The sequence below is a fragment of the Castanea sativa genome, chromosome 10, assembly GCF_040712315.1.
Source record: "Castanea sativa cultivar Marrone di Chiusa Pesio chromosome 10, ASM4071231v1".
NCBI classification, from domain to species: Eukaryota; Viridiplantae; Streptophyta; class Magnoliopsida; order Fagales; family Fagaceae; genus Castanea; species Castanea sativa.
Window position 1 is genome coordinate 38,697,213 of NC_134022.1, and position 124,449 is coordinate 38,821,661.

General features: G+C 36.5%; 3 protein-coding genes, 1 long non-coding RNA gene and 1 pseudogene across 4 annotated transcripts; 3 read left to right on the forward strand and 2 right to left on the reverse strand.

Moving 5' to 3' along the window:
• The first annotated feature begins 13,314 nt into the window (after window positions 1-13,314).
• LOC142614207 (uncharacterized) lies at window positions 13,315-26,740 on the forward strand. Its single transcript, XM_075786771.1, has 12 exons — window positions 13,315-13,404; window positions 13,956-14,072; window positions 14,461-15,076; window positions 15,776-15,925; window positions 16,795-16,872; window positions 17,115-17,207; window positions 17,468-17,539; window positions 17,803-17,913; window positions 18,632-18,898; window positions 24,050-24,097; window positions 24,421-24,818; window positions 26,057-26,740. Exons 2-12 carry the CDS (start codon window positions 14,034-14,036, stop codon window positions 26,663-26,665), a joined length of 2,481 nt encoding a protein of 826 aa, XP_075642886.1. The 5' UTR covers window positions 13,315-13,404; window positions 13,956-14,033; the 3' UTR covers window positions 26,666-26,740.
• Window positions 26,741-28,600: 1,860 nt separating this feature from the next.
• LOC142614025 (uncharacterized) lies at window positions 28,601-31,730 on the reverse strand. Its single transcript, XR_012840347.1, has 3 exons — window positions 31,294-31,730; window positions 30,385-30,512; window positions 28,601-28,917 (listed from the first exon to the last, which is right to left on the reverse strand). It is a non-coding gene; the product is annotated as an uncharacterized LOC142614025 (long non-coding RNA).
• Window positions 31,731-66,302: 34,572 nt separating this feature from the next.
• Window positions 66,303-72,522, reverse strand: LOC142612500 (chlorophyllase-1-like; annotated as a pseudogene).
• A 1,184-nt stretch (window positions 72,523-73,706) lies between these two features.
• Window positions 73,707-74,482, forward strand: LOC142614060 (uncharacterized). Its single transcript, XM_075786595.1, has 2 exons — window positions 73,707-73,807; window positions 73,880-74,482. The coding sequence occupies exons 1-2, from the start codon at window positions 73,715-73,717 to the stop codon at window positions 74,429-74,431; spliced, it is 645 nt and encodes a 214-aa protein (XP_075642710.1). The 5' UTR covers window positions 73,707-73,714; the 3' UTR covers window positions 74,432-74,482.
• An 18,432-nt stretch (window positions 74,483-92,914) lies between these two features.
• LOC142614150 (uncharacterized) lies at window positions 92,915-102,610 on the forward strand. Its single transcript, XM_075786697.1, has 10 exons — window positions 92,915-93,028; window positions 93,712-93,819; window positions 95,210-95,795; window positions 96,634-96,783; window positions 97,668-97,748; window positions 97,986-98,087; window positions 98,203-98,343; window positions 98,439-98,582; window positions 100,097-100,452; window positions 101,924-102,610. Exons 2-10 carry the CDS (start codon window positions 93,745-93,747, stop codon window positions 102,530-102,532), a joined length of 2,244 nt encoding a protein of 747 aa, XP_075642812.1. The 5' UTR covers window positions 92,915-93,028; window positions 93,712-93,744; the 3' UTR covers window positions 102,533-102,610.
• The last annotated feature ends 21,839 nt before the right edge of the window (window positions 102,611-124,449 follow it).

The following is a 124,449-nucleotide window of genomic DNA, read 5'->3' on the forward strand; positions in this document are numbered from 1 at the left end:
GAAAAAATCTACAGGTACCTTTGAGATATTTCTCATGCTTTGGATCCTTTTGGGTTCGGGGCGTGACGCAAACAGAGCTAATTTCAGGTGGTTAAAGTGTCAATTTTTAAAAAACATGTAGACAAAATATTTTTTAGGCAAACCACAGATGGGTAAACTGTAATTTTTCATTTTTATTTATTTTGGTAGTTGATAGGGGGATTTATTTTCTTTTTCTTATTAAAGTAATATTTATTTTTGGTTCTATCTTGTAAAATACAGTTATGAGCCATGTGAAAGTTCGTTTAGATGACCCTAACAGTACTACATATGTTCACTCTAAGGAGGATTTTTTTTTTAGATTTGTTTTCAATCGTTACTACCTATCTAGTACATCCATTACAATTGATTACTGATAAACTAACTTCACACCCCCCCCCCCCCCCAAAAAAAGAAAAACAAAAAAAGAGAGTATAAATTGGTTATGGTCTCTTTCCCAACCACATATCATTGTTAGGTTCTAAGACCTTTAGGTTTAAATGTATTAGAACACTAATTTGTAATGTTGGAAAACCATGATCAAAACGTTTTAGTCTTGTTTAGACTGCTCAAAGTATGTGATTTATGTAAAGTTGGAATCGAGTTAACTGCAGAAGTTACTGGGCATTTCTGCCTGACTTAATCGATCGAGAATTAGACTCGACCGATCGAAAGTCGTGCAGATTATTTTTTCTGCAGAATTTTCAACTCAGCCCTAAGCCCATATTACGTGTAGGGTTTTATATTTTGCCCTAGGTATAAAAGGCAAATCCTAGTCACGTTTTTTAGGTTGCTCATATTGCTGTTTGTGTGAATCTCTTGTGAGATCGGAGAGGTGCTTACCTTCACACAAGCTTAGGATTATCAAGAAGGAGATTACTTCAAGAACTTGATGATCATTCAGTTGCTGTTATAAGAGCTTAAAGATACACAAGTGGGAGTGCTTGTACTTGCTGGAGAATCCTAGAAAGAAGGAGTCCGTAGTCTCAGAGCTTGCACGTGGTCATGTCAGTAAGTTCTACTAGTGGGTAGCAATAGGATGTTAGTGGTCTAAGTCGCTATTGTACAACTTTGATTCTTTCATAGTGGATTCAGGTTTACCTTGAGGATAGCTAGGTTAAATCCTCCCCAAGTTTTTTACCGGTTTGGTTTTCTTGGGTCATCATATCTTTGTGTTTTTATATTTTGCACTTTTGCATTGATATGATTATTTGATTGTGTTAACCTAGATCTGGAATTTGGACTAAGTAATAACTTGGTTTGTTAACTAGGTTAATCCAATTGTGGTTTAAAGGGTCTAAATAAACTCTACAAGTGGTATCAGAACAGGTAGCTCTTGTGAGTAGATCTGTTGATCTCTGAGCTGATCCTTGACCCTTATTGTTATGGAACACGGACATTCTCTTGTTATTTCTCCTCACTTTGATGGGAATAATTATGCTTACTGGAAAGTAAGGATGAAAGCTTTCCTGAAATCGATAGATGAGAGAGTCTGAAACTCTGTTGAATACGGATGGGAGAAGCCCACTGCTCCTATAAGTGAGTGGTAAACTTGTCAGAAAGAAGCAGCAGCCTTCAATATCAAAGCTATGAATGCTATCTTTAATGCTGTTTCTATGGAGGAATTTAAGAGAATCTCTAATGTTGAGGTTGCTCACACTGCTTGGAATATCCTCCAAACTGTGCATGAAGGTACAAAGGTAGTTAAGATTAATAAGTTGCAACAATTAACAACTAGATTTGAAAGCATTAGGATGTTTAATGATGAATCTTTTGATGAATTCTATGCTAAACTAAATGACATTGTTAATTCTACTTAGAACTTGGGTGAAATCTATGATCAACCTAAAATTGTTAGGAAGATTCTTAGATCTTTAACTGAAGATTTTAGACCCAAAGTGACTGTTATTACTGAGAGCAAGGATGTGGACTCCATCCCTGTTGATGAACTTGTAGGATCTCTTCAGTCCTATGAGTTGGACCTACCCAAAACTAGCAAATCCAAATCAATGGCTCTTAAGTCTGTTGATGATGTTGAGGTTGGTGGATTTGATGATGAACTCTCTGCTATAGAGATTGCTTACCTTGTCAAGAATTTTAGGAATTTCTTTAGAAATAGCAACAGAAGAGCAAGAGGTAAAAAACACTGATGAACCTAGAAATTTTAGAAAGAATGGTCCCACTAAGGTTAACAAAATAGATAAGCCTAGAGAAAAAGTAGGTCAATCTTCAAATAATCCTATGGGTCCTCAACATTTTGGATGTCAAGAGTATGGTCATATGAAATTTGAATGTCCAACATTCTTGAGGTCTAAGGGTAATGCTATGGCTGTAACCCTTAGTGATGATGAAGTTTCCGATGATGAGTCTAGCTGTGACGATGATGGAAACTTCATTGCTTTCACTGCTACTGCTATAGTCAATGAGAGTGTGACTGTTGAAGAGAACCCTTTTGATGGGGAACTCTCTGAGGATGCAGATCAACAAAAAGCCTACAATAAACTTTGCAAAGTTGCTGCAAAGGATACAATAAACTTAGGCTTAAAGAAAATTGCATTTCTTGAGCTTGAAAAGAAAAATTTGCTTGTGAATTTGTTTGATGCTACTGAACTTTTGAATAATGTGAAGACTAAGAATATGCTTTTGCTTGATAAAGTTAAATCTTTGGAACATGATCCATCTGTTGCTAGAGAACAAACGAATAGGTCTGCTAGTTCTAAACTTGATCAGATGTTGAGTGTTCAAAAGTCTCCTTCCAACAAAACTAGTTTAGGTTTTGTAGAAAGTATCAATGTGTCTGCACCTAATTCCACAATCTTTGCTCCTTCATCTTTTTTTGAACCCCCTGTGAGTGAGGTTGTTGGTGATGTTGTCAAACCCATAGAAGTTTCACCTCTCAGGAAGATTAAGGTTGATCTGAAAGAGTCTAAACCTCAGAAGTATACCCTTTCTAAGAACAGGACACATGAGAAGTCTGCATGGGTGTGTCATTTTTGTGGAAAGTCTGGGCACATTCGTCTAAACTGTTACAAGCTTCAAGCTGCTAAGAGAGCAAACAAACCAAAAGTATTTATGCCTCAAACACAAGATCCTATGGTACTTATTAATGAGTTGGTAAAGGATCTAAACCTTTATTCCAATTTTGGAGTTGAAAATCATTCAAATATGAATAAGAACTCCAATGCTCAAGGTGCATCTAAAAGACTTTGGATGCAAAAGGCTCAATCTAAGTGAGTCTTTTTGACATGGTCCTTGTGCTTCATTTCTCTACTCTTTGTGACCATTTTTTTTTAGGATTTGCATTGTGTAACATTAATGCATTTCATTCTAGGATGTTTTTGCTAATTTTTATTATAAAAAAAAGGGAAGCAAAATGTGTTTTGCATTTATTCTTTTGGTTTTGATAACAAGGTTGGTCATTTTATTTACACATAACATGTTTATGTACTGTGTTTAGCTTGGATGAGCTTATTTTCTTGCACTTTACTAGTTAAAGTCTTGTAGTGCATGTTGTGTGGGAAGATGTTTGTAATTTTTGACTACTTTGTCGCGATCTTGAAGTCACATGTTTTTGACTGTTGGACTTGAACCTTTTGAGAAAGGATTTAATAACCATCTCACCACTTTTCACTAGCCAATCATAAACACCTTAGTGCATATCGTAAGATGTTGTGCTAAAGAAAGTGTAGCACATGCACAAAAAGAACATAAGGTGTAGCCTCGGTTTATATAATTAAAATTGGCGTGTACATTATTGGACTATAATAATTTCAATCAATTAAAATTGGTGTGTACATTACCCCGGTTAATTCTTAATAAGTTTCTGATCAAATAAAATTGTTGTGTATATTATGAGGCAAATCAAGAAACTTACATGATTGCAAGCTTATGATCTAGGAGATGTGAGAGTTATATGATGTAACTCTTTAGGTGATAGTCTCTTTTAAATTCTTTGTGATGAATTTTGAAGACTTTGTGGTTGATTTTTACTTACATATCACCTCACATGTATCTCAAGTTTTTTGCTAGTTGCACACACTACACAAGTTATTCTTTGCTAAACTTTGTACTTGTTTTTGTGTGTGTTTTTGGTCTAACCAACCAAGTTTGAAAATGCCTTCAGTATTTTGCAAAATCATTTTGATGCTTGAGAATTCAAGGAAAATGTTTGGAAAATCTTAATTTTGGGAAACTGGGTTCAAAACTTGTGTTTTTGAAAAGAATTTCATCACATACTCATACATTTTATTCATAATTTTCAATACTTTAAGGAGTTTTTGTATCAAATTGCTCTATTTTTCAAAAATCTGTGTTTTCCAGAATTTCGACCTGTCGAATCTGTTTTTCGATCAATCGAAATTGCGATTAAATTTTTTGGGCGGCCTCTGTCTGTTTCGATTGGTTTTCGATCAATCAAAGCATTTTCGACCGATCGAATTTGTTTTTCGATCGATCGAAAATCGTGTAGAGACTTTTTTTGAAAGGGATTTCTTCTTACGTGTTCATCTACTTTTCAAAAAGTTTTTAAACTTTTCTTTCTCTATACAAACCGGTCAAGACTTCAATCAAATTTTTGTCGTTTTCTTCTGTTCTTTTTGCAAGTTTTTTCTCTCCAAAGGCCGATAAGACCTTTATACCTTTCCTTTTGTATTTTATTTCATGTTACATGCATAAATTCATGCATTTAAGGGAGATTTTCGGACCTAAGCATTATTGGGGTTTTTGATGATTCAAGCCATATTTTCTAAAATTGATTGATGGGTTTTTGTCATACAATGCTATAATCATGATCCTTGATGTTTAATTTGATCAATTTGGTGTTTTAAGAAGAATTGAAAATTCTAGGGCTTGTTTTGATCTGAATTGGGGATTTTGTTCAAATTAAGTTTGATTGATGAAATTGACTTGTTGGTTTGATGTAATTGATCATTCTAAACTGTTATCTAATTTGTGTGATGATCAATTGGTCAATTGAGTAAAATTTCGACAAGTGGTTTTTTCAAAATTTTGGAGTTTTTGTTTTAAACTCTATGCTCAAGCCAATTTTGTGTTTCTAAACTTACAAATTTGAACTTCTTGTCACTGCATTAGAGCATGCATCATGACATTTATCTGTTCATGCATCATATAGATTTTTTATTATGCTAACTTGCAGTCTGTTCTTGTGTTTTGTTTTGTTCTTTCTTTTGTGTCTTTGTTTCTTACTCTAGCACCATGCCTAGGAAGGCTAGAGCTAATAGGTCATCCACCTCTACTTCTGATCCTTCCTTTGAGAGTGACAAATTCTTGATTGTGAAGCACCAAGAGACCTTTGAGACCCTTAACACAAAGAGGAAGATTTAGGCTGAGCGCAGGGTTCTGTTAGATGAGATTGATCCTACCATTAGAGAAAACTTTGAGCGCCGAGGCTGGTTGTCTCTTTTGGATTTTGATTCTCCTCCTCCAGCCATCTTGATTAGAGAGTTCTATTCGAACCTCTCTGTTCACCCCTATGATTCTAGCACTGTTGTGAGGAGTTGGATTCGTGGTGATGAGTATCCTATTACCCCTTCGGTCATGGCTAATGCTCTTGGGGTGCCGCTTGTTCAACATCCTGTTTACCCCTATGATGTGTCTCCTCCCCTAGACGACATCATGTCATACATCACTGGTACTTCTATCCGGTGTGGTTCTGATCCTCGGATCACTTCTGTTGAGCTCACTGAATCTACCTATCTTATATTTAGGATAGCGTGTCATTCCTTATGGCATATTTCGCATCTGCACACCATTCCTTTGAAGCGATGTGCTTTTTTGTATGCTCTTGTTACGGTTGCTCTTATTAGTTTTTCTCATCTGTTTCTTCGTTCTTTGAACAAAGTTTATAGGAGTTCCTCTACTGCTCATGCTCTTTTTCATCATATTTTCATTCATAGGATTTTGTTGTTTTTAGGTTTGTCTGACTTCCTCGCTTCTGAGCCCGTCAATGTTATTACTCCTATCGGTGCCACATTTTCTTAAGCAGAGGGCTGCTCAGATGAGAGAGTGCTCTAAACGTCCTAAAGTTGAGTCTTCTGGTACCGTACCCCCTTCTTCTTCTACAAGTGTTCCTTCTGGTGAGGAGTCTGCTGATTCTGTAGGAGATGCTACTGCTGATGTTCCTCCACCATCGACTTCTGATGGATTTGACATTCGTAGTACTTTGGAGTCTGTTATGACCATTTAGGCGGCTCATGGTCTGATTTTGGTGGACATTTTGGACGAGATCCGTGCTTTGCGAGCAAACTTGGTGCTTCTTAGACGTTCGTCTTTGCCACCTCCTTTTGATGATGGATTCTGATTTGTCCTTTGGCATTCCATCACAAAAAGGGGGAGTAGATTGTATATCTTAGGGGGAGTTTTGGAGTTTTGGAAAGTTTGAGACTTTGTTCTTTGAGAGCCTGTGGAGGTTAAAGTGTATCTAGGTGCTTCACTCTGTACCTATTGTTTTTGGCTCTTGTAGTATTCGTGTTAGGGGGAGTTACATTTTTTTTTTTTTTTGGATATGATTCTTGTTTCACTGCTTATAGACTTATGATTATTGAGTTATTCATTGATGTTCGTCTATATTTTGTGTTTTGTGAAATCAAGATTTTTATTATATTGTACTTGTATTTTCCACACATGCATTTATGAGTTCTGTTTAGTGTTTCAGAAAAAATACAGGTTGATTCAATTGAGCTGCTCTCTACACTTGCAACTGATGGATAGTAGTTAGGATTGGATTTGTTATAATGGGCATATTTTTTTGGTAAAGGGCTTTTCTTTGTAAACTTTGAGCTTTTAGTTGTGTTTTGTCACAAATTGTCAAAGGGGAAGATTGTTAGGTTCTAAGACCTTTAGGTTTAAATGTATTAGAACACTAATTTATAATATTGGCAAACCATGATCAAAACATTTTAGTCTTGTTTAGACTGCTCAAAGTAGGTGATTTATGTAAAGTTGGAATCGAGTTAACTGCAGAAGTTACTTTGCATTTCTGCTTGACTCGATCGATCGAGAATTAGACTCGACCGATCGAAAGTCATGCAGATTGTTTTTTCTGTAGATTTTTCAACTCAGCCTTAAGCCCATATGACGTGTAGGGTTTTATGTTTTGCCCTAGGTATAAACGGCAAACCCTAGTCACGGTTTTGAGGTTGCTCATATTGCTGTTTATGTGAATTTCTTCAGGCTGGCCTCGGCACTGTCCTTTTCCCTTTTTAGCTCTACCAGTTGTGTGGTTAGCTTCTCATTCTACGCAAGAGCTTGGCCTAAGGACTTCTCGGTCTCCTGCCTAAGCTCCAGTTCAAGTCCAGCCTTCTTTCGAGAATCCTCCACCCACTTCTCGGCAGCAAAGACTTCCTGGATGGCCTGTGGTGAAATATCAAAATGAATGCACTATTAGTAACGCAAATCTCAAGTACATAAGAATGTTCCTTACGATAAGGTGTAATGAAAAAAAATAAGGTGAGGATAAGACTCAAATACTTACCAGGGCTAAGTCCCTTTTTAGCGAAAGGAACAGATGTGGCTGGTTCATTTTGTCCAGGGCGTCCATGTCCTTGGGCAGAAGAAGGGGACGTTCCAAGGCGTCAGCCAGGTGGAGGGCATGGCCTTGCTGGAACGCCCTGATACTAGACTGGGAGGAGATTGGTGCCCCGTCCAGTTTAAGCTCGGGAGACCAGTTAGCCGGTGCACGTCGTACCTCGGCAAGGTCCCTGTTCTCCCTGCTTTCCACTGACGAGGCACGTCCCTTGCCCTTGCTAGATTTTTGTTGTTGTTGTTTCAACTTCTTCTGCCTCTCTGCATCTGTACCCTCGGCCTCACTCTTCCTCTTTTTCTTAGGCTCTGTAATGGGAGGCTTAGGATCGGAGGGAGGAGGGAGGAGGGGGTGGGGGCAGGGACGGAGGGATCTGCGACTTGCCTGTTCCCTTCTAAGAGACTCTAGCGCCCCTTTTGTGCATCAACTGCTGTAAAGCATCCATGTCTTCTTCTTCGGAGCTGGAGTCAGGTTGAGCAATTACCAGACCTTGTATCCCCGAAGTCTCGGCGGGCGCGTGTTCCTTGTTTAAGAGAATGACAAGTGGATCTCCTCGAGGCCTTTCAACATCCTCGAGTTGAAATTGGTCTATCTCCTCGTCCAACGAATGTAGCAAGGACGCTTGCTCTTCTCGGACGGCAGTTGTCTAGGAGTGTGCCGAGAGAGGAATCGCTGCGATAGGGCGTGTGTACAGTATGATGGAGGGATTGTTGGGGAGTTCGCGGTCAGAAAGGAAGCTGGGTCTTGCCACGTCAATCCTTCTGCGTCTCTTATCTTCCGCAATGATCCCGTTGTCAATTTCTTGGAAGTCCACTAATACGGGGTCGTATCCTAGTATCAGGTGGGCAGCTCTCACTTGTAGGTCCTCACTGATGAATACTTCGGAGCGGAGGACTCGGTTCAATTCAGTAACGTTGCAAAGGCTGAGGCATGGGCGTACGTGTTGTTTATCTATAAGAAAAAACATCCAAGAAGACGAGCATGGTCAGAATAGTGATAAACATCAAGACAAGAAGTAATAATGTGCAATAAAAACTAAAAACGGTAAAGGCAACGGGATTGAATCATGGGTTAAGAAATTTAACTCCTAAGGAGTCACACTTGGCTCTCCCCATTCGACTGGGCAGTGGGGACCGTCATACTAGTTTCTTGAGGCGATGAGGTAGTTGTCCTTCATGCCTTTGTTGGATTTAGGAAGACAGGAAATCAGCCTAACTATGCTAGACCAAGATTTAATGTAATACCCCACATTTTTGAGTTTATGACACTCGTACATATAGGCAACGTCGTGCCATGTGAGGTTCAGACCCATTTGCTTGTTTAGAGCATCAACACTATCTAGGGCTCTAAACACGTTGGGTGTGCATTGATCTAGGCATATTCTATGGTTGTGAAGGTATTCACTGGTCACATTTTTCATGGGGAGGGTCATCCCACCTTCTATGAAGGCAATCATGGGAATGATGACTTCTCCCTCTCTCCTAGCGTTACCTACGGCTTCTACTGGGCAATATCTTAGGCCTACGTCATTGGGAATTTGGTACTTGGCCCTAAAACCCTCCATATCGGCATCAGTATCTACCAAACACTTAAATTTACCCATTTGGGAAGAGCGAAAAAAGAGTTTAAAGAAGAAATGAGGTTTAGATGGTGGCCGAGGACAAAAACCGAGAAGGAATGAGTAAAGAAAGTAAGAACTTACGAGAGTTGGTTATGCGATTCTTCACAAGATTCTGGAGAGAAAAGGTAATGATTAACACTTAGATATGATTGATTTCTGAAGAAATGAATGAAGGCACGGGTTTCCAGGTTTTTTAACGTGCGGGAGGTGGCCTTGAAATTAAAATTGTACCGCTCAAATTTTTAGAGTTAATTTAGGCCGTTGGATGCACATCCCACCGTCGAACGTGAGGAACAAGATGTAACTTGTGGTCATAAATGCGCGCGTTCTGGGTTCCGAAGCGTCAGAGACGTTTTCAGGGAATGAAAGGACCCCTACACGTGTGACGGTTTACAAAGTGTGTGGAAGATGTGCTGTTCGGTTCAAAACTCTATTTCTCTCCTCGGATGGGAGGGGAAAAATAAAGTTTTGAGGGGCTATTGTAGGGGGTAAAAGCTCTTGAATGAACATTTGGGATTTGGGCTTGGTTGACTGGTACCAGTTTGTTTTGATTAGGGTCTCTAGGCCCACAAGTCAGTCCGCACTGTAGAGGTCCAAGAAGTTGTCCGAGGAGGAGTGTCTCCTCAGACAGGCTCGGTAATGACCCTGAGACTTGCTAAATGGGTTAGAGGCAGGACTTTGGAAAAACTTATGGGTAAAAGGGTGACCCAAGCACCTTTCAGAAGTAAGGATGTGTGAGAAATATCTGAGGAAAAAGTTGCTACCATTACATTAAAGGCCCTGCATCTACCTCCCTGGCTGTATTAATGGGGAAATGACCTCTGAACAGTAGAATTCAACCTTCCTACTATTATTTGAAGACTTCAAGAAGGTGGTAGATGGGACAAGTATCTAAAAGGGGGGAAGATTAATATGACACGAAGATGAATCGGTGAAGAAAGAAGAAGTATATAAGGAAACGAGAGGGAAGAGAGAAGACGACGGGCCCCTTAGCTAAAAAAGAACTAAGAATTGTAAACTTTGGCATAGAAGGAGAATATTTATATAAATCATTCTCGGCTTACGTCCGAGGAGGTCTTTTTGTTATACCTGTTTATCATTTGCACAGATTGTGATACTCTAGCCTGTGAATTGAACTTCTAACATCCCAAACCTAGGTTTCAAATCCATACTCTACAAATTTAATTGTATAAGGCTCAGTGGGCTCGAGCCCATCACCTGCTTTTGGGTCTGGGTACAATTGTGCGCTTACAATATTTATCTTATTATAATTTTATATTGTAGATAGGATTTCTGTTATTTGTAAATATTATATATATAATTATAATTATAATTTATACAACAAAATATCAATCTCAATATGAAAATTATAGATTTTCAATTTAAAAAAAATATATAATATCTAATTATTAAAAAAATATCTTAAGCTTCAAGCTACATTGAACTGACCCTATTAAGGCCCTAAAAAATAAACTCCTAACTCCACCATTTCTATAGTTATTGCGTGTTCAATATTTCTCTAATATCGAATTCTTTACTTTTTATTTTTTAGAAGAATCAAATTCTTGAAGTGATATTAATATATTGTACATATTTTAATCAAATTCTTTAAAGGATGAACATGTCCCCTTTCATTTAAAAAAGTTAACATGTTCCCCCTTTCTCTTTTTTAAGGATTACTCTTGCTCTTCTTTAAGGATTACTCAAAATGATATGGAATATTTTGAAATGGAATACTCATTGAGATTGTACTGTACAATTAGTCATTATCTAAAAAAAATTCGTTGATGGATCTGTAATTCTAAATAAATCCCTAAATGTGCAAGAATGGAGGTCCTTCTTCATTTCCTACAAAATATATAAGAAGAAGAAGAAAATAAAAAGATACACAAAGAAAAGTTTAGAGTAATTGGAGGGAGAGAGAGAGAGAGAGAGAGAGAATGCTTTTATAATCACTAATTTCTATATTGTTGACATCGTCACTACTAATGTTTCAAGTTAAAGTCCAAATATCAAGTTAAGAAAATTGAAGTCCGGACATAACTATGATATTAAATTAAAATTATAAAAAAAAATTCCACATATATATTTTGATTCGCTTTCTCCTCTCCCTCCTCTCTACTCTTGTTGAAATTTGAGAAACAAATAGTTTTCCTGTTGTTCTAATAAGAGCAGGATTTTCTCTTAATTAAGTATATTGCACGTATCTTCTCAAAAAAAGAAAAAAAAGAAAAGAAAAGAGTATAGCTTGGTTTGGATAGCGTTGAACGCTGGAAGCGTTCAGCGTTTTTCTTTTTTTTTTTTTTTTTTTTCCCCCGCTGCCTGTTTTTGCTTTTAGGAGACAAGTCATTGTGCGTGCACAGTGTGCGCACTGTTCACACAATTTTTAGCAATTTTTTAATTAAAAATGGGTCTTGCAATACTATTCACACATTTAAAAATTATTTTGTTACAGTATTTTCAATTTTCAACTTTCAATTTTTAATTTTCAGTTTTCAGGTCACTAGGTTTTTAGGAGGCCGAAATGGTGCTTACGTACTACCATGCATGTTCTCCAAATACAACACATCAAGGGCAAATAGTACGTATTTCAAACATCAAATCAAAAGTGGCCTAATCATTAAATTCCCCGAAAATAATGGAATAAAAATTATTCAATTCTAAATCTCTTTTTAGCCTACATAGTGATAACTAGGGACATATATATGAGTATATGACTAATCCTCACAGGTCCCCTTCTAAACTAGAAACAAATTAAGCACCACATGATATCATGAAACACGTGATCAGTCAGTACATCACAAACAAGTCTAGTTGTTGTGCGATGACTTGAAATAAAAAGAAGACTAATGCTAAGATCGCAATTTATTACATATCTTTAGTCATAATTTGTCACATGGTACGTTGTAGTAAAAGTTGTGCAATAATTAAGTTATGATTCTAATATTATCCTAAAAAGAGAGTAAAGAGTATTAGCCATGACATAAGAAAGAAAGAATACGCCTTTGTACTTGTTATATTATAATTTTATATTGTAAATAGTGTTTCTTTTATTTATAATTAATAATTTTTATAAAAAAAAATCAATTAATACAAATTTTTTGAAAAAAAAAAATCATAACAAATATTATTAGAATTTCTTTTTAAAAACATTGGTTACTAGCAATATAAAATTCATAGCAGAAACTTTAGATGAAGATATTTCAAATGAAGAATAAATTTATCAAAAATATTTAAGAGATAATGAAATAATCCAACTTAAAGATAATAACAAAAAATAATTATACTTTTTTTCAATTATAAAATTTAATGATTTTGATATATAAAAATATTGGATTTTTCTTTCCAAACTTTGTTACAGTTGCTTTTGCATAATTTAAAAAAAATTAAAATTGATAAAATCCTACTTAAATTCCATTATATAATAAGAGGATTAAGTGAATTAGTCTTATTATCATTCAAAAGGAAGATGTTAGAAAAACTGAAATACAAATGGCCTTTAGTAGTTTAGTTAAAAAAATTATAAAATAAAAAGTTAAAATAGATGTTATATAAATAATATTAAATTATTAAAAATCTAACTTGTAGTTGTCCTACTTCAAATTTTATTGAAGCAACCCTGATTTGGCCCACATCACTACTGTATAGAACTAAAGTTGCATCTTCATTTCTCAGGTATTAATTCTTTACTTAAAACATGACTCATTGCTATTACGTGTTCTTCCTATCCCTTTATTTATTTGTTTATGGGAATCTTCCTTTCTCATTTAAGTTAACAGGTTCCCTCCTCTTTCTCTTTTTTAAGACAAGCTTCTAGTTCTTTTATTCTTTTTCTTTTTCTTTTTACTATTTAAGAAAAGAAAAAGGTTTAAATTCTTGTTAAAAAAGAGAGAGACTATTCATTAGAGAAATGATTTGGAATATTAACTTAATTAAACTCCAAGTCTTTGGTGGACCCCTTATAACTTTTTTTTTTTTATTTTAAAAAAGTCTTTGGTGGACCCGGTTTTACTGCACAATCTCAAATATCATTATAAATAATTGCTCAAATCACCGACATATGATGCACTAAATAAACGTTCATTAAAAAAAAATGATGCACTAAATAAACTAGTAGGTATCTTGTGAGCCTAGGTATCAAGTGACGCTGCTTGCCTCCGAGAGTTCAACAGCATCTCAGTCTTGGAACGAGAGACTTGGCGACCAGAGACTTTTTTTTTTTCTTGTAAGTAGAACCATCTTTCTGTAAGTGGCTAGAGATATTGATCCAAAGTAATTTGTGCTCCTCAAATCGTTGCATTGATGATTTTTAGCTGGCTTAATTTGTAAAATTTCTTATAATGAATCAATTAATCAAAGACTTGTAATTGAGGTGATGATAAAAATAATGATCGTGTAATAAATATCATATGTACAAATCTTATCCTATCTATTAAATTAATTGACAGTCTCACTCGTATAGTATTTGCCATAAAATTGATTCTTCCATATTCCCTTTCTACCAATTTTATAATAAAACCCCACCCACTTTAGACTTCATTTTTTCTTTTTTTTGACTGAAATGATAGACACCTACTTTAGACTTCTAAACAAACTAAGAAATATAATATAGAAATAAATTAGGAAAGAATATTCAATTTCTAATTGAAGTCATTAAGTCTACTAAAAGACTAAATTAAATAAAATCAATTAAGAATGTAATTTATGTTGCTTTCCCAATTATGCTTTTAGAGATTGACAATGTCTTCTTGATTGCGGTGAATCCTAATCTATCAGGATTGGTGTCATTGAATTCTTGGAGGATTGCTATTGAATGTGCTAAGATGGCTTCAGAAATAGAAATGCTGGAGGATCATGCGACAACAAAGGTACATGATGGAAACAGAAATAAAGGTATCATCGTTGCCCTTGGCTCTTAAGGTACTCGGATGCATAAATTTTTTTTTGATAGAAAGCTTCAAAATATATCATTAACCAGCTGAAATAATAACATCATTAGAGAGACTTTCCCGCAGAAACGCAGGAGCCTCTTCTAACCTAACTGCATAACTACAATCAGATCTAGCCATATACATAATGATTTAGCATTTCGAGCTAATGAAAATCTCTCTCAGCCAAAAAAGTTATTATTAATATTTTATTATAAAATAGAGGGTGTTGAATTAGTAGGAGACTGATCATTTTTAGTATGAAATGATAGTACAAAGAAATCCATTGTTGCAAACTGGCTCCTCGATGGTAATCCTAATTTTTTTTTTTTTTTTTCCATTTTCACCTTCAGTGTTCGGAGTCGAAGAAAGATTTTTTAGACTGGGTTGACAAAAATTGGAGAGATATTGAAGCTCATTCAGGTTGGATAGATAAACATTACACACAATGCGAAGATTTCATTATCCACCCCGAATTGAAAGACTTCGAAGGTTATAGAAGTTTATATCCGAGTGCCGTCAAAGGTCGATGGGAAGATGTCCTTGACATATGTCATAAAGAAATGTTTTTAACTGCAGTCCCAATCACCAATTCCTTGGACACGGTATTCCACCTGGCAATCTCTGATGACCAAGAAGTTATTTTTGAAAAACTTCTACAACTATTACCTCAGGAAAGTTTACGCATAGCAAGTGCTTTAAGAAGGAAAAACAAGAAAGGAAATAATCTTCTCCACATTGCAGCATCAGTGGGGAGTGTGACGATGTGTAGCCTCATCATTCGCATCTCAAAATCAATGATAAATACTTATAACAATAAGGGTGAGTCCCCTCTCTTCGTAGCAGCACTTAATGGTCACAAAGTCGCTTTCCTTTACCTCCATTCTGAATGCGGCCCCAAAGAACACTACTGTATAAGAAGAAATGGTGACACCATTCTCCACTGTGCTATTGCTGAAGAACACTATGGTGAGCGTTTTGATGCTTTTAAAAAATAATAATAATAATAAGCATTTTAATGCTTTAAGATGTGTGTGTATATATATATATATATATATTATGAAAAAAATTTATTTATGGTAACTTTAAGCAATATTATATAATCTAATGAATTTTTAATAGATTAATATTTTGAAAATTCGTTGCAAGATTATAGGTTTTCTATATTCTTAATACATTGCATACCAAATTTTGTGTCAATCATATCTTATTTATTAATCAATATATACTATTATCTTTACTTCATAATTTTAATATACAAAAAAGTTAAAAATTTAAAAGATTAGATAAACTTGGCAAATATGGAAGCGATTGATAAGAAGAAAATGTAATTTAATAGAAGTTGTCAAAATGATACACTACTCAAAAATTTTACTTTATTAATTATATATATATATATATATATATATATATATATATATATATATTACTGTTTTATTCATCAGCCACTTCAGTTTCGTTTGAGTTTTGGAAGTAAATTATTATTGTTGTTTTTGATAGCGTAGAAGTGGATTATTAACCTGTCAAATAAATTTAACAAACAGTTTATGAAAATTGGTAAGTTGTGCAATTGTTTGTTGTTAGTTACACTGTTGTTAATTATTATTATTATTATTTAGAATCAGATAAAAGAATCATTAAGTCACATTTGGTTATTGTGCTTGGCAGAATTGTCCTATATAATACTTCGCTTGTATAGAGATCTGGTAGATTTTACCAATAATAAACGCATAAGCCCTCTCCATCTCCTAGCAAACAAGCCTTCCGCCTTCAAAAGTGGTAGCGATCTTCGATGGCATGAAGAAATCATCTATCACTGTGAGTATACAGTAAAAATTTTAAGATTGATAGAGCATCTCAAGTAAATAAACATCAATCACTATTATCTTTCTTGTCGTTTGCTTCTACCCACTCTCTCTTTTAATATCAGATTACGATTCAGTTTAAAGAAGAAAATGATTAGTGTGACACTGTCATTGAATTAAATTATCAACCCTTCTAGAACTCAAGTTTTGCATAATCAATCATGATTTGAACCAAGTTTAACAGGCTTTTTCAGTTACATTTATTACCAATTAACCATTACTATATATCTGTATCCATTGTTAATTGTGTTTGGAAGGCACAAAGAGCTTGGATGGAATTGTGTTTTGGATTAAGTGACTTAAATGATAAAAATCTAAAAGTTGTAATGCATTCTAGTTTAGTGGAATTGTTGCTTCTTGTTTTAATAAGAAATAAAATTGGGTTGTTAAGTAAACAATGGAAGCTATGAATATAACATGTAGTACAATGGTTAGCAAGGCAATATAGATAAAATGGTAGGTTGGCAATTTGAAATTAGGTATACTTGGGAGATCTCAGATCTGTCAAGGTTTTCTTCAACAACAAATATCGTTATTTTACATTCTTACTTATAAAGAGTGGAATGAACTGGTACAAGGACAAATACATTGATGTTAGAGTGAATCATATATTTTAATTGTTCTTCACTTTGTCTCGAAGGCAAAAAATTTCACGTATGATTAATAATCTCCTATAAGAATCTCCAAATAATATAGTGCAACAAGAGTACGGAAGATTATACTCTATTTCCATGTGGTATGTGACCCGATCTATCTTCATCATCCTGTGGCATGAAAAATTCATTTACAATGTGGTTTGTGATTTAGTTGCTTTCATTTCAGCAATTATCGGAATAGAAGAACAGGAACTAATTAGCGAAGCAGAAAAGAAGCATTTAAGGTCACAAGATATCCATGGAGGTAGGCACCAAATTAAGTGAGAAATATTCACACACACACACACACACATCACAATGTGTTACCAAAAAAAAAAAAATGTATACTAACATTAGTGTGTTCAAGTGGTTTTTTTTTTTTTTTTTTTTTTTCAGGAAAAGTGTGTTCAAGTAGTTAGAGTCAAGACTTGAGCTTCTATTGTTATTGGTCAAGAGTCAAGACAGTGATTATAAACGGATTGATATTGATTAATTATCTGTGTATAGGATCCAACGGAGCTCTATGGGATAAGTTACAACATCCACCTAATTACAGAACCTGCTTTGAGTTTGGAAAACTTGTATTCGAGGCAGTACCATGTATATTTCTATTTTATTATCTTTGTAATCTTCAATACATGCACTAGGAGTACAGTGATATAAACTTCCTCTCTCACAGCATAATATATTCCTATACATAATAGAATTTATTATTCATGTAAAAAGAGGGAGTAATACATTTTTATAGTTTGAGAATATCTAATAATTCTCCTCTTCATATGTATATACCTATTTACCAAACTAAATGACACTTTGATTTGAGATATAATTAATAACTAAGCTCTTTTTTCATTTTTCAGCAATTTTTAGAAAATACACAATGAGGGAAGCTGATATAGAGAACGCTGTAAGACCCGATGTTACCCATGGAGGTAGATTTCAAAGCGAGAAATTAATGTTCACACCGTAATATGTTAAAAGAAAAAAAAATGTTGGCTAATTGTATGAGTCTGTTTAAGAAGTCAGAGAAGCATGAGTAGGAAAAAAAAAAAGTTTGAGAAGCTAGCACACAAATACATTTCACTATTTCAATGATTTGACTTGAGCTTGTTGCTATTGGTCTATTCAAGGGAATGATATTATTAAATGGATTAATACTAATCAATTTATTCTCGTTCTTAATTTTGTGCTGTAGGAGACCCATCACCCTATCGAGTTGAGGGGCATCAATTACAGCTTCCACCTAATTACAGAACCTGTTTTTCGCTTGTAAAAGTTGTCTCCAAGGCAGTGCTCATAATACTTGGTACTTATATGCGGTCTATTATTCTCTGTTGTATATGCTTCCCTTGAGTAATGCCAGCTATGTACGTACAGAATAGATTCTTTTTTATTTTTAATGAACCGTATAGAATAGATTCAATAACAAATTTAGTAGTTGATATATTATTATTGATTTTCACATAAGACACTATTATAATATCCACCATTAACAATATATCCACCATTAACAATTTGTCACTCTAGGTTGTTATGAAATTCATTATTCACACAAGAAAATCTATGCTTGGCTAGAGAGGAAATTTTCACTATGTGCAATTGTATATAAGCTTAGCAAACACTGCTAAGTCTGTCCATCTTGTAACTCTAGACTTATTACTTTCCTCTCTCTCTCTCTCTCTCTCTCTCTCTCTCTCTCTCTCTATATATATATATATATATATATATATGTCCAAAATATCTACGTATTATTGAATTAGTAATGCTCCAATTATTACAAAATTTAGTACATAAGTTTTACTACAAAAATGACATCATTTTTAAGCATACATTAAAAAAGTAATTCGAAAATTTATTATAATTGTTGTTGATGTCATGTCAACCACGTTCACTGTTACATTAGCCTGTAAATCTATTATTATAAAATTAGTAATAACTTCAGTATTTTCCATATTCAATTACTTAGAAAACATCTAGAGTATATCAGATTTAATTGGTAACTAATTGGTGGTATGGATCTTCAGGAGCTCCGGAGATGGTAAGGAAGGTAAGGACGACGAAGGTGAGGAATGAATGGTCTATTCTGATCATGAATGAACTTTTGAAGAACACTTCAACGTATCAAATTTCAAAAGACATACCTTCGTTTTCGTCCGACTATCCATTGATACCTGATGATGCAGTAAAATCTCAAAAAGATGATGAGAGCCCTTATATCATAAAAACTGAATCTGGTGAAATTGAGAAGCATCTGCGTACTCTATCCAGCATAAATGAAGAGCATAGAAAAGGTAATCATCTAATTCAACCTTAATATTTTTCAAGAGATAATCAATTACACAATTTATTATTAATTTTTATATTTTATTGCATTCGAATTATTTACTTAATATGATTTATTTAAATAATTATAGTTTACGACTTTACGTAACTAATATTTAATTTCTTAATTAAAAAGCCTAAAATTGCTAATAATATAATCTTCCAATTACGTTATCTGAAATGTAAACTTATTTAAATGGAATAGCAATCTCATTATCATAGGCACAGATTAAATTCACCAACAAAAAAATAAAAAATAAAAAACTTATGTGAATAAAATATAATTTTTTGAACCACAAGTTGGTAAATAGAATTAGAGCTAAACCACGTGTATAAAGGGTAATTGTCGTTAGACCAAAAGAATAAAAATGAAAAGGAGAAAGAAAAGATGGTATTAGCCATTTTGATCTAATGGAAAGACATTATCCTTAAAACTCCAACAAAGAATTTGAAGAATGAAGGAAAATTATAAAATTCACTTTTAATAGATTGGGATAAAAAAAAAAAAATCATAAATGTTGTAATGTCCACAATTAAATCCTTAACTACCATATGCAGAAATAATTTAGGAATTAAGAGTTGTGGGTTAGAATAGGGGCAAACTCCACTATTACTTAGGAGCTCTCACGTTATGCTTGAGTCATGTTTAGACTACCCATAACAACAACTTCACTTGCATGTCTCATTTGTTAAATTGTAAAAGAAAAAAAATGGTACATAAGAAATATGAATGAGGGCCATGCTTTAAAGAGAGACCAAAGTAATAACCATTATAAAAATTTATCCGATTTTATAAGAAATATGAATAATTTGGGGGCCATCCATATATATTTTGTTGTTGAAGATTTTAGCTAAATTTATGTGTAAAATTTTCATCATTGGAAAGTTCCCAAAAAGATGGTGGCTCAATGTATGATTTTGAACCGATGTCAACTCCTAACAAGGAGGTGGTATTTGCCTATTATACATACACTTATTTCACATGGGTGGGTCCCAAAGTTGTAGGGTTCACCATGTATGATGAGACGATGAGAAAGTTAACCACAAGAGGAAATAAGAGATACACATATAAGATTATAAGTATGTAAGTGCACAATTGCGCCTGGACCCAAAAACACACGTGAGCTCAGGCCTAATGAGCCTTAAACAATGAAATTTGTAGAGTGTGAGCTGGCAATCTAGTTTAGTGATATTTGAAACTTAATGAACAGGCTAAAATATTACAGTATTTTCAAATAATAGACAAACAGGGCAAAATAAACCTCCTCGGACAACTTATATATTATTTATCTTTTTTCTCTCAAAGGTCACAGTTCTTAATATTTGTCTCCCTTTTTCTTTACTATCTTTCTTCCTTAAATACTTCTTCTTCTTCCCTCTTTATCCACGTGTAACACAAATCACCCTATTAGACACCTGTCCCATCCATCACCCTCTGAAAGTCTTTAAATGATAGCAAGAAGGCTGACTTCTACTATTCAGGAGTCACTCCCCCATTAATGCGGTCAAGAAGGTAAGTGCAAGGTCTTTAATGTGGAGGTAGCAGCCTTTTTCTAAGATATTTCTCTCACACCGTTGCGTCTGGAGGGTGCTTAAATCCCCTTCTTAACCAACGGTTTTTCTAGAACTCTGCCTTGATCTTTTTGGCGAATCCCATGGTCATCGTGGGTCTGTCCGAGGAGATATTCGTCCTTGGACGAATTCTCGGACTCTCGACTCATGGGCCGACCTATAATTCTAGGAGGCTTTTAGTCTAAAACAAACTAGCGCCCATCAACAAAGCCTAAGACCCAAATACTTACTTAAGTCCCTTTAGTCCCCACAAAGTATATATTTAATCATTACATAACATAAAATAAAGGAAAAATCTTAGTTTACAATGTACTAACAATATAAAATTTATATTGTAAACTAAAAAAATGTATACAATATTGTACACTTGAAAAAAATATGTATTGTACGCATTTATTTAATTGTATAATATAATATTTACATTAATAATACATTAAATAAATCAATAATTACCCTAAAGTAACCAAAATCTTGGAGATAAGTAGATAACACGTGCAGTGGTGTTGTTTCTGAATTCTCAACTACGTGCCAACTTGGACCACGATTTAGTAGTTGAAGGGTTGCCTTGTGAGAAAGCCTGCGAGGCGTGGGCCTAAGGATTCGAGCATAGAAGGCCTTTAGAGCCAATGGATTATGATTGTGGCCTGGTATCTAGCCCACTTGATGTATCATCTTGGAAACGCAAAGCCCATAATCTAACTTAGCCCATAACAAGTCCAACACCATTAGTTATAAATCTAGGGCTACAAATATTTCACAACTGACATGTTATTAATGATAGACAATAAAATGATGCCATTGATGGGTTTAGACAATAACTAATAAAATTATGTAAATTGAACTATTGTGAAAATTGTTATGTAAATTGTTATAGAAACTAATAAAACTCTGTAAATCTAACTATTGTGAAAATTTTTATGTAAATTGTTGGGTCTATGACATTACTCTAGTTTTAAAGGATGATTCATCTATAAAAAAAAGAAGAAGTTATAAATGATGATAAGAAACCACATTGTTATGAGGACCAACGATGGATGTAGGGTGAGTAGGTCTTTTTCGTTGTAATTTCCTTTGGGTGGCCTTTTTCTTGAAGTAAATTCTTACACAGGAGTAAGTATCTTCTGTTGTAATTTCTCGTGTAGTCAAACTCCTTTTTGTTAAGTAAACTTGCATAGCGAGTGGTCCTTTTTAGTGTAGATGCTCATATAGTAAGTGGTCTTTTCCATGATGTAAATTATTGCACAATGAGTGATCTTTTTTGGTGTAAGCACTTGCAGCAGTGGAGTTAAATAGCTATATAGCTATTTTAGCTCCACTCAAACACAAAAAAACCTCCTACAACAGTGGAGGTAAAGCAAAAAATTTTAGCTAAAATGCTACAATGCTCATGTATCAATACATGAGCACTGTAGTTGAGAGCTATAAAAAAAAAAAAATTTTATTCAACTTTCCAATTAAAATAATACACACTGATTATTTCTCTTCATTCTTTTATTCACGCTTCCCTCTCTCTCTCTCTCTCTCTCTCTCTCTCACAGTCACTCTAATTTCTTCTCAATCTGAAGCTCTCAACTCTCTCAAGCTCACCGCCACCGGCCCTTGCCTCTCTCTCTCTCAGTCCCTCCCACCTCTTTGTCTCAAAGTCTCCAACCCACGCCTTCGTCGGCCTCAACGTCACCGGCCAAAGCCGACCCAAGCCCCAAGCCGCCGGCCAAAGCCGACTCAAGCCCCAAGCCGCCGGCCTCAACGTCACTGACCCAAGCCGACCCAAGCCCCAAGCTGCCGATCCATTGCTTTGGTTTTCCGCCGATCAATCCCACGCCTCCGCCTAGTCCTCCATCTCAATGCTCACCTGACGCCGATCAGACCGTTGCTTCGGTTTTCTGTCGATCAAACCCATCCTCCTTAGACCCACATCTCTTCCTCCGATCAGACCCACGCCAACACTGTCCTCACCGAAGCCCAGCTTTGTGATTGGTGATTTTTTATTTTGTTTGTGATTGGTGATTTTGTTTGGTCTAGGTTGAGGAAAAAGATGAGAGATTTCGGTTTTTTTTTTTTTTTTTTTTTTTCCTGCTATGTATTGGTGGTGGTGGTGGTGGTGGGTGTGGTTGTGGTTGTGGCTGTGGCTGTGGCTGATGGTAGAGGTGGTTGTGGTTGGTGCTGTGAATAATTTTTTTTTGGTAGTGGGATATATTATTTTATTGTAGTAGATATATTATTTTATTGTGATGTTTATATTATTTTATTGTGTAGAAAGCTAAAATAGATCCACTGCTGCAGCATATTTTGTAAAATGAGTAGGTAAAATAGATAAAGTAACTTTTTGTAAAATTAAATTGCTAAAATTTTAGTTCTACTGCTGTGGATGCTCTTACATAGTGAATGAACTTTTCTTGACGTAAATTCTCACATGACGAGTGGTCTTCGCATTGGCATAAATTCCTACCTAGTGGGTGGCCTCCAAAATCTATTGTAGGAAGTAATGCTCCTTTATCTGTTGTGGGAGGTATAATTATTCCAAACTTATTATATCCCTTGTGGATGGGATATAGCTTTTCCATGCAAAAAGGATGGATATTCCAAACCATTATCCCTTACAGGGGAGATAGACCCACATTCTCATCTATATAGTATACACCTTTTGTTGAACCCTTGTTTCTATCTTCGCTTGCTTGGACTAAAATTTACATTTACATGTGTTTGGACTAAAATTTATTAATCTGCAAAATAGTTCTTATTTTAAGACTTTTGACTCCACTTTTAGTTGCAAGTGTAGTCAAAAGAACGCCAATTATAAATACCTAATTTTGTACCTATTATTAATCTTTAATCTATGCCCAAAGAGGAGATTGAAATTGTCACCCATTGATGATTGAGGTATTCTTGATATAGTTCGAAAGTAATCAGAAATCAACAATACTCAAAACTGCTTACTTGGGGATGGTGAAAAATGATGGTTGCTCACTCAATTAACCATATATTTTAATTATAATATTATTTTGAGTGAACCTTGCTTCATTGGAACATAGACATCCCAAGACTTCAAATAAAACACAAATTTGACATATTTGATTTAAAATGAGTAAGATATATCCATTTGACGTTGGAGAAACAAAGTTGTCAATGTGTATGGAATGTGTATGCATTTGCAAGAGTATGAAAAATGGTTCATCTCTAGAAAGCTATAGAACCCTTTACAAACCTCAAAATGGTTCCACCCAATTGTCTAGGAAGCTATATAACCCTTTACAAACCGAAACAATTGTAATATGAGCTTATAAATATCCACTACATGCCTCAAATCCAAATAATTTTCTGGAGAGAGAAATTTAGCTATTATTATCACAAAAACTCTCTTGCTTTCTCTAGTAATTAGTTTCACTGAGAATTCATTTTCAATCTTGCTTCTAAACTTTTTAAGTGTATAAATATTATATATATATATATGTGTGTGTGTGTGTGTGTACATGTATATTATCTTTTGAGTGTTTATTATTATGTTTTAAAGAGATTGTCTCAATTTCAATTCAATTTTGTTGTTGTAGATACCGAAGAGCTGGTTAAAAGCTTAAAACCTATGATGCCCGAGCAAGGTAAGTTCATTCCCCATTACTCTTATTTTGCTTCAATAGGGTTGAACATGATTTATCTATGAAACTTTTTCCATTTTAGAATATCCAAAAAATGAAAAGTGTAATCATTTCCCTCCCCACTTATCTCTTCCCCTTCAAGCCCCCCCCCCCCCCCCCCCCCCCCCTTTCATACGCAAGGTAGAGGAAATTATGTATTTAAAAAAAAAAAAACATAAATAATTAAATATGCTGCACTTGCACAATATATTTTAGGCTCACAGAAAAAGAATTGATAACAGTTTTGGATAAAATTGAGAAAAATTAATTGTCTTCTGCAATGACAGAGGAAGAAAAGAAAAAGGAAAACAATGATCAGTCAAAAGCAAAAAGCGTAGAGGAGGAAGACATTGATCTATCAGAGTTAACACCCATACTAGTAGCAGCCTGGAATGGAATTACCGAAATGGTTGAGACAACCCTCAGGAGTTATCCCATGGCCATGTATGACGTGGATAATAAACACCAGAAGAACATAGTGCTATTGACAGCAGAGCATAAGCAACCTTCTGTATATAAGCTCCTACTCTCACTCAAGGAAGAGAAAATTATTAAAGAAAGTGTATTCTATGAATTGGATAATGAGGGGAATAGTGCATTGCATCTTGCCGCGAAGAGGTCAACTTTTAAGTGGCCAGTACCAGGAGACTTATCTCAAATGCAATGGGAAATCAAATGGTATGAGGTAAGAGCTTAGAATGGCCAAGTTAAAGATGACTTTTATTTATCACTGATTCCAATACTCCTATATTATATATTAAAAAAATACTAAAAATTATTTATAAATGAGTGATATTAGGGATGCTAAAATTTTTATAAATACTTAATTTTTAAAAATTAATTTGTCGCTAATAACAAAAAAATTAATTTAGACATTTCATTTATTATTCTTAGAAATCCACAATTTATATTCATTATTATATCAACTTGTCAATGTTATTCTTTTATTATGCTTTTAAAATCCACCTTTCACATTTGTAAGACTTAACATTTCTTTTACAAACTAATGTGACAAATAAATAATTACTTTTCTATAGTGCTACGGATACTATAAATTTTACTAAATTGAACTTAGAAAATTAATGTGTTGCTAATCATATATATATATATATATATATATGTATATATATATATATAGCTGAAAAACAAAAGAGAGGAAATTTAAATCTTCATTTAAGGATATTCTTATATAAATTCTTTTTTTTTAAACTTCATTTAAGAGGTAATTGAAGTCCATCAATCACATTCATGACTATATTCGGTTGTAAATTTTATGTAGAAAACTAGTAGTATACTTAGTATTTTTTATACATTTTGTGATTAGTGTCATATCAATTTGCAAGTGTTATGTAGTAAAAGTTATAGTATTTTTAACATCACTCTGATAATATTTAGAGTAATGCTAGAGATATTATAAATTTATAAATTGATACTTAACTAATTAATAACAAAATAAGTAATTTTGATATTCATTTATTATATTTTTTAAATTCACAAGTCATATTCATTGCTTCGTAAGTTTGTTGATGTTATATTATAAAACTTATAGTAGCTTTAGTATTTTTCTTATGTTAGATCTTAACTAGGTTTACATAATACTGTGAGGAGGATAAGACAAACAATTTCTCAGCACTTGATTTTGTTACACCCAAACACAAAATGGCTTGTCGATCTTGGATGAATTATCAACCCATTACTTGATCAGATCAGCGTGTTGGAAACTTGTACAAATTGTTACAATTGGTTCACCGATTGGACCTTACTTTTAGAAAGAAACTAATGCATTGCTTAGTTTTTACTTTGTACCATGCTTGGACTAAGGTTAATGTATACGACCATTTATGTAGTAACAGAATACTTTAGGTCCTCTACATTGGAAATAGATATGAAAGTATAACCTTCTCTTTTTATTTCGAAATGCAGTATATACAGAAATCATTGCAAAGAAACTTCCATTTTCTCACCAACGATAATTGCCAAACCCCAGAGAAGATCTTCACCACAAACCACCAGGATCTTGTTGGACAGGGAGGGAGCTGGCTAAACAACACATCGAATGCATGCTCAGTCGTAGCAAGTCTCTTTGTCACGAGTACCTTTTCCACCGCAACCAATGTGCCTGAGGGTTTTGAAACCACAGTCAATAAGGCATCCAAAATTTATGCTTGCTCATCCTTTGTGTCCTTCTACTCTTCACTCATAGCTGTTGTCATGTTCCTTGCAATTCCCACATCTGGGTGTAGAGAAAGAGATTTCCGCCACGCCTTACCACAGAAGCTTTTGCTGGGCTTAACAGCATTCTACATTTCCATAGCTTCTACCTTGGTGTCCTTCACAACCGGACATTTCTTCCTCTTCAGGAATCAACTAAAATTTTTGTCTTCCACCTCCTATATAGTAACCTATGCGCTGGTAACAGTGTCTTCTATGGCGGTGTTTCCACTCTACTTTCATTTGGTGTGGGCTACCTTCAAGAAGGAGCTACAACGTAAATACAGGGTTAATATTCCTCACTGGTTTTCGGAAGATTAACTAGTATTTACATACCTATCTTCTCCAAGAGTCTGATTGATACGCTTTCTCCAATAATATTAATATTGGACTTGTACTGTGTGTTTTATTTCAATAAAGAAAAACATATTTATCTGTGTGAATTGAAAATTATCTACCTTCTTAATTAAGTTGTTGAACCAAAATTTATCGTTAGGAATTCATTTGGTCTGCATTTTTTTTTTAATTATTATGAATTTGAATGTTTTGAGTTCAACTTTAATTATATACTAGCATTTAACCCGCGCAATGCGCGGGATCATTTTATGAATTAGAAAACAATTAAGTTAATATAACAATACATTAAAATTCAAAATTTGTCAAGAGCATGTTGTACAGCCCCTCATTTGTCCTACTTGCATTTAAATCAACTCCAATTATCTTTTATAGAATTTAATATATATATATATATATATATATATATATATATATATATCTTATGTTACAATGGTGTCCATCTAGAAACAAAATATACAAAATATGAAGCACATAGTGAGCATCATATGTCATTGAAAATACACAGGCACCAACCCAAAGCAAATTGACCACAAACTAAAGCCCTTTTATGTTGGGGTGAAAACATAAATTTTTTTTTTTTTTAATAATAGGTTTTGGGTTTATAGAGATAAAACATAGCCTTAACTCATAGCACATACTTTGAAAACATTCTGTTTTTTCACTCTTCAATTTCCAATGAAGAGGAAAAAACAGAATGTTTTCCTTGTTAATATGTCAAGCTTACCACACCAATGAGCCAAGCTCATCTAATTAAAACAACTTCAAATTGTTAACTGCATGCTAGATCCAAACGCAATGGACATAGTTAGAACTTAGAATTAGTGGAGTCAACGCATAAAGTGAACGCTAGAACAAATGTAAACTACCTATGCAAATTGAATCAAGATGTAACTAAGCAAATGAGTTAATAGGTGGTTTGAAATTGAAACATGAACAACAATTAACTTTAAAAACCAACCCCAAATAGCAAGCCCACCCAATAACTGAATGCACAATTCAGTATACTTGTATAAAATTAAATATTCAAAAATAAAAATCTATAAACTTACCTAACACCAGCATCACCATTAATATCAATTGGCATACCAATCAAAATGTGCATAACCAAGCATTCTAGCCATAACAATTGGGAAAATGCACTTCATCTTCATTTCAGGCCTCATCATACCCATCAACACCACACCAATACCATTATTGATTGTCCCATAAGTAGCTCTCATACCTAAAAGACCAAAAATCTAACCCGAAACAGACTAAAAATAACCCAATCCCTTCCAAAAACAAAGCAGCTACTTGTTTTTTCTCTCCCTAATTCTTGCGTTTTTGTGGTTCTATTAGTCGAACTTAAACAACCTAAAATTGAAAATTGCATTAAGATTGAAAATAGTATGACACAAAACATAGAAATTAGCCGAGATCAAATTACTTGCAGCAAGTAAGCTATTTAATAGAATTTGCAAATTAAAAATTTCTCAAAAGAATTATGCTCAAGTAGAAATTGTCCATCAAAAGAATAATGTCTGCCACAAAAAAGCTTACCATAGATATAGGATGGCAAGATGCAGAGCAATAAGTTTCAAAGAAAAAAATACCCATTGTTCCTAATTTCCTGTTTCTTTGCCAAGTTTACATTCTATTACATATTCGAATTTTTTTTTTTTACATGTTCGAATATATATATATATATATATATATATATTAAAATCAATAGAAATAAAGGGGAAAATCCCTAAACTTACCATTAAATTATGATATTCATTGTAACACAATTACATACCTCAATCATTGTGATTTGTGAACTCTTTGACCTTTACATCACAACGCTAGGAAAAATAATTAAAAAAAGAAGCCCTCAAAGAACTTGTAAACAATGAAATAAAAAGAACATAGAGAACCAAATTATAAAGAGGAGCAACATGTGATAAATAACACCTAGTATGAATTTCAAATTAAATACATAGATAACTATCACAATCAAATTTATAAATGATTGGATTATTGTATATTTATGAGCTGCAACAATAACAAATATATTTCTTTCAAATATATTATAAGCAACTAAAGCGGTTGGTAACATCCCCTGTGATGGATACAAAATATTAGCCAAAAAAAGAAAGTTATAAAGAGAACGATGAGAATTTCCTTGGAAGAAATTTGGTGGAGAAGCCAACTTGATTGTTGTCAGCTTCATGTTCTTTGTCTTAAAACTTCTTCATCTGAGAAGAAGTAGATCAAACAAAGCTATAATTTAGATCAAATGAAGCTAATTTATCCAAAAAGAGAAAAATAAAATGAGGCTAAATTAAAACTGCAAATATTCAAGAAGTTTAGACATCAAATTTGCACCAACTTTGATAAGACAATTACATTTATAAAAAAATTCAGCCTAACCTCAAGTAAATTTCCTTAGGAGCAAAATAGTGGTAGAACCCAAATGATATATTTCCCATATTATATTCAACAAATTCCAAGTGGGAAAAATTCATCTAAAAAGTGTGATGCACTTTTAAGAAACTTGACAAAAATTAAGATTGTATTCATGAACTTCTAAAATAAATTTATACAATACTGGATAGAAATCACTTAAAAGAAACTATAAAGAGCTTTTTTTTCCCCTTTAATATTGAAGAATGATGTACAATATGATCAAATTAAGGCTCCATTTGCATCCATATAAGAAATTATATAACTCAACCAAAATATAAGCGTTTAAAGCTTATAGGGATTCTCTATGAAATAATTTAATTTACCACTATCATAGAATACAATAGGAATAATGATTTTGTAGCTATGAGTAGAGGTGCATAAATCATAATTGCTCATCCATCTCCCATAAAATTCATTAATTTATACATACATAGATAAATGCTACAGTGTATATAAACATGTTAACCACAGTGAACATGAATGTGAAACATATGTTAAAGCAATAACATGAAGTAACAGCTTTTTATCTACTAAAAAGAATTGCATTAAAATATTCAATTAGAATTACTTAAAATACTAATGGCATTTGCTAATTAGTTGCATGCTACATCAATAAAAATTTTCAATTAACATAACATTTATCCTCAACTCCACAAATTGTAGATGACTTCAATAAAACAAAACTCAGCTGAAGTTAAATAGGGGTGCCACTAATTGTCCTTGAGCGAAACAAATTGAAGTTACATGATACATCAAAACAATTGTCCATTAACGTAGCATTTCTCTTTGACTCCACAGATTGTAAATAATTTCAATAAAACAAAAAAGGAAGTACCAACTCACTTTTAGTTAAATAGTGGCAGCACTAAATGTCACTAAACAAAATAGAAAAGAAGAAATTGTTGGACTTAGGAAAGTACTAATTGCATATGTTGCTTGCGATTAGCTTTCACTGTTTCAATGTTTTAAAGCATAAAACTCCACCATAGGTGATTTATCTGTACGGGAAAAAAAGGAGGCACATCACTGACATAATCCTTATGGAAAAAGGACTAAACTTTGCACAATAACTGAAAAGGAAAAAAATTTCAAGTAACAAATAAAAATATTGAACAAAACTGAAACCAATAAGTTAGCAATCCTTTTTTGCTTAGTTTTTTCTACAAACAAAACTAAGTTTGAGTGCTTTCAAAGAAACTAACTATCACTACTTGATATAAAAAGAAATCAGAAACCATGATATCAAAGCCATGTACCTCACCATCTTTGTCTAAGACCCCAACATCGCCATTCACATCCAGTGGAGTGATATCCCTCTACTTGTGAACCACAAACACAGACATCAAAACACATCAAATTGTGCCCAGGACTAAAATAACAGTACCTATACAAAATAAATTTGACATTAAGTCCTTAACATCAACACAATAAGCAACAAAAATAAATAAATCAGAGAGCATTAAAAAGATCCATGCATTCTACTTTTACTACTTCCATTACTACTTAGAACCAACTTAGCTTCTTCCTCGGTTAGACTTTGTTTCACGTGGAGATTTATATAACAGTAAAGTAAAATCACAAAAGTTCAAGTTAAAGGGTAATTTCATCCTATTATTCATTTCTATTAGGGGCTGGCAAAATGAAATAGGAGGTATGTTATCAAAAATCAAATTCTAAAAAAAGAAGAAAAAGATGAGCGAAACACCTAGGCATTTTAACAAACACTCTGCGTTCAGACACCCTAAACAAAACGACTTCTAACCAAAATCCCTCAAACCCAAATCTAACTCATCTATTTAAACTAATTAAACAAAACTACTCCTAATCGAAAAACCTAGATCATAACAGCATCCCTCAAAGAGATCCACGTTAATACTTCTAAAATACCTAGATAAGAAAAAAGCCCAATTGCCATTTTTTATTCCTACCCTGTTCGTGTGGCTTATATTTTTTTGTAGAATAATCTATTGCTCTATTTTCAACCAGACACCATAAATAGATACCCACACATCAATTTAACCAAATACCCAAAACAAAACGAAATCTAACTCAAATACCTTAATCAAAAATATAACCCAGAAAGTTAAATAAAAAAAGAATCTAGCCAAATTATTAAAAACTAATCATAATTAATGCACAAACTGAAAAGTAAAGAGAAAACTAACCGGTAGAGAAATTGGAAGACGTTCTCTGATTGCAAACTATGGATACATGGGCAATGGAAGTTTTTTATTTTTTATTTTTCCTTTTAATCGGGTTGATTGGGATTAAGGCTTTACTTCCAACCGCTTGATGTTTTAAGTGGGGTTTTTCCCGGCGGTATATGGGTGGAGGCTGGGCTAATGGAAAGAGTACTCAATGGTTAGGGTTTTTTATTTTAAGAAAGACAGAGAGAACGGCTGAATTTGTCGAAGGAAAAGGAGAATCGGAACGGAAGAGACTCTGTGTCTGCAGTTCTGGTGGTTGGAGTATGGCGAGGAGACTGGCGGAGGCAAGATCCTCTCTCTTTTTCTGTTTCTTTCACCGTGTCCTCATCGCCTCTCTCTCTTTTCCTCTTTCTTTCTCTGTGTCTTCATAGCCTTTCCCTCGATTTCATCCGCCTCTCTATATTTCTATTTATGTGTACTCTTTAACTTTAAACTGTGTTGTAGCGTGGCAGGTCTAAAAAGCGAAGCATTGTAACGTGCTACTATTTTTTTAAAAACTGTATACGTGTCTGAATTTTAAATAGGCAGTTATCCTATTTGTGAGCACGTCCTTAAATGTAGGAATCAACTTTCTCTCAGCTTCATCTATTATATATATATAGATAGTTTGTAAGAAATAAAGATATTATAGAGTGGCCATTTTCATTTAAATTTTTTGAATTAGTCATTGTCTAATCAATTATTTTGATGCCTTAACATGTAATTCCAACACACTCAATCATTTTTTGAGTAATCTCCCTGAGATAGTTAGACATAGGATTATAAATGGACTGGACTATTTAAGAATAACTTGAGTTTGATTTGAAAAAATGCTTGTTTATGTTAGTATATTTAGCAATAAACTAGTCTCATACTCATGTTTAAGATTGACTATGAAAATAAGTCATGCTCAAATATAATAATATGCTCATAAATAAGTTTGTGTAGATGAGACTCGATTTAATGTGTGTGGTAGCACCTGGGGGCACACTGCTGCCAAGGCTAGCTAACCTCTTACTCTTCCCCTGTTATAGAGCGCTTAGGCTGGCACCAAGAAACATTGATGTGTTAAGGAGGAATAATGGCTCTTTTTTGGAGCAATTCTTCCAATCTTGCCCTAATTTTTTGCGCACATGCTAAGAAAAATCCAACCTTGAAGCAAAAAGCATCCGACTTATGCATTTAACTACATCAAACTCATTATATTGAGCGAATGTCATTCAAAAAGAGTGAGGAACAAAAATAGGTTTTTTGTATTATTTACAAATGTGCCACAAAAGATCACTAATATATTTTATTGGCTAAAATGCACCCACTAATATATTGCATCCACTAAAATTGACTAAAATTTATTTTAGTTTTCTAATTTTACTTTTGTTGAATTGAGACTTCTAAGTTTCAAACTTATTTAATTCAAACATTCTATCCAATTTCGTTGAAAATTTGTCATTAAACAAATATTTTAGTTACATGAACTAAATCAATATGAGACCAATAAAAAAAATTATAGATTTTTTACGTGAGAATTTTATTTCGAATAATTTATTTTAATGAAATTGGATGAAAAAACTTGTTAGGACATATGTGATTCATATTAAGAACGTATGTCAATTTAGAATTGGCTAATCCTTTGATAAAATGTGTTTTACTTCTAATTGGATAGATTTAAGATGTGTTTAATACTTCAAGAAATAAGGTTTCAAGATCAAGTTTTAAAACCATGCAAATTTGTCCAAGAATCAAGTGATGAAGTGTTGGATTTTAAAACTTGACAGCTAGTATCTATTGAGGTTTAAAAAACTATTTTAGTTCAAACCTCAATAGTTGCTTGATAGATAAGGTATCTATCGAGATTTGAGAAAGGCAGTTTTTCAATTCTGATTTTCATTTAATCCGTGAATAGATGTTTGAGCTCTCTTTTCTCACAACTCTAAACAGATATAAGGATTATTTTAAGGACCGTCAAAGCTGATGCACATCAATGCAAAAGCTTTTCACAAGCATAATGTGAACTGGAGACATATGCCCCAGTTCATCTTTCTCTTGAAGGAGCTTTTGCGTTTGTACACCGTTGGATTTTGTGACCAAGCAATTTCTTGATCTTCATTGTGTTGATAAATTGAAGAATTTTGCAACCAATATCTTTCTCAAGTTGGTGATTAAGTCGCGTATTAGGATCTGCGCATTTATTGGTTTGTCACGTATTGGGAGTCGTACATTAAAAGGAGAGATTGTCACTATAGAACAAGTCCAAATGTGTATTGGGGTAAAAGTTCAACTGTAGGTTGGTATAAGACTAGGATTCCTTTACTTGTAATCGCTTGTTATGATAATAGTAGATTCTCGAGACTGATGACCTTAAAATCACCTGGTGAGGTTTTTATCTTGAAGATTTTCCCTATTCGTAAACAAATCACTGTGTCAACTTTATTTTTCTACTGCATTTTAATTTAGTTGGCAATTTGTTTGTGTTGCAACGCATATTGTATATTAATTTGAGTAATTAATCAACTTGGCTAATTAATTGGTTAATTCATCATAAGGGATCAATATATTCTTGGCCTATCAAACTTGAATTGCATAAATTTGAAACTTAAATAACTCAATTGAAAAAAAGTAAATGTTAGATGCCCAAAATAAATTATAGACAAACTTAGATAGTGTAATTTGCATTTTAATCAATTTTATTTTAGTGTTTGAATAGTAAAATTTGAGGTAAGATTTTAATTTTAAGTTTTATTTTTCAAAATTGATTCCACCGACCTTTTTCAGTCAATTTTTTTTTTTTTTTGATTCCACCGCGTTTTGTTTTTTAATTATGCATTTGGCAAAAATTATTTTTGCTAACGTATTTTACTATTCAGCTTATTCTTGTTACTATACTATTTCAGCTAATTTTTATTTTTATCAATAGTACTTTCAATAAAAAATTTTCAGTTTTAGCAAAATAGGCGAATTCCAAACGGACCCTAAGTTATGCATGAAAATCTGTCTCAGCTAAAAAAATTATAGGGTGTTGAATTTTGTAAGAGACTCATGATTTTTCGTAAAAAATGATGGTAAAAAGAAGTCCATTGTTGTAAAGTGGCTCCACGACCGTAATCCTAATATTTTTCCGTTTTCACCTTCAGTGTCCCAAGTCGATGGATGAATTTTTTGCCTGGGTTGATCAAAATCGGAAAGATATTGAGGCTCATTCAGATTGGCTGAATTGAAAGGCTTCAAAGATTATGATAGATTGTATCCGAGTGCCGTCAAAGGTGATTGGAAAAAGGTCCATAACATATGTCATGAAGAAATGTTTATAAGTACTGTCCCGATCACCAATTCCTTGGATACGGTATTCCACCTAGTCGCCAAAGATAAGCTAAAAAATATTTTTGAACAACTTCTACAACTATTACCTCTGGAAAGTACACATATAGCAAGTGCTTTAAGAAGGAAAAACAAGAAAGGAAATAATCCTCTCCACATTGCAGCATCAGTAGGGAGTGTGATGATGTGTCGCCTCATCATTCGTATCTCAAAATCAATGATAAGTACTTGTAACAATGAAGGTGAGACCCCTCTCTTCGTAGCAGCACTTAATGGTAACAAAGAGGCTTTCCTTTACCTCAATTCTTAATGCGGCTTTAAAGAGAAGTACTATATAAGAAGAAATGGTGACACCATTCTCCACCGTGCCATCGCTGAAGAACACTATGGTGAGCATTTTGATGCTGTTTTTATTTGTTTATTTTTAAGCAACACACATTCTTTGGGCATGATCAAGTTAAGTACTTGGTATAATTTTTTTTTTTTTTTTGTGGTAAATATTAACCCCACTTAATCATTTTTTATTGGATTAATATTTTAAAAGTTCTGATTGTTAAATTTTACCTTTTTATTATTTTTAATACTCATTTTAAATTTCTTGTTAACTAGATATTATCTATTCAATTAATAAATTCATGTTTTGTAGCTCAAAAAAACTTTCATGTTTCGTATATAATTTTAAAATACAGAAAAAAAAACTAAAATTTAAACAACTTATAATAAATGAGATTGTATCTTTCTACATCATAAAATGTAATACATATATAGATTTGTCAAAATACATATCCAATAATAAGAAATTAAGAGGTGTAATATATATATATATATTATGATCAAATTATATCTATTATAACTTTAATCAAAATTATATAATTTAATAACTTTTTGATAGTTTAATATTTTCAAAATTTATTGTTGGTGTGGTGAGTAAAAAGATCCAAGTGGGCATATGGGCCTTTGGACTGTAGCAAGGAAGGCCGACCTGCTCTTGGGCTAAGAATTTGTTAGTACTGCGAATCGGCCCATACGCCGAGGGTCCGAGGACACATTCGAGGGTAAGTTTCTCCTCGAATAGACCTAGGAGAACTCGGAGCTTCACTATGAAGGTCAAAGCAATATTCCGGAAAAACTGTTGGTTAAAAGGGGGAAACCCTGAACCTTCGAGGTACACGGGTGTTAGAAAAATACCAAAAGCAAAGGCTGCCACCTCCACATTAAAGACTCTGCATCTACCTCCCTGGCCGCATTAATGGGGAAGTGACCCCTGAACAGTAGAACTGAAACTTCTGGTCACTATTCAAAGGCACTAAGAAAAAAAATATCTAGGAGGGAGGGGGTTGGAGCAACACATGGATAAAGCATCAGGGAAAGAAGTATTTAAGGGGGATGAACGCCAAAGAAAATGGGTGGTCTGTAACTAAGAAAGAAATTAAGAATTATAATTTTTAAGAAAGAAAGAGAAATAATACAGAAGTTGTCCTCGGCTTATGTCCGAGGAGGCCTATTTGCAATTATTATTTGTTATTTACAAGTGTTTGTAACTCTTAGCCTGTTATCAAGTTCTCAGTACCTCTAACCTAGATTTCAAGCCCACACTCTACAAATTTGATTGTTTAAGGCTTATTGGGCCTGATCCCGTAGTTGTCTTTGGGGTCCAGGTGCAATTGTGCACTTATAGTTGGATTATATGTTCTCTATGTTTTTAATACGTTGTATGCCAAGTTTTGTGTCAACCACATGCTATTTACTATTTGATCCATGCTATCACCTTTATGCTTAATTTTAAAAATACTAAAAGTTAAAAATTAGTTAGACTAGACAATTATTTATCTGTGATGATCTTAATTAATGTTACACCAAGTGTGTGCATGTGTATGTGTGTGTATATATATATATAACTGTTTTATTCATCAACTACTTGAGTTTCAATTGAGTTTTGGAAGTAATTTTTTTTTTTTTTTTTGATTAGCATGGAAGTGGATTATTAATCTGTCAAATACAATTAGCAAAACAGTACTTTATGAAAATTGGCAAGTTGTGCAATTGTTTGTTATTAGATATGTTGCTGTTGTTATCATTATTATTATTATGATTTAGAATCAGATAAAATAATTGTTAAGTCACATTTGGTTATTGTGCTTGGCAGAATTGTCCTATGATATACTTCACTTGTATGGAGGTCTATAGGTAGATTTTGCCCCCAAAAAAGGCATGACCCCCCTCCATCTCCTAGCAAATAAGCCTTCTGCCTTCAAAAGTGGCAACCACCTTCGATGGTTTGAAGATATCATTTATCACTATGAGTATACTGTAAAAGTTTTAAGATTGATAGAGTATCTCAAGTAAATAAACATCAAATTACTACTTTGTCTTTCTTTTCATTTGCTCCTACGTACCCACTCCCTCTTTCAATATCGGATTATAAATTAGTTTAAAGAAGAAAATAATTAGTGTCACATGTTCACTGAATTAAGTTATCAACTTACTAGAACTCAAGTGCCGCGGAATTTTTAGTTACATTTATTTCTGATTAACCGTTACTATATGTGGAAGTTCGGATTTGTGTGAAAATACAAGAGCTTGTTCAGACCCCCAATAAAAATTACAGTTAGATTGCTTTTACTCTAACTTAAATTAAGTGCGGAATAAGAGTAAATGAGTGCAAACAACCGATAAAACTACCATAAGCCATATTCATCCAATATCAATAATAAAAGATAAGCTTAAAGAGTAGGGAAGAGATATGCAAATACAAGATAATACCGAGACGTGTTATCAAAGAGGAAACCAAAGAACTTGACGAAAAACCTATCAGTTGCCCTTTAAGCAGTAAATTGATCAACTAGAGAATAAAGTTAGTGTACACAAATAACAAAAGACCCTCCAAGCCTAGTCTACCCAATGTACTTAAGCCCTACAAGCTTCTGCTACCAACTGGCTTCTCGAAACTTTATCTTCACTAAACTCTATCTTCTCTAGCTTTTCCGGATCCCGCAATTCAGCCGGATTGTATCCGCCAATGAATGGCTCCTTCCAATGCTTCCTAGCAGCACCAAAACCATACTTGACACTCAGATTGGGTGTAGTAAATATTTGGCTATCAACCTCTCATAGATTTAGAGATGGAGAGGTAAGAGTAGAGAAAAACCACAAGGAAATGTGTAGATGATTATGGGTATAACAATCTCTAACTCTCAAGTGTATTTTCTAGGGTTTTTAGTCTGAAAAACACTATTTACAATATGTGGGTAATGATAGTATATATAGTATGGGTAAAGACTTGATAAAACAAAACATGACATTTTGCCAAAAAAAATGTTTCGGAGTATATTCCGAGAAGGTCTTACCCGTAAGACACTCGCGAAATTCTCCAGGCTAACATGACTCTTTGCCTTCCAGTTATATGTGCTCTACACATGGCTTTTTCACGGGATAGCTTCTAGTAAGGCACTCGCGAAATCCACTTCTTCATCGTTTTAAGCTTGAGTCTTCACACTCTCTCACACTCATCTCTTATAATTAAAAACTCACATAAATACAGGGAAATATAATTGAAGAAATTACAATCAAATTTGGCACGAAATTAAAGTCAACTCAAAATAGTTGTAAATTACAACTTTACAATATGTCTATATCCATTGTTAATTGGTGAGAATATTTGGAAGGCACAAAGAGCTTGGATGGAATTGTGTATTGGATTAAGTGATGGTGAAATTAAAAGAAAAAAAAAAAACTAATGTTAATTTTCTAAGAGACTTAAAAGATAAAAATTTAAAAGTGGTTATGTATTCTTGTTTAGTGGAATAGTTGCTTCTTGCTTAAATAAGAAATAAAATTGGGTAGGAAAGTACACAATGAAAGCTATGAATATAACAAGTAGCACAATGATTAGTAAGGCAATATAGATAAAATGTTAGTTTGACAATTTGAAATTAGGTATGCTGGGGAGATCAGTCAAGGTTTTCTGCAACAACAATATGGTTTTCTTACATTCTGACTTATAAAGAGTGGAATGAACAGCTTCACGCCGCAATATGTTATAAGAAGAAGAAGAAAAAAAATTGTTCACGCTAATTACATGAGTCTGTTTAAGAAGTTTGAGAAGCACACAACTATACTTCTCAAAAAAATAAAGAGAAGCACACAACTATATGTCACTAGCTAATTCAGTAATTTGACTTGAGCTTGTTGCTATTAGTCTATTCAAGAGAATGATATTATTAAATGGATTAATACGGATCAATTTATTCTAATTCTTTTGTGCTGTAGGAGACCCATAACCCAATGGAGTTGAAGGTTATCAGTTACAGAGAACCTGCTTTGAGTTTGTAAAACTTGTCTCGAAGGCAGTGCGCAAGCTAATAATACTCTTGGTATTTATACGCGGTCCATCGTTCACTGTTCTGTTGACTTTTAATTTATCTTCGCTTTTAGTGTATTTTTATTATTATTTATAAATCGTACAACACTTTTTTATATTATTTATAAGTTTTACTGTACTATTTAATTTGTTTATTTTATACTTTTAATAAAAAAATTTAGTTTTAATTAAATAAGTTTTTTCAAATAGACATTATATACACAATAAATTTCACAACCTATTAAATTTTATGATGGTTGAGTAAGCATATTATTATTGATTTTCGCATAGCTTTAATTCTGACTTACAGTATAGGCTATCTGGTTTTTCCTTCGTTCTAATCTCTGCAGTTTTTTCTGGGTTCAGTCCTCTCTTCTTTCTCTTTTTAATATTTCCGCACTTTTACGTTGGTTATTAGTTTTGTATTAGGAGAATCATGGGAAGTTTTGTGGCAGAATTTACCAAAACCACCACATACATAATGTTACTCTTCATCTTATACGTATGTATAATTACATACTCATGGGTTTAACTATTTGTGAACTTTTATATTATTCAGTGCGCCTATATAAGGCAACATAAATACAATTATTTGCTTAGTTCAACATATTGACTATGAATCAATCCGTCATTCCTTTCATGCACATAAAATCGGAAACTATTAGCCCAATCTCAATACTCAGTGGATTCTGCACCACATGATGACATGAATCCGAAAATCTAACATATACAAGTATCAAGAACTTCACCTTTTAAAAATGAAACTCTCCAATTCTTGGATAGTGTGGAAAGTCTAGAGAAAGACCCAGAATTTTAAGCTAATGGGGCTAGAGTATAAAGAAGAAGAAAAAAACTCCAAATATGCATTGATATAGTATTAAAAAATTATAAAGAAACAAAATTGTTATTTCTAAATACATTAAGATGCAATCATTTACCAGCAAAGATAAAATATATATATATATATTTAATACTAGGCTGGTTAGGAGTTTTTTTTTTTTGGTTGAAATTAGAGTTGTAAGTGCACAATTGCACCTGGACCCAAAGACAATCACGGGCTCAGGCCCAATGAGCCTTAAACAATAAAATTTGTAGAGTGTGGGCTTGAAACCTAGGTTAGAAGTACTGGGAGCTTGATAACAGGCTTTTATAAACAAACACAAGTAAATAACGAATGATAATGACAAATGGATCTCCTCGGACTCGAGCCGAGGACTACTTCTTTATTATTTTTCTTTCTTCCTTCAAGATTACAATTTCTTAATTTCTTTCTTCGTTTTCCGATCCCCCATTTCTTTGGCCTTTACCCCCCTTTTATACTTCCTTCCCTGATACTTTTTGAACAGTGACTAGAAGTTTCCATCTCACTGTTCAAGGGTCACCTCCCCATTAATGCGGCCAGGGAGGTAGGTGCAGAGCCTTTAATGCGGAGGTGGCAGCCTTTACTCTTGATATTTTCTTTAATACTGGTGCATCTAGAAGATTCAGGATGTCCCCTTTTAACCACTAGTCTTTCCAGAGTTGTGCCCTGACCTTTATAATGGAATCTTGAGTTCTCTTGGATCTGTCCGAGGTGAAACTCTCCCTCGGCTGTATCTTCGGACCCTCGGCGTATGGGCCAACTCATAGAGTTTAATCCTGGAGCAGGTCGGCCCTCCATGTTACAGCCCAAAGGCCCATATGCCCACTTGGGTCCTTTTACTCCCCACAATAGCCTCTCAAAACTCTATTTTTCATCATCCGAGGAGAAAAATAGGGTTTTGATCCAACGAACACTTCCTCCACACTTTCTGTAAATAACCACACGTGTGAAAACCGTTCCGCATTCCGGAGGGTGACACTTGGCGGTTTTATTTTAAAAAATGAGCGCATTTATTACTATAAGTTACACCTTGTCCCCCACATTCAACGGTGAGATGGGCATCCAACGGTCCTCGTTATTTTACGAAAATTTGGGCGGGACAAATATAATTTCGAGGCCGCTTCCCACACGTGATGACGCTTCGGGAATCTGCGCCTTCATTTAATTCATCAGGGACTAATCCCATCAAAACATCAGCAATCACCTTTTGTCTGCACAAATCCGTGGAAACTCGCACAACTTCAAGTCTGTAAGTTCCTATTCTTTTTTCTCTTGACCCTTTCTCCTCGGACCCTGTCCTCGGCTCCCCTTATAATCATTCTCCCTCTTAGAATTTAGCCTTTCATTCCTTTCTGATGGGAAAGTTCAAATGTCTAGTTGACACCGCCGCTGGGATGGAAGGCTTTAGAGCCAAGTATAGGATTCCCAGCGACGTAGGTTTAGAATACTGTCCGGTGGAAGCCGTGGCCGGTTCTAGGAAGGCCGGAGAGGTTATCATCCCAATGGTAGCCTTTGTAGAAGGTGGGATGACCCTCCCAATGAAGCCCGTAACCAGGGAGTACCTCCGCAACCACCTGTTGTGTCCCGATCAGTGCACCCCAAACGTTTTTAGAGTTTTGGGTAGCGTCGACGCTCTGAACGAGCAAATGGGTCTGAACCTCACCTGGATTAATGTCGTCTTTATGTACGAATGCCACAAACTCACTGGAGTCGGTTATTACATCAAATCCCGCTCCAGTGTAGTTAGGTTGATCTCCTGTTTGCCCAAGTCCAACAAAGGCATGAAGGATGACTACCTGATCGTCTCTGGGAACTGGCACGACGGCCTCCATTGCCCAGTTGAGTGGGGAGATCCAGGTGCGACACCTTAGGATTAAGCCCCCCACCGCACAACTTCCTCTAACACTCACAAAAATACGTATTCACATGCATTCATGTTTATTTGAGTTTATTATATGTTGTGTGAATCTGACCATGTTTGTCTGTTTGGATGTTTTTCTTTGCAGATAAGCAAAACGTACGCCCGCGCTTAAGCCACTGCAACGTTGCAGACTTGAATAGGGTGTTGCGCTCCGAGGTGTTTGTTAGCAGAGACCTACAGCTTAGAGCGGCCCACTTGATTTTGGGATACGATCCCGTCTCCTCGGACTTCCAGGAGATTGAGAACGCCATAATCGCGGGTGACCGAAGGCGTAGGAAAATCAACGTAGCCAGACGTCACTTCTTGGACGATCACGACATCCCTGACGCCCCTCACACCGTCTTGTACACACAGCCCATAGCGGCAGTTCCCCTCGCTGTGCACTCTCAGGCTATTGACGTCCCAGAGGAGCGAGTGTCTTCCTCGAACACATTGGACGAGGAGATAGACCAGTTTCAGCTCGAGGACTCCCTACGACCTCGCGGAAACCCGTTTATCATCCTTTCGGACGAGAAAGAAGAAGAAGCCGAGGCCGCTGGGATCGCGGGTCTAGTGATAGCGCGTCCAGACGACAGTTCCATTGAAGAAGATATGGACAAGCTAAAGGATCTTATGACCGATAGAGGCGCCCGAGTGGCAAAGAAAGGGACACGGGGGTCCCAGGTTCCCCCGGCTTTACCACTACCTCCTCCTCCTCCAGCTGACCCTAAGCCTCCAGCTAAAGATCCCAAGAAGAAAAGGAAAGCGGAGGTTGAGGGGGCTGGAGGTGAAAAGCAAAAGAAGATGAAACAGCCCGCACCGGCCCAGTAGCAAAAGTTGGACAAGGGCACAGGGCGCGCCCGCTCAGTTGAAAGCGGGGAGATCAAAGAAGTGGTCGAGGTGCGCCGAGCACCAACTACCTGGTCTCTTGACTTGAGACTGGACGGCGCTCCCATTCCCTACCACTCCAGTATTAGGGCGGTCCAGCAATGCCACGCTCACCACTTAGCCGAGGTGCTGGAGCGCCCTCTTCTGCTGCCCAGGGACATGGAGTCCTTGGAGAAGATGGGCCAGCCGCAGCTGTTCCTCTCGTTAAAAAGGGGCTTAGCTCTGGTAAGTTCTACCTTACATTTATATTCTATATTTATTTGTAAGCAACTTCACTGTTTTTAACCTCCTAGCATATTTGCAGTCCATCCAAGAGGTTTTCGCGGCCGAGAAGTTCGTGGAGGATTTTCGGAAGCGCGCTGGGATGGAGCAAGAGCTAAGACAGGAGACAGAAAGATCCCTAGGCCAGGCCTTAGCAGAGAACGGGAAGATCACGTCAGAGCTGGCCGACTTGAAAAGAGAAAGAGATGGTGACAAAGCCAGCTTGAAGACGATGACAACCCAAGTGGAGGGGCAGCGTAAGCTCCTTCGTCAAAAGGATGACGAGCTCACCCAAGTCCAACAGGCACGCTCTGACTTGGAAAAGGAGCTTACGCGGGCTAAGGAGGAGGCTCGCGCCCATCAGCACACACTAGAGGCTGCGAAGAAGGCCAGTTATCAGGAGGGGGTGACCAGAACGCAAGAAGAGCTGACAGAGGCTTTCGCGGCCTTGTGCCGAGAGTACTGTCAGCAGGTCTGGGGAGAGGCCATGAATGCGGTAGGGGTTCCTCAAGCTTCCGAGTTAAGGAAGCCCGAGAACATCTGGCTTCCCCTAGACATACAGGAAATTGAAGACCCTCCTATTGCTGCCTCTCCTGCCCTTCCTCCTGTAGTGGAAGAGCTCGTTCCTGCTCCTACAGAACCTGAAGGTTCCCACAAAGAGAAGGACGAGTGTGGTGGTGCCGAGAAGGAGCAGATCCAAAGTGTGGAGCCCCTCGTTCCTTCAACAGACAAAGGGAAGCAAGTTTTGTCAACCTTTGAACTGGAATTGAAGAGTACTGAGGCTGGCAGCAGCTCCCCAAGACCCCATTTCCCTAGTTTAGGGCCTAGTATAGGAATTTTCTGTACTCCCCTTCTTTGTATATAATTAATGAAGAAGATTTTTATTCAATTTTTGTTCACATTGTCTTGGTTTTACTTTATTCTTTTTGTGCTTGCCATGAGAGCTTTTAATAACAAACAGTTAAAGGGGAAGCAGAATAAATAAGTACAACTCCACCATGCAATTAACTATGACTTCAAAACTACCGCATAACTTAATTTAGACATCAAATAATACCAAAGTTAGACAACTCATATGACAGTTAAACCTTTGTAATCTGATATATTGCTTTCAGCAGGATGTAAGGTCCGAAGACCATTCCTTGCAAAAATTTTGCTTAACACTTAAGAATGAAGAACTTGAGATCCAAATTAATAAATGATGAGATAATGATTTCCATAAAAAGGGTGATAAGAATAAGAACAGTGACAAAATATTAAGAATAGTGACAAGGTTCGGTCCGAGGACTATACTTAACCAAGTTTCTATTTGATTTTTAAGAACAGTAGCTTCAAATGTTAATTTCCCCAAAGTAGGAGGTCCGAGGACCCGGCATAACTAAGGTTCTGTTTAACAAATGACAAGACATCAATTTCCACAAGGTTTGTGGTCCGAGGACTGCACTTAACCAAGTTTCTGTTTGATTCTTAAGAACAGTAGCTTCAAATGTTAATTTTCCCAAAGTAGGAGGTCCGAGGACCCGGCATAACTAAGGTTCTGTTTAACAAATGACAAGACATCAATTTTCACAAGGTTTGTGGTCCGAGGACTACACTTAACCAAGTTTCTGTTTGATTCTTAAGAACAGTAGCTTCAAATGTTAATTTTCCCAAAGTAGGAGGTCCGAGGACCCGGCATAACTAAGGTTCTGTTTAACAAATGACAAGACATCAATTTCCACAAAGTTTGTGGTCCGAGAACTGCACTTAACCAAGTTTCTGTTTGATTCTTAAGAACAGTAGTTTCAAATGTTAATTTCCCCAAAGTAGGAGGTCCGAGGATCCGGCATAACTAAGGTTCTGTTTAACAAATGACAAGACATCAATTTCCACAAGGTTTGTGGTCCGAGGACTGCACTTAACCAAGTTTCTGTTTGATTCTTAAGAACAGTAGCTTCAAATGTTAATTTCCCCAAAGTAGGAGGTTCGAGGACCCGGCATAACTAAGGTTCTGTTTAACAAATGACAAGACATCAATTTTCACAAGGTTTGTGGTCTGAGGACTGCACTTAACCAAGTTTCTGTTTGATTCTTAAGAACAGTAGCTTCAAATGTTAATTTTCCCAAAGTAGGAGGTCCGAGGACTTGGCATAACTAAAGTTCTATTTAACAAATGACAAGACATCAATTTCCACAAGGTTTGTGGTCCGAGGACTGCACTTAACCAAGTTTCTGTTTGATTCTTAAGAACAGTAGCTTCAAATGTTAATTTCCCCAAAGTAGGAGGTCCGAGGACTCGGCATAACTAAGGTTCTGCTTAACAAATGACAAGACATCAATTTCTACAAGGTTTGTGGTCCGAGGACTGCACTTAACCAAGTTTTTGTTTGATTCTTAAGAACAGTAGCTGTAGGTGTCAGAGGTACTCATAACTTTGAAATGTTTAACTGACAAAAACCCATTTTATTAATAATAATACCTTCTAAAATTATTTACATTCCACGGACGTGGTACAATTCTTTCATCTAGGTCAGCTAGCCGATATGACCCTATGCCTGCTACTAAAATAATACGATAGGGGCCTTCCCAGTTGGGTCCTAGCTTACCCCAAGCTGGGTTCTTAGAAGTGCCTACAACTTTCCTTAGTACAAGATCACCAGGTGCAAGTGGCCTTAGCCTCACGTGGGCATCATATCCCCGTTTTAGCTTCTGTTGATAATAAGCCATTTGGACCATTGCTGCCTCGCGTCGTTCCTCGAGTAAATCAAGACCTTTCTCCAGGAGTCCATTGTTATTCTCCGGGCTAAAAGAACTTGTCTTCTGGGTGGGAAAACCAGATTCCAGAGGTATCATCGCCTCGGCTCCATAAGTCATAGAGAATGACATTTCTCCCGTGGACTTGCGCGGTGTGGTCCGATACGTCCATAGAACATGAGGGAGCTCTTCTACCCATCTGCCTTTCGCATCGTCCAACCTTTTCTTAAGCCCACTGACTATGACCTTGTTAACGGCCTCGGCTTGCCCATTTCCCTGAGGATAAGCTGGGGTAGAGTATCTGTTTATGATACCCATGTCACCACAATATTAGCTAAAGGCCTTGCTGTCAAATTGAACGCCATTGTCGGAGATAAGTGTGTGTGGTATACCGAATCTAGTGACAATATTTTTCCAGACAAACTTCTTGGAATCAATATCTCTGATATTTGCTAAGGGCTCGGCCTCGACCCATTTGGTGAAATAGTCTGTTCCTACAAGAAGCTATCTTTTATTTCCTGCTGCTCTCGGAAATGGCCCCACTATGTTCAATCCCCACTGCGCAAAAGGCCAAGAATTGGAGAAAGGGTTAAGAACCCCACCAGGTTGATGAATATTAGGGGCGAACCTCTGGCATTGATCACATTTTCTGGCATAGTCCTGAGCCTCTCTCTGCATATTGGGCCACCAATAACCCTGAGTTAGAGCTCTATGGGCTAAGGACCTTCCCCTAGTGTGGCTCCCACAAATTCCCTCATGCAGTTCCTCTAGTAATGCTTCCATTGATTCAGGGTGCACACACAACAAGTACGGCCCTGAAAATGATCGTTTGTACAGCTTCTGATCCTCAGATAGCCAAAAACGTGGCGCCTTCCGACGCACCTTCTCTGCTTCAGATTTGTCCTCAAGAAGGATGTCGTTCTTAAGAAAAGATACGACTGGGTCCATCCAACTAGGTCCAAGCCTTATTAGATGGACGCGAGCCGCCCTGGCGGGGATAAGAGTTGGCTCCAGCAAATCCTCCACAAGGATAATCCTGGGCAAGTCTTGAGCCGAGGACGTTGCTAACATAGCCAAGGAATCGGCATGAGTGTTCCCACTCCTAGAGATGTGAGCTAAGACAAAGGAGTCAAACTCTGCTTGCTGACGCTTGACCTGGGCCAAATATTCTTGCATTCTTGGGTCCCTGGCCTCCATGGTCCCCATGACCTGGCCGACCACTAACTGAGAGTCCGAGAACGCATGGACTTTCTTTCCACCCATCTTATGTAACATGTTCATGCCTACCAGAACTGCTTCGTATTCGGCTTCATTATTAGTAGCCGAGAATGATAGCCTTAGAGATTTTTCAAAGATAATTCCCTCTGGGGATATCAGAACAAGTCCCACACCAGACCCTCTCTAATTAGCTGCCCCATCCACATACATTTTCCAAGTCGAAGGCCCTGCGGCCGTGATCACACCAACTGATTTTCCATCCATGCGTGCTTCTTTTAGAGTCTCTTCTGGCAATGGTTCAGTAAACTCTGCCACCAAGTCAGCGAGGACCTGGCCCTTTACCGAGGTGCGAGGTTTGTATTTAACGTCAAAAGCTCCTAATATGGTTCCCTACTTTGTCACCCTACCAGTGTAGTCGGCGCTGCGTAACACTGCCTTGAGAGGCAATTGGGTCAGGACCACCACAGTATGAGACTGAAAATAATGAGGGAGCTTCCGCGTGGCATGAACTATGGCCAGAAGCGCTTTCTCCAAGAGCAAGTAGCGCACCTCGGCCTCATTCAAAGACTTACTAACATAGTAGATCGGTCTTTGCATCCCACTTTCATTCCTGATAAAGACCAGGCTGACCGCGTGCACGGCCACTACCAGATAAGCAAACAAGACCTCGTCCGCCTCGGGGCGAGACAAAATGGGTGGCTGAGAAAGATATTGTTTAAGCTGCTGGAAAGCTAACACGCAGTCCTCGGTCCATTGAAACCCTTTCCACTTATTCAACAATTGGAAGAAGGGACGGCATCGGTCAGCTGACCGAGAGATAAACCTATTCAATGCAGCAATCATCCCGGTCAATTTCTGGATTTTTTTCGGGTTGCGAGGAGGCTGCAAGCCCTTAATAGCCTTTACCTGTGCTGGGTTTACCTCTATGCCTCTATGAGTGATCATGTACCCCAAAAACTTTCCAGACCCAACGCCGAAAGAGCATTTTGAGGCATTAAGGCGCAGCTTGTACTTTCTTAACACCTGAAAGGTGTCAGCCAGGTCCCTCACGTTTGAAGGTATCGTTTTGCTCTTTACCACCATATCGTCTACATACACCTTCATAGTATTCCCCAATTGCTGTTCGAACATCCTGGTCATCATTCTTTGGTAAGTAGCCCCCAGCATTTTTCAAACCAAATGGCATGACCTTATAATGATAATTCCCCGTCGGAGTAATGAAGGCAGTCTTCTCTTGATCCTCCAATGCCAAGAGAATCTGGTGGTAACCCTGGAAGGCGTCCAAAAAACTCATCCGAGGATGTCTGACAGTGGATTCCACCAGTTGATCAATACACGGCATTGGGAACGAATTTTTGGGACAGGCCTTGTTCAGATCAGTAAAGTCCACACACACCCTCCACGTTCCATTCTTCTTTTTAACAACAACTGTATGGGCCAACCACTCGGGGTAGAAAACTTCTTTGATAGCCCCAGCCCTCTTGAGTTTAAGCACCTCTTCCTTCACAGCCTCGAAATGTTCTCTGGAAGAGCGCCGAGGTGGCTGCCTTCTCAGAACAATAGCTGGGTTGACATTTAAATGATGACAAATGAAGCTCGGATCGACACCTGGAGCTTCGTAAGGATCGTACGCAAAAACATCAATATTGTCCTTCAGAAATTCTAACAATTCGATCTTCTCTTGGTGTGGCAAAAGTATGCCGACTTGGAAGAACCTCTCTGGGTTATCGGCTACTGGAAACTTCTCTAACTCCTCACAATGTGTCTCCTCTCCTGTCACCATCCCAAATGAACTAGGAGCTGTTAACTGCTATAAGTCTTTGGTGATTAAAGCCGAAGACTCGGGTTCTGTCTGATGCAGTACTGCAGCCGATATGCATTGCCTGGCCACCGATTGGCTGCCGAGAACTTCCTCAACATATTCCCCCGAGGGGAATTTAACTTTAACATGCAAAGTAGAGGAGACAGCTCCCAGAGCGTGCAGCCAAGGCCTGGCGAGGATGGCCGTGTATGGAGAATACGCATCAACCACGATGAAGTCCACTTCAACCGTTTCTGAGCCGGATTGAACGGGCAAACGAATCTATCCCTTCGGCACAACGGACCTCCCTTCGAAGCTTATAAGTGGCGAGTCGTAAGGAGTAAGATCTTCCAGCTTCAATCTTAACCCCTTAAATAAATCAGGGTACATGATATCTGCACCGCTGCCCTGATCTATCATCACCCTCCTCACATCATAGTTCCCTATCCTGAGCGTAACTACAAGAGCATCGTCATGGGGTTGGATAATCCCTACTTTATCCTCCTCAGAAAATCCTAAGACGGGCAAATTGAGCTTCAACCTCTTCGACCTGCAGCCTGTCTCCTCGGCCTGAGAATGGGAAACTGCCATCACCCTAGTGGGAGCCGAACCAGTCCTGCCAGGTGCAGCAAAAATAACATTAATTGTTCCTAAAGCCGGCCGAGATGAATTATTCCTCTGATTGTTTGAACCAGATTGACTGCCCTGCCTACTAGGTTGGCACAGGTGCTGCTTCAGTTTTCCTTCACTGACAAGCTGCTCCAAGTGGTTCCAAAGGGTCCGATAGTTCTCAGTAGTATGGCCCACATCCTGGTGGTACTGGCAAAAGAGGTTCTGATTCCTCTTCGCAGGGTCTCCTGCCATCTTATCAGGCCATTTGAAGAAGGGTTCCTTACGAACTTTCTCTAGCAGCTGATGTACTGGTTCTCGGAACACAGTGTTCACGGCCTGAGGTGCTGCCGAGGCGGACTGCCCAACGTAATCTCTCCTCGGCCTGTTATTGTGGTACCTGTCCGACCTGAAATCCCTTTTCTCCTGCGGGATAACCTTCTCCTTACCCTTTCCTTGCTGTTGGTCTTCCTCCACTCTCTTATACTCGTCAATACGGTCCATGAGGCGACGTACACTGTGGACGGGCTTTTTAGTCAAAGACTTTCTCAGGTCGTGATCAGTAGGAAGGCCTACCTTAAAGGTATTAAGCGCCACCTCATCAAAGTCGCCATCTATTTCATTAAACATCTCCTAATAACGATCGGAGTATGCTTTCAACGTCTCCCCCTCCCTCATGGTCATGGATAACAGCGAGTCCAATGGCTGAGGGACTCTGCTACACGTAATGAACCGCGAAGCGAATGCTCTAGTAAGCTCCCCAAACGAACCTATAGACCCCGATTTAAGGCCGTTGAACCACCTCATAGCAACAGGTCCCAGGCTAGAGGGGAAAACTTTACACATTAGGGTCTTGTTGTGAGAGTGCACCGCCATCCTCTGATTAAAGTGACTCACGTGCTCCACCGGATCAGTCCGGCCATTGTAGATGGTAAAAGTGGGCTAGGTAAACCTCCTGGGAAGCCTTCCTTTCTCAATCCTCCGTGTAAATGGAGATTTGGAGAGTTGGTGCAACGCTCTACTCATAGCATCGTTGCCTAAGCTCCTAGAATGAAGCTTCTTGCGTTTGCGAGTTGGCTGGTCGTCCTCCTCACCGGAGGACGTTGCACTGGTGGGGGAGCGCGACCTCGAGCTATAGCCACCTCCCCTATCCTCCTCTGAGGAAGGATTAGATGAGGACGGTGAAAACCTACGTTTAGCACGACGTAACTTTCTCTTTAAACGATTGATTTCCTTCTGCATGGATTTAGAACCCTCCTCGTGGGTGGTGCTACCCCCACCATGAGTATGGCTAGCGCCGGGGTATTCTGTATGGACACTTCCCTCACGATCCCTTTGACGCTCAATGCGCTCGAAACGATCCTCCGGTGGTGATCCTTGTGACTCTGCATGGTGAGAACCTAGGCCTGCCATGGTATCCCAACCGTTTCTAGACCAGGTTCCCCACAGACGGCGCCAATTGTAAGTGCACAATTGCACCTGGACCCAAAGACAATCACGGGCTCAGGCCCAATGAGCCTTAAACAATAAAATTTGTAGAGTGTGGGCTTGAAACCTAGGTTAGAAGTACTGAGAGTTTGATAACAGGCTTTTATAAACAAACACAAGTAAATAACGAATGATAATGACAAATGGATCTCCTCGGACTCAAGCCGAGGACTACTTCTTTATTATTTCTCTTTCTTCCTTCAAGATTACAATTTCTTAATTTCTTTCTTCGTTTTCCGATCCCCCATTTCTTTGGCCTTTACCTCCCTTTTATACTTCCTTCCCTGATACTTTTTGAACAGTGACTAGAAGTTTTCACCTCACTGTTCAGGGGTCACCTCCCCATTAATGCGGCCAGGGAGGTAGGTGTAGAGCCTTTAATGCGGAGGTGGCAGCCTTTACTCTTGATATTTTCTTTAATACTGGTGCATCTAGAAGATTCAGGATGTCTCCTTTTAACCACTAGTTTTTCCAGAGTTGTGCCCTGACCTTTATAATGGAATCTTGAGTTCTCTTTTATCTGTCCGAGGTGAAACTCTCCCTCGGCTGTATCCTCGGACCCTCAGCGTATGGGCCAACTCATAGAGTTTAATCCTGGAGCAAGTCGGCCCTCCATGTTACAGCCCAAAGGCCCATATGCCCACTTGGGTCCATTTACTCCCCACAAGAGTATTCACTATGGTAATGTTAAAAATTTTAGTTTTTAACATCTCAAAAAGCTACTTTATTTATTTTACCACCTTACTGTACAAGATATCCAATATCAAATGTTCTATATTTTTTTAATCACTCATTTAAAATAATATAAATAACTCATTAAAATAATAAATTGAGAAAGAGAATTTAAGTTTTATAATTGAAGGAAGAGCTATAATCTTAATAAAATATTTTATTTTATTTTTAATAACTTGCTACAGTTAACTGATATTTATACTAGTTTACTATAATAGCAAAAATATTAACTTTAGCTTCTCCAATAACACATGATTGTTTAATTCTTTGGTGGTAAAATAGCTTCATTTTTTTTTTATTAAGTTTTTAGATTAGATAGTTATTATTTGGGATAAGCTAGTTAGACTAATTGGGGAGAAAGGGGTTTAAGGTTTTGGAAGGGTGGTCAACTACCAAAAAAAAAAAAAAAATATATATATATATATATATATATATAATAACTATAAAAATAAAATTTGGACCCCGGAGGGGTCTGGGCCCCCTTGAGCCCCCATTCGAGTCAAACCCTAGGATCAACTCATCTAACTATCTCATCATGGATTGGTAATCAACCTTTAGGATTTAATATTTAACCAGCTTGAAACTCTAGGAGTAAGTTTAGATGGAGAGGAAAGTAGAGAAAAGGGTTGGGATAGGGGGATTTAATAAAATTTATTTGGATGATTTTTTGAGAGAGAGATGGGAAGGTTTTGCGGAGATTAGGAGGGGGTACTTACATACATAGCTAGGCTCACACTCAATATATCGCTAGGCTCACACTCAATTGTTATTTGGACCAATTTGCTGCTTCAAAATAGATACCATATATTAAAAAGGAACAAGAGCTTATGCTACTAGCACGAGTACAGTATAAATTTTATTTTAAAATATTTTATAGGAAATTATCTTTTTGACCGTGCATATTACTCATTATGTGATTTTTTAAAAATAAGGTAATTAAAAAATGTTTAGTCCATTTCACTCCATTCTGGTTTGGTCCAATTCAGGTTTTTTTTTTTTTTTACCTATATTAAAAAGCGCGAATGCACCTTTTTTTGGAGCACCATGTCTGCTATTTGTTTATTGTTTCAGTACCTTTTTTTTTTTTTTGACCGACTTTGTCCAGCACATTCTTGACGTTTTTACCCTTAATATACAACCAGGCTGAAAGGGTTCGTTTTGTCTTTTGCGTCTATTTTGTTTGATCTTATCCCTTTGTTAGTCTTTTTGGTCAGCCACCTACTCCATCGATGGACACGAAGACAATAGTTAGACTTCTCTCTATGGATGCAATTTTTATATCTTGTACCCGGCATATATGCCGGGTGTGAGACACAGGGGCGGGCCCCACAGTGTGTGGGGCCCGCCCCTGTGTGAGACACCCGGCATATATGCCGGGTGCAGGATATACCACCTCCTATGGATGGATGAACACAAACATAGGATCCGGGTCAGAAAAAACAAAAAACAAAAAACAAAAATTAGCCACCAAATTGATAGAGAAATAAAAGAAAGAAGGAAAAGAAGAAACCAGAGAGAAAGAAAAGGTGCGTGATTCTTACCCCTGTAAATGCATTTCATAAACTCTTCCATCTTTTCTTCTTCTGTTTTTCCAAAATAAAATTCTTCTCTCTTTCTTAACAATTCGTTGGATCCATTAATCTTTCCTTTGATTGTATCTGATTTGCTGCCCCTACAGATATATGTGAGCTGAGAAAAAAAAATTTTGAAGCTTGAACCACTTTTTGGTCTTCCCCTCTATAATTTTCACATTATTGCTCTAATTGTAGGATGAAATACAAAATTAGAAAACATTGCAGGGCTATTTTCTGACCAAGAGTTCATTATTCATCTCAAACCTGCAAGCTCTGACGTACGTTTGTGGAGAAACGCACAATAAATTTAATATTGTTTCTATTTTTGATGTGCCAAATGAAAGTGAATGAATACAAGCTAATATGACAAGTAAATTAATATGTTTGTGTTCGAAAACTTCACTAAGAGATCGAAATTTTTTTTGAAGATCATGGAAGCTAGATAGAGACATAATTATTACTCAATTATATATCAATTTGTCTTTCCTTTTGTAGATTAAAGGTGTAGTAGATATAGATACATTTGTTTTTTTAGACCTCTTTATGTCCGCAATATATACTCATCTTTATAAAATACGCCTCTAGTGGGGAGTAAAAAGACCCTGATGGGGATGTGGGCCTTTGGGCCATGCTAAGGAAGGCCGACCCGCTCTTGGGTTTAGAACTTGTTAGTACTACGGGTCGGCCCATACGCCGAGGATCCAGCCGAGGGTGAATTTCCCTTCGGACGGACACCGGAGAACCCGGGACTTCATGGTAAAGGTTAGGGAATGACACGGTCAAGACCAATGGTTAAAGGGGGTGAACCCTTGAATATCCTAGAAGCACCGATGTTAGAGAAATACCAAAGATAAAGGCTACCACCTCCACATTAAAGACCCTGCACCTACCACCCTGACCGCATTAATGGGGAAGTGACACCTGAACAGTGGAAGGGAAACTTCTGGTTACTATTCAAAGGCACTGAGAAAAGAAATATCTAGGCTAAGGGGGAGTTGGGGCAACACGTGTACAAAGTATCAAAAAGAGGAGTATTTAAGAAGCAACCTAGAACAGGAATGAGGGGCTCCTTTTTTTGTAATCTAAAAGAAAAAAGAGAAAGAGATAATATAAGAACAGCTCTCGGCTTACGTCCGAGCAGGTTGATTTACAATATTCCTTGTTGTTTTCAAGTGTTTGCAATTTTTGGCTTGTCATTTAATCCTCAGACACTTCTAACCTGGGTTTCAAGCCCACACTCTACAAATTCATATTGTTTAAGGCTCATTGGGCTTGAGCCCGTAACTGTTCTTGGGGCCAGGTGCAATTGTGCACTTACAATTGGCGCTGTCTGTGGGGAATCTAGTCTAGAAGAGGTAGGGATATTATGGCAGGCTTAGGCTCTCACCATGCAGAGTCACAGGGATCACAACCGGAGGACCATTTCGAGCGTCTTGAACATCGAAGGGATCGTGAGGGAAGTGTCCATACAGAGTACCCAGGCGCTAGCCATACTCATGGTGGGGGTAGCGCCCCCTAGGAGGACGGTTCTAAAGCCATGCAGAAGGAGATCAACCGTTTAAAGAGAAAGCTACGCCGTGCCAGACATAGGCCTTCATCATCCTCACCTAATCCTTCCTCGGAAGAGGATAGGCGAGCTGGCTACAGTTCGAGATCGTGCTCACCTGTCAGCTCAGTGTCCTCCGGTGAGGAGGACGACCGGCCAGCTCGCAGACGCAAGAATCTTCCTTCTAGGGGTTGGCAACGACGCTATGAGTAGGGCGTTACACCAACTCTCCAAATCTCCATTTTCACGGAGGATTGAGAGGGGGAGGCTTCCCAGGAGGTTCACCCAGCCCACCTTTACCATCTACAATGGCCGGACTGATCCGGTGGAGCACGTGAGTCACTTCAACCAGAGGATGGCAGTGCACTCTCACAACGAGACTCTGATGTGTAAAGTTTTCCCCTCCAGCTTGGGACCTGTGGCTATGAGATGGTTTAACGGTCTCAAATCGGGGTCTGTAGGCTCATTCCGGGAGCTAACTAGGGCATTCGCTTCGCGGTTCATTACGTGTAGCAGAGTCCCTCAGCCATTGGACTCGCTGCTATCCATGGCCATGAAGGAAGGGGAGACGCTGAAAGCATACTCCGACCGATACTGGGAAATGTTTAATGAAATAGATGGTGATTTTGATGAGGTGGCGCTTAATACCTTTAAGGTAGGTCTTCCTACTGACCACGACCTAAGAAAGTCTTTGACGAAAAAGCCCGTCCGCAGCATACGCCGCCTTATGGATCGTATTGATGAGTACAAAAGGGTAGAGGAAGACCAGCAGCAGGGGAAGGGAAAGGAGAAGGTTATCCCGCAGGAGAGAAGGGATTTCAGGTCGGACAGATATCACAACAACAAGCCGAGGAGGGATTACTTCGGGCAATCCGGCTCGGCAGCACCTCAGGCTGTAAATACTGTGTTCCGAGAACCAGTGCATCAGTTACTAGAGAAAGTTCGTAAAGAGCCCTTCTTCAGATGGCTCAGCAAGATGGCAGGGGACCTTGCGAAAAGAAATCAAAACCTCTTTTGTCAGTACCATCAGGATGTGGGCCACACTACCGAGAACTGTCGGACCCTGTGGAACCATCTGGAGCAGCTCGTCAGTGAGGGAAAGTTGAAGCAGCACTTGTGTCAGCCCACTGGGCAGGTCAGTCAAGTTGGCTCAAACAACCAGAGGAACAATTCATCTCGGCCAGCATTGGGAACAATTAATGTTATCTTCGCTGCACCTGGTAGGACCGGCTCAGGTCCCACTAGGGTGATGGCGGTTTCCCATCCTCAGGTCGAGGATGTGGGTAGCAGGCCGAAGAGGTTGAAGGGCACTTTGCCCGTCTTAGGTTTCTCCGAGGAGGATAAGGTAGGGACTATCCAGCCCCATGACGATGCTCTTGTGGTCACCCTCAGGATAGGGAACTATGATGTGAGAAGGGTGATGATAGATCAGGGCAGCGGTGCAGATATCATGTACCCTGATCTATTTAAGGGGCTAAGGTTGGAGTTGGAAGATCTAACTCCTTACGACTCGCCGCTTATAAGCTTCGAAGGGAGAGCCGTTGTGCCGAAGGGACAGATCCGTTTACCCGTTCAATCCGGCTCAGAAACGGTTGAGGTGGATTTCATTGTGGTTGACGCGTACTCTCCATATACAGCCATTCTCGCCAGGCCCTGGCTGCACGCGCTTGGGGCTGTCTCCTCTACCTTGCACGTTAAAGTCAAATTCCCCTCGGGGGAATGTGTTGAGGAAATCCTCGGCAGCCAATCGGTAACCAGGCAGTGCATATTGGCTGCGGTACTAAATCAGACAGAAGCCAAGTCTTCGGCTTTAATCACCAAAGACTTATAGCAGTTAACGGCTCTTGATTCATCTGGAATGGTGACAGGAGATGAGACACATTGCGAGGAGTTAGAGAAGTTTCCAGTAGCCGATGACCCAGAGAGATTCTTCCAAGTCGGTGTACTTTTGCCACACCAAGAGAAGATGGAATTGTTAGAATTCTTGAAGGACAATGTTGATGTTTTTGCGTGGGATCCTTATGAAGCTCCAAGCGTGGATCTGGGCTTCATTTGTCATCACTTAAATGTCAACCCAGCTATTGTTCGGAGGAGGCAGCCACCTCGGCGATCTTCCAGAGAACATTCTGAGGCTGTGAAGGAAGAGGTTCTTAAACTCAAAAGGGCGGGGGCTATCAAAGAAGTTTTCTACTCCGAATGGTTGGCTCATACTGTTGTTGTTAGAAAGAAAAATGGAACGTGGAGGGTATGTGTGGACTTTACTGATCTGAACAAAGCCTGTCCTAAAGATTCGTTCCCAATGCCACGTATTGATCAACTGGTGGATGCCACTGTCGGACATCCTCGGATGAGTTTTTTGGACGCCTTCCAGGGTTACCACCAAATTCCCTTGGCCTTAAAGGATCAGGAGAAGACTGCCTTCATTACACCGACGGGGAATTATAATTATAAGGTCATGCCATTCGGCTTGAAGAATGCTGGGGCTACCTATCAAAGGATGATGACCAGAATGTTCGAACAGCAAATAGGGAAAACCATTGAAGTATATGTGGACGATATGGTGGTGAAAAGCAAAACAATACCCTCACACGTGAAAGATTTGGCCGACACTTTTCAGATACTGAGAAAGTACAAGTTGCGCCTCAACGCCTCAAAGTGTTCTTTCGGCGTGGGGTCTAGAAAGTTCTTGGGATACATGATTACCCATAGAGGCATAGAGGTAAATCCGGTGCAAGTCAAAGCTATTCAGGACTTGCAGCCTCCTCGGAACCCAAAAGAAATTCAAAAGTTAACGGGAATGATTGTCGCCTTGAATAGGTTCATATCTCGGTCAGCTGACCGGTGTCGTCCTTTCTTCCAACTGTTGAATAAGTGGAAAGGGTTTCAATGGACCAAGGACTGCGAGTTAGCTTTTCAACAGCTCAAGCAATATCTTTCTCGGCCACCCATTCTGTCTCGTCCGGAGGCACATGAGATTTTGTTTGCTTATCTGGCAGTGGCCGTCCACGCGGTCAGCCTGGTCCTGATAAGAGATGATAACGGGGTGCAAAGACCGGTATATTACGTTAGTAAGTCTTTAGGTGATGTCGAGGTGCGTTATCAACCCTTAGAGAAAGCGCTCCTGGCCGTGGTTCATGCCACGCGAAAGCTTCCCCATTATTTTCAGTCCCACACAGTGGTTGTTCTGACCCAATTGCCCCTCAAGGCAGTGCTGCGTAGCGCCGACTACTCAAGAAGGATAGCAAAGTGGGGGACCATCCTGGGGGCTTTTGATGTTAAATACAAGCCTCGCACCTCGGTGAAGGGCCAGGTCCTCGCTGACTTGGTGGCGGAATATGTCGAGCCATTGCTGGAAGAAACTCTAAAAGAGGCCCACATGGGTGAAAAATCAGTTGGTGTGATCACAGCTGCAGTATCTTCGATTTGGGAAGTGTATGTGGATGGGGCAGCCAATCAGAGAGGGTCAGGTGTTGGACTTGTCCTGACGTCCACCGAGGGAATTGTTTTCGAAAAGTCTTTGAGATTGGCATTCTCGGCCACTAATAATGAGGCCGAATACGAAGCGGTCTTGGTAGGCATGAAAATGGTGCATAGAATGGGTGGAAAGGAAGTCCATGTCTTCTCGGACTCTCAACTGGTGGTCGGCCAGGTCACGGGGACCATGGAGGCTAGAGATCCAAGGATGCAGGAATATTTGGCCCAGATCAAGCGCCAGCAAACTGAATTTGACTCCTTCGCCTTAACTCATATCTCTCGGAGCGGAAACACCCATGCAGACTCCTTAGCCACGCTGGCAACGTCCTCGGCTCAAGGTTTACCTAGGGTTATCCTCGTTGAGGATTTAGTAGAACCCTCTCTTGTCATTGCCAACGCGCCTCGCATCTATCTAATAAGGCCTGGACCTAGTTGGATCGGCCCGGTCATATCTTTTCTTAGGAATGATGTCCTTCCTGAGGACAAATCTAAAGCAGATAAGATACGCAGAAAGGCGCCACGTTTCTGGTTGTCCGAGGACCAGAAACTGTACAAACGATCCTTTTCAGGACCGTACTTGTTGTGTGTACACCCTGACTCAACGGAAGGGCTTCTAGAAGAACTGCATGAAGGGATTTGTGGCAGCCACACTGGGGGAAGATCCTTAGCCCACAGAGCTCTGACTCAGGGTTATTGGTGGCCCAATATGCAAAGGGAGGCTCAAGACTATGCCAGGAAATGTGATCAGTGTCAGAGGTTCGCCCCTAATATTCATCAACCTGGAGGAGTTCTTAACCCCCTTTCCAGTCCTTGGCCCTTCGCACAGTGGGGACTAGACATAGTTGGGCCATTTTCGAGGGCAACAGGTAACAAAAGATGGCTTCTCGTGGGAACAGACTATTTCACTAAATGGGTTGAGGCCGAGCCCTTAGCAAATATTAGAGATGTTGACTCCAAGAAGTTTGTTTGGAAAAACATCGTCATTAGATTCGGTATACCACACACACTCATTTCAGACAATGGTGTTCAGTTCGACAGTAAGGCTTTTAGGAAGTATTGTGGTGACATGGGTATCATAAATAGATATTCCACCCCAGCTTATCCTCAAGGAAATGGGCAAGCCGAGGCCGTTAACAAGGTCATTGTCAGTGGGCTGAAGAAAAGGTTGGACGATGCGAAAGGCAGATAGGTAGAAGAGCTCACTCATGTTCTGTGGACGTATCGGACTACACCGCGCAGGTCCACTGGAGAAACGCCATTCTCTATGACTTATGGAGCCGAGGCGGTGATACCTCTGGAATCTGGTTTTCCCACCCTAAAGACGAGCTCTTTTAATCCAGAGAATAACGCGGGACTCCTGGAGAAAGGCCTAGATTTGCTTGAGGAACGGCGCGAGGCAGCTATGGTCCAAATGGCTTATTATCAACAGAAGCTAAAACGGGGATATGATGCCCACGTGAAGCTAAGGCCACTTGCACCTGGTGATCTCGTACTAAGAAAGGTTGTGGGCACCTCTAAGAACCCAGCTTGGGGTAAGCTAGGACCCAACTGGGAAGGCCCCTATCGCATTGTTTCAGTAGCCGGCATAGGGTCATATCGGCTAGCTGACCTAGTGAAAAAATTGTACCACGCCCATGGAATGTAAACAATTTTAGAAGGTACTATTATTAATAAAATGTGCTTTTGTCAGTGAACATTTTAAAGTTATGAGTATCTCTGACATTTGAAGCTATTGTTCTTAAGAATCAAACAGAAACTTGGTTAAGTGTAGTCCTCGGACCACAAACCTTGTGGAAATCGATGTCTTGTCATTTGTTAAACAGAACCTTAGTTATGTCGGGTCCTCGGACCTTCTACTTTGGGAAAATTAACATTTGAAGCTATTGTTCTTAAGAATCAAACAGAAACTTGGTTAAGTGTAGTCCTCAGACCATAAACCTTGTGGAAATTGATGTCTTGTCATTTGTTAAACAGAACCTTAGTTATGTCGGGTCCTCGGACCTTCTACTTTGGGAAAATTAACATTTGAAGCTATTGTTCTTAAGAATCAAACAGAAACTTGGTTAAGTGTAGTCCTCGGACCACAAACCTTGTGGAAATTGATGTCTTGTCATTTGTTAAACAGAACCTCAGTTATATCGGGTCCTCGGACCTCCTACTTTGGGAAAATTAACATTTGAAACTATTGTTCTTAAGAATCAAACAGAAACTTGGTTAAGTGTAGTCCTCGGACCACAAACCTTGTGGAAATTGATGTCTTGTCATTTGTTAAACAGAACCTTAGTTATGTCGGGTCCTCGGACCTCCTACTTTGGGAAAATTAACATTTGAAGCTATTGTTCTTAAGAATCAAACAGAAACTTGGTTAAGTGTAGTCCTCGGACCACAAACCTTGTGGAAATTGATGTCTTGTCATTTGTTAAACAGAACCTCAGTTATATCGGGTCCTCGGACCTCCTACTTTGGGAAAATTAACATTTGAAACTATTGTTCTTAAGAATCAAACAGAAACTTGGTTAAGTGTAGTCCTCGGACCACAAACCTTGTGGAAATTGATGTCTTGTCATTTGTTAAACAGAACCTTAGTTATGTCGGGTCCTCGGACCTTCTACTTTGGGAAAATTAACATTTGAAGCTATTGTTCTTAAGAATCAAACAGAAACTTGGTTAAGTGCAGTCCTCAGACCACAAACCTTGTGAAAATTGATGTCTTGTCATTTGTTAAACAGAACCTTAGTTATGCCGGGTCCTCGAACCTCCTACTTTGGGGAAATTAACATTTGAAGCTACTGTTCTTAAGAATCAAACAGAAACTTGGTTAAGTGCAGTCCTCGGACCACAAACCTTGTGGAAATTGATGTCTTGTCATTTGTTAAACAGAACCTTAGTTATGCCGGATCCTCGGACCTCCTACTTTGGGAAAATTAACATTTGAAGTTAATGGTCTAAAGAATCAAATGGAAAATTAGTTAAGTCTTGTCCTCGGACTATAAACTTGATCAAAGTTAACTTCTTATTGTGTCTGGGAGTTAGTGCCTTACCGTTCAATAACTCGGATCTTAAGTTTTATTTCTTTAAAAGTATTAAGCAAATTTATGTGAGGAAGGAGTGGTCCTCGGATCTTACATCCTACTAAAAGCAATGCTACACATTATAAGGTTTTAATCGTTATATGAGGTCTCTCTTTTTTAACCAAGGCATTGTTTAAACATATTAGCCATATCACTTTTTATTAAGTTTTTAATAACACGCGAATGACTGCGTGGAGGTTATGATTGTGCAAAACTTGAAGTTAGATTTGTTTGCTCTGCCCCTTTTTGACCATGTACAAATGGCAATCTTTATGACCAATATAACAAGAATAAAGTAAAATGGATGCGACATAAATGAGAATCAAACGAAATAGTTCTTCATTAATCACTTAAATGTACATTACATATTTAATCCAGATGTAGAAAAAGAGAAGTCCTAAAGCTAGGTCCTAAGCTTTTGGAGGGGGGTCTTGCTGAGAGGTACTGGTGGCCTCGGTCTTTCTCAACTCCAGCTCAAAGGGAGTCAGGACTTGCTTTCCTTTGTCTGTTGTCTTCGTTGGAAGGACATTGGGTTCCACTTTCTGGCTCAAGTCCTTCTCTGCATCCCCGCCTCCTTCCTTCTCTTTGTTGGAATCTGAAGGTTCTGTAGGATCTGGAATTAGCTGTGGGACCATCGAAGGCAGAGCAGGGAGAGTTGACTTAGGGGTAGGAGTAGCAGCAAGAGCCTCTTCAATCTCCTGTATCTCCAGGGGAAGCCAAACGTTCTCGGACTTCCTCAGATCCGAGGATAGAGGAACTCCAGCTACGTTTAGGGCTTCCCCCTAGACTTTCTGACAGTACTCCCGGCACAAAGCCGCGAAGGCCTCTATCAGCTGCTCCTCGGTGGTTGCTACCCCTTCCTCGTAGCTCGTCTGCTTGGCAGCCTGTAAAGAGCGTTGGAATGAGCTGGCTTCTTCCTTCATCAGCGCAAGTTCCTTTTCCAAATCCGAGCGTTCCCTTTGGGCTCGGGAGAGCTCATCATCTTTTTCGAGAAGGAGCTTGCGCTGCCCTTCTATCTGGGTCTTCATGGTCTTCAGATTCACCTCGGCCCCATTCTTCTCTCTCTTTAGATCAGCCACCTCCGAGGTAAGCTTCTCGTTCTCAGCAAGGGCTGTGCCCAAGGACTTCTCGCCTCCATCCTAATCTCCTCGCTTCGCCCGGCCTTCTTCCGAGTGTCTTCTATGAACTTCTCGGCTACAAAGACCTCCTGAATGGCCTGTAACAAAGTATGATGGAATCAGGAATAGTAAAAAACTTATGAATATTGTTAAAAGTGGAATCTTCCTAAAAAGGGGTAAACTTACCAACGCTAAGTCCCTTTTTAAAGAGAGGAATAGTTGTGGCTGGCTCATTTTTTCCAAGGTTTCCATGTCCTTGGGCAGCAGAAGAGGGCGCTCCAACACTTCTGCCAAGTGATGGGCATGACCTTGCTGGACCGCCCTAATACTAGACTGGCAGGAAATAGGCGCGCCGTCCAACCTTAAGTCAGGGGCCCAGGTGGCCGGTGCTCGGCGCACTTCGGCCACTTCTCTAATCTCCCCGCTTTCAACTGAGCGGGCCCTACCCTTGCCTTTGTCCAGCTTCTGCTGCTGAACCGGTGGAGGTTGTTGTCGTGGTTTCTTGGGGTCCTTGCTGATCGTCCCCTCGGCCTCCCTCTTTCTCTTCTTTTTGGGATCCTCGGCTGGAAGTTTTGGCTCGGCTGGAGGAGGGGGAGGTGGCAAAGATGGAAGAGCTTGGGACGCCCCCGTCTTTTTCTCGGCGATCTTCACACCTCTCTTGGTTAGGAGATCCTGCATCCTATCCATGTCTTCCTCGGATTCGTCTTCCGGTCGGGCAACTACAAACCCTGCAATTCTAGAGGCCTCGGTGGCTTCTTCCTCCTCGTCAAAAAGTACGACGAACTGATTCCCTCGAGGTCTTTCGGTGTCTTCAAGTTGGAATTGATCTATCTCTTCGTCTAGTGTATGTGAAGAAGACACTTGCTCTTCTAGAACAACAGTTGCCTGAGAGTGCACGGCGAGGGGAATTGCCGCTATGGGCTAGTTGTACAAAACAGTGTGAGGGGCGTCAGGGAGATCGTGGTCGTCCAAAAAGTGGGGCCGGACTACGTTTATTCTCCTTTGTCTTCGGTCACCCGCGACTATGGCGTTTTCTATCTCCTGGAAGTCCGAAGAGATGGGAGTGTACCCCAGAATCAGATGAGCAGCTCTAAGTTGTAAGTCCTCGCTGACAAACACCTCGGAGCGAAGCACTCGGTTTAGATCGGCAACGCTGCAGTGGCTCAAGCGTGGACGCACGTGTTGCTTATCTGCAAAGAAAGACGTGAAAGTGAACAACATGGTCAGATTCACACAGTAAGTGATAAAGTTAAACAAATATAAATACATGTTAGTGTGCATGTTTGTGAGTATTAAAGGAAGTTGTGAGATGGGGAGGTTAATCCTAAGGTGTCGCACCTAGATCTCCCCACTCAACTGGGCAGTGGAGGCCGTCGTGCCAGTTCCCAGAGACGATCAGGTAGTCATCCTTCATACCTTTGCTGGATTTGGGCAGACAGGAGATTAGCCTAACGATGCTGGAGCGGGATTTAATGTAGTAACCTACGTTGGAGAGTTTATGGGACTCGTACAGAAAGATGACATCGTGCCAAGTGAGGTTTAGACCAATTTGCTCGTTTAAAGCATCGACGCTACCCAAAACTCTAAAAACGTTTGGGAGGCACTAATCGGGACTCAACCGGTGGTTGCGAAGGTACTCCCTAGTTACAGGTTTCATTGGGAGGGTCATCCCACCCTCTATAAAGGCTATCATTGGGATGATAACCTCTCCCTCTTTTCTAGAACCGGCCACGGCTTCTGCCGGGCAATATTTTAAACCTACATCGCCGGGAATGTTATACTTGGCTCTGAAGCCTTCCATTCCAGCGGCGGTATCAACTAGACACTTAAACCTACCCATCAGAAAAGAACGAAAGACTAAACTCTAAAGGGGAGAATATCTACGAGGACAGCCGAGGACTATATCCGAGGAGAAAAGGTTAAGAATAGAGAGAGCAAGAACTTACAAAGTTGAAGGTGTGCAAGTTTCCACGGTTTTCTGCAGGTAAAGTATAATTGCTGATGTTTTGATGGGATTAGCCCCTAGGGAATTAAATGAAGGCGCAAGTTCCCGAAGCGTCACGATGTGCGGAAAAGCGGCCTCGAAATTATATTCGTCCCGCCCAAATTTTCGTGGAGTAACGAGGACCGTTGGATACCCATCTCGCCGTGGAACGTGGGGGACAAAGTGTAGCTTACAGCAATAAATGCGCGCGTTTTTGAAAATAAAACCGCCAAGTGGCATCTTCTGGGACGCGAAACGATTTCCACACGTGCAATCACTCACAAAGTGTGTGGAGTAGGTTCTCGTCAGATCAAAACCCTATTTTTCTCCTCGGACGTTGAAAATTAGAGTTTTGAGGGGTTATTGTGGGGAGTAAAAAGACCCTGATGAGGATGTGGGCCTTTGGGCCATGTTAAGGAAGGCCAACCTGCTCTTGGGTTTAGAACTTGTTAGTACTACGGGTCGGCCCATATGCCGAGGATCCGAGGATCCAGCTGATGGTGAATTTCCCTTCGGACGGACACCGGAGAACCTGGGACTTCATGGTAAAGGTTAGGGAATGACACGGTCAAGACCAATGGTTAAAGGGGTGAACCCTTGAATGTCCTAGAAGCACCGATGTTAGAGAAATACCAAAGATAAAGGCTGCCACCTCCACATTAAAGACCCTACACCTACCACCCTGGCCGCATTAATGGGGAAGTGACACCTGAACAGTGGAAGGGAAACTTCTGGTTACTATTCAAAGGCACTGAGAAAAGAAATATCTAGGCTAAGGGGGAGTTGGGGCAACACGTGTACAAAGTATCAAAAAGAGGAGTATTTAAGAAGCAACCTAGAACAGGAATGAGGGGCTCCCTTTTTTGTAATCTAAAAGAATAAGAAAAAAGAGAAAGAGATAATATAAGAACAGCTCTCGGATTACGTCCGAGCAGGTTGATTTACAATATTCCTTGTTGTTTTCAAGTGTTTGCAATCTTTGATTTGTCATTTAATCCTCAGACACTTCTAACCTGGGTTTCAAGTCCACACTTTACAAATTCATATTGTTTAAGGCTCATTGGGCCTGAGCCCGTAACTGTTCTTGGGGCTAGGTGCAATTGTGCACTTACAGTCTAATATAATCTACGTTGTTCATTCAAATATATATATATATATATATATATATATATATATATATATATATATATATATATATAATCTATGTTGTTATTATTATAGTTAATTTATATAAAAAAATTTCCTGTATTTAGATTTTGACATAAAATATGGCATAAAAAAAATTATATTATCTACTTAATATAACAAATACTACATTTTTTTTAATTTTATGTTTGTGATCTTTGACAATAAAACATTAAAAAAAAAATGCATTTACGAGAAACGTAAGAGGAACAGGGCTAAAGTATTGATATTTGAATATTTTAAAACATTTAATTGTATAATTTTTAAGCAATTCAATAACTAAATAATTATAAATAAATTTTATTTCTATCCATAATTGTAATCTTTTTACTGGATAGCATGTGCTTCAAAACTAGTTTTTATTTTTATTTTTTAAAAAACACTAGAAAATCTCATTCAACCAGAAATGCTGAGTGATCTGGTCCAGCTATGCGAAAGCTTGTGGGCTACTATTTGGGCTTGACTAGCATCACCCTTAATCACTGTGGGCCTCGACGAACAACATCGATCCTTGGTTCTTCTTCTACTCGTACAGCCCATACAGCCTCTCACCTTGCCTTATTGAGTCATTGATTCATCATCTCCACCGTGACTGGCAACTACCTCGCTGCCCCCGTCCAGAACTAGCCCCATATAGTCTCTCTTCAAATTAATCGGGCCTAGCTAGGTTGCATCTTGGTGTTATATTATTGAGTGGGAGGGCCTTAGACATTAATATTATTGCTAGCATGATTTTCTAAGAGTACTAATAATTTCTGGACGATTTGATCCTTTGGTTTCTCGCAATTACCCTCTCTTTGTCTTTTGTTTTTATTGCACAAGGTCGCTGTTCTATGTGGATTACGTGATTGTTATATTATTATATGTACCTACATAGCTGGCTGTTGTCCAGTTGCAAGCAGCTCTTTGTTTTTCTTTTCTATGTTCCCAGTTGATGATAATTGTCGTAGAACCAAAATTAACAAATACTACATAAATAGAACCAGTATTACATAAATATTTATAACCACTATTACATAATGTAGGCCTTCATAAGAGACCAGTTATTTACCTCATAAGTTGTTGTACATAAAAATACTGTAAAGTGAGTCACCAAATACATATATACCACAATCCATGTTCATACCTGGCAGCCAATAAACTTGAGCATATATGCATTCATGAATTTAGGCTTTAATAAGTTTCTGAGCATATACCCTTTCTGCCACACTCCTTCTCATGGGGTTCCTTGGACCCTTCCCATTCTCACATAAGAAGTTTCTCATTAGATCCCCAAGCATATCTGATAGATTATCGTTTAGCAGGTCCAAGTGACCATAGTCCTTAGTAACAAAATGGGCACATGGGGTTTTGCATTCATTGAAATACTGTTCGTGGTTAAAACCTTCTGGAGCAGATGCTTTTCCTAAAAAAAATTTCTTCGGACCCAAGCCAGTGCCAATTACTGTAACAGGAATTGAAATGCTCAAAGATCTAGGGACATTGGTGAGAATATAGGGTTCGAGTTGCCAATCTTCATTTCCTGCCACGGGGTCTATGCCTAGTAGAACTGAAAATTTTAACGAAGTGTTGGCATGTCCAAGTGCTAGTGCAAATGCCGCTTGTCCACCTCTGCTGTGGCCTGCTAGAGCAAGCTTGAGTAGGTTTGCTTCAACATTTTCAGGAAGCTGGGATTGGAGGCCATTGGATAACCAGTCTGTCACACTTGCCGCTAAGTCAATTTCTTTGGTTCCGCTTGGTGTTATAAATATGTTCGGTTCGTATAACTATAAAAGAAGATTACACAAACAGTTGGAGAGAGAGAGAGAGATCAGTAACAATTTGGAGGAGAACAACTTTTTAAGACCAGGATAGACTATTTTTCACCCTTTTTATTTTATTTTATTTTTTGTAAGGGTTGATATTATTTATTGGGACTAGAATAATGTCACTTTTATCTAACACCACTTTTGTTATACACCAACCATAAAAAGTCATATAAAAATTATGAAAAAATTGTTTTTCTTTGACGAAAACCACATTTTCGTCCCTATATTTTCATGCAATTTTCACTTTGATTCTTAACTTTTATTTTCACCGCTTTTAATCCCTATTCTGAAAAACACATTTCGTTTTTCTCCCTGTCGTTACATCAGAGACGAAAATTACACACGGGGTAAACAGAGTGCACTATTGAGCTGACGTGACCATTAAAAAAAAAAAATTTCACGTTAGCATCTAAATTAAAAAAAAATTAATTTATAAATTTTAACTAAATAAAAAAAATTAAAAACAGAATTAAAACCGAAAATTATATGAATTGAGATCTAAGTATGTTTTGAACAAAAACAACAAGAACACAAACCAAGATATAAGATCACAAACCTAGAAATTAAAAAAAAAATCAAATCAAATCAAAATAAACCAAAACCAAAATAAACATTATCACAATGAACTACCACACAATCAAAACCTTAGAACAAATTTTAATGAAACACTGAAAAAAATCCAAATTTTGAAGCAAAAACCTAGTATCGTTCAATGAGCATTTGGAGATTGTATTACTTATCAGCCTTAAGCTCCTGCACAGCATTAGGATTCTGCAAGAACACCACCAGATTAGGCGCCACCGCCTCCTCCAATGCCTTCAATCTCGCCACCACCTCCACCCTCCTGTCAATCATATCTACACACACAAGCACAAAACACAATCAAAAACCCTAACTTTCACACAGACATACACACACATATTGAGAGAGATGTGAAAAGGTGGGACCTTGTGGGACATCTTCGGTGTGGTAGAGGCTCTTGTACAAGGTTCGGTACGATTCATGGGGTTAGGTCATAGGTCACCATGATTATCTGGGGTTTTTTTTTTGATGGATTTTTTTTTTTTTTTTTTTTTTAATTTCTGGGTTTGTGATCTTGTATCTAGGTCTATGTTTTTGTTATTTTTGTTAAAGACACACTTAGATCTCAATTCATGTGATTTTTGGTTTTTAATTTTTTTTAATTTGGTTAAAATTAATAATTTTTTTATAAAAAATTTAGATGCTAACGTGACATTTTTATTATTATTTTAATGGCCACGTCAGCTCAACAGTGCACTCCATTTGCCATGTGTGCATTTTCTGTTTCTGATGTAACGGCAGAGACAAAAATGAGATGCGTTTTCTAGAATAGAGACTAAAAGCAGTGAAAATAAAAGTTAAACACCAAAATGAGAATCACGTAAAAATGTAAGAATGAAAACGTGGTTTTCGCCTTTTTCTTTTCTAGTTTAAGATAATTTACACCACTTTTAATAGTCAAATGTCTTACAGAAGATCTATTGCTTTCTTTAATATAATTTAGGCTAAATTATATCCTCTAACTTGACATATTATCAATTCAATTTTTTTAATTTTTTATTCAGTCTTTTAATATTAATATGTTTTCAATTTAGTCATTCCATCTCATTTCGTCCATTAGCAAAACTTGAAATTTCATTAGCCTATAGTTTTACATTATTAGATAACCCGCTTTTCCTTGCATATCATTCAGTTTGCATTTCTTCAAATACAAGTAAATTTTTGTGTAAATAGAAAGCTAATTATAAACTCACACGAGATTTTAGAAAATGTCAAAATCCTTATTATTTTATTTTCATATATATACTTCATTCCTTAAGGTGTTGATATAGATAGTAGATACCCTCCTATGACCACTTACATGAAAATAAAAATTAGACCAAAATACAATGGAAGATGATTCCATACCGTACCAGTCGGTACGATCGGTATTTATCGTACCAATGTGCACAACGGTACAAAAACGTAGGTGTTTCGTGTCGGTTAAAATACCGGTCATGCCAGACCCATTTTGGCCGTACTGGGAAATATAGCGGGTTTTGGCCAAAAATTAGATACCAGACTGGAGCAAAAAGCTGTTGATTTTAATGCACACAGTGACCCAAAAACGCTGTTGATCAACATTCTCGTGTGTGAGACTGGAAAGAGAGGTCTAGAAGCTGGCTAGCAGTGACAACATTCTCTTCATCTTGGCCTCACAATGGTGACAACGAAGCTAGCTGGAGGTGAACGGCACCACTAGCATTCATTGAGGCTACAAAACATAGTTGAAGCTTGATCTGCGAGTGAGGGAGAGAGAGATCAAATCTGAAAATGTGTGTTGACTGATGGGAAGAGATACCTGTGGTGGAGTAAAAAGTGAGAAACTGTGTGCGACTAGAGAGAGGCCTAGAGGTTTAAACTGTGTGAAGTGAAATGAGTAGTTGAAGTGAAGTTGATCAGAAGTTAACGTGTGTGGTGGAGTAAAAAACTAACAAAAGATACTTGAAAAATGTGAAAATTGAAAAGTATAAAAATTATTAAAAACTCACGTTAGCTTTTGAGTTCTTTGGCTTTGTCACCAACAAAATTTTTTAATTATTTTATTTGATTCTACCAAACTCATCTCACTTATTATCTATTTATCTCATCTAAACCTTTTTGTTGATTTTCTTTTTTTTTTGGTCTTATTTTTTTTAATAAACTTATAAGCTTAAATAATTTAACTGCTTAACAAATTAACTTTTACTAAATAATTAAATTTATAAAAATATACAAATAATATTGAACTTTTAAATTTATTAATATATATATATATATATTATTTTTTAAATATAGCAGATGATCCTATAATTTGCGTCAACTTAATTATTTGTATTATTTGTTTTCTTTGTATGCAATGATCAATTAAGTTTTTTTGCTTTTTATATTGTGTGTGTGTGTGTGTGTTTTTTTTTTTTTTGTATGCAATGAGCAATTGAAGTAATGTTTTCTGGTAAACATGGATTTTTGAGGTAATGTTTTATGGTAAATAGAGATTGTGTGTGTGTGTGTATTAAATATATAAAATAGTGGTAAACCCTATACGGTACACTGGTATTGACTGGTACCTGAAATATATCGTACCGCTGGCCAAATTGATAAAGCCTCTAGTACGGTATTGACTTCCTTGAAAATACCCATATTCTAAATTAAAATCTTATCCAAAATCATAGACAATGTTTACTAACTTAACTTGTTATAAAATAAAATTAATACTCCCAAAGGCAAAGGGGATAGTTATCATTTCTAAAATTAAATATGATGAAAGTCTATGATATTTCTTGAAATCTCAAGAAAGGTTCGCATGATTTATCATAAATTTTTATATAAAATGTGGTTAACTTAGGAAATTGTTCCTTAAATTATTATTATAGGTTTTATTTAAATTTTATCCGTGAATCAATTGCCTCCATTTAGTCCTTAAAGCTTTAATAATATCTCAATTTCACCTTTTTTAATAAAACACACATTAGAAATTAATTTTAGTTGAAACAAACGCAGCCTAAGGTTTGTCCCATAATCCAATGATGCAAAAATTTTGAGAAGTACGAAATAGAAAAGAAATAAACCGAGAAGGTGACTCATATCCATGTTGCAACTCTTGGGAAACGGAAATGAAAACATAGTTTACGTTTGTATGAAATCTTTAGTGGTGGTGCGACGATGAAGGCAAAAATACAATTAATTTTTCATTTGGTGCTTCAATATATAGCTAGCTCACAATCACTTGTTAATTTTCTAATTCTAAAAAATAAAGCTAATTTGTTATGAGGACCAATTTGCTGCTTCAAAATACATACCATATATAAAAAAAATAAATAAATAAAAAAAGAACAAGAGCTTAACTCAAATAATGTATTCGAATTATATATACCTGAGGAGCAACGACTATAAAACCATGAGAGGATATGTGTTCAAGGAGCTGAGAATAAAATCTGTTACGAAGGAGGAAGCCATGATGAAACAAGATGACAGGGTATTGGCCACTAGTAGTTGGCGTAACAATATAAGCACTGGTTTTGAAGGTGAGCTATGGTTTGATGTCTGATGATGCCGAAAATATCACCAGTGAGTTCTAAGCACTCCTCAAACGAAAGCAACACCTGCAAAAGTAAAACGAAGAACCTAGAAGAGAGCACCGGTGTGGTGTCGGCCGAATACCCTCCGAAGGTCAAGTTAGAATCTTGTTCCTTTAACCCTAGAGTGCTAGAGTTAAGAATATTATGCGTACCTTCATACCTAGGGTTTCTGGGGTATTTATATTGAGTAGAATTACCTTTCTTTAAGGATACAACTTCCTTCTCAAGTTCCTTTCCATATAGGAGTCTTCCCAAACGTGCGTCGCAAGAAGTCCAAATATACACGTTTGCGTGGGGATAAAGCAAAGGCTTATCCGAAATGTATCAAACGACATGCCACGTGGCAGCCATAATTAATTTATACAGGACGGATATTCAGCAACACCCAACCGTCATAGCTGGGTCACTCATGGTGTCGACCCGTCATCTCTGTCCATCCATTTACTATTTTTATCCCCTTCAGTTGCCCCCTTCAGTCCTTGGATCCGTCCTTATATTCTGACGGATCCATGGAATGACTAAAAGCAATGTATTAAATGGGGACGGCCTTGGCATACCATGACGGACGACACGTGGCCTGTATTTCTGACGAAGAGCACGTGGCCCTCGTGGATTGGCTATTTCCCCAAAACGAGGCGTCGCTTCGTATTCCGTGCCCTCTGTTCTATAAAAAGCCAGATTTTTCTCTCCTCATTTTATCCTCATATCAAAAACTTGCGAGCGAGAGCACAACCGTCATAACAATCGTGTCTTCCCGCCATTTCGGAGATCCGTCCGTCGCTACTCGTCCGAAAACCGTCTCAATCCGGTATGTGTTACAAACCTTTCTCCGTCTTTCTCTGAATTTCACTATTTTAAGTATATGTACTTTCTTTAGAACCGTCGGTATCTTAGGTTATACCGTCATAAATGTAGGTAATGTCTAGTGCGTCCAGTAATCAGTCGTTTGCCCGCGAGGGGGCGGGCTACGATGAAAAGTTTACGTCAGGTCCAAGAGATCCTGACACTTCTAGTGAAGAGAGGAATTCGTCAAGTACCTCTTCTTCCCTTGACGGTGGTATAGAGACAGAGAGTTCAGAGTCGTCCAGTAGTAGCTTGGACGGCGTTGATCCCCCCGTCCAGTCAATAATTGGCCCAGATGGCCTTAGGGAATTCGTCATGCTGCCTCTCTGGACGGTAAATGATTTTAGGTCGTCCATGACTGAATCCCAACTCAACTCACTTAGGACCAAGTATCAAATACCGGATAACATCCGTCTGCGTCTTCCCAAAAAAGCCGAGAAATGCTACTACAAGGGAGTAGACGGTGTTGGGATCTACGAGCAAGCTTTAAAGGCGGGGCTCAGGTTTCCATTAAGTTCTCTTCACCGTCGACTTCTTCAATACCTTGGTCTGTCCGTCACCCAAATCTCCCCCAATGCCTGGAGAGTGTTCATTGGGGTTGAGGTTTTGTACGGGGCAATGTCTGACGGTTCCCGAAGGTTGACGGTGGAAGAATTTTTCCATTGTTACCGTCCGACAGAGATTGTTAAGTCCAAGGGGATGTATAGCTTCGCAGCTAGAAGTCCTTTATTGAGGCTCGTCAGTGACACTCCAGACTCGAACAGAGACTGGAAGAGCCGTTACTTCTTTTTAGAAGGGGACGAATGGATGTGTCATCCAGGAGATGTAACTAATATGCCCGTCGACACAACATGGGGCATAATGCCTCCGTCGGGTATGTGTATCCCTTTTGCTTCCGTCCAGTCTTTGAAGTTTGTTTTCATTTTTTCTTTTAGGCCTAACCGTCCTTTATTGCAGCGCGGGACCGTCCACAAGTTGATTTGGAGCAGTGGAATTTTCTGGAGAAAATCTTCAACAAAACAAAATTGCAAGAGAGGACTTGGGCTCAACTCGTCACACTCGACACGCTTCACTGGTATTGTGACGGACCAGAACCTTCATCCGCTGCCCGTCAATACGATAACAGAATTCGAAAACGTAAGTCCATCAACATTATACCCGTCTTTAATTTTTCTCTTATTTTACTTTTATTTTTCCCTTCTCATCCGTCTTTGATTTACAGAGATGGACGCCGCCAGGAGGAAAGCATTCATTAAGCAACAGGCGGCGAAGAAAAAACAAGAGGGAGGTCAAACAAAGGGGACGGTCCCTCCTGTACCGTCAAAACGGATTCAAGTTGAAAAAACGGACCGTCCTCCCAAGAAGCAAAAGACCTCTGAACCCGTCGTGGCCTTGGAGGCAGAGAAGACAGTTGTCAAGCATGGAAAAGGAAAGGGCTTTATGAAAGGCCCAGAAGGAGAGAAACCACCCGTCCTCTTCCGGGAGGATTCTAGCTACGCCCTGGAGAAGATGTCGTCTATGCTGACAGCTGACGACTATGCAGACCTTGGCAACCATTCAACGGAGGCGATGGGTGAGACGGGTCTTTTCACCCTTGCACAGGTAATCTTGAATCCGTCTAGTATTGTTGCTAAGTTTCTTCACATCCGTCATGACATTGTACTTTGCTTTCAGGCCATGGTGATGATGAAAGGGCTTCTTGGCCGTTGTCTCAATCACGAGACATCTATGGACCGTCTGAGAAAGAAAGGCAAGACGATGGAGGATGAACTGCACGAGTTGAAGACCTACAAGATCAATATGGACAGAAAGCTCAAATGCTCGGAGCAGGTCAGAGAGGAGGTGGAAAAGGAGAACGGGCATCTTCGTGAGATATTGAAGGACAAGGAGAAGCAGCTGACGGAGACAACATCCAAGCTTCACAACGCGAAGGAGATGGCCATTCTAGAATACCGGGATTCTGAACTCCTTCTGACGGAGCTGGGGAGCTCCTTTGCTGACGGGTTCGATGACGCCATCCGTCAGGTGAAGTCATCGTACCCTGACCTGGACGTATCCCATATATCCATTGACGCCCAAGGGCAAACGCTTGCACAATCCGTCCGTTCAGAAAGTACAGAAGAAGTATTTGCCGTCGCTGCTCCAGCCGACGAAGGCGAAGTTCCACCTCCTAGCCAGCCAAATGACGGTCCAATGGTCGAGAACTCTCCTCCTAAGGATGAATAGGACACTTGCTTTTTGTAAAAGTTTTTACCGTTGTAAGAGAACTTTGTTTAATCCGTCATTTGTAATTTTAACTTTGATTTATCGAATCTTTTATTGCATGTTGCTTGCTCATTATCCGTCGTACTTTCAGTTAACCCGTCCACTTGATGAATGGCCTTTCAAATGTATTTTTGCTAACCGTTCATTTTTCGAACTAGATTTCTTTCTCTTTGGGTGATCCGTCCACTTTGTGGACGTGTAGGTTTCTCACCCTGTGGGTGATCCGTCCACTTTGTGAACTTTAGGTTTTTCACCCTTTGGGTGATCCGTCCAGTTTGTGGACTCGTAAATTTCTCACCCTGTGGGTGATCCGTCCATTTTGTGGACTTGTAGGTTTCTCACCCTTTGGGTGATTCGTCCACTTTGTGGACTTGTAGGTTTCTCACCCTTTGGGTGATCCGTCCACTTTGTGGACTTGTAGGCTCTTCACCCTTTGGGTGATCCGTCCACTATGTGGACTTGTAGGTTCTTCACCCTTTGGGTGATCCGTCCACTATGTGGACTTGTAGGTTCTTCACCCTTTGGGTGATCCGTCCACTATGTGGACTTGTAGGTTTTCATCAGCATGCATTTATTTAAAAAATTCCTCCCATAAGTTCAATAAACCAAATTGTTCATGAAAAAGAAAAGCTGTCTAAAGAGTAAAAACTACAACTGTCTAAAACTAAACTGAAAAGTAAGGCAGCCTAGGTGTTGTGACTGCTGCACTATTGGTAGTACTTCTTCAGGTGCTCCGTGTTCCAGGGATGGCTCAACTTCTTTCCGTCTAATGTCTCCAAGTAGTACGTTCCCTTCCTGTGCCATGAAATGATTCGGTACGGGCCTTCCCAGTTGGGACCCAGCTTTCCCAGGGATGCATCTTTCGTAGCGCCAAGCACTTTTCGTAACACTAGATCTCCGACTTTGAAGTCCCGGTGCCGAACCTTAGAATTGTAGTGTTTCACCATCATGTCCTGGTACCGCGCCAGTCTTTGAGCCGCCGTTGCCCTGACTTCGTCAACAAGGTCAAGCTCTAGACGTAATGCTTCAGCATTCTCATTCTCGTCATAGCTTTCCACGCGGTAGCTCGTCAAACCTACTTCTGCCGGTATGAGGGCTTCAGCACCAAACGCCAATCGAAACGGTGTTTCTCCCGTTGGCGTTCTTGCCGTCGTTCTGTACGCCCATAAGACACTTGGTAACTCGTCCGGCCATATGCCCTTTGCCCCCTCGAGCCGGGTCTTGATGATCTTTAACAAGGACCGGTTCGTGACTTCAACTTGTCCATTAGCCTGTGGATGAGCGGGTGACGAATAGTGATTCTTGATTCCTAGCTGAGAACAAAAGTCTCGGAACGCATCGTTGTCGAATTGCTTCCCATTGTCCGACACGAGTACTCTCGGGATCCCATATCGGCAGATAATATTTCTCCATACAAAGTTGCGAATATTTTTCTCCGTGATTGTAGCAAGAGCTTCTGCTTCCACCCATTTGGTGAAGTAGTCGATTCCTACTACCAGGAACTTCAGTTGTCTTGCAGCCATTGGAAATGGACCCATGATGTCCAATCCCCATTGTGCGAACGGCCATGGGGCCGTCATGGGTGTGAGTTCCTCTGTTGGCTGCCTAATAAGATTGCCGAACCGTTGACACTTATCGCAGGCTCTCACGTAAATATGGGCATCCTTCTGCATTGTCGGCCAATAATACCCAGCTCTGAGTAGCTTGTGTACCAGAGACCTCGATCCTGAGTGGTTTCCACAAATCCCTTCATGAACTTCCCTCATTACATAATCTGCTTCGTCATGGCCTAGGCATCTTAGATATGGTCGGGAGAATCCTCTTTTGTAGAGGATGCCTTTGATTAGTATGAATCGGGCAGCTCTAACCTTCAGTTTCCTAGCTTCTTCCTTCCCGTCTGGAAGCTTCCCGTCCTTGAGGTATGTCACAATTGGAATCGTCCAATCGTCTTCAGTGGTTAACTCCTGCACCTGAACGTTATCTAGCAACGACGAATATTGGACAAAGGATAATACCTGTTCTGGGATAACCATAGGTTCGGCCGAAGCAGCCTTTGCAAGTCGATCCGCTTCTTGGTTCTCTTCTCTCGGGATTTGAGTTATTGTGAATTGGAGGTCATTAGTTCGACCCTTCACTTCTCCGAGGTACTTTCTCATTCGTTCACTCCTGCAATCATAACTCCCATTAACTTGGCTAGCTACGATTTGGGAATCGGAGTATACCACTGCCTTCCTGGCCCCAGCCGCTATTGCAAGCTCCAATCCCGCCATCAGGGCCTCATACTCCGCTTCATTATTCGTAGTAGGGAACTCCAGACGGATCATACATTCAATCTTATCTCCTTCTGGGGTATGGAGTACAACTCCGACTCCTCCCGCATGCTTATTGGAGGATCCGTCTGTGTGAATTCTCCATGTGGGCTCCTCTGCTGCCCCCTGCTCCTCATGTGTAGTGAACTCCGCAATAAAGTCCGCCAATATTTGTCCTTTCACAGCTGTTCGTGGCCGGTATTGGATATCGTACTCGCTCAGCTCGATTGCCCACAAGGCCATCCGTCCAGCGGCTTCAGGATTGTTCATTGCTCTCCGCAATGGTTGATCCGTCAGGACTATTATTGCGTGTGCTTGAAAATACGGTTTCAGTTTTCGGGCTGCAGTTACAAGCGCGAAGGCGAGTTTTTCCATCCGTGGGTACCTTTCCTCTGCGCCTCGTAGCGCCCGGCTTACAAAGTAGACGGGCTTCTGTACCTTCCTTTCTTCTCTAATGAGAGCCGCACTTACCGCTGCCGACGAGACAGCCAGGTACAGGAATAATTCCTCCCCTGGCGTAGACGGGCTTAGCAACGGTGGGGCACAGAGATATGCCTTCAACTCTTCAAATGCTCTTTGGCATTCGTCCGTCCATTCAAAAGATCTCCTTAGCGTCCTAAAGAAAGGGAGACACTTGTCTGTTGCTCTTGATACAAACCTATTCAAGGCTGCTATCTTCCCTGTCAGGCTTTGCACTTCCTTCACTGTCCTTGGAGGAGCTAGATCCATTATTGCTTTTACTTTCTCGGGGTTGACCTCGATGCCCCGCTGGGACACCATGAACCCTAAGAACTTTCCAGCAGTTACTCCGAATGTGCATTTGCTTGGGTTCAGCTTCATTTTGTACGTTCGAAGAGTGTCGAAAGTCTCCTGGAGGTCCCTCAGATGATCCGACACTTTTACGCTTTTTACCAACATGTCATCTACGTAGACTTGGACGTTTCGGCCAATCTGGTGCTCGAACATCTTGTTCATTAATCTTTGGTATGTGGCTCCTGCATTCTTGAGCCTGAATGGCATCACCTTATAGCAAAAAAGCCCTTGACTCGTCACGAATGATGTCTTCTCTTGATCTGTCTTCTCCAACTTAATTTGGTTGTACCCCGAGAAGGCGTCCATGAAGCTCAACAACTCATGTTTTGCGGTTGAGTCGACTAAGGCGTCAATCCGTGGGAGCGGGTAACTGTCTTTAGGGCATGCTTTGTTCAGATCCGTGAAATCAACGCACATTCTCCACTTCCCATTTGACTTTTTGACCATTACCACGTTCGCCAGCCAGTCTGGGTAGTACACCTCTCGTATGAAGTTCGCTTCTCGTAGCTTCCGCACTTCCTCTGCTGCGGCCCGATCTCGCTCAGGGGCAAACACGCGTTTCTTTTGTCGGACTGGGGGGAAGGAGGGTGATACATTCAATTTATGAACTATGACAGCTGGATCTATTCCCGGCATGTCGTCATGGCTCCATGCGAACACATCTTGGTTCTCTTTGAGGAACGTTAAAAGCGCATGTCGAATCAGTTGGTCGACCGAGGTTCCTATCCTGGTGGTTCGATCAGGCCTTGAATCATCTAGTTGGACTTCTTCCAATGTCTCCACGGGTTCTGCCATTATTCTCTGTTCTTCGATGCTCATTGTCTGTACAGGGTCATCCATCTCCATCATGGCCACGTAGCATTCCCTCGCAGTTACTTGATTTCCGCGTAGTTCTCCAACCCCATGTTCAGTGGGAAACTTGATCATCAGATGGTAGGTTGAAGTGATGGCTTTCCATGCGTTGAGTGTAGGTCGTCCGAGTATGGCGTTGTATGCTGAAGAACAATCCACCACTAGAAAGGAGACATTTTTAGTTATTTGTCGTGGGTAGTCTCCTACCGTCACCTCCAATGTGACGGATCCTAAAGGATGGACTCGGGTTCCCCCAAAGCCGACGAGGGGCGCGCGTGCCGGGATCAGGCGCTCCTTTGCAATCCCCATCTGCTGGAACGCAGGATAGTAAAGGATGTCTGCTGAGCTCCCGTTGTCTACTAGAACTCGGTGGACGTTGAAATCCCCTACCTGGATGCTAACCACAAGCGCGTCGTCATGGGGGTGGTGAAGGCGCCGGGCCTCGTCTTCAAAAACTCGATGCTGGAGCCGTTTCGCCGTATTTTTTCTAATGAAGGTCCCGTCGATTGGACACTTTGTACCGTCCGTAAATAAGTCTTTCTGGCCTTCTTGGACGATCCTACTGAAGCGTTGCCCCCCATTATCATCCGTATGTCTGTTACCGGTGGTCTGGGACGCTCGTTTTCCCGTCTAGGATTCTGCTCCTGAGGATGATCAGTTCTTTCCTTCCTCACGAACCTTTGCAACCTTCCTTGCCTTATAAGGGCTTCAATCTGTTGTTTCAAATCAAAACAATCCGTCGTATCATGGCCGTGGTCCCGGTGAAAGCGGCAATATCTATCTCTCGACCTCTTGTTCGGATCTCCCTTCAACTTACCCGGGAATGTCAAGCTTCCTTCATCTTTGATTTGCATTAGTACTTGGTCAATTGGGGCTGTGAGGGGGGTGAAACTTGTGAACCTCCCTGAAGGCGGTTTGGGTCTCCGGTCTTCTCGTCGATCTCTGGTTCTAGCCACTTTTCGTCCGTTATCTGGTTTCATATCTTCCTCTCTCTCCCTTTTCTTTGGTTTGTAGTCTTCTCTGGCCAGCAAGGCATCCTCCGCGTTCATATACTTCGTCGCCCTGTAATAGACATCGGACATAGTCTTTGGGTCATTCTTACATAGGGAAAATAAGAACTTACCCTCTTGTAACCCGTTTGTGAATGCTGCCACAAGTGTCTTGTCGTCGGCCTCGTCTATCGAGAGGGATTCCTTATTAAAGCGGGCTATATAAGACCTTAAAGTCTCACCCTCTCGTTGTTTAATTCCCAATATACATGCAATAGACCTCTTGTGCCGATGACTTCCAATGAAGTGTGACACGAACGGGGCACCTAATTCCTTAAAAGTGCCGATGGAATTAGGCGTCAACTTGCTGTACCAATCCCTCGCAGGCCCTTTCAAGGTGGTGAGGAAAGCCCTGCACATGATCTCGTCCGGTACACCCTGAAGATGCATTAGAGTTCTGAAAGACTCCAGGTGATCCAACGGGTCCTTGGATCCGTCATAGTTTTCCACATGGGGCATTTTAAACTTCGAAGGGACGGGGTATGAATTCACCAACGCTGTGAATGGTGAATCCGTTCTATGGACTAGGTCGTCCCGCATTGCTGGATACCCTTCCCTTAAGGGCGTTCATCATGGCATCCATACGTTCCCTCATCTCCTGCATCTCGGTGGCTATGTGGGTCGGCACTGTTTCTAAAGCAAGTGGTGGATTGGTTTCTTGTCGCTCGGGTCTAGTCGGAGCGTTGCTGCCCTCAGGTCTTTCCACGTTCCTTCCTTCGGGGCTAGCGCCCTCTTGATCTTCCTGTGGTGCACTTTGATTTGCGGTTATTTGCCGCAACTGTTCTTCCAAATCATGATTTTGCTTAGTGAGGCGCTCAACCGCCGCCGCAAGCGTTTGGACCTGCCTTTCCAAAGCGGTGGCACGTGGTTCGTCGCCTTGATTGTTGTTCGTCGCCATCGATCGGGTGAGTGCCATGCAACTCTTTGTCTCAGGGATAGAGCGAGGCTAAAAATAATCAGAAGATTTTCTTCCTCTTTCCCACAGACGGCGCCAACTGATGATGCCGAAAATATCACCAGTGAGTTCTAAGCACTCCTCAAACGAAAGCAACACCTGCAAAAGTAAAACGAAGAACCTAGAAGAGAGCACCGGTGTGGTGTCGGCCGAATACCCTCCGAAGGTCAAGTTAGAATCTTGTTCCTTTAACCCTAGAGTGCTAGAGTTAAGAATATTATGCGTACCTTCATACCTAGGGTTTCTGGGGTATTTATATTGAGTAGAATTACCTTTCTTTAAGGATACAACTTCCTTCTCAAGTTCCTTTCCATATAGGAGTCTTCCCAAACGTGCGTCGCAAGAAGTCCAAATATACACGTTTGCGTGGGGATAAAGCAAAGGCTTATCCGAAATGTATCAAACGACATGCCACGTGGCAGCCATAATTAATTTATACAGGACGGATATTCAGCAACACCCAACCGTCATAGCTGGGTCACTCATGGTGTCGACCCGTCATCTCTGTCCATCCATTTACTATTTTTATCCCCTTCAATGTCTCCACTTTTTTGGATGTAAAAGGAAATTTTCCTTGAGAAAAAACAGTTGTTGTAGCCAAAGCTGGTTTAGCTTCCAATTGTGCCTTGGTTTCACTTAGTGTTGGTTTTGTGTGTATTTGTGATTCTAGAAGAGATTCAAGGATAGAACGCATTTTATAGGGAAAAGTTAGCCGATGCTTTAGAATTTTAAAAATATTGATTTAGGAAATATTTTTTAAAAAATTTATAAGAAAGAAAAAATAAATAATTTTTTGACAATTTTTAAATATTTTTTATAAAAGTGGTATCAAAATTTTCCTAAAATGATGTATTAACAAATACTCTAAAAACTAATTGGTGATGAATCTCTGATGGTTGTATAAGAGATCTGGGATTCAATCCCCGCCTACACCAAAAACTGATTGGTGTCTTGGTCTGATGATAAAGAACGATTATCGGGAACGGACGCCATAGATTGAAACTCTCTCTAAAAAAAAAAAAAAAAACTCTAAAATGATCCATTTACTGGATCCTATTTTATAATGTTTGGAAAGTTGGCTTTTTAAAAAAAAAAATTTTATTTCTTTATTTATTATCTCTTTGGTCGAAATACCTTGGTTAGGTTAGACCATTAACTGCATAGAGAGGGCACATCATTTAATGAAGTACTTGCAAAGGTTATAGATTTGTAAGTTATAGTCAATTTAAGGGAAAAGAAGTCGTTGGTAAAATTCCTTTGTTGGGTTTTCTTAGCTTCTCCTAAGAAAGACCACATCACTTAACTTGAGAACAAATTTTTACAATTTCCTCCAGTGAATTGTAATTAGATTATATTACTTATACATGAAAATTCCATTGGTACTTACAAAAAATAAAAATATTTATGTATCTTTTATCATAAATTGACATTAAAATATGTTGTGAAATTGATTGTGTTTCAAAAAAAAAAAAAATTCATTTATACTTGCACATTCGAATTTACTAGAAAGTAGAAAGTCATATACCTACCAGATTAAGTGTGCAAAAGATTCAAAATAAAAATGATAACTTCATAATTTGGTTATAATTTGGGGTATTTACAAATATTATCCTTGTACTTACGTCAATGTTAATGTGATCCTTGGACCTGCACATTAAGTTCGTAACAAATTAGGCCGTTAGTCGGTATTGTCAATTAAAATTAACCTATTTAATTACACAATATATGAGTCTCGACAAAAAAAAAAACACACACACACACACAATATATACTTGATAATATTGACTTTTCTAAATTAAAAAAATTCAAATTACAACTGGTTTAATTTTACCAATATTTTTACCTTTTTCTTAGAAGGTTGATTTCTCATGTCCTCAACATTCTAGAAATTAGTGATCTAAAGAGCATTAAGGGCTTGTTGGTAACGTTGTATGAACAACAGTTTTCGTTGTTTAAACAACACAACATGTATTTCACAACACTTTTTTCACTCACACGTATTTTTATAACACTTAAACAAAGTTGCTAGAACAACATTAGCAAACGCGCCATAACTCTCTCTAGCCTCCATTGTCTTCTTATCTCTTTAAAGTTGAAACTCAAAACCCTCCTTCACAGCATAGCTATCAAATTGCTAAGTCTAACTATATCCTGTGCTTTATGTCCCACTATAACAACGGAAAATTCTTGTATGATCCAATCTCAAGAAATCTATGTGTCACGAGACTAGGTTAGGAGATACTCTCTCCTACAACAACTTTTTTTTTTTTTTTTTTGAGTTCAACTACACACCCCAGGCCCCAACTGGACCAATGAGAATCGATTAGATCCCAAATATGAGGATCCACATTTAGTGCATGCTTTTTATTATTATTATTATAGAAAATTTAACAAAAGCTTTAAGGCATTGATTTAGCAATTATTTTTAGAGAACTTTTTATAGAAAAAAGCAATTGATTTTTTTGATAGCTTTTAATATTTCCTACGAATGTAATATTAAAACTTTCATAAAATTGTCAATTAACAAATGCCTTAAGTTCCTATAAAAATATAATGCCTTTTTAATTCTTTTAAATGAAAGTAAATGCCTACCCATTAATTGAGAAATTTATTTTCTTTCCACCGAGACTTTGGGTAGTTGGGTATGAGAGAAGTTATAACACACTTAATCAAAATGTAAAATGTAAGATCTTCTAGAAAAAAAAAAAATCAAAATCAAAATATAAGGGTATGTTTGGTAACTGTTTTTTCCCCTTATTTTTTGTTTCTAAATAATTTTCTATTTTTGAGATTAAAAAACTTGTTCGGCAATCCGAAATAGACTGAAAATAATTTTTTTTTTCTTTTCAAAACTCAATTTGTGAAGGAAACTAAAAACATGCAAAAGACTGTTTTCAGTTTTTATTTTTCAAAAGTCAATAAAAACACACTTTTAAGTTAATGAGTTAGTATTAGAGTTCAAATCTTAGTAGCAAACATATTTTTGTATATTCTATTTTTTTTCTTCAGAAAACTTTTTTTTTTAATTTTAATTTCAACTAACCAAATATGTTTTTTATTTCAAAAATACAAGAAATTTTTTTTCTTTGTATTCCTGAAAATAATTTTTTGAAAATAGAAAACAAAAGCTATTACCAAATATAACCTAAGATTCCCACTATGTTTATTTTCATTTTCTACAATCATTAATTATCCAAAGGGAAAATATTTGCATACTAGTATGCAATAATTGTTGCATAATGGATCATGTGACAGTACAAAGAAAGCAACATATGTCCAAGGGCCCACCTGATCATGTACAATATGCAATAATTGTTGTATAATGGGTTATGTGACAGCAAAAAGAAAGTAATATATGTCCAAAGGCCAACCTAATCATGTGCAATTTACATGATCGGGTGCAATGCACATGATCAGGTTAGCCCTTGACACATGTTACTTTCTTTTTGCTACTACATAACTCATTATGTAACAATTTCTGCATACTACGTATCTTTCCCTTATCCAAATTACAACACACTTAATCAAAATGTATGACTCTTGCTATGTTTATTTTCATTTTCTATAGGTGTGTGTGTTTGTTTCTAAAAAAAAAAAAAAAACACAATTAATTAAAATGTCAGACTCCAATTTTCTTTTCAATCACCCACCTACCACTCTATAGAGTGCTTGAGTTGCCTTTTCTTTTATCCAAATGTATTCTCCACTTAGTGGTGGTTTTAGGAATTTTTTTCTAGGGTGGCTAGCTATTAAGAAATTTAAATTATACAAAATGTAATTAAAGAGAACTTCATATATTGACAAAAAAAAGCGCACATACATGAAGTCTTACAATTACCTTCTACAAATTTTATTATTTTGAAATTATTGCATGATATTCTTGTACAATTTTAGTCCACTTAAAACACAATCAGATTAACCTAGTTATTTAGTCAAGTGATTAACTTAGGTAAATTATGCAGTTCTAGGTTAACACATATAAATCATATCATGTAAAGCAGCGGAAAAATAAAGAACACAATGATATGATGACCCAGGAAAATCAAACCAGTAAAAAACCTAGGGAGGATTTAACCTAGCTATCTTCAAGGTAAACCGAATCCACTATGAAAGAATTGAAATTTACACAATAGCGACTTAGACCACTAACATCCTATTGCTATCTCGAGTAGGAAACTTACTACTATGACCACGTGATAGTTTCGAGTTCACGGACTACTTCTTTCTTAAATTTTCAGCAATCACAAGCACTCCCGCTTGTATATCTTTAAACTCTTGAATTTGCAACTGAATTGATCATCAAGTTCTTGACATAATCTTGATCCTTGATAACCTTAAGTATGTGTGAAGACAAACACCTCTAGATCTCACAAAAGATTCATATACATAGTATAAAGAGCCACAACAACCACACTAAAAACGTGGTTAGGGTTTTCTCTTTTATACCTAGGGCAAAACGTAAAACCCTACATGAAAAATGCGTTTGGGCTTAGTTAGAAAATTTTGCAGATAAAAGAATCTGCCTGAATTTCGATCGGTCGAGTCTAATTCTCTATCAATCGAGCCAGACAGAATTGCATAATAAATCCTACAGCAACTTGATTCCAATTTTATATAAAAGACACATACTTTGAGCAGTCTAAACAAGACTAAAACGTTTTAATCATGGTTTGTCAACATTACAAATTAGAGTTCTAATACATTAGTTCCTAATTCCTTAGAACCTAACGATTCTTATTATTAATGTTGCAAACTACATATCTTTCAAAATTTTAGTTAAATATAATTATTCTTGGGATTTTTCTTTTTATTTGTAAAGACCTAATATACTATTAAGGAGACCAAAATTGAAGGACAAAGTTTGGCTATGAACTAATTAGTTGTAGCCTAAGGTTACAATCCTCACTAAACAAATTAACATGGTTATATATTTTGAAAATCTCACTATTAAATTGCATGTACTCTATGTTTATAAAATACATGTCAAATTTAATGTCAATCGGATGTTACTATTTAATCTATAAACTTATTTTTTATGTATAATTTTAAATTATAAAAACTCAAAATTGAAACATTTGAATGATGACGTAGCTATTAATCTTTGATTTTTTTATAAATTTTTTGCAAGTATGAAAGATATAAAAAAAAAAAGTAATTTAATAGTGGATTTAAATTTGCATCCAATAAAATAAAAATTGAGTGGAGTTATAATCTTAGTTTACCAAACTACAATCAAGTTTGTTGTCAAATTTTGTCTAAATTTTAATTATGTTTTTGGCCTAAAATAATTTAGAGTCGTCAAAATTTTTTTTTATATAAATAAAAAAATCATACAAATTTTAAAATTTATATATAATAATTCTTTTTTTAAGTTAGGGTGGTTTGGTGACCACTTGTACACAATGTCAATCAAGAGAGCTTTCATTTCGAAAAAGAAAAACAAATTATCCCATTTTTTTTTTTGAAACCAAAAAATTATCCCATCTTGGACTTTCTACTTGGCCCGGTGGCACTGATAGGATGGTGTCCACCAACTTGCAGCTATTTTTACTCAAAAAAAAAAAAAACTTGCTGCTATTAGTGTTTTCAATTTTCAACTATAAGTGATATTCAAACAGATTTTTAACTAGAAAACAATGGAAACCATTTAATGCTTTTATAATAACTATTTTCTTTTTTCTTTTTTTGAGGAAATTATAATAACTAATATCTATAATGTTGACATGGTTAGTAATAATGATTCAGGTTAAAGTTCTAGTATCAAGTTATTAGCCTTGCTTATTCCCTTTAAAGATAGGCCCTTTTGACGGGATAAGCATTGTAAGCTCTTGCGAGTCTTACTTCCCCCTCCCCTGTATGTTAACTTCTAATCTAACCAAACTTTCTCAAAAAGAAAAGAAAAGAAAAAAAAGTTAAGAATATTAAGGTCCGTATATAAATATTATATCAATTTGTTTTCAACTATTGCACATGCTCTTATCACCAGGTTTTTACGACGCGGAATGGATTTATAGTTTTACCACTAAGTTCTCCAAATACAACAACACATCAAAGCCAACCTTAACCTAGTTTGTCGTAGGAAAGCAACTCTCAGTTTGGTTCAAATCATAAGTGGCCTACTCATAACTCATTCAATTCCCTGAAAATAATGGAGAAAAATGATTCAATTCCAAGTCTCCTTTCAAACTCATAAGTCATATGAGTCATTTATAAGTAGGGACTATATATGACTAATGAATCAGGTTCACATCTTGAAAGATCATAAAAAAAAGGTCCACACGTTAAAAGTATTGAAACACATGGTCAGTCAGTACATCACAAACAAACAAGTCCAGTTATCGTGTACTGCGATGACTACAATGAAAACTGTTAAATGTGTTCATATAGCAGAGATCTTGTTGCGTTATTTATAATGCATAGTGAATTTCCTTTGAGATGATTCAATTCCCAAGTTCAAGAAAGCTTCATAACCGAGGACAACTACAAACTGGTCTAACTTTTATAGTTGTAGATTGAGATATAAACGGCAAATGTCTTAATTTAAATTAGCCTTAGAATACATGCACAAAGAGATTTATAGTAGCATTTGAAAATCCACTACAATAACCTTCTATAGTAGCATTTTTGGTAAGTGCTACAAAAAAGACCACTGTTATATCTCATATTTTTTGTACTGTGTGTGGAGAAAGGTTTTACTACATTTTTAAATCACAAAAATATCTAGGAATGTGATAAGTGTTATGCGTGGAGAAAGGTTAATAATTTTAATATTTGGTACAAACGCTCATCACATCCTTAAGTATTTTTGTAATTGAAAAATGTAGTAATTCTAATTTATAATAGATACAAATTATTAACTTTTACCAAAAAATAGAAGAGTCTCTCATGCACGTGCTTAGAGGTTAGTTAATATTTATGCATTTTAAACTACTAATATGACCAAAAGTGTCATGAGAGTCACTCCAAAAGATGAACACCGATATAGCATCGAAAACATATATTCGTATGTAGATTTATGGAACAAATTCTTACTAAGAAAAAATAAAATTTATGGAATAAATGTTTCATCCTACTACAAAAAAAAAAAATAGAAAAGTGTTATGTCTATAACATTTTGATGAAAAATCATAGGTGGCACTTAGGATTTTTTGTTGTAATAATGTTGTGGACATAGCATTTTTGGAAAGAATATGTACAGCAGGGCTCAACTCCAGTCATAACTTCTTTGCTTTGCGCTTAGGATTTCCGTTCCAATAGACATAGACATAGACATAGAACAACTGAAAGACTTAACACCTACCAATATAAAACAATCGATTAGTAGAAACAAGCATATGACATAATCATGAATATGTGGTTCACTATAATTCCAATGACTCTCTTTTATTAAAAAAAAGAAAAAAAATCATTTGATGATAGCTTTTTATTCACCTTTACATGAGACTGTAACTTTATGTGCCATTTTTTATTGGCATGTACCCAAGGGCAGAAACTAAATTTGTTAGAGGAATATCTTAGCACGAATGAATTTCTCTTTTGTTGAAATAGTATCATAATTTCTGGCATTTTTCATTAAGAGCAGGTCATTTCTATTCAATTTGAAAAGGCTACATGGAAAAGAACCAATAACACATCAACATAAAAACAAATACATAATAGTTAAATCAAGTTCTGCATTACTAACCTTTGTATGCATTTCCTTGTCGATTCCTATTGCATGTTTTCAAAGTTTTAGTTTTAATTTATAAATGTAGTTGAATTGATGAAATTAACTTAGGAAAAATCCAAACAATGGGAAATGTGCAATTCAGGGGGTCTTAGGAATTGCTGACTATCATTGTGGACTTTGGTTGAAAGGCAAGAGTTGAAGAAAATTCTTTTAAATTTTTTGATGGAAGGATAGATTGGTGAGTCACTAGCCCTATAATTCATTCTAATTTTTCTCTAGAGTAATGGAGTAATGTGTGCAAGGTGAAAACTGAATCAAAAATAGGAGTAGAATGGGATTATTTGGAATTGAAAAATGAGTAGAAGAGCAAGTAAAAGTGGGGGAGATAGAGATATAAAAGTAGTAACTGATCCTAGGAGATTTTGATTTAGTGGGAAGTTAATGGGATGGTTGTGTATTGTGTTTGAAGAGTCAGTTAGTCAAAGAGCAAATAGTTTGTAAAATGCTTTTTTAAATTTTGCTAAAATTTAGGAGTTTTTAAATTATCAAATTTACATATATAACCCTACTATTTAAGTTACAAACTGGTATAACATATTAGCCTCCGAGCACGCGCTCACGCACATGTTCAGAGACTTTTCTATTTTTTTGGGTAAAGATTAATAATTTACATTTACTATAATTTGGAATTTCTACTTTTTCCAATCACAAAAAAAAAAAAAAAAAAACTAAGGGTGTGATGAATAAGTGGGGTGAGTTTTGTAGATTAGAGGAGTTTAACAAAAGAGTGATCCTATTTTGTAGGGAATTAGTGAGTAGATGTAGGAATTTAAATTAACGTAAAAGTAAAAGTTTATTAGAAGTAGGAAGACATTTTAACGTAGATGTAGTAATTTATTATTTTTGTCAATTTATTATTTTAACCCCATTTTTAAGTTTTAGGTAGGGGTATTTTTGACAATAAAAAAATAATAATAACTAACTATTTTTTGTAAATTTACTATTTTACCCCCATATTTAAATTGTTGGTTAGTTAATTTAGGGGTATTTTTGACAAGAAAAAAAGCAATAACTAACTTTCTCAATCCTCTTAATATATATAGATAGATGATAATAATTAATTAGATAACTTATTTTGGCAGGTTCATATTTAATGACACTTCGGAAAATTCTTTTAATAATTCATATTTAATGACACTTTGGCAAATTCTTATTAGTTTCTTTAATAGCTATTGTAGGACTCTCTCATAGTACATGATATATTGTGATTGACTGTTTTAAATATACATACTACAAGAACATAATAAAGTAATTATGTGGCTATTTGTAATTGGTTGCAAATTTGTCTTTAACAAGGGTTATAAAAAAAAGGGAGAATACACTATTAGTTCTTGAAGTTTATCTTTTAAGCAAAATTAGTCTTTAAAATTTTAAATGAGTGCTATTGGTCTCTCATGTTTTAATAATGAGCAGTATTAATGTTATAGTTTATGTGGCTAATAAAATAGTAACCTAACATTTTTTTTTAAAATAACGTGGCATTCTTTAATAAAAAAATTACAAAAATTATTTTACACATCTCAAACCCATTAACGCCAAAATACTTGACCCGGTAATATTAAATTTAAGAACTGTAGTGGTAGCAATCGGTGGTCGACGGCAAGATGCTTCCGACGAAATGTAGTTGGTGTGGAGTTTTGGGTTGAGTCCAACAGTGTTTGGGTTTAGGTTTTGTGGACGGTGGTTGATGGTGGAGGTTTGGTGACTTGTGAATTGGAGGGCAGGGGCTGATTGTTACCGACGTCACCATCAACACCTTCCTGGAGCTAATGTCCCTTCCACCGAAGCTATACTGAATCTTCAAGTGGTACTTCTATACAACATGTGAAAATTTTAAACTTCGATTTCATTGACAAGATAACAATTCAAATTACGAAGGAAATTTTTTTAAAAAGAATATCAAACAATTATTTTCTTTGTCACATAAGCAACATTACTAACGGCAGTTAACAGAAGGACTAATATTGTACACTTTTAAAACTTGAGAGATCAATAGCGCTCACTTGAAACTTAAGGGACTAATTACACTCATAGGGTAAACATAAGGGATTAATAATGTAGTTTCGCAAAAAAAAAAAAAAAGTACATAATCAAGGTGTTGTATCAAAAACAGTTATAATATATCAGCCATTATTTTCAACTAAGCAAAGGTTTTTTTTGGGTGGTTGATAAGGGATTTGTTTCTTTTTGTTAGTAAAAGTAATTTTTATTTTTGGTTCTATCTTGGATGGTGGTAAACTACAGATATGAGCTATGTGAAAGTTCGTTTAGATGACCCGAGCACTATGCTCAGTTTAAGGACGGATATTTGTTTTTTTATGTATATATATTTTTCATTTGTAACTACCTATCTAGTACATTCATGACAATTAATTACCAATGAACTAACTTCCCCCCACCTACCCCAACAAAAAAAGGAAAAAAAAAAAGAGAGAGTATAAATTGGTTATGTCCTCTTTCCCAACCACATCTCCCGAAAATTATAAATAAAAATTTAACCTATTTAAAACCTTAAACTATTTCTAAAATAAAATAAAGTTGTGAGTGTGTATCAAATTATCATTGACAATCAATTTCCCCTAATGTCATGAGACTTCAGCTTGGTAAACAAATTTCCTACGTGGTAGATTCAATGTTAGATACCAAACCTTCCACATGACCACACATCAAATACTCTCTCTCTTTCTCTCTCTCTCTCTAATTGAAAATAAGGTTTCAACTATCTATGACCATGCATCACATTGCTTAGGGTAGAGTAAAAATTCTTTTTGAAAAAAAAAATGTTTGCATCTCTATATCAAATTAATTTTGATTTTGTTAGTATTACTACAATTAAGTTATAAGTTGAATTCATCTTTACTTTTGCATTTTTGAGGTTATTGAGTGATTTTATTATTAATTGAAGTTACAATAAAACCTTTGATAAATTAGGTTTTATTGTTTTACAAGTTAGACTGTATTCAAGTCACATCTAGGGTAACATTACATTACCCAATATTTTTTAATTAAATGTGAATTTTAATAAATTCTTCTACAAGTTTATATTATCTTCGTATATTCTTTATGCTTACAAAATTAAAAGATGATCAAAGAATAGTTATGTCATCAATCAATTGTTTAAATTCAAGTTTTTGTAGTTTAAAATAATGCATAAAAGATGAGCTTACAGATTGAATGGTAAATTATATCCAATTGGCATAAAAATTGTCATGCATGTTAAAAACATATGGAACATGTAATTCAACAGTTGGATTTTCAAAATATGAATTTAATAACAAGTTATTGGGTGATGTACCATTACATAGAGTTACCCCAAGTATAACTTGAACTCAAATATATATATATATATATATATATATATATATATATATATATATATATATATCTACAACAAAATATCTATGTGTTTTTAGACCCATTGAAACAACCAGTTTAACCTAGTTATTTAGCAAAGTTATTAATTTAGGTAAATTATTCAGATCTATATTAAAACAATAACAATCATATCATGTATAGCAGCAGAAATATAAAGAACACAATGATATGATGACCTAGAAAAACCAAACCGGTAAAAAACCTGGTGAGGATTTAACTTAACTATTCTCAAGGTAAAACTGAATCCACTATGAACGAAATTGAAATTTACACAATAGCGACTCAGACCACTAACATCTTATTGCTACATCGAGTAGGAAACTTACTACCACGACCACGTGACAGCTTCGAGTCCACAGACTACTTCTTTCTTGGATTCCTAGCAAGTACAAACACTTCCGATTGTATATCTTTAAACTCTTAATGTAGCAATTGAATAATCACCAAGTTTTTGACATAGTTTTGAACCTTGATAACCTTAAGTATATATGAAGGCAAACATCTCTAGATCTCATAAAAGATTCACACACAGCAGCAACAACCAAGACTTTAGAGAGTTTTTGGGTACAAACCCTAGATACAAAAAGAGGCACACTCTTCTCTCTCTTAGAAACCTTTAAAAACGTGCTTAGGGTTTCCTTTATATACTAGAAGAAGTAGACCTGGATACCTAATTCTCAATAGGCTTGAACTGCTATTTGGGCCGACTTAAAATTCTACAAAAAAATTCTTGATCCACGATTCTCGATCGAGTCTATTCTTTGATCGATCGAGCCGTGCAGAAATAGAACAGTAATTTTCTGTAACTACTTGATTCCAAACTTACATTAAACCAAACTTTGAGCAAGTCTAAACCTAAACTAAATGTTTTGATCATGGTTTGCCAACATAATACATATTTAAGTTCTAATACATTAGTCCCTAATGTCTTAGAACCTAACAATATCAATCTCAATATGGAAATTATAGATTTTGATTTTAAAAAAAAGTTATGAGAACAAAAAGAAAGACTTAAAGCTATCATCTTAAGCTTCAAGTTACATTGAACTGACCCTATTTTGGTCCTAAAAGATAAACTCCTAACTCCACTGTTTTCATAGTTATTGCGTGTTCATTTCTCCAGTATCGAATTCTTTACTTTTTAATTTTTTAGAAGAATCAAATTCTTGAAGTGATATCAATACATGTTCCCTCTTGCATTTAAAAGAGTTAACATGTTCCCTCTCTCTTTTTTAAGGATTACTCACAATGATATGGAATATTAGCTTAATTCAACTCCAAGTCTTATGGGCCCCGTTTCAATGCACAATCTCCTTTAACATCATTAGCCAACTAGGTGCACGAATACCAACATGATGCTATAAATAAACTGGTAGATTTCCGTGAGCCTTGGACAATATTGCATCAGAAAGCTAGCTCAACACCAACATATATTCTTGGAAGGCGACTTGGCGGTGGCCAGTGACATTTTACCAAGTAAGTAGAACTATTTTTCGGTAAGTGGCCAGAGGTATAGACCAAAAGTCATATCTGCTCTCTTTAATGATTAAATTGATGCTTCTTAGTTAGTTTCAAAAAAATAAGAAAAATCTATATATACATACATACATATATAGTTATATATATATATATATATATATATATATATATATATATATATATATATATAATGATTTAATTGGCAACCTCACTTCTAGGCTATTTTCCATAAAGAAAGTGATCTGCATGTGAGTACGGGACTGCTTAATTAGTATGCAGATCCGAAGTACACGTTATAGTTTTCCAATTTGTCAAATATGTTTAAAATTTTACGGCTCCCTCCTGATGGAGTAATGATCAACCCAAGATGATCATATAGGTCCAGTAAGTAAACCTATGTTAGGGTTACTAATGTCAAATATGTTTGTAAGTTTACAGCTCTTTAGTTTGTTTAAAAGTGCTAGTTTAGTTAGAAGTCTAACGTGAGTTTTTATTATAAAAATAGAGAAAAACTGAAAGAAATAAATCTAAAATTCAAATAGGAATCTTAAGTCTACAAATTATTAATTTGGAAACTAAATAAAATGAAAATAATTAAGGATGTGATATGTTTCATTCCCAATTCTACACTCAAATATTGACATTATTTTCTTCATTGTTTCTGGACTTCAATTTGTTAGGATTCTTGCCTCTTGCCACTGAGTTCTGGAAGGATGACCGCTAGAAGTGCTAAAATTGAATTGGAAATAAAAATACAGGAAGAGGATGAACCCCCAACAGACCCTGAGGTACTTAGATGTTAAAAATTATTTCATGCCCCATATATATTATACTTTCTTCTCATATAAAGATGAGTTCCATATATAACATCCACACGTGAGACTTACTCCTATGTGAGAGGAGGATGTGTCACTAGATACACTTTTAGAGTTGTAGAATTTAATTTGAATTATAAAATTGATAAATTTCAAAAAAGATTTAGATTTTTTTTAAGTATTTATTCAATATTTTAAGAGTATACATAAGAATAGGCCTCACTAAGTAAATTCATGAACTTTTCTATTTTCCTTTCATCCATGACATAATAAATGTTTATTAATTTCATCAAACAACTTAAAATCATTTTCAAGAATATAATCAAACACCTAAACAATTTTTTTTTTATTGAAAATGTTTTCAATTATAAAAAAATATTTTACATATAAACTTTTTAAATTTTATAACAAAACAAACGGGCCTAAGAGATGCAATCTTGATGATTCTTTTCTACAATAGAAGTGATAGATAAACACGAGATTTAGTAACATCTTCAAGTCAATAAGGACATTTGTAAACTGCTGTTAGAGTACTCTTTCCATTGACTGCAGATAACTAAATTCAAGAGTGGTCTTTATAATATTAGTCCAATAATTTAATATTTTTGTGACTTCACAAGTCACAACATACACACGATACGTACTAAAATTTCCAAAATATGGCAACCATTCATAACTATATATAAAGGGTTCGATTAACATATGCTCTTAAGGCACACGTTAAGCCATCTATTTTTAGAAACATTTTTCTAGGAATTGAAAAAACTGTCAATATTTTTTCAATTCTCGAAATTTTTTTTTTTCCAAAAATGAAAATTATTGTGTGCTCTTAGGACACACATTAGCAAAATCCATATATATATATATATATATATATATATATATATATATATATATATAGATTGCAAAAATATTACCTTATTTTGTATTCTATGTGTGCATTTGACATGGCTTAAAAAACTAGCTTTTTTTATTATCAGTTTATTTTTATTTATGGGTCCCACTGATTTTTTGATATTATTTATAGGTCAAATTATACTATTTCAACTACGTTTTATTTTTATTTACAGTATTTTCAACAAAAAATTTTCAATTTCAGCTAAATAAATTGTTCTCATTTAACTAATTATATGCATAATTTTTAGTGTTTTTTTTTTTTTCCATTTAACTAAAATATTTTGTTGTATGGATTTATTTATTTTGCTCAAAGGGATGGTACAGGGTTCGGGGGGGATTAATGCATTAGCACTAAACTCGTTTTCTAGTACATATACAATGATTAAAAAAAACCCATTGTTGCAAACTTGTTCCACAACCCTAATCCTAATTTATATCCAATGTTCATCTTCATTGTTCTAAGTAGATGGATGCTGTTGCACACTGGTTTGAAGGAGAAGTCGACCCAGCATTGGAGGAAGAATTCCAGTTTGAAACCTGTCTCGGCCTTGAACTCCATCCCTTGAAGGACGAAGCAAAAAAATTGTATCAAATTGCTGCCCAAGGTGATTGGAATAAAGTTTGCAAGATATGTGAAGAAAACTGGCTTTTAGATGTCCAGATTACCAAGTTAGGAGGCACGGTACTCCACATAGCAGCCTACTATAAGCAAGAAAATAATTTTGAACTTCTTCTACTCCAATTAGTTCCGGGGAGTCTTCTCGCAACATATTGTTTAAAAAAGAAAGACTATAAAGGAAATACCCCTCTCCACTACGCAGCATCAGTAGGGAGTGAGAGGATGTGTTACCACATCATCAATATGACAGCGCCAATAACGGTACTAAATGTTCGTAACCATGAAGGTGAGACCCCTCTCTTCTTAGCAGCACTTCATGGTCACAAAGACGCTTTCCTTTACCTCAATCGTGTATGCGGCCCTGAAAAAGACTACTGTATAAGAAGAAATGGTGACACCATTCTTCACTGTGCCATCTCTGAAGAACACTATGGTGAGCATTGTTTTTCTTTTCTTTTTGATAAACAAGCAAGAGCTTTTATTAGAACACAGCACCAGGCTCTATTTAAAATGGAATACTTTCTTCAGACTTGAATTGTTCACCATGGATAATTTTGTTTCTTTAAATCCAAATATGGTAGACTGTAGTAGCTCCCCATGACAGATTGACAGCTTACTAGTAACAGTTTGTAGACTACTCCCTTTTCCATTAATTTGTTCATACCCAAATCCACCACCTTTTACCATTCAGTTGGCGGGTTTTCAAACAAAGATCCATGGTCTTCCTCCAAACTCTCTTTGTGATATCACACTCAAATAAAAAAAAATCCCTACATTCCCAATTGTTTCTGCAGAAAATCACAGTATATGTCTCTAACTCTAATGTAACCCCATTGAGCAAGCCTATCTCTTGTAGAAAGCCGATTGAGCATAGTTAACCAAAGCATAAAAGCGTGTGTTTTGGTTGAGCAGAAGAAACCTTCCTTGATTACACCATTTAAATTCTTTCTTCTTTGATGTCATTCCAAGTATCCAAGGTGTATGGTGAGCATCACACACACACACACACACACACATATATATATATATATATATATATATGTATGTATGTATATATATCCCCCAAAAAATGTTTTATTTCATCAACTAATTAAGTTATGTTTCGAATTTCAGATAGCATGGAAATGGATTATTAATCTTTCTAATTATGACATAAGTAAACAGATGTAATAATACAGTTGATGAGAATTGACTAGTTGTGCAATAGGTTGTTATTAGATACATACGATAGAATATATTATTAGATCACATTTGGTTACTGTGCTTGGCAGAATTGTCCCTAATTATACTTCACCGGTATAAAGAACTTGTAAACCTTGGTAATAAGAAAGGCCTGACCCCTCTCCATCTTCTCGCAAATAAGCCTTCTGCATTCAAAAGTAGCAGCGATCTTCGATGGTTTGAAAATATCATTTACCACTGTAAGTGTATTTTTTTTTTGGTTGAATTTTCAAGTTTGATTGTTTATCTCTAGAAAACAAACATCAAGCCACTGGTTTTTTCTTTCTTTTCATTTCCGCTGCCCCACTTCCTCTTTTAATATGGGATTATGAATCAATTTGAATTTAAAAAATTATTAGGATCACTAAATTAAATTTTCAACCCTTTCAGAGATATAATAATATCACATATGATAATATATTAAAGTCATATCTGTAAAATGGAATTTATATCATATAATAATATATTAAAGTCAAAGAACAATTACAATTAGAATCCAAACCGAATGTAAATTAGCTTCTAATTGTACTTTAATGTTTTGCCAAATAATGCAGTCATAATTTTTACTATAAAAAATGAGATAAGTACCTCATTTACTTAGGTAAGAACAACTTATCATTATTACCGTAGTTTAATGTTAGCGTGCGTAAGAACAAGTTATATCCTAGTTTACATTTATTTATATAAGTGTAAATTGAATTTTGGATGTAATGTGGATGTAAATTTATTTCTATCATTATTACCGTAGAAAGAAATTAGATTTATTTCTATAAATGTAATTTCACTACATCCACATCTAATTGAATTTTGCTATAATATCTAACAGGTCAATTATTGTGCATATCTGTAAATTAGTTGTTAGCTAGGAGGATGAACGAAAATAAAATTATGGGACCACTTTTAGAGCCTCTAAAACAACAACAAATCGTGTAATTAAGATTAACAACCTACGATAAGAAGTCACCTAGTAACTAGGGAGATTATACTTTGTTTCGGTGTGGTATGGCCCGATCTTACTTCATCAACTTGTAGCATGAAAAAATAATTTACAATGTGCTTTGTAACTGAGTTGCTTTCATTCCAGCGTTTATCATAACAGACGGAAAGGAACTAATTTGGCAAGCAGATGAACAAGACTCTGAAGGACCACAAGTTACAGACGGAGGTAGACACCAAAGTCACAAATGTTCACACACACACACACATACACATACATATCACAATGTGTTACCTAATAAAAGAAGTAAACATACTGTATTGTTCAATTACTTAAGAGATAAAATTTGAAGAAACCAACAGGGGAAAAAAAAAATTCGGTGTCATGAATTGAGCTTCCACTGTAATTGGTCAAGTCAATGATATTAACAAACAGACTGATAGTGGTTATTGTCTTTGTGTATAGGACGCCCATCATTTGACGAAGCTCCAATTCAGCATCCGCTTAATTACAGAACCTGCTTTGACTTAGCAAATCTTGTTTACGAGGCAGTGTCATCTATATGTGGTATTCCGCTTTATATACTGTGTTATTTTGTCATCTATATATGTACGTACTGAGCTATCTGTAACACACTTTCATTTAAGATATGCTTTACGACTGGAATCCTTTTCATTTTCAGCATTAAAATACCCAAGGAGCGAACGTGATATAGAGATCCAATTACCCATTCGAAGGCCTCAGATATTTCGAGCTCCACCTAATTACGGAACCTACTTTTCGTTTGTAATACTTGTCTTGAAGGCAGTGCTATTTATACTGGGTATTCACTCACGCTCCGTTGTTTTCTGTTCTGTTTCCTTTATATATTTCCTTGCTCACATTGCCATGCACATTGGTGGTATAATATGTCTTTAGAACCTTCGGAGTTGGCAAGGAAGGTAAGGAAGATGAAGGTGAGGCACGCATGGTCTATTCTGATCATGAAAGAACTGCTGAAAAACGCTTCAATATTTCAGTTTTCACCAGGACACGAACGCTTAAAAAATACGCATGAAAAAGGTAACCATCTAACAGTCTATTCTACCTTAATTTTTTTAGGGAAATAACTACAATTCTTTATTTTTGTTTTTTTAATTATCGAATTTGAATTATTTTCTTATGATTTAAGTCATTACACTTTAAAGTAGCTGATATTTAATTTCTTAATTATTAACACCTAAAATTGATAATAATATAGTCTTTTAAAAGTAAACCAATAAAATGAACTAGAAAAATGTGATTATGATATGCAGTGGCAGGACCTTTTTATTTTTTTTTACGTGTGACGCTTACCTTCTTTGTGAATTGATTTATGAGGCATTTACCTTACGTATGGTTTACTAGTTGAACTTAATGATGTGATGAACACCTACATCACATACAAACTGTATCACAACACTTTCTTGCACCACTTTGGAATTGATTCTCAAAGAATGTTGGAGCCTCCACCATCCAAACTTTTGTATCTTCTAAAACTAGAGCATGAAGTGTCAATCTGTGTGCCAAAATATTGCTCATTCGTTCAAGGGAAAAATTTGTTACGCGCATGCTCTTACACACACTAAAAAAAAATTAAATAAATGAAATCATGACTTGATTTCAGTTTTTTTTTTTTTAAAAGTGTGTGTGAGAGCATGTATGTAATAAACACTGCTCTTCATTCAATATGCAAAATACACTATCTCCAAAACACTCTAGGTCCCTGTGTAGGAGAGGGCTCACTACAGTATCATTTGGTTCATTCACCAGAACTTTTATCCTCACCATGCAATCCTTTTTCAACATGATATCTCGAATATCAATCAACATATGCAGTGAAGAATTCAATTGTGAGACACAAGAAGATATTGAGCCACAAGACTTTGATCCTGCAAAAAAAGTTAATTGAGGTGAAATGAAATGAACAAATCGATAAGTATTGAAAATACAAGTGGGATGCATGGTCACTTTAGGAGGAAACTTCTCATACACATATACACTTAAATTATATTAGAGTAGAGTTTTTATCTTATATAAAAAAAAAAAAAATACACGTGAGAGTGCAGTCTCACATTGAATAAGAATAACAATAATGAATAGTAAATGTAATATAGTTGAGCCCAAATTCATATATTTAAGTCTTTTGGGTTAAGTCGTGTCTTTATATGTGTTACATTAACCCCCCATTTTTTTTGAATATTCATGTTTTTAATAGGAGATAGAAGAAACAATTAAACACTCAAATATTTTGGAACTACTCAAGAACAACTCAATCAAAATTAATTGGTACATAACACTCATACATGAAATTCATTAATTTCATACATTAATACTTGGGACATTTCTGGAAAGATACGTTCAATTTATCTAAATGTCATGTTTATTCTACAACTTAAATAATTAGAAGTTCAGAATTCGATTTATTGCCAACCTGAAACTCTAGAGAAAATTATGTATATTTCTTAAATGAATAAAAAATTACGTTACAGAGAAAGAAAATTATGAATTTTTTTGGTTAAAATTGAAGTAAAATATATTGTTTTGTGTAATAATAGATAAAAAAATAAAAGAGGAACACATTGATCCGCCTCCTCCAGAGGCAATACTAATTGCAGCAAAGAATGGAATTATCGAAATGGTTGAGGAAACCCTTAAAAGTTATCCTGTGGCCATGAATGAGGTGGATGAAAAACAGAAGAACATTGTGCTATTGGCAGTGGAGCATAAGCAACCTCGTGTGTATGAGCTCCTGCTCTCACTCAAACAGGACAAGAAGTTAGAAGACAACTTATTTTATGAAGTGGATTGTGACGGTAATTCTGCATTGCATCTTGCTGCGCGGAAAGCAAATTTTAATTGGCCAGTCCCAGGAGACGCTTCCCAAATGCAATGGGAAATCAGATGGTATGAGGTATGAGCCCAAAACATCCAATCATATAATAAACTACTTTTTTCTAGGTTTGGCTTGCTAGGCAGTGACTGAGCCACTTCAGGACAAGGAGGCAATTTTTTTTTTTTTTTTCAATCTTTAAGTTGTTAAATGTTTATATATGAATTTTCTCTGAATTTTTATATATAAATGGCCTCAAAATTCAAATTAAAATTGATACTAACAAAATAAATATAAATTTTTTTATAATAAAGTCTAAGGTTTCTTATATTCATTTGAACCAAATCACAATCATATTATGATGAGTTGTATATATCAATTACTTAAAATAATTAGTCATCATAAAAATTGCAATAAACATATGGTAATCTTAACAATTATCTTCAAAATTAAAGTAAATGTGTAAAAACAAATTCCTTCGCATAAATATAATAGCGGCTGATAGATATGTTATAGATGTCGAATACTTTTGTCTATATTGACTCTTTTTTCTTTCTTTTTTGCTGAGATTGTCTATATTGATTCAAGTTTGTTGAAACTTCAAAGGTATATTTTTTATAGTGCACATTGAATTCTAAAGTAGTTAATTTATATATATATATATATATCTTCTTTTTTTTCTTCCTAGATAAAATTTTATTTTAATCTAATTTAAATGAATATGTGTGTAAAAAATTTTATGGGAGTGTTAAACTCCGGCCCTTACCCCCACTCGACAAGAGTTTCTGTTTGTAGTGTATTATTTTATATTTATATACACATAGTTTTTTTTCTAGGTCCTAACTAGTTTTAGTGAAGTGGATAACATAAATTATTTCTCAAAATTTGATTTTGCTACAAAGACATACAAAAGGAGATATATTTTAAATGATATTTTCTTTTTCTTTTTTTGAGAGAGAGAGAGAGAGAGAATGTCGATCTGGAATGAAGTATCAAACCACCATTCTCTGAACAGAGCATGTTGGAAACTACTATAGATTGATAACATGGGGTCACCGACGTCAAGACCTTGCTTTCTGAAAGAAATAAAGGAGTTCCTTAGTTTTTAAGAGCATTAGGTGATTTAAAAAATTTAGCAATTTAACACTACAAAAAGTTATTTTATTTATTTTATCATCTTATTTTACAAAAATGTCAAATATTAGTGATTTTATTTTAGCATTCAACAATATAAATAACACAGTAAAATAATATATTTATTATAATAATCAACAACTACCGCCACTAATACAATAAAATAATATATTTTTTAATAATAATTTTTTTTTCTTTTATCACGTTAGCTACACTGCTCAGCCATCTTTGTGACGGCTGTGCACTGTAACTTAAAAAGACAAAAAATTTGGCTTTGCCTCTGATGCAGCCCATTTTTCTTATATTTTAACGGGAAATTTAACATTTTAGCAAAATGTATGCGCCAATAGTAAAACAGAGATGCAGTGAAAGAATAACATTGTCTTTTTATCTTTTTCTTTTTTTGTGAGGGATGCAGTACATCAAGGACACCATGCAAAGAAGGGCCCTTCTCGTCAACAAGGATGGCCAAACCCCAGACGAGGTCTTCACAGAAAACCACAAGGAACTTGTTGAACGGGGCAGGAATTGGCTAAGCCACACATCGGAGGCATGCTCAGTCGTAGCAGGTCTGTTTGTCTCGAGTACCTTTTCTACGGCAACCTCCGTGCTTGATGGTGTCGTAGTCGACAAATTCAATAAGGCATCTAAAATATTTGCCGGCGCATCCTTTGTCTCCTTCTACTCTTCACTCATAGCAGTAGTCATGTTCCTTTCAATTCTCACATCTGGCTGTAGAGAAAGAGATTTTCGCCATGCCTTACCATGGAAGCTTTTGCTGGGTTTAACAGCATTTTATCTGTCTATAGCTTCTACCTTGATATCTTACACAACCGGACATTTCTTCATCTTCAGGACTGAACTAACATTTGTGTCTTCCACCTCGTATATAGTGACCCTCATGCTGGTAACATTGTTTTCTATGGCAGTGTTTCCACTCTTCTTTCATTTGATGTGGGCTACCTTGAAGAAGGTGCCACAACGTAAGTACAGGGTGAATGTTCCTCATTGGCTTTTGGAAGATTAACGTATTTGAGTATTTATAATTTGGAACTCATGTACTATTCAACTCACAATTTTTTTTTTTTTTATAAAAAAATTATGTAACAGCTTTTATCCCTTATAAGTTTATGTTCCTATCTTCTTCAACAGTCTATGGTTGATGCATGTTATTGATTGATTGATAAACTAGTTTACACTTTCTACCATAAGATTGATGCTAGACTTCTATTGTTTATGTGTTCTATTTCAATAAAGTAAAACATATTTATATGAGTGAATTGAAAATTATCTACCTTTTTAATAAAGTTGTTGGACAACAATTTATCGTTGGGAGTTCAATTTGCCTAAGTGCTTTATTATCATATTTGTTGATTATTTTAGGGTTTTTCTTGAGGATCTTAGTAGATTTTGTAACTTTTGGGTACAATTCGCATTTATCTTCTGAGCCATCAGTAGTTACTTTTTGTAAATTTTAGGTTCAGGAAGGACAAGTTTCTTTAGTAAATTTACAATTTCCTACAAACTATTTAAGAAGAAGAAGAAGCACAGATACATACACATATGGATGTGACACAGTGATATGAGCAATTTTTTAAAAATTATAATCTGAAATGGCTAATATAATATTGGTATGATATGAGAATTAGACAAGTATGACACCCTAAATGAAGTGTTCATGTTTTCTAGGTTGGCTTAGAGAGGTGTAGACAAAGAGGGAAACTATTTATGAGAGAGAGAGTGCTTTTATAATCACTAATTTTTATAATGTTGACATGGTTAGTATTGGTCACTAATAATGATTCATGATTTTTTTTTTTTTAACAAATGAGGATATCCAAAACTTTATGAATATCTGGCTATTTTATTGGGTGTATGTAGTCTCCCTCTTCTACCCTTTTTGAAATTTGAGAAACAAATAGTTAGGCTGTAGTGTTAATAGGAGTAGGATTGCCTAGTAGGATGTACCCATATTGGAACATCTAGAAAACATTTACTCTCAACTATTCACATCTCTTATCACCTGGTTTTTACGAGGCTAAAATAGTTTATAGTTTTACCACTATGTTCTCCAAATACAACACATCAAAGCCAACCTTAGCCTAGTTCATTGTAGGAAAGAAACTCTGAGTGGTTCAAATCAAAAGTGCCCTACTCATAACTCCTTAAACTCCCCGGAAATAATAAAGAAAAATGATTCAATTCCTAGTCTCCTCAATTTTAGACTCATAATTCATTAGTCATATATATAAGTAGGGAGATATAATATATATATATATATATATGTACGTATGTATGTATGTATGTATGTATGTATGTGTATGTGTGCGTGTGTATGCGTGCGTGTGTGTGTGTGTGGCTATGAGAAAGGCCTTGAATGGGGTGGGTGAAGCTAAACACGGATGGGTTAGCTATTGGAAATCTAGGGCTAGTTGGGTATGGAGGCATTATCAAAGATGAGAATGGTCACTAGGCAGTGGAGTTTTCCAGGAAAATTGGAATTACTAATAATTTTGTTGCTGAATTTTGGGGCCTTTGGGATGGATTAATTATGTGTTGTAGTCTTAACCTATTTTTTCTAGAAGTTGAAGTTGATGCAAAAATTGTTGATGATTGTCTCAGGTAACTTAGCTTATGTGAATAATGTGATTTCTCCTATTTTGGATGATTTCAGTATTGTAGGAAAGCGCTTTTGTGTAGCACTCCCACCTCAATATTGATTGTGAAAATATTATGACTCTAGAAAGATATCCAAGAAATAAACAATAGGAATGAAACAAACCCAATATCTGAAAATAAACAAACACACACAAGCAAAAGAACACCAAGGATTTACGTGGTTCGGCTTTTGACCTACATCCACGGACAATGACATAGAAATTCCACTAATCAAATATGGAGATATACAAATTAGTGTATCAATATTTTCACACACACCCAATCCCCAATACACCCAATAGCTCTCTCACAAATACAAGGAATAGAGAAAACCTTGCATCCTATTCTAAACTAGAGAACTATCACAATAATATGCAGCAGCCAAAACTCTCCATTGCATTCTCTATTTATTTATTTATTTATTTATTTTCTATTTCACGCTCTTTTCCCCATCTCTACAATTGCCGCAACACCTCTCCTTATATAGAATCTCAAGTCCGCAAAGATGAGTCCTTGTAGCAATAGAATTGTATTCCATACAACTTCCTTACGTACACACGCAAATACTAATCCAAGCAACTTTAAGTAGAATACTTTGAGCACGTGAGGTCCAACACATCAATTCCAAATTGAATTGGATATCTAAGCCTGTTGGGAATTCAACATGCTAAGAAAGCTATTCCTAAAACAATTAGGAAGTAGTGTTGTACTTGAAATAGGAAATCAAGGCTTGCATGCCACTTCAAAGCATTCATGGATTAGGATAAGTCAAGCCACCGCCTTCACAGATCTCCACCTTGGCTTGAATCCAATCAAACCACACAAACGAAACTTCTCCGTCGTCACTACCAAAGCCCCTAAGGGCTATCACAAGCTGCAAATGCCAGTTAAGTCCAAGTAATGCTTGAACTTGTGCAAAGGAATTGGCTTAGTCATCATGTCAGCTGGATTATCTGCAGTCCTAATCTTCTTAAGAAGAATATCTCCTTCATCAATAATTTCACGAATGAAGTGGAAGCGAACATCAATGTTTATTTTGTGAGTGGTGGACTTGGTTCTTGGCTAAATAAATAGCACTCTGACTATCACAAAATACAAGGACATGCTCTTGATAAATTCCCAAGTCTTCAACCAAACCATATAGCCAAATAGCCTCCTTGATGGCTTCGGTCCCAGCCATGTATTCAGCTTCAGTGGTTGACAATGCAACAGTAGACTGCAATCTCACTGGTGCTTTAGCAAGTGTAAACATGTAGCCCGTAGTAGAACGACACTTATCTAGATCACCAACAAATTTGAGTCAACATAACCAACTAAGTGGCTTCCAACATTATCATCTCTCTCGAACCTCAAACCCAAATCAACCGTTCCTAAAATGTATCTCAAAATCCATTTAGCCGGTTGCCAATGACCTTTTCCCGGATCATGCATATAACGATTAACCATACTGACAGCCTGTGAAATGTCTAGCCGAGTACACACCATTGCATACATGACGCTACCAACCGAACTTGCATATGGGACATGAGCCATGTACTCACGCTCCTCATTGGTGCGCGGTGACAACAAAGCACTAAGCTTAAAATAAGGGGCCAAAGGAGTACTCACAGGCTTGGTGTCACGCCCCAAACCCCAAAGAGTTCAAAGCGTAAGAAAGACATCTCAAGTACCTGTAAATTTTTACTTTTTGACAATTCAATCCACATAAATTCTATCAGGTATCAACATAAAAAATTATCTTAATAATTCCATTGAATATACTCTCAAAGCAAGTCAGAGCTCTAAGCATTAATTACAAAGACCATTGGACACAAAAGAATAGAGGTCTGAATAAAAATTACATATCAACAGCTTGTCCCATCTGTGTGAATATAGTCACAACCACTATAATATACAAAAGAATGAGTCAAGCCTATTCTAAAATGTACATCATCAAATAACTCCATTACAAAAGTTCAGCCTCCATCAGTAGTTAGTCTAACTACTATTAGCTACCAAAAACTATCTAAAAATATTGTTGCCTACTCTGAAAAGTTTATAAAAATAATGGGATGAGACAGGGCCCAGTAAGTAGCATAATTAATGGGGGTGGGGGACAATGCAAGTTTCATCTTCAATAATAATAATATGACAATAATGATTAAATAATGAAATACAAAATTTCTCTAAGTAACTACCTTGAAACAATATACTATAATCTGTGAGCATCAACAATATAATTTCCAAAGCCATAATATCTAACATAAGATAAATTATCACAATAATATACCACACTACCATATAGACCGGTCAGGGGATCCACCCATTCACAACTGGTATGATATTATCCTCTCTGGTATGCAGACTCTTGGCCTCATGGACAGCAGCCTCACCCATACCCTCAAGGTTTTTCTCTCCCCCCATGGGCAGCAGAGAGAGCGCATCAAATAAGCCCTCTCTTGCATGTGGTCTCTTGGCCCCATGGATAGCAGCCTCACCCACACACAATCAAAGAACCTCTTCCCCCTATGGGCAGCAATGAAGAACGCGTCATCCAAAGTGAAAGAGCACTGACCTAGATTTGATTTTGTTGTCACAAAGACTATGAAAACCAAATCGGGCGATCACCGGAAAATCACACACGACATGGTGTTAAAACTACATAATGCTCACAAGTTACATTACTTTGAAACACATAGTTTATATCCTAGTAGTTTTAGAAAAACCTTAAATAATCTACTTGCACAAAGTTTGTAAGGTTTTCAACTTCATTCTTGCCAAAAAGATTTTCTATCAATTTCTCAAGTACTAAGACAAGATAAGCATCTTTAAATTTTCTATTATACCATGAATCCATAATTTCCTTATCAAAGATTAAATAAAAGATGCTCATTTTTTCATATCAACAATTCATGCATTTCCCCAAATGCAATACCAAATGTGATGCATTTTTATATATAATAATATGTAATGGGGTCACAACACGACAATATTAAGAAAACATATATCCATATATAATTTTCCAAAATGTGTTTGACCCAAAAACATCGTTTGTGAAATATGGTAATTTTTCAAAAATATCCCATTAAGAAGCTATTTATCTCACAACCACAAAAACCTAACTCTCCAAGCTCCAAGGAGATTAGCTAGAACCTAAATAATATCAAGTTAACCTATCACAATAAGTATAAAACTTGAAATTGTATCTAACCAAAATTTAGGATTTGCCAAATAAATACTTAATTAGGCAAGCCTACTATTTAACCTCATCAATAATAATATATATCATTCCCAAAGTTTCTCAAAAAATTTATTCACAAGGTATCAACTCCAATTTATAAAGTTAACCCATAAATAATATCTCCAACATTATGACTAGCTTTCATAAGATTTACACTATCTCATTAAGAGACCCATGAAAGCAAAAATCAACATATCTTCCAAGACAAGAAATTTAGAATTTCACTAACTCCAAATAAACCCAATGACTATGGCAAAATTAAATTTACCAACCATCATACATTATATCTTAAAACCCCTAAATTTTTCTACCATACAAAAACCTTGAATAGTCATTTTAGCACGAAATATATATACCCACTCACCAAAAATTCCACCAATACAAAACCCATACATAAAAACACATAAATATCACTTCCAATGCTCATAAATCACATGGGTATCATTATCAAAGCTTAGATAAAAAATATCCTCAAGCAAAAGTTTAAAACCCACCAAAAGATTAGAAATTTTTACCTTAAATAAAATGATGAAGATGCTTATGGGTTCCTAAGAATTTTTCCGGTGATCTTGCCGGAAAAATGATGGTGAGATGGTGTGTTTTGGAGAGGAGGCCGGCAGGTGAGTTGAGAAATGAGTGTGTATAAGTGAAGAGAAAAGAAAGAAAAATGAAAGAGAGAAAGAAAAGTGAGAGCCAGCCAAAAGAGAGAAGAAATAAGAGAAAAATGAGTGGTGGAGAATGATGGGTAGTGGGGTTAGGTGGGGGGCACATGTGGGCTAAAAAAATCTCACCTTAACATTTTTTTTTTCTGCTGATAAGGACGTTACACTTGGTATTGGAATTCATACCAAAACATTGTAGTACTTTAGTCAAATATTATTTCTGTGCCAAGTGAACAGTTCCCTTCATCCCAAATTCTGAACTCAATTGAGTCTTCAATTGTTCAAATTCTGCTTTGTTTTTACATGCCACCAACATGTCATCTACATATAAAGCCTACAAAGATATACACAATGATTAAATTGGCTCCTAGTGTACTTTTTCCCAATCATGAAGCGATCAAACTGCTTATATCACTGTCGAGGAGATTGTTACAATCCATACAATGATTTCTTCAATTTGCAGACCCAATTTTCCTTACTAGCAACTTCAAAGCCATGAGGTTGAGACATGTAAATCTCTTCCTCTAAATCTCCATGCAAGAAAGTTGTCTTCACATCAAGTTGTGCAAACTCGAGACCAAATTGTGCCACCAAAGCTAGAAAAATTTGGATAGATGAATGTTTAACAACAGGATAGAACACCTCATTGTAGTCAATCCCTTCCTTTTGAGCATAGCCTTTAGCAACCAGTCTAGCTTTGAATCATACACTATCTTTGCCTGTAGGTCCCTGTTTCTTTGTGTAGACCCACTTGCACCCAATATCTTTCTTGCCTTTAGGAAGCTATACCAAATCCCAAGTCTAATTCTTATGAAGATATTGCATCTCCTCTTCCATAGCCTTCTTCCATTCACCGCTCTCAGATGTGCACACAGCTTCTTTATAGGTTGATGGAATGTCTTCTTCAACAATGGGAAGTGCATAAGCTATAGCATTAACATATCTAGCTGGTTTTCAAATTTCCCATTTGGATCTTCTCATTGCAATGGGCTTTGTCAACTATGAAGGTGTCAAAATTGGAGCTTCACTCTCATCTAGATTATTTCCTTCATCAACCACAATATCATTGTCTATGTTAACAGACTTAGAAGAAACTACAGGAGTCTCAAACTCCACCTGCTGCGGATCACTCTCAACTGTGCTCTCCGCCACCTGCTTAATAAGCTTGACAAACTCAAATTCATTAAATGTAACATCTCGGCTATGAATTATTTGCTTTGTCTCGAAACACCAAAGCCTATATCCTTTCACACCTGAACTAAAGCCCATGAAAATAGCTTTCTTGGCTCTAGGATCCAATTTTGAATCCTTTACATGATAATATGCAGGACAACCAAATATGCATAAGGAATCATAATTAGTAGTAAGAGATCCAGACCATACCTCTAGGGGAGTTTTCCCCTTATTCGTAGTTGCAAGTAAACGATATGACTAGCATACGTTATTGCTTCAGCCCAAAATTCTCTACCCAATTTTGCTTGAGACCACATACACTACACCTTCACCAGCAAAGTATGGTTCATTCTTTCAGCCACTCCATTTTGTTGTGGGGTACCTTTAATAGTGAAGTGACAAACAATACTTTCATCTTGGCAAACTTTCAAAAATGGATGAGACTTGTACTCACCACCATTATCAAATCTGAGCCGTTTTATCTTACGCCATGTTTAAGTTTCAATCAATTTCTTCCACTTCAAAAATACATCAAGAACCTCATCCTTGTGCCTCATAATGTAAACCCAAACCTGGAGGGAGTAATCATCAACAAAGGTAACATAATAATACTTACCTATAAGAGAAGCAACCTTAGCATGCCCCCACACATTTGTGTGTACATAGTCAAGTGTACCAATTGTCTGATGATTTGCAACATCAAACTTGACTCTAGTTTCCTTCCCCAAAACACAATGCTCACAAAATTCCAAATTGCAGGTCTTGGCACCCTTTAACAAACCTTGCTTTACAAGACTTTGCAAAGCATTCTCACCGGCATGCCCTAATTGCATGTGCCAAAGTCTAGTACTATTTGTAGCAACCTCCTTAGTAATATCAGAAGCTGTGGTTGCTCCACCTACAATAGTACTCCCATTAAGGAAATACATATTCCTTTTACGAGTGGTCCTCAATGCTACAAATGCACCATATGAAACTTTCAAAATTCCATTCGCCATAGTAATCTTAAATCCCTTAGATTTTAAGAAACCAACAGATATTAGATTCTTTTTCAAGTCCGGTATATATCGAACTCCTGTCAAATTGCGAACTGTTCCATCATGCAACTTTAGCTTGATTTCACCCATCCTAAAGATCTCACAAGCTTCATCATTACCCATGAGGACTGAACCACATACCGATTCATCCAGATTGTAAAACTATTCCTTCTTTGAACACATATGAAAGGTACAAGTAGAATCCATGATCCATTCATTTGAATGGCAAACACATGATGAACTGGTCAATGCAAAATCAAAATCTTCATCAGTACTATGTGCTACATTAGCATTAGAATCTTTCTTGTCCTTATTCTTCGAAAGTAGGCAATCTTTCTTCCAATGCCCCATATTGCAACAGAAGGCACACTCATCTTTCCCAATTACCCTCTTTATAGATCCTTTTGACTTAGAGTGCGATCTAGCTCTTTTACCAAACTTTTTATGTTCATACCTTCCTCTAACCATTAGTGCTTCACTACTTGTGTCCACGTAAGCTTGCTTATCTTTCTTACGATATTCATTGTTAGTCCAAGCATTGGACACATCATTAAACTTAATTTCATTCTTCCCATACAATAGTCTTGTGATTAAATGGTCAGAAGTATCCAGTAGTAAATTCAACAATAAGAGAGATTTATCTTTGTCTTAAATCTCAACTTCTAAAATTTGCAAATCAACGAGTATTTTATTATAATCATTGAAGTGCTTAAACATAAAAATACCTGCACGATACTGGACATGGAAGAGCTTTTTCTTCAAATATAGACGGTTCTCCATGCTCTTCGTCATATACTTGTCTTCCAACATCTTCCAAAGCTCTTTAGCCTTCATCTTTCACATAACAAAATACTTTTGATCCTTGGCCAAACACAAACGGATGGTGCCACAAGCTTATCTATTTATCTTGTCCCACTCTCTGTTTGACATCTCTTTAGGTTTGTCTTTTGTAAGGTTGAATTTAACCAACCATGTGTTGGCTTTATTCCATGCCAAATTTGCTTGTAATTCAGCATGTAGAAATCTTGTATTTAGGTACGAATAATGTAAGGGTTGTGTGTGAGAGAGTGAAAAAACCCAAGTTGTGTGCATTCAAAAGGAGTCTCGCAACTGACTTGCGACTAGCAAGTCGCCAAAGTGCCATATGTTTGAAGCATGCAGGAAGCTGAAGGGTCACGATAACTGGAGCATTATAGGACAAAATGTACAGTCTAGCCTAGCAGTTAACTCGAGACTCAAACTCGCAACTCGTTCCAATAGCGAGGCCGAGTCATCCGAATGCCCTGTGTTGCTGAAAACTAACTTTTCACATTCCATCTCATATCCTACTATAAATACTCTTATACCCACAAAATGTAAGGTGTTGAAAAATGTGCCTATTGAGAGAAAATCCCTAAGAAAAGTTTCTACAGCACACCCACCCTATTAGAGAGAGCTACTCATTCTTAAAGAGAAATCTTTGTAGTCTCTTCTCATTCCCTATCCCATTGTTATACCCATTGAAAGAAGATTTGTACCCAAACACTACCTACACCTATTTAAAGTGTTGACTGTTTTGGAGCTTGGGAAGCATTGGAAGATACCAAGGATGGCGGATGCAATATGAGATTATTACGAGATCCGATAAGATAGAGAAGATAAGGTTCGGCGTAACCTTGTTGAAGCAAGAAGCTTGAAGGGCTTAGGTGCATCAGGTAGATTAAACTTGAAGGGTCTATTACTATTCATGTATCCCAACTTTATTCTCTAGTGGATCATTTAACCGCTTGGAGGGCGGCGAAGAGGTTTTTTCCTGAGTACTTCAGTTTTTCTCTTTGATAACATATCACCATATTATCTTTGTGTTTGCTTCCCTTACTCTTTACATTTTAATTACTACTGTGTTTGTGATTAATTTTGGTTTAGAGTAGTTTACCAATTTGGGTTTAGCTTATATTCATCATTCCACACATATATTATTTTTCTATAAGTTTGTGTTGGTAATTTTGTATTTGAGAGTCTAAATGTTCATTGGTATTTTATATGCTATTTGAGCTTTCATCTTACAAAGCAATATCCAACTCTTGTTAAATCAAGACATCCATAACTTCGCATTGCCACATGCCGAAGTTGTTTGTTCCATCAAACTTCTCAACCTCAAATTTGGCATTAGAAACCAATGTCCTAACTGCTGAAGGTTTTGTAGAAGACTCTGCCAAAGCTTTTCCAGAGGAATCTGTAGAAGATTTTGTAAAGGAATCACCTGACATCTTTCTCCTCAATAATTAAGTTCACAAATCAATCACCAAAATCTCCAAAGAGAACAAATCCAAAACGCCTGGGTAGCAAACCGGGATTTGAAACCAATTTATTGTAGGAAAACGTCTCTGAATAGCACCCACCTCAATATTGATTGTGAAAATATTATGACTCTAGAAAGATCTCCAAGAAATAAACAATAGGAACAAAGCAAACCCAATATCTTAAAATAAACAAACACACACAAACGAAAAAACACCAATGATTTATGTGGTTCAAAATTCCACTAATCAAATATGGAGATATACAAGTTGGTGTATCAATATTCTCACACACACCCAATCCCCAATACACCCAATAGCTCTCTGACAAATACAAGGAATAGAGAAAACCTTGCATCTTATTCTAAACTAGAGAACTCTCACAATAATATGCAGCAGCCAAAACTCTCTATTGCACTCTCTATTTTTTTTTTCCTATTGCACGCTCTTTTTCCCATCTCTACAATTGCCGCAACACCTCTCCTTATATAGAATCTCAAGTCGGCAAAGATGAGTCCTTGTAGCAATAGAATTGTATTCCATGCAACTTCCTTACGTACACGTGCAAATACTAATCCAAGCAACTTTAAGTAGAATACTTTGAGCACGTGAGGTCCAACACATCAATTCCAAATTGAATTGGATATCTAAGCCAGTTGTGAATTCAACATGCTATGAAAACTACTCCTAAAACAATTAGGAAGTAGTATTGTACTTGAAATAGGAAATCAAGGCTTGCATGCCACTCCAAAGCATTCATGGATTAGGATAAGTCAAGCCACCGACTTCACATGTAGACAGTTGGTTTCCCAATTTCACTAGATTCATTTTAAGCACTAATATTGTGAAGCTGATCAGTGTGCAAATAGCCTTACAAGGATGGGACTATTTATAGTCCACCTATGGACTTGCTTATAATATTTATGAGTAGGAACTCTATGGGATATACTTTAACAGGCTTTTCCTTGAACTTATTGTAGTTTTAGCCTCATTAATGATTTGTTAATTACCAAAAAAAAAAAAAAAAAGAGACACACACACACACATACATACATACATACATACATATATATATATATATATATATATATATATATATATATATATATATATAATTTTAATCCGGTCCCTTTTTGACCTAGAAACAAATTGAGCACCACATCATGATACACATGATCAGTCAGTACATCACAGATAAGTCCAGTTGTCATGTTCCGCGATGACTTGAATAAAAAGAGAGAGCGAAGAGTATAAGCAATGACGTGAGAAAGAATGAACGAATACGCTTTTGTACTTGTTATGTTATAATTTTATATCGTAAATAGCATTGCTTTTATTTATAAGTATTCTATAATCAATCTTTTTTACAGAAAATATTAATCTTGATTCTTGATACAAATTTTTTGAAAAGAATTATAAAAAAATATTTATTAGAATTTCTAAAAATAAATTGGTTACTAGCAATATAAAATTTATAGTAGAAAATTTAGATGAATATATTTTAAATGGAGAATAAGTTAAGATATAATTAAATAATGCAGCTTAAAGATAGTTATCAAAAATAGTTATAAATTTTTTCAGTTATAAAATTTAATGATTTTGATATATAAAAATATTGAATTTTTTTTCCAAACTTTGTTACAGTTGCTTTTGCATAATTCTTTTTTTTCAAAATTAAAATTGATAAAATCCTACTTAAATTCCATTATATAATAAGAGGATTAAGTGAATTAGTCTTATTATCATTCAAAAGTGAGATTTTAGAAAAATTGAAATACAAATGGCCTTTAGTTAGTAATTTTGTGTGTGTGTGTGAGGGTAAACGAGCCGAGCAGGAGTGTTGGGCTGTGGGCTATGCCCGAGGACATATAGAAGGGCTGAGGATGATCGAAAGATTTGATAAGTATTGGGGTCAATGAACCGAGGACAAGGAAAGATAATAACAAACTAGTGGTAGCTCCCGACGAGCCAAGCTTCCTAGGGAAAGCATCGAGGAAGTTTGGAACTTGGGCACCTTTGGAATGTTGTGCAACAGGTAGCCATTCTTTTGAGGATAAGCTTTAGGGGAAGAAGCCAATAGTAAATGAAGAAATATTTGGGAAGAAAATTGCTACCACCACATTAGATATTCTGCATCTAACCAACTGGCCGCATTTATGTAGAAATGACACCTGAATAGTGGTATCTTAGTTTACAGCTATTCACAAAACTTTCAGAAGGTTTTGGATGGGACAAGCATCTAATAGATCACCTATAAGATCAACAAGTGGAAGGCTAGGATGAAGAATGATAGGATTATATAAGGAAAAGGCTCCCATATAAAATGTGGCATGTAATCTGGAGGAAGAGAGAGAAAGAAAAAGCAAATTGTTTTCATATATTTTTGAGTTATTATAAAAACACCTAATCCTTGAACTTGACTGAGGAGCGTAGTTTCTCTCAAATTGTGTCTTTAATCTTATTATAATGATTCCAATCATCTATTTTCCTTACTTAACTTGTTAAGTTGCCTTCTTATTAAGCCCATACTCTAACAAATACTTTGTTCTGGGCTCTTTGGGCTATTATCCACTGTTTTTGGTGGGCCATGGTTCAAAACGAGATCTTACAATATATATGTATGTATGTATGTATGTATGTAAAGCAAGAATATATAGATTTTAAATTAAAAATATTATAATATGAAATGTTAAAATAAATGTTAGAAAAAGTAATATTTTAAATTTATAAAAATCTGACTTATAGTTGTCATACTTAAAAAAAATAAAAAATTCATAGAAAGTTTCAACTTATGGCGTTCCCATTCCTGATGATAGTTCTTTATTATCATACCAAGATATCAATCGATTTTTCATATATGCAAAGATTAAATCACGGATTTTTTATTCAACTATAAAAAACTTAATTTATTAGTTGAACTAACAGAACCCATTATAGTTGTCATATTTCAAATTTTATTAAAGCAGCCTAAATTTGCCCCATCACTACTGTATATATAGTATATAGTACTCTACTTGCCTATTAATTTCTCAGGTATCAATACTTTACTTAAAATATGACCCATTGATATCATGTGTTCTTCCTTCCCCTTTAATTTTTTTATGGGAATCTTCCTCTTTCATTTAATTTAACTGGTTCCCTCTTTCTCTTTTTTAAGGCAAGGTTCTACTTCTTTTTTTTCTTTTTACTATTTTGGAAAAAAACAAGGTTTTAATTCTTGTTCAAAAAACGATGGACATGGAGACAGATTTTTTTTTTTATATACAAGATAGAATTTCTACTTTAGCCTAATCTAAGTGTATATGTGTGTGAAGCTCCCTCTTGGAGATTTGAACCCCGGCCCTTACCCCTCATACACCACAAACATGTATACCTGTGTAGTGACCACCACACTAAGGATGCGTAGTGGTACATGGAGATAGATTGACAGACTACTCATTAGGATAAATGATATGGAATATTAACTTAATTAAAATCCAAGTCTTTGGTGGATGGTGGACCCCTTAACCAAAAAAATAAAAATAAAAACCTTTTGGTGGACCCGATTTTTCTGCACAATCTCGAATGTCATTATAAATAGTTGCTTAAATCACCAACATTTGATGCAATAAATATATTATTAGGTATCTTGTGAGCCTAGGTATCAAGTGATCACTTGATACCTAAAAACATTAACAATTCCATTATTAATAGTAGGCATATCTAAAGAAATTAAGAGTTAATTAATAATTTTATTGCATATATAATTATATATCCTGCACTTCTCTTCTCTACATAGTATCCTCTTATATTTTTCAAACCTACTGAGATCTTGAAGCTGAAGTTGGATACTGTGCTTTTGCAAACTTTGGAACATCTGAGTTATATATAATTATATATTGGATCTAATTACAGGATTAAAGTGTCCTATCACCTTTGCTATTCCCATCTATTGTGACAAAAAAACGTGTCATTCAAATTGCTAACTACATCTTCCACAAATAGACCAATCATATCACTTGATGGTGTACTTTCTATTTTACTATAGCTAGTAGTACCTGCATGTTGTACTACTGGATGCTCTGGATTCTTTATAGATCTTCTCCTACATTATTATGTATTCTACAATATATAAAATCACATTCTCTCAGCTCCAAACACAGAAGGGACCTTGAAAACAGCAGAGGTGCATCCAAAAGGTCAGCAAAAGAAAAACCTTGAAGCAAAAATTGCACAGAAACCTTACCAATAGCCCCAAATAACAAAAATTTCAAAAATTTACCCTCACAATTCAAGCACAATGAATTGAAATACATCATCCCCATGCCTAACCTAGAAAGCATAAATAAAGAAAAAATTATAAATAAATAAAAACCCAATGCACCCTAGAGAACAATACATTCAAAATTTTCAGTCATAGAAGCCATTGAACAAAAACCCCAAATTGCATTAGAGGGTGATTGGCAAATCCTAAGATTATAAAAAATTGAAAATTCAAAAACATATGTATGAAATCATTGACCTTGTCAACTGAAGCTAGATCATTGTGTTTATCTGATTCTTTTGTTTCATTCTCATACCCAGCTTCTTTACCAGAATTAGAAGCATAAGTATCATCAAGAACAAAAGATTTATTTGATTGTGAACTGCTTAAAACTGTGGCATTGCGAACCACCATAACTATTGAAACCTTATTAGAGGGATATAAAGAAAATGTTTTGCCATAGAGAAGTGCAAAAGCAAAACACTGAGAAACGACCAAACTAGCAATTACTATGATTCCAATGTGTTAAGTTCTTAGTACTTAGGAACTAATGTATTAGAACTCTAATATATATTGTTGGAAAACCATGATCAAAATAGGTGTCTAGTTGTGTTTTGGACTTGCTCAAAGTATGTGATTTATGTAAAGTTGGAATTGAGTTAACTGCAGAAGTTAATGTGCATTTCTGCCTGACTGGATCGATCGAGAATTAGATTCGATCGATCGAAAGTCGTGCAGATTATTTTTCTGCAGATTTTCCAACTAAGCCCTAAGCTTATATGACGTGTAGGGTTTTATGTTTTGCCCTAAGTATAAAAGGCAAACCCTAGTCACGTTTTTTAGGTTGCTCATATTGCTGTTTGTTTGAATCTCTTATGAGATCAGAGAGGTGCTTGCCTTCACACAAGCTTAGGATGATCAAGAAGGAGATTTCTTCGAGAGCTTGATGATCGTTCAATTGCTGCCATAAGAGTTTAAAGATACACAAACGGGAGTGCTTGTACTTGCTGGAGAATCCAATAAAGAAGGAGTTCGTGGTCTTGGAGCTTGCACGTGGTCGTGTCAATAAGTTCTACTAGTGGGTAACAATAGGATGTTACTGGTCTAAGTCGCTATTGTACAACTTCGATTCTTTCATAATGGATTCAGGTTTACCTTAAAGATAGATAGGTTAAATCCTCCCTAGGTTTTTTACCGGTTTGGTTTTTTTGGGTCATCATATATTTGTGTTTTTATATTCCACACTTTGCATTGATATGTTTATTTGATTGTGTTAACCTAAATCTGGATTTTGGACTAAGTAATAACTTGGCTTGTTAACTAGGTTAATCCAATTGTGGTTTAAGGAGTCTAAACAAACTCTACACAATGATCAACAGAAGTTTCCCGATTGTTAAGTGACATAGCCGCCGCCTATGGGCATGGACAACAATATCCATATTATAAGAATTTGAGCTCATTTCACTAGATTACAAAATGATTGGATATCAATCAAGCAAAGGCAGTTAAATTAATACTAGTAAAAATCATAATACGGCTTTCCAGAATAGAAGAACAAATTAAAATATTGATAGAATAAAAACTAGCAAGTGAAGTTCCATAAAAATCCTAAGCACATCGTCTTTCTTTGACAACATAAATAAATAAAATCAGCATTAATTAGCCAATCATGCATTGCATTTGCAATGCATGCAGCATTTCCAAATTGAACAATGGAATATCTATATTCATTTCCACAATGATTGGGTGAGAAGAGATACTATTTCCAAAACAAAAAACAGTGATACACATATGGCTTGTAAAACAAATAATAAAAATCAACAGAACAATGGGGCTATGCATGAAGAAATGAAGCACAAACATTTCAGAAGTGGGTGCTTACAACTACTACTACTAGACAAGGAAACAATTACAACCATAAAGAAAAGTTGGAGTGAGCCGAATCAAGAAAAATACATGTGGCTGTGGGGTCTTACAGAAAATCTCTCTTGACCATTCACCAAAACTCTGTGCAATGTGGACCTGAGTACACACATAAAGCAAAATGTTAATCAAACAAGAGTAGAGAAGAAGATTTTCAAAAACTGTGGCAACAAAAAGAGAGTTTTCATCCCAGGTGTTTCTCTATAAGGCCTTTCTAAACTCTAAGAGGATGCCTTAGTAAAAAAATGCATGTAAAAGTTAGCAGCTAAAATTGAATAGTAATTCAATAGAAGAAGGTTTTGAATGCACCTGCAAAGAAGTAGTTCACAAAAATAGAGGGCAATTAGTAACTTTAGATTGAAATTCTAACCAAAAGGGATGCTGAGGTCATGATTTTTGCTTAAATATATTAAGGTTCACTCAAGCCGATCCTCAATCAACATTCTAATGTAAAAAAATATCTCATAGTCTAAGCACTAAGCCAATACCCATTGGTGAATTTCATTTGAAAATGTCTCAAATTCAAAAGTTCACCTATTTTCTAGGCAGCACATGGCCATGTTTCAACTCTAGTGACCATATAGAACTACTACAGATGCAAAATTTACATAAAACACTCATAAAAAACGCATCAAACTTTGAATTCCAAAAGACCATTGAACATATCCATTGTCCACAAGTTAGTTCCTAGAAATTCCATCTACTTACAACTTAAATCTAAACTATTAAAGCTATAAACTAATTATCCACCACAAATCTCTTATTCTTTGTTTTCCTTTTAACTTATTTTTTACTCTTTGGGTAATTTCCACAAGCACTTGGCACACATACTCTATGTCTAGACTTGCACAGACCAGGTTATTTTTTACTCTAAATCAGAGTTACCTAATGCCTAACACTAGTCCTCCAATGAGTAGCCTCCAATTAAAGGAGATATTTGAAGCCCAAATAGAAAAATTGAAAAACAAACCTAAATTATACAGTAAGAGTAATTATATTTATAAACGATAATTCTAGATTTGCAGTTTAATTATACAAGTTATATACAAAAAATCCAAAAACAAAAACAAAACGTTTATGCTATCTATGGAAAAACAAAGAAATACAATGAAGGTTAGGTTTTCAAGGAGAATGTGAAATTGGATTCATCAATGTATAGAAGATACCTAATCAAAGGTTTGGGTAGGTAAAAGGGTGAATATATACAAGATTTGGATGCGATTGTACCAACTCGGTGAATCTGAAGCAAAGAAAAATCAACCAAAGTCAAAAACTCTGTTTGGTTGCCGAGAAAATAATAGAAAAACACAAGAGAGAGAGAGAGAGAGAGAGAGAGAGAGAGAACCTGTGAGGAGTTGAGAACCTACCTTAATGTTTAGGCCGAGAGAGATGTGAGCTATGAAAGAGAGCGGGAGCGAGAGTGAGAGAGAGATTAAACTCTGAGCTTAAACTGAGCTTTTTTTTTTGGTTTCCCACAGTCATCCTCAAAGTTTTCAACCAGAGATTAATTACTGTTCACGGATGGGCCCATAGTGGGATAAATTGCTCGCCCAGAGAGTTTGTTCAAAGTGTTGGTGCTCGAACTTGAATTAGAGAGGTTCTAGTCAAACTCAAGACAGCCACTTTGAGACTGAGTGCCCAACCACTTGGCCAACTCCATTGGTAAAATGAGCTTTTATACAATACAATAGAGTGTTATTGATTTCTTACGTTTTACAACCGTGGATACAAAATTTAATTTATTTTATCCACAATTGATGAAGCTATTGATAAAACTATTCTGTTTTTAATATTTTTTGACCCCCTTTTACTACCGTGCTTGAAGAAAAAACTAAAACCTAGTGCTTTTTAATATTTTTTCAACAGTTATAATAACTGCAGAAATAAGTTTATAAATTTCCTTATTTTTACTCTATAGTTGTACTCAACCGTAGAAAATTAAGATTTATCTACATTTTTGTAGGGTGAACAGTGATTGCCTCCGAATGCTCAACAGCAGCTCATAGTCTTGGAACGAGACTTGGTGACCAGAGACACTTTTTCTTGTAAGTAGAACCATCTTTCTATAAGTGGCTAGAGATATTGATCCAAAGTAATATGTGCTCTCCTAAATTATTACATTGATGTTTTCTACGTTTCTAGTTGGCTTAATTTATAAAATTTCTTATAATGAATAAAAAACTTGTAATTGACGTGATGATAAAACAATTTTCATGTAACAATTATCATATATTTAAATCTTATTTTATCTATTAAATTAATTGACTACCCCACTTTTATAGTATTTACCATAAAATTTCGAACTTCACAACTTCTGTATTTTATGGAAACAAGTTAACATATAAAGCAACTATTCCAGGTTTTTATTTATTTATTTACGAATTAATATGATATTGCAATATGTGACATTGTGACTGCTGCAAACATGACTTATGGTTTCCAAAGTGGTCAAATATGTATATAAGTTTATAGTTCCAGATGTGATATGAAATTTTCAATTTTGTAATATTTATTTAAACATTCTGGATCAACAATAGTGTCAGATGCCTACTGCTGAATGCTGCAAATTAAAGAAAGAAATCTGGAATTATAATTGATAATATGACTAAATTCCATTTATGGTTTCTCAAGCCATAATCAAGACACAGAGAAAAAGATAAAAGAATGTTAGAGCAACTATTAAGAGAAGCCAAAGGTTTCGTTACATTATTAACAATTTGACTTACTTTTAATATTAGTAGAATCTCTTTTTGTTTTAATGAGAAATTGTTACATCATCCACTAACTAAATAAAATGTGAAAATTAAAATCTACTACCACTTAATTAAATAAAATGTGAAAATTAAAATTTACTACCACTTGCTATTGTATATTTAAAATAAAATAATATCATCAGTTAAAAAAGTACTAAAAGTAAGCCAAACAATAATTCATTTCCATATTCCCTTTCTACCATTTTTATAATAGAACCCCACGTTCCCACCTACCTTAGACTACTAAAAAAAAAAAGGAAATATAATGTAATAGAAATCATTAAGTCTACTAAAAGACTAATCTGGAAACTAAATTAAATAAAATCAATTAAGGATGTAATTCTGTTGCTTTCGCAATTATACTCTTTGCGATTGACATTATCTTCTTGATTGGTGTCATTGAACATCAAATTCTGGGAGGATTGTAGTTGAATGTGCTAAGATGACATCAAAAACGGAAATACAGGAGGCGCAAGCGCCAACAAAGGACAGCCTTAAGGTACGCGGATGTATAAATGTTTTTTGATAGAAAGAAATAATAACATCTTTAGAGAGACTTTCCTGCAGAAACACAGGAGCCTCTTCAAACCAAACTGCAAAACTACAATCAGATCTAGCCATACATAATGATTTAGCATTCAAGTTAATACATGTGCAACCGCATACCAGACCTATTTACATGTTAGATAGAAATCTCCCTCAATAAGGCTCCCTTAAGTTTAACCAATTCCAATAGATGCCCAACTTTAATAATAAATTTAAACTAAAAATTGATTTTTTTTTTAATAATAAATTTGTAGGGTAAATATTGTAGTAGTATACATCTATGCATGAAAATACAGGGTGTTGAATTAGCAGGAGACTGATCATTTTTAGTAAACATAAAAAAAAAAAAAAAAAAATGATAGTACAAAGAAATCCATTGTTGCAAAGTGGCTCCACGACCTTAATCCTAATATTTTTTCCATTTTCACCTTCAGTGTTCCAAGTCGACGGATGAATTTTTAGCCTGGGTAGATAAAAATGGGAATGATATTGACACACAATTTGAAGATTACATCATCCAACTCGAATTGAAAGACTTCAAAGATTATGAAATGTTATATCCGAGTGCCATCAAAGGTGATTGGAAAACAGTCCTTAAATATGTCATCAAGAAATGTTTTTAAGTACTGTCCCGATCACCAATTCCTTGGACATGGTATTCCACCTAGCAACCTACGATAACCGAGAAAGGAAATAATCCTCTCCACATTGCAGCATCAGTTGGGAGTGTGATGATGTGTAGCCTCATCATTCGTATCTCAAAATCAATGATAAGTACTTGTAACGAAGAAGGTGAGACCCCTCTCTTCGTAGCAGCACTTAATGGTCATAAAAAGGCTTTCCTTTACCTCAATTCTGAATGCAGCTCTAAAGAAAAATACTGAATAAGAAGAAATGGTGACACCATTCTCCACTGTGCTATCGCTGAAGAACACTATAGTGAGCATTTTGATGCTTTTTTTATTTGTTTATTTTTAAGAAACACACACTATTGGACATGATCAAGTTGAGTGCTTGGTGTGTGTGTATATATATTTTAAATATTAACCCCACTCAATCAGTTTTTATTAGACTAATATTTTAAAAGTTCTTATTGTTAAATTTTACCTTTTCATTATTTTTAATACTCATATTAAATTTCTTGTTAACTAGATAATATCTATTCAACGAATAAATTCATGTTTTGTATATAATTTTAAAATACAAAAAAAAAAAACTAAAATATAATTAAGCGATAGTTATTAATTTTATTTTATCATAAAATGTAATACATATAGAGATTTGTCAAAATACATATCCAATAATAAGAAATTAAGAGATGAATATATATATATATATATATATATATATATATATATATACACACACACACACGATCAAATTATATCTGTTATAAATTTAAGCAATATTATATAATTTAATAACTTTTTAATAGTTTAATATTTTGAAATTCATTTTTAGATTATATGCTCTCTATATTCTTAACATGTTGTATGTCAAGTTTTGTGTCTATCATATATTATTTACTATTTGATCCATATTATCACCTTTAATAATTAGTTTTAAAAACACAAAAAGTTAGAAATTAGTTAGACTAGACAATTATTTATCTATGATGATCTCGAAATTTCGCAAATGTAAGAGATATAAACACAAAATTTGATCCAATTAGAGTTATCATACTTGTATCCTAAATAAAATTATTGAATAGTGTAATTTTAATTAAAGTTACACCAAGTGTGTATATATGTGTGTGTGTGTGTGCGCGCGCGTATAAAACTGTTTTATTCATCAATTACTTGATGTAATTTACATGTCTTACACAATTACGTCTATACTAACGAAACAAATATATTTATGTTTTCACTCAATGGATCTAAAAATTTCAATAAACGTTTAATTAGCAACCAAATACCAAAATATTTATCAACAATATGAAAATATTTTTCAAGTTCTAAGTTCTAAGTTTAAAATCCAAAATAAGTTATCAAATGGAAACTAGCTAACAAAAATATAAAAATCCAAAAGCAAGATTAATATTAAGGTGAAGCGAACGTTTAATTATTCTCATTACAGGGTTCTTATGACCACCGTTCTAATCATCATAAACAATTTTATCATTTATGTAGACATTGTATATTTGTATACTAGAGCTGCAAAAGAAATCAAGATACAACTTCACACTAAACTATTCAAGTTATACCACTCAGCAACAATTACAAAACGTGCTCAAAAAAATCAATCAATCAATGTACAAATACAAGCATGCTAATAAAATTATATATAAGAAAAAAAATTTAGTAATATTATTAAACAAAGTAGTATATTGATCAAACTAATTTCACAACATTATAGCTTAAAATGTAGCAAAACCAATATAAATTCTTCATTTAGAAATGATGAAGCATTCCTTCATTTTTATTACAAGTGAACTAAAAACTAGAAAACAT

Excerpts from the sequence above, each read along its gene's own strand:
- LOC142614207 (XM_075786771.1), top strand. The coding sequence starts at position 14,034 with ATGCGACAACAAAGGTACATGATGGAAACAGAAATAAAG. Across the intron at positions 17,914-18,631 it reads GGCAGTGCTCATAATACTTG|GAGCTCCGGAGATGGTAAGG; the intron begins GTACTTATATGC and ends ATGGATCTTCAG. Across the intron at positions 24,098-24,420 it reads ACCTATGATGCCCGAGCAAG|AGGAAGAAAAGAAAAAGGAA; the intron begins GTAAGTTCATTC and ends CTGCAATGACAG.
- LOC142614060 (XM_075786595.1), top strand. The coding sequence starts at position 73,715 with ATGTCGTCTATGCTGACAGCTGACGACTATGCAGACCTTGGCAACCAT. Across the intron at positions 73,808-73,879 it reads GTCTTTTCACCCTTGCACAG|GCCATGGTGATGATGAAAGG; the intron begins GTAATCTTGAAT and ends CTTTGCTTTCAG.
- LOC142614150 (XM_075786697.1), top strand. The coding sequence starts at position 93,745 with ATGACCGCTAGAAGTGCTAAAATTGAATTGGAAATAAAAATACAGGAA. Across the intron at positions 98,088-98,202 it reads GGCAGTGTCATCTATATGTG|CATTAAAATACCCAAGGAGC; the intron begins GTATTCCGCTTT and ends TTTCATTTTCAG. Across the intron at positions 100,453-101,923 it reads GGGAAATCAGATGGTATGAG|TACATCAAGGACACCATGCA; the intron begins GTATGAGCCCAA and ends TGAGGGATGCAG.